The sequence below is a fragment of the Galleria mellonella genome, unplaced genomic scaffold, assembly GCF_026898425.1.
Source record: "Galleria mellonella isolate WM207_F2 unplaced genomic scaffold, CSIRO_AGI_GalMel_v1 utg55, whole genome shotgun sequence".
Taxonomy (NCBI): Eukaryota; Metazoa; Arthropoda; class Insecta; order Lepidoptera; family Pyralidae; genus Galleria; species Galleria mellonella.
The window spans coordinates 4,001,656-4,112,218 of NW_026442115.1; the positions used below are offsets into that span (position 1 = coordinate 4,001,656).

At 32.3% G+C, this 110,563-nt stretch overlaps 12 protein-coding genes across 18 annotated transcripts; 7 read left to right on the plus strand and 5 right to left on the minus strand.

The window, feature by feature from the left end:
• Positions 1-5,446: 5,446 nt before the first annotated feature.
• Positions 5,447-17,760, plus strand: LOC113521315 (general transcription and DNA repair factor IIH helicase subunit XPB). 2 transcript variants are annotated; one of them, XM_026906824.3, is made up of 15 exons: positions 5,447-5,603; positions 6,119-6,194; positions 7,282-7,435; positions 7,696-7,836; positions 8,259-8,453; positions 9,335-9,489; positions 10,527-10,675; positions 10,947-11,113; positions 11,863-12,033; positions 12,515-12,735; positions 13,522-13,705; positions 14,116-14,459; positions 15,419-15,561; positions 15,640-15,723; positions 17,519-17,760. In XM_026906824.3, exons 2-15 carry the CDS (start codon positions 6,137-6,139, stop codon positions 17,711-17,713), a joined length of 2,361 nt encoding a protein of 786 aa, XP_026762625.1. In that variant the 5' UTR covers positions 5,447-5,603; positions 6,119-6,136; the 3' UTR covers positions 17,714-17,760. The 2 variants fall into 2 exon arrangements, with proteins under 2 accessions (XP_026762625.1, XP_031768523.1); XM_031912663.2 differs by lacking the exon at positions 5,447-5,603 and adding an exon at positions 5,716-5,923.
• Positions 17,761-18,007: 247 nt separating this feature from the next.
• On the plus strand, positions 18,008-18,648 carry LOC128201599 (chromosome transmission fidelity protein 8 homolog). The gene is made up of 2 exons (XM_052899045.1): positions 18,008-18,015; positions 18,327-18,648. Exons 1-2 carry the CDS (start codon positions 18,008-18,010, stop codon positions 18,646-18,648), a joined length of 330 nt encoding a protein of 109 aa, XP_052755005.1.
• Positions 18,649-18,829: 181 nt separating this feature from the next.
• LOC113521314 (uncharacterized) lies at positions 18,830-31,111 on the minus strand. The gene is made up of 5 exons (XM_026906822.3): positions 28,797-31,111; positions 27,735-27,910; positions 26,580-26,799; positions 25,568-25,711; positions 18,830-24,143 (listed from the first exon to the last, which is right to left on the minus strand). Exons 1-5 carry the CDS (start codon positions 30,837-30,839, stop codon positions 23,991-23,993), a joined length of 2,736 nt encoding a protein of 911 aa, XP_026762623.2. The 5' UTR covers positions 30,840-31,111; the 3' UTR covers positions 18,830-23,990.
• On the plus strand, positions 24,338-25,574 carry LOC113521320 (uncharacterized). Its single transcript, XM_026906831.3, has 3 exons — positions 24,338-24,493; positions 24,649-24,825; positions 25,108-25,574. The coding sequence occupies exons 1-3, from the start codon at positions 24,389-24,391 to the stop codon at positions 25,555-25,557; spliced, it is 732 nt and encodes a 243-aa protein (XP_026762632.1). The 5' UTR covers positions 24,338-24,388; the 3' UTR covers positions 25,558-25,574.
• Positions 31,112-31,690: 579 nt separating the features above from the next.
• Positions 31,691-34,274, plus strand: LOC113521247 (leukocyte receptor cluster member 1 homolog). Its single transcript, XM_026906727.3, has 2 exons — positions 31,691-31,875; positions 32,935-34,274. The coding sequence occupies exons 1-2, from the start codon at positions 31,853-31,855 to the stop codon at positions 33,779-33,781; spliced, it is 870 nt and encodes a 289-aa protein (XP_026762528.2). The 5' UTR covers positions 31,691-31,852; the 3' UTR covers positions 33,782-34,274.
• Positions 34,275-35,640: 1,366 nt separating this feature from the next.
• On the minus strand, positions 35,641-45,217 carry LOC113521379 (WASH complex subunit 5). Of its 2 annotated transcripts, none has more exons than XM_031912660.2 (12): positions 44,978-45,217; positions 44,757-44,894; positions 43,486-43,588; positions 42,817-43,008; positions 41,774-41,985; positions 39,733-41,150; positions 39,151-39,419; positions 38,797-38,924; positions 38,227-38,625; positions 37,518-37,747; positions 37,112-37,262; positions 35,641-36,451 (listed from the first exon to the last, which is right to left on the minus strand). In XM_031912660.2, exons 2-12 carry the CDS (start codon positions 44,876-44,878, stop codon positions 36,310-36,312), a joined length of 3,366 nt encoding a protein of 1,121 aa, XP_031768520.2. In that variant the 5' UTR covers positions 44,879-44,894; positions 44,978-45,217; the 3' UTR covers positions 35,641-36,309. The 2 variants fall into 2 exon arrangements, with proteins under 2 accessions (XP_031768520.2, XP_026762706.2); XM_026906905.3 differs by having other exon boundaries at positions 45,009-45,216.
• Positions 45,218-46,101: 884 nt separating this feature from the next.
• LOC113521381 (peroxisomal membrane protein PMP34) lies at positions 46,102-50,672 on the plus strand. The gene is made up of 3 exons (XM_026906907.3): positions 46,102-46,459; positions 46,550-46,610; positions 48,171-50,672. Exons 1-3 carry the CDS (start codon positions 46,403-46,405, stop codon positions 48,893-48,895), a joined length of 843 nt encoding a protein of 280 aa, XP_026762708.1. The 5' UTR covers positions 46,102-46,402; the 3' UTR covers positions 48,896-50,672.
• On the minus strand, positions 50,660-68,189 carry LOC113521378 (nuclear pore complex protein Nup160). The gene is made up of 27 exons (XM_026906904.3): positions 67,856-68,189; positions 67,262-67,367; positions 66,532-66,748; positions 65,647-65,752; positions 65,040-65,235; positions 64,521-64,693; positions 63,946-64,109; positions 63,520-63,613; positions 62,666-62,817; positions 62,041-62,180; positions 61,797-61,878; positions 61,465-61,594; positions 60,512-60,762; positions 58,633-58,759; positions 58,283-58,379; positions 57,779-57,919; positions 57,061-57,288; positions 56,626-56,744; positions 56,341-56,513; positions 55,747-55,842; positions 55,096-55,228; positions 54,598-54,759; positions 53,666-53,919; positions 53,088-53,169; positions 52,871-53,004; positions 52,191-52,400; positions 50,660-50,800 (listed from the first exon to the last, which is right to left on the minus strand). The coding sequence occupies exons 1-27, from the start codon at positions 67,947-67,949 to the stop codon at positions 50,696-50,698; spliced, it is 3,966 nt and encodes a 1,321-aa protein (XP_026762705.3). The 5' UTR covers positions 67,950-68,189; the 3' UTR covers positions 50,660-50,695.
• An 889-nt stretch (positions 68,190-69,078) lies between these two features.
• Positions 69,079-77,839, plus strand: LOC113521257 (F-box/LRR-repeat protein 16). Of its 2 annotated transcripts, XM_026906741.3 has the most exons (7): positions 69,079-69,416; positions 71,703-72,372; positions 72,449-72,571; positions 73,059-73,227; positions 74,788-74,983; positions 75,930-76,078; positions 76,618-77,839. In XM_026906741.3, the coding sequence occupies exons 2-7, from the start codon at positions 71,794-71,796 to the stop codon at positions 76,764-76,766; spliced, it is 1,365 nt and encodes a 454-aa protein (XP_026762542.1). In that variant the 5' UTR covers positions 69,079-69,416; positions 71,703-71,793; the 3' UTR covers positions 76,767-77,839. The 2 variants fall into 2 exon arrangements, with proteins under 2 accessions (XP_026762542.1, XP_026762543.1); XM_026906742.3 differs by lacking the exon at positions 72,449-72,571.
• Positions 77,840-81,646: 3,807 nt separating this feature from the next.
• LOC113521495 (puromycin-sensitive aminopeptidase) lies at positions 81,647-97,708 on the minus strand. 2 transcript variants are annotated; one of them, XM_052898990.1, is made up of 11 exons: positions 97,500-97,708; positions 91,419-92,380; positions 90,922-91,111; positions 90,499-90,612; positions 88,732-88,866; positions 88,197-88,289; positions 87,144-87,293; positions 86,018-86,295; positions 84,995-85,214; positions 84,522-84,644; positions 81,647-83,340 (listed from the first exon to the last, which is right to left on the minus strand). In XM_052898990.1, the coding sequence occupies exons 2-11, from the start codon at positions 92,159-92,161 to the stop codon at positions 83,128-83,130; spliced, it is 2,259 nt and encodes a 752-aa protein (XP_052754950.1). In that variant the 5' UTR covers positions 92,162-92,380; positions 97,500-97,708; the 3' UTR covers positions 81,647-83,127. The 2 variants fall into 2 exon arrangements, with proteins under 2 accessions (XP_052754950.1, XP_026762831.1); XM_026907030.3 differs by lacking the exon at positions 97,500-97,708 and adding an exon at positions 92,466-92,997.
• LOC113521496 (protein disulfide-isomerase TMX3) lies at positions 96,117-105,513 on the plus strand. 3 transcript variants are annotated; one of them, XR_004224106.2, is made up of 9 exons: positions 96,117-96,475; positions 96,554-96,803; positions 97,059-97,242; positions 98,021-98,165; positions 98,306-98,528; positions 99,300-99,516; positions 100,363-100,558; positions 100,636-100,737; positions 101,899-105,513. XR_004224106.2 is itself a non-coding variant. In XM_031912666.2 (8 exons), exons 1-8 carry the CDS (start codon positions 96,442-96,444, stop codon positions 100,656-100,658), a joined length of 1,272 nt encoding a protein of 423 aa, XP_031768526.1. In that variant the 5' UTR covers positions 96,117-96,441; the 3' UTR covers positions 100,659-105,513. The 3 variants fall into 3 exon arrangements, 1 of the variants encoding a protein (XP_031768526.1); XR_004224107.2 differs by having other exon boundaries at positions 102,550-105,513; XM_031912666.2 differs by having other exon boundaries at positions 100,636-105,513.
• Positions 105,497-109,915, minus strand: LOC113521217 (probable ATP-dependent RNA helicase DDX20). Its single transcript, XM_026906683.3, has 3 exons — positions 109,628-109,915; positions 108,443-108,613; positions 105,497-107,476 (listed from the first exon to the last, which is right to left on the minus strand). The coding sequence occupies exons 1-3, from the start codon at positions 109,806-109,808 to the stop codon at positions 105,552-105,554; spliced, it is 2,277 nt and encodes a 758-aa protein (XP_026762484.2). The 5' UTR covers positions 109,809-109,915; the 3' UTR covers positions 105,497-105,551.
• Positions 109,916-110,563: the final 648 nt, after the last annotated feature.

Sequence of the window (110,563 nt, forward strand, 5' to 3'; positions counted from 1 at the left end):
CCTACAACCGTCCCTTCCTCTCTCTTCGTCTCTTTGTCTCTCACTTATTGTTTCACTCGTCTACAAATCGCCATCTACTTGTCATATTGTCGACAATAATTTACTAGTGATTGATATTATTATTCAAAAAAATAGAAATCTCATTAGAGAATAGACATAATTTAAATTAAAAAAAATATTGAATTAAATTAGGTATTTATTTGTATAATAAGAATGCATATTCTGCATAACCAAAACAATTATAATATTGAATTCAATAAATGACTGGTATTTATATAATATGCAGAATGTGTGTTTACAGAATGATGTTATCCATAAAGATTCTATATCATTGGCCGCCTCTTGACACTTTAATAACTATAAACTATTTATTTATAATTTATCTAATAAATAATAATTCCTTGGAATAATAAGACAACCATTAAGAATTGTGCAATATTTTCAACAAATATTTGATATATCAAAGAGCGCTGAAAAAGTTATAAACAAATATATAAATTTCCCACTAAAAGACAACTGCTTTATGTCGCCATTTGTAAACAAATCAATGATACTTCGAAATGAAAGTGACGTTTTTCTAAGTAATAATAATAAAAATTAATTAATATCTAAGTACACTATGAAATGTCTTTCTCTTTTGCCAAAGCAAATATATTTTTTATGTTATGCCTAATTGAAAAAAACAATTAACATTACAGATATAAATTATATAAATAGTTATAGTATTTGTTCATTAAATTTGCAGTAGTATTCATTAAGTCGTGCAGTAACATTGTTGCAATATTCTTTCCTCTAAGTATAAAATATTAATTATGTTACAATACTTATAAAGACTTGCTTGCACACACTTATTTTAAATGGGACATTAAATTATTTTGTTATTGTTCTTAGAAGTTATTCCACTTATGGCTTTGCAATTTATGCCATTTGCCTTTTTTGTTAATAGTATGCTAGTTAGATATAGAATAGATTGCTTGTTCATCAATGTTTCCAACAGGTCACATGTCACTCTATGCTGCTACATACAAATTATATTTTATTTATTATCCGAACGGCACAAGCAACTACCTTATACAGTGTGATTGATTATTGGACTGATTTCCTTTGTAAACATATGTCTTTATAATAACATTCATTTCATGGTATATGTATATGTAAATAAAAAATACTGCATTATATTTTTATGCAGTTGACTACTTTTAGATAACAATATTATAACATCATAGATATTTTTTTACAATATGCCCCCAAGATTTAGCCTATTAATTATATATAATTGATAATCTTAATAACAGTCTATTAACGGTCATTATTGGGCGTTCTTTTACTAAGAGGGAAGGAGGATTATTAGATAATAATTTGTTATCTCATCAATCACTTTGTATAAGACAGAGCCGACGTTCATTTGACAGCCACCTCAGTGTCCAGATGCGGCTATTTGTGCTCAATACAACTATACCATTCATTATTCGAAATATTTTATATATAGCTAATTACTATCATAATGCTGTCTGTAATTATTTAAGTAATGACACTTCAAATAAAACACTCCAAACAATGTAACATTCTAATAACATACTGCAGTTAGAGAAATGCAAAATGTATACTAATATGTAATACTAACATTGGAGTGTTGATTATGCTTGTCAACGTGATTATTAGAAAGCTTGTCTATACAATACCATACATACATTTTGCATTTTTCTATTAAGAGCATTTATACCAAAGCTCCTGTAGTTGTTCCACTATGTTTTTCAAAAACAACAATTTTCAATATTTATGAATGATTAATTGAAAATTTTATATAGCAAACTAGAACGTTAATCATAGAACAAGTAGCAAGTAAATCTAAATTTACCACTGAACTATTCTACAACCTACCTATTTACCTCTTGATTACCAAATACGTAAAAATTCAAAACTTCCGCAAAGTCATTGCATTATTAGCGTTTTATTTCAATATATCTTTAAATAATCATTCAAACATATTGAAAATTCTCTAAATTACAGATAATGCATACTTTTGGCAAATTTTAGTAGGAACGCTCTTAACGACATCACTGATAAACTTTTATTTTGTCTATTTATAGGCCCAACCCCAAAAGGCAAAGTACATTTATTTTAGCAAATATTGCTATCTCATCGTAATCCTCTATTAATTTAACGAACATAATTGGACTTAAAAAATCCAAATTATAAAATGAGCATAGACATATTTAAGGAGGGTCTATTTGTCTAATGCCCATCCCAAGATCAGGAACGAAACTTTAAGCTTTGTACAAAGACATGTCAAACAGTATGTTATGTGCCTTCTTTAAGGGTCCAGACCCCTCTGAAAAATAATCTTAAATGGTTTTTCCTCATAGTCCATACATGTAGTATAACATTCTTATGTACAAATGTCTACACTGATTTTTCGCGATAATTAACTATAAAGTTTTTAGAATTGGCTGTCTAACTTCTAGTAGAGTAGTTCTGTCTAATAAAAATGTGTTTTGTCTTTGGGGCGAGATGGTCTTATAACTTTTTATTTTGAAGTGAACCGTAAGTCCGACTTACAGCAGCTTAGCATATACAAAATGGTCATTAGTATAAAAAAGAAAAATGTTCCACTCAGCACAAAGTCAAATAATAAATATAATATTCATTCTATTATCTTACTTGTATTGGTTGTTTGTTCTCATGAAAATGTACAGCAGTAATTGTACAAAATACTGATATAATATAAAAGTTGTTTAAAGTAGTGTCACAGAATAGATAATTTAATTATTCTAGAATCAAACAATATTCCATTTGTCATATTAATAAGTAAAAGCAGAAGCAAATGTTTAATGATAAAAAACTGCATTAAATAATGACCTACCAATAATGAATAAATGATTTTCATTTGTTACCATATTACCCACTTCGAGGATGTGTATTCAATTGAGTCACATAGAAAAAATAAATTACCTATTATTGTTATGAACTAACTCGCACTAAGCTATTAACGATATTCGAAACTACACAAGTTTTATCTGAATAAATAATATTACAGTATAATTAGGCATTATTAAAGGCGATAAAAAGATTAGTTCAGATAACAAAACTGGCAATCCAAACTTCTATTCATGTGGATACGAATATAAACATTAATTTTCTTAAAGATCTTAAACGCATTTATAGTTAGATTTATAAATCCTTGTAAGTCTGTACTATTGGTGTCGCTGTTTAATACAATGCCCCACTCTCCTACGGTAGCGAGTTTGGACCCCCTGTCGTCGCAATCGTGGGCGGTCAACTTACGCTTATAGGAGAGAAAAGAATTATAGTAATGAGGTGTAACTACCCCATTGCTAGTAATACAACTTATCAGGTCGAAACTGTCGTGGTTAGTTGTAATGGAATTCCTCACGATAGGCCAACGAACCTGCTTTCATCCTCACCTATCACCCCACACTGGTATCCCGATAGCGCAGGCACGGTTACCATTTCATTATCACCCATTAATAAAAATTAACATTTTAATAATTTTGGTAAATACTGAGGACAATTCTGAGACGCTTTTATCTACATTTTCTCTAAAATTAAAATTTCAATTTTACATTATAGCGACATCAATATTCTGATGATGACAGATGATACTTGACTCAAAAATAAAAACAAAGATTTTGAAATAGAAGTATTCGTCCTTGTTCATTGGTCTAAAGTCAACCTAGTTGCTAAAGCCAAAGAAAAAGTAAAAGTCACACTAATTTTCTTTTCTCTATTTTGGGTAAGATTATTTGTGCCGCGAAATTTTTAAGAAAATTTAAAATGGTACACCCATTTATTTTTCTTAACTAGTTGTAACTTGGTAAAATATACTGAAAATTGATACAAATTTAGAATTGCGTTGAAAATTAAAAAAATCATATCAATTTGAAAAAAAAGTATTAGTATTTGAGTAGAAATCAAAAATTACATATAGTCGAAACTGATAGACACAATTAAAATAACTAGCTGAAATTTTAGTAACTATACAATTCGGCTATCTAGATGTCATAACCGGCTAAATAACCAGCTATTTGGCTTTCAAGAATTTTATGAAAGATTTTCATTACAGTTGATCCAAATGCTTACGCTTAGCGTTGGCTATTTAGTTGAATATCCGCCCAGCTGCATTATATCGACTTCAATCCTCAACGCTGTAACATATTATTATATATAAAATAGATGATGAAATTAATTTTTTTTTTTTATTCTTTATTTACAAACTGCTTTGTACTCATTATTATATTAAGTATAATCTATTAGTAAAACAATCTTTTAATTTTATTCATAGCAGTACCACTTATGAAATGAATTAAGAAGCTTTTATTTTATTAACTATTATCGAACGGATCAATTCAAAGTTTAAATTCGAAGTTCATAGAAGTCGACTACACTTTTTAATAAAATGAATTTCAATAATAACCATCGATGATATTGCTATTAATGGTTTTTTTATTAATATGTATACTTACCTACTTTGAATTAGTACTTTTAAAGAAAAAATAATAAAAAAAATGAATAATCTAACTTATGTCTTATTGCGATAAAAATCGAACACGATCCAATGCAACCGGGCAGTTATTCAACTAATTAATTATCGACTAGCATACACTGTCATTGCCGTGTGTATCGTAAGAGGTGACTAAGAAAACGTGAGGGATGGGCAGCAACGTGCTTCTTAAAACATATCCAAAGCCTAACTGCGATTGCCAATCCGCCTGCCAAGCGTGGCAATTATTGGCATAACTGCTATATAGCTGTGTGTCGATTAGCTAATCACTACCCCACAAACTTGACAGCTGTAGACATAGTCTCTACCTAATCTGTCAGCGTATGTACAGAATAACCTAAGAAGTACCTAAGAATAAGGAATTACATAGATGGAATGATAAAATAGAAATGCATATCATATGATTGTCTCCTTTCTTCTTATGCAAATATAATTAGTAAAAAGAGGATAAAAATTCACCATTAATTGCTATTTTTGTCAATTCACAGCAGGTTAGTGCATTGAAAATGCATACGGAAAAATTCAGATACAACCTGCTTGCATACTTTCTACTCTTTCGAATATATAATCTAGTAATATAAAATTTGTTATTGATAAATAATTGACATATCAAACATTTTTTATATACTAGCCTGCTATGAATTGAGAATAACAGAAAATGAGGGTGTATCTTTCGTGTTTTTACTAATTATATTTGCATAAGAAGAAAGGAGGCAACCATATAATTTACAGTTTTTATTTTATCATTCCTTCTATGTAATTCCTTGTTATTAGGTCTGCCTTGAATTAATAAAAATAGCAACCGATTGTATATCTTACGTCCTCTTTTTACTAATTATATTTGAATAAGAAGAAACGATTCAACTATATGATTTACAGTTTTATTTTATCATTCCTTCTATGACATTCTTGTTCTTAGGTACAGACATTGTCTCTCTAATGCATGACATTGACAGCTGTATGTTCAAAGAAATTTACTTATAATACTTATTTGATTATTTTGGAAATAAAATACTATTACTCCACAAGATTTTACAGAATAAAATAAACATACTAGGATCATGCTACTTTATATAAACTGGTATGTAATATTAATTATATCTAGCAATAATTACCAGTCGATCGGTTTCTGTAACCACTGAATGATAAGTTGTATTTGTCGTACAATAATAGGTAAATACAATTTTAAAAAGGTAACTATTTATTTAATTTTTTTGTCCTATCCCTGACATATTTAAATGTCTAAGAATAATTTACTGTAAAAATAAAATTAAAAAACGGAAAAGTTGGTTTCGAATCAGAAAATAATAGTGTGGAATGTGAAAGGAAGTGTTTGTCTGATTGAAATATATTTAAGAGTGAGATCCTCAGGAATTTGGGAATTGCACATGTCTGAAGTAGGTAAGTAGTTGAAATAATAATAAATATAATGTTATGTTTAAATTTGTTTGTTCTCAAAATCATATTTACATTACAAGTATTTTCTAATACAATAAATATATAAAAGAATTAAGAGATACCTCTTATTTCTTACCCAATTGTTTACAAACAAAACAATTCTTAAACAGTACAATCTAATTTAGGCCCTTGTTTCAGAGCTTTTCATCTAAAAAAATGGGTCCACCAAAAAAAATAAAGAAATATGATTCTAAAACGAGCAGTGATCGATCTGGTAAGTAAATTGTTAATTTTATTCAAATAAATGAGTAAGTATGAATATATATTGTTTGTTGTATGATGATGTTTGTGCTGGCTGACATTTTTACTGTAAAATGACAATGTTAAATAAGATTGGTAGCATGGAGGGCCGGAACATTGAGCTCCTTTTAATACGGTTGAAAACATATAATATGGTTAATAATATATTCATTTTCCTTATAATATGGTTGGAACCTCTGTCCCATTCATGCTTCAACTGTGAAGCAGTTATGTTTGCATGTCTATGTTTCAGTTTGAAGGTTTTTAATGAGTGATAATGGAATGGTAACCGCACCCACGCTATCAGTATACACTGATGAGGCACCAGTGGAAGATGATATATGAGAATGAAAGCAGGTCAGTTGGCCCACCATGATGGTTTCCAGGGGGAACCCCGTGGAGGTCGACCTGAGAGAGTATAATGCTAGCAATGGGGCTATTAGACTACATTACTAACAACTTTCCCTCCCTGCAGGCGGGGTTACCATTCCATTATCATCCATTGAAAAAATGGTTGAGGAATGAAATCCCTATTAAACATCACTAAAAGCCTAACTACAGTTGCCAACCCGACTACCAAGCATAACAACTACTAGTAAAACACCCCCCTAAGAGTAAGGCCTATGTTCAGCGGTGAACAGTTAACTGTTGATATGAATAAAAGTATATACATATAAATTTAATTTTGTAAAAATAATTATTAATGCCTGAGCTAAGAGAACTTAATTATTTATTGTAAATACAGTTACAGAACAGAAATATAGTTTAAAAGTCTAAAATATAATCCAGTTCTGTATCGATGTATGTAATTAAATTATGACTAGATGATGTCTGTGGATGGGAGATATTTAAGAAAAGTTGATTTTAGGGATCTTAAAAAGAGTAATATTCGAAATTGAAAGTACTTTTCATAATTATATTCCCAATGTCCAAAAACTGGTGTGTATTTTATTACTTCCTTACATAATTGACTGGCAAAAGATAATTACAAATAAAAAGGGCATAAGTACTTTGCAACCATATACTTTTTATAATACTACTAATAGACTTGTAAACTGCAGGTAAGAAGAAGAAAGTTGAAGATGATAGTATGACTATAGACTTGGTAGATGAGGACAACACAGCAGAGAATGTCGGTGTTCCTGGGGCTGCTATGCAAGATGCTGAAAAAAATGATCAAGTGCCTGAAGATGAATTTGGTGCTAAAGACTACAGGTATATGTTTTGTTTCATGATAAAATATAAGATATTTAGACTAATATTATTTAGACTTATATTAGAAATTCTAAGTTATTATCTTTATTAATTTCCTAAACATGAAATGTACCATGCAATAATTTATAGAGCATATAGTATTTACCTAATTTATTCTAAGAGCTCAGAAATCAAGAGTCAAGCAAAACCAGTTTGAACACATAATCCAATCCACATAATTTTCCTTTGTCATCATTTAATCGTGTCTTTATTTCCAACAGGAGTCAGATGTCGTTAAAACCAGATAATGCCAGCCGCCCATTATGGGTTGCACCAAATGGCCACATATTTCTAGAAGCATTTTCACCGGTCTACAAACATGCTCATGATTTTTTAATTGCTATAGCAGAGCCAGTATGCAGGTATTAATACCATCCCTGTCCTAACAATATCATAAACATTTAAAACTGATAAATACCTATTTATTTCTTATTCATTGTAAATAAACAATCCATTGACTATATCATTAAAGTACAGAGAAAAGCTTCTATTAATAAGTATATTGTAAGTATATAATATGTCAATATTGTTACTAATGTGTAAGAGAGGGACTGGCTGAAAACCAGCGCTGTGCAGCTGTTCACATTGCGCTGGGACACTCACAGCATCCGCTGAGCCGGTTCCTTTTGCCGGGTGTGGGACACTTTTTGTATATGTCATTTATATTTTATATTGTAAGTTTACTGGCAATAAATGTTTCTATTCTATTCTATTCTTCTAATATAGTAATCTTTATCTACAAATTATATATAGATGAAAACCTAATTTCTATTCATAATTTTAGGCCACAACACATTCATGAGTATAAACTAACAGCATACAGTTTATATGCAGCCGTGTCTGTTGGCTTGCAAACTACAGACATAATAGAGTATCTGCAGAGATTAAGCAAGTGTGCTGTACCTGCTGGCATTATAGAATTCATTCAACTGTGTACGCTGTCTTATGGGAAAGTGAAACTTGTTCTCAAACATAACAGGTATTTAAATAATATTTGTTCTAAATAATTTTTTTTTATTACAATGGTGGGAAATGGCCTTATGGTAAATGATCACTGTAGCCTATGGATGCCTGCAACACTAGGAATGTTACGTGCGCGTTGCAGACCCTAAACCCTTTGTTTAAGGTTTCAAAAGATCGTCATAGTCATACTGACGGATCTAACAAATATTACATATATAAATCCGTCAGTATTCTACGACTATGATGATATGTTTGAAGGGTGGAATGTGGCAGTAAAACTATAGGGAGGGAGACACAATACTGCTACTCAGGAATAATGACACATAAAGAGCATCAATATGAGCGTAACAGAATAAACTGTAACACATATCTCCCACTGGATTCTATGATAGATAGATACTTTTTATTGTTTCCTCCATAAGATTATAGTAGTAAATTTATGACTTAGATATGTGATGTTTATGTCTACAAGTGACTGTTATCACTTTGCATTAAATAAACTATCAACCGTTTCCAATTCATATTATTATAGTTCTATGTAAAAAAATGACATTAATATAATTTATTTATGTTAAATTTCACAATGATTAATGACCTTGTTGATGTAGCAGTTTATCAAACTCGCTTAGCTTCCGGGAGTCGTATTCATTTCACGTACAAACAGTTATATTCTGTTAGTAAAGGCGGAATGTTTTCTTTATATAATAATGTATGTATTTAAAAAAGGTTATAAATATGTCCATCAACTGTCCATTACCCATATTATAAGCTTTGTTTACATTGGATTCAGAGGTGCTATATAATGTGTTTCTTAGTGTTTATAAATCATACATAACATTAAGTGAATATCGTTTATAAAATCTGCAAATCGTAACAATATATTTCATTTGTATACAGATATCTAGTAGAAAGTAAACATGTCGAAGTATTACAAAAACTGCTGCGTGATCCTGTGATCCAGCAGTGTAGGTTGCGGCGTGACGGCGATGAGGAGCTCCTCACTTCCGCGCTCCCCAACAAACCTACCGATCCCACCGGCGCTACCAGACCTGGTAAACATATATCTACTAGTACTGTGATTTTAAACAAAAATCATTTGCATAGGTACCACTGGTCTACTCGTGTTTTTGAAAGATGGAGAAATTACAGTGTTTGGGCGCATACCTTAGTACTCAGAAATTGTAGCATATAAAAAGTACTATGTAAGAATCATCACAGTGATTCAATATTGTAAACATTATCGCCCTTGTTCATAAAAACTAAAACCTCCTATAAACCAATATAATTAAAGTATAATTTAATTCATACTGAGAATTTAGCGCAAAAGAAAGACAAAGCAGTTCAATATCTAAAATTAATTTATAAGAGGTTTAACGTTTTTATTAATAAAGAATTATTACATATTTAATTTTCTAGTATATTCCTTAAAGACTGTATATTCTACTAGTTATTCTAAATTTAATTTTCTAGACTTAGCAGTTTTAGCTGTATGTTGATAACAAAGTCAGAAAAACCGATTGTTCTTCTCCCTGCAGTTCCATACATAGATAGATATATAATTTATTTGTATTACATCACACAAATAACAACAGATATAGATATATACGCAAATAAAAGAAATAAATAAATACAGAAAAAAAAACGAAAGGAAAATACATAAAAGAAAAAATATATATAAGCACATGTGGAATTTAGAAATAGGTGGTGGTACTTCTAGATGGCGTATTAAAATAAAACACACACCAGATTTTAAGTTAGACATTCAGAAACTCAACTGTGAATACTGCATTCAATTTTAAGAAGTAGTTTTTACTTGATTCCGGTACAAACATAACAAAAATTCCAAAAATAGTATTATATACATATTGGCTTGTATTGATCTTATTAAAGCCACTAATATAAATTTTTATTAAATAATTCCTAAATACAGACATCGTCTAATTACAATTCTATTACAATTGGAAAATTACTACCTATCTATCCTTCATTATTATAAACCAAGTAATCTACATATAATAACATTGCAATTTCTATATTATTATATTTCTTTTATGTAAAATTATCATTAATTTATCATTAAAAATAACAGGTGACGACAAGCCAGCAGCGAATGGCGGCGTACCCGACGACATTAGTCAGTTCTACCAGCAGCTCGATAAAGACGACGAGGACGAGGAGACCACAGACATCGCTGCCAATACCGCCGTCGCTTTCGAAGTCGATCCCGATAAAATTGAGGTATTATCACTACATCCTTACTGATATTACATATGTGAAAGTGAGTTTATTTGTTTGTTAGCTTATAGCGCCTTAACCAATGACTATAATAATAAATACTAGTATACTCTGTCATGTCCATGGTACTCCTCATGTCTATAGGTCACGGTTACCACTTTCCATCAGGTGGGCCGTCAGCTTGTTTGCCATTCTAAGATGTATAAAAAAAACTACAATTAAAAGGAAGTAAATATTTTAGACCGTCAATAATAATATTTTTACACATTTACAGGTTATACAAAAAAGATGTATCGAACTGGAGCATCCTTTACTGGCTGAATATGATTTCCGTAATGACTCTATAAATCCTGACATAAACATTGATCTGAAACCAACCGCGGTCTTGCGACCTTACCAGGAGAAGAGTCTAAGGAAAATGTTTGGAAATGGAAGAGCTAGGTAAGATAAAACTAGAAATATATGTCAAAATTACATTATATTTACATTACTACCAGAGGAAGACTCTGTATAAAAGTCGTTGCTTGGGTACCTCTGTCCCATTTGTGTTTCAACCGTAAATCAGTTGTGTTTGCATGGCTGTGTTTTGGTTTGAAAATATATATATATATATATATATATATATATATATATATATATAATATATATATATATATATATATATATATATATATATATATATATATATATATGTCCATATATATATATATATATATATGATATATATAGTATATATATATATATATATATCTATAGGCGACGATTACCACTTTCCATCAATGGGTCGTCAGCTTGTTTACTCTAAATTGTATATATTAGAATACAACAAAATAATATACATTGTGTACCTAATAGTTATTGATTTTTATATATAAATCAATTTTACCGAAAACTTCGACTGCATGATCATGGATATATTTGATTGTTGAAATTAAATGATATACTACCTCTTTTCCAAATATCAATTTTTCCCAAAATTAGAGATAACAAAGTCACTTTACACACATTTTTAATACCCAAGATACAATGTTTACAAATGATAGACCTCCGTTTTTTATCAATATAATCAGTTTTTACAACAAAATCTTATATACACTACCCTTCCTTTCCCTTCCACTAATTTTGCACCACCTACATAGATTGTATTTTTGCAGTATATGTAATAATATATATATTATCGCTACACCCAGATCGGGTGTGATAGTGTTGCCGTGCGGCGCGGGCAAGTCGTTGGTCGGTGTGACGGCCGTGTGTACGGTCCGCAAGCGCGCGCTCGTACTCTGCAACTCCGGCGTTTCCGTCGAACAATGGAAACAGCAGTTCAAGTGCTGGTCCACTGCCGACGACAGCATGATATGCAGGTACGTTCCCAGACAAGATTATCTGAGCATGGTAGATTGACAATTGATTGATCTATCATGTTTCAACCAGATTCGCAACCTTTCTCATTTAATTGAATGTTATAAGTTGTCACTTCTAATTTCATACATACATACATATCTGTCACGCCTGTCTCCCATTAGGGTAGGCAGAAACAATGGAACGCCAAATGCTTTGATTCAAACACCTCTTTTCACATTCATCAATCTTTTCATAAACGCTCGCCGGTTATGGGTACTTATAATTTGGCCCTTCTTCAGCACGTCGCCTATTTTACTTCTAATTTCAATGTATTAGTCTTTATAAATGTAATATATTATTATTTCAATTATAAAAATTATATTTTCATGTGTTAAAACATTTATGTGTTGTGTTTTATATATTGTTCTAGATGTATAAGATATTATGTATATTAGTGGAAATGGAATGTATAAAATACAATGGATGTAATAACTTGGTCAGGTTCACCTCTGAGGCTAAGGACAAGCCGATGGGCGCGGGCATCCTGATCACGACGTACTCTATGATCACGCACGGGCAGCGGCGGTCGTGGGAGGCGGAGCAGACCATGAAGTGGCTGCAGGCACAGGAGTGGGGACTGGTGGTTCTCGACGAGGTGCACACCATCCCCGCTAAGATGTTCCGCCGCGTGCTCACCATCGTACACTCGCACGCCAAGCTCGGTATGGCACAGTACCTATACACTTTATGATCTGCACACACCAAATACCAGAGGGAGACTGTACAAAAGTCGATTGCTTGGGTACCTCTGTCCCATGCGTGTTTCTACCGTGAAACAGTTGTGTTTGCCTGGCTGTGTTTCGGTTTGAAGGGTGGGATATGGCGTGAATTTACAGGGTACAGAGGAATAACATCCGAGTCCTCAGTAATAGCAACACTTGGGGGAAACAATGTACTCTGTTATGTCCATGGTACTGCTCATGTCTATAGGCGATGGTTACCACTTTCCACCTGGTGGGCCGTCAGCTTGTTTGCCATTCTAAGTTGTATATAATAAAAAAAACTAAATGTTGTATCCGCGGACTTTCTTTTTATTTATACCTCGTCTACCCAGGCTTTTAAATCCAACGAGAGACCTCTGGGTACTGTGTATCTGGGTATTGTGAAAATTGTGAAAGACACGGCATACACAAATGGAAATTTCCTCTACAAACAATATATTCATCATCTGTAAAAACCTTTACTGATATTATAAGTGTAAAAATAAGTTTGTTACTAAACGCCGTAATAGCTCAACATGCCACTCAATTTAGCACACCCCTAGTATATGTAATTGAGAAATACATAAGTTATATTTTATTTCAGTTGATCAATATCTTAATAGCCAGCAGATAATAATATAAATAATAATAAAGAATACTTTATAATAATATACTACTACTTATATACTCGTCACTTGAAAGTGTGACATAACAAATTAAGGGATTTTAATATTAGTTTACGAACAGGCTTGACCGCCACACTCCTCCGCGAGGACGATAAGATTGCGGACCTGAACTTCCTGATCGGGCCCAAGCTGTACGAGGCCAACTGGCTGGAGCTGCAGGCTGCTGGTTATATCGCGCGCGTCCAATGCGCCGAGGTCTGGTGCCCCATGACACCCGAGTTCTACCGAGAATACCTCATACAAAAGTCAGTACTAGCCACCTTATACTCAATAATAGTCGTGGGCTCAAGGGGAATGTCGAGATTTAAGAGGGAGTTGTGGAAGGAAGTTAGGATGTAAGGAGGGTTGTAGGGGGGGGGGGGGAAGGATTAACAGCTCAAGGGTGCCTTAGTTAAAGGCTAGGCCGACATTTAGTTTATGATAGATTTTGGCATTATTGTCGTGATTTTGTGACCTGACAAAATTAAATCTTTGTGTAAACTGGCCAGTCATGTCAGCCAACATATGTCACTTATATATGCTATATCTCAGGGCCTTCAGCATCAAAGAGCACAGCAATGTTTATAGAGGTCAAGTTGTTACATAAAAAATTATGAACAAATTGAAAACCTTTTGGAATTCACTGAAAATAATCCTTATTGTTTTAATATTTCAGAATAAATAAAAAAATGTTATTGTATGTAATGAATCCATCGAAATTTCGAGCGTGTCAATTCCTAGTACGATACCACGAGCGGCGCGGCGACAAAACGATCGTATTCTCAGACAACGTGTTTGCTCTACGCCACTATGCCGTCAAGATGAACAAGCCCTACATATACGGGCCGACTTCGCAGAGCGAGAGAATACAAATCCTGCAGAACTTCAAGTTCAATCCTAAAGTGAACACTATATTCGTCAGTAAAGTCGCTGACACGAGTTTCGATTTGCCAGAGGCGAACGTGTTGATACAAATATCGTCACACGGTGGCTCTCGCCGGCAAGAAGCTCAAAGATTAGGTAAGTTTTATAGATCTATAGAATTCTGTTCCTAAAGGAACTAATTCTTTCTGTAATAAAATTAAGGGTTCGAAATATTTACCATCCATCTATTTTAACCCATAAGAATCGAATACAAAATAAATACTATCAGTTGATTTTCGACTACTTTTCCACGCCTACCATATTTTTTTTAATATATTCATGTTAAATGTTGATCTTATTCGATTTATATTAGCTGAACACATGAATCAGCTGTTTTTTAACATCTTTTTAAATTATTGATGTCTTTTAGTTCCTCTCTTTCCGTGAGTAGGTAAAGTAGATAGGGCTGATATATCTAAAGAAGATAAAAGCCCTTAAGAATAAGTTGTCGAAGTGATAAAGCGTAACCTAAAAATAACGTAAAATTGTATGATGTTTCCCTAATAGGAGATAAGAGTGCAGAATATGTAACATTTTGCTTCACAAAAAAAGTTACTTCAATCACAACTACAGTACCTAACAACCCTATCAATTGTAAAAAGCACTATCAAAATGTGACAAGAACTAATTAATGCAAAGATATTTCTTTTGTAACGTTCTTTAAAATACCATGACTTACATACCTAAAAATGTAATTTATAAACAATAAAACAATATTTTTAAAGTATATAATAATTTATTATTAGCCGTGTAATCTTGACTTAGAATAGGCCACCCCTTCCGTTCCAGTGGGTGTCGTAGGAATCGACTAAGGGGGGACGAGAGATGGGCATCAGCGTCCCTCTTAAAATATTTACGAAGTCTAACTGCGGGTGCTAATCCGCCTGCCAAGCATGACAACTACTGCCAAAACTCCCCAAGGGGGAGGTTTATGTTCAGCAGTGGACAATTAAAGGCTGATATGATGATGATGATGATAATTTATGATTACAAAGATAATGTTTGGGAATATATTTGAAATATAATTGATTTGTATTTGCAAAAATAATTTTCAGGTCGTATTCTGCGAGCAAAAAAAGGTGCTTTAGCAGAAGAATATAATGCTTTTTTCTACACCCTTGTATCACAAGATACTTTAGAAATGGCTTACAGTAGAAAAAGACAAAGATTCCTTGTAAATCAGGGGTACAGTTATAAGGTAATATTATAATAACAATCTAAACTATAAATTGTATATAATTGTTTAGCTCGTGTTTTAATTTTAATTTCTTTATAGGTTATAACAGAATTAAAAGGTATGGACCAAGAGCCAGATTTACTTTATGGGTCCAGGGAAGAGCAAGGCATGCTTTTACAACAGGTCAGTATAATATTTGTTACTAACTTTTCTACCGTCGTGTGTTCAACACGCCTTACAACGCCTCTGCGAGAGATTCGCGATATATTAATGCAAGAAAGTGCAATTTGATAAAATTTTAAATTGTAACTGTAAACTCTTTGTACAAACAAAATTCAGTATTACCTACTGCAACAAACTGGAAACAATTTCGTTCAATTTTTTCTGGGGAGAGGAGGTCAAAAAGTTCGCGGAATAGAGGGGTTGCTGGGGGTTAGTTAACTTATCCAGGTAGTCACTTGTTAAGCACCTCATTAAGAGTATATTTACAAAGTTTGAACCAAGTCAAGTCATTAACTTTTGAGTTATCGACCTACAAACAAGTGAATCGGGAAGAAGTCAGCAAGTATGGAGAAAATTGAACACCGTGCCGTTATTAAGTTCCTCACCAAGCAAGGAAAATCCGCTCAGACGATTTTTCAAGAGCTGATAACAGTTTATGCGGACTCTGCCCCTAATAAAACTATGGTTTACAAGTCAGTGACATGGTCTTTTTAAACAAGGAAGAGAGTCTATTGAAGATGACCCCCGCTCCGGACGGCCAATTGAGGCCACCACACCGAAAATCGTCGCAAAAGTAGTAAAACTTGTATTAGAAAATACCCGGCTGAAGAAGAAACAGCTTGCAGCAATGGTTGGAGTATCCGAAACAAGTATTTTAAATATTCTACATCATCATCTTGCCATGACTAAAGTCAATGCAAGATGGGATGAAACTTGGGTTTACCACTATGAACCTGAGTCGAAGGAAAAGTCGATGCAGAGGCATAAAAAAGGCACAACGCCTCCGAAGAAGTTTAAAATGTCACAATTAGGCGGAAAGACCATGGCGACTATCTTTTGGGATACAGAAGGCAATTTTGCTGATCTTTTAAAAAATCGTGGTGTGACTATAACGGGACAGTACTACTTCTTTACTGGACAGATTCAAAGAAGCTATCAAGGAAAAAAGAAGAGAAAAGCTGTCAAAAGGTGTGCTCCTTTTGCACGACAACACTTCCATCAACATGTGCCATGTTGCGACGGCTGCCTTCCACCGAGGTTTGAAACATTAAACCACCCACTTTACAGTCCAGACTTGGCCCCCAGCGACTATTATTTATTCCCAAAAATGAAAAAGGAGCTGCGTGGAAAAAAATTTGGCGACGATAAAGAAGTCAAGTTTGCAATTTCGGCCTATTTTAACAGCAAAGATAAACCTTTTTTTTTTTCAATGGTATAAACAAATTATTTGAGAGATATGAAAAATGTATTAAAATTAAGGGAGAATATATTGAAAAGGAATAATAGTTTCATGTTTAATTTCAACCCCGTTTTCCCCTCATTCCGCGATCTTTTTGACCTCCCCTCGTACTTTACCATATCTGTATGATGTATATTTAAAAAAAAATAACGCAAAACTCATTGTCCTATCTAAATTCACTTAACAATAGGCAGGTTTTACTTTTTATTTACATAAATATGCAGCAGGCATACGTGAGGAATGAATCGTTCTAATACACTCTGCGAAATGTAGGCAGTCGGATATTCACCCAAACAGTTAACTAGTTGCCTCTAATTATCCCATCAGATAATAATATCGATGGGATAATTATGACCATACTCATGACCATAAGGTCATGAGTACATTTTTTTACATGTTAAATAAGTATATAGGGTTTCTTTAAGGCTCCTAAAAATAATGTTGCATAAAAGACTTGTTACAAAAAAAAACAAAGAACAGTGAATGTAGATGGTCTATAACATTTGTACACGGCAGGTGCTCGCGGCATCAGAGACAGAGTGCGAGGAGGAACGCGAGGGTGGGGCCGGTGGATCAGGCGGCGCAGGGTCGGCGCGGCGCGCCGCCGGCAGCCTCGCCTCACTCGCTGGCGCCGACGACGGCCTCTACCTCGAGCACCGCCGCTCTGGCATACAGAACAAACATCCTCTTTTTAAGAAATTCCGATATTAACGACACATACACCGACCAAAACCATCTACAGACGTAAAATAATAAATGTATTTTGACCTTTAATTTTTTTTTTTTATTTTACATTTTTAGTTCCAGATCGAGTCTGAAATTGGACTATTTTTATATAAGTTTAAGGGTCTGCACAAACAACTTTTCATGAAGGAGAAAACTACCCGTTGCTTTCACCATAGACTAATGTCTTAAGTAATTCAAATCCAGTTTTATGCACTAAAATAATTTAAATGTTCTTCTTCCGCAAAGATAACCCTCATGACCGGGGGAAAGAAATTAATAATGGAGTCGTAACTGCAAGCAATATACCCTATCAGGTCGACCTCCACACGGCTCCCTGAAAATCTTAATTATTTTTTATCACGATGAACTTATTAACCTGCTTCATACATTGACTTTATTAAAATCAATAAACGTCAAATTATTTACCTCCAACTCTGAAAATACTTAATATTTTATAATACTTTATTCCTCCTAACTCTAGTGTAACTAACAAAATGTCGAGATTTATTGTTGTTGCCAATGTACATTTACATATTGTGTATTTTACGTCCATAAATGTTTTTTTTTTCGAATAAATATTCAATGTCGTCTATTCCAGTAAAACTGAAACGGAAGGAGGCGTGCCCGAATGGGCTATAGTGGAATTACAGGGGTTAATTCAAACTAAGAAGGAATCCTTGGAAGGGCCCACAGTCGTTGGCGACTTACACTACTACAGCAGAAACCATCACCCAGTTTTGATACTTGGCCATCATGTGCTAAACGGAAAAGAAGTAAAACTGGATCAACCAATGGCGGTTATTGAGAAAGTGAACGCGTCTGATAAAACTGAATACAAAGTGAGAGCGGTCGTCAAAAAGAAAATCTTATTTAAATCAAGACCAAAACCGATCATATCGAATGTCGCAGAAAAAGTGTAATTATGAATTTAATAAACATTATGTATATATATATTTTGCATTATTTTGTTATCCTCCTTCATCCTCTTTTATTTGTTCTATTCATAGGAATGTTCAACTCAGAACTGCAAATCCACCGTTATAGGGCCATAATTGTTTTTAATATAGGTAGAGTGAAATTGCCATTGATAAAAACAAACACTTTCATTAAAGGCACTTTATTTTAAGTAAGAAACAAAATGTAATAAATTATTGCTATACTTAAATGTAAGTATACACAAATATTTCTTATATAGATATATTAGAACTAAATACATAAATTCTTAAATGAATATAAAGAAATTGAATATAATTAATTTCAACAGTCAACTTTATATAGAAAAAGGAATGAATGCTCTTTGGCTGTATTCTTGATAGCGAAAAATATTTACATAGTCATATTCAATATTTACTTCTTCATCTCTTGGTTTAGAATACAAATACTATCGAAAATAGCACAAATACATTTTATTGGCGAGAATACAGCCTGAGAAGACCGCCCATTATCGATGTCTGTAGAATTACGTGTTCAAAACATATAATTATAAATTCCCTTTAATAATAGCACATCAACTTATACGCGACGCTCTGAGAGCCATATAAGGATTAGCGTACACTCGCTCTTTTCTTCCCAATATAGTGCTATCCACGAGTTCATAAACGTCATAGGGTCGATTTCCACTAAACGGCTCGCATCGCATTGAATCGAAAGCAATAGAACGAAGGCGGCGTCATCCTATCGTATCCGAAAGGAGTTGGCGCATACTTCGTATCATCACTTGTGAACATATCCGTCTCTGCGCCTAGTCAAACAGTTTGAATACTACCGTGTTGACGAGTTTTAATTTCTGAAAATGGTTGATGTAATATTGTTAGGATAGCATTAGAATAGAGTTAGCATAGAATTAGAATAAAATAGTTTTAAAACAGAAGAGGAAAAGAAAATGAGTGATGCCGCCCGGTCACGGCTTTGAACACACTCGACGACAGCCAAAAGGATCCCATCAAATACGACGACATGTGAACGGAGCCAATCACGCGTTGCAGCATACTTTCGGTTGCGATCGCGTATCGCGGAAGACGCCCGCGGTTAAGCTGATGTGTGCGGCTTGGTAATATAGACCTTAAATCTGTGTACACGATTTAATATCGTTTAAAGATTGTAAAGTCTATTCCGATCCTATCCGATGCGAGCCATTTGGTGGAAATCATCCTTTACATCGTCGCCAGCACGCTGTGTAATTCGCTAAGAAGTGCCATGTACCAATTTGATGAGATAAATCTCCAAATCCATTACACCGTATTACAATTATCTCACCACGACCACAATAGGTTATAAGACCATGCAACACAAATCACATTACAAAAATATGTACGAGTATACATACTATTTAACACTTTAGCATACATATTCCTTAAAACTTTCAACGCTAATGAATTCATTACCTTCATAAGCTGCCTGCAGATACTAATTTGGCAATATCGCGTGCCTTGCGCTCAAAAAATGGGATTGCTGATTATCTCATATTGGCAAGATACGGTGGTGGCCGGTGACAAAACGGTCTTATCGTTGCGTTTAGCTACCAATAATATTTTCTTACATTCGTTAGTATGGTATGGTTTAAGAGTGATACGGCGTAATGGGCTTAAAGGTGCTCCACATATACATCAGTGGGCACGAACTCTTATTTTTTAATGTAATATTTGAAGATGGAAATTATTAGTTAGCCATTTACGATTTAGAACTACATATTTCAGTTAAGAGCTTTGGCTAAAACACAATTAATCTAAATTATAAACTCATAAACATCTAAAACAAAGTGATAAACAATTTTATCTATAACATAACATAATCTGATAATCTAACTAAATACTACTAACACTTAATTATTCCTGGAAATTCCATGCTTTATGCCACATTACATTACACATTTATTTATAGCTCTTACAAGTACTTTTATCAAATATTTACTATAAACATTTGTAGATATACTTATGATTTTTACGGTAGTCTCAATTTTAAAACTGTTACACCCCCAATATTTTTCAAGTCTAGTCACAAAATACTTAAAATATTCTAAACCTACCCTTACAAACAATCGCCCTTTCCTAATATTCTTTTCTAGTCTCTTAATATTCACAATACATATAATTAATTAAACATACTTAACTACATATATAAATCTGATATAGATAATTATATCAGAATTGTAATAACTATTACTTTTATTATGCACATTTCTGAGCACAGTAACATTTTACACAAGGTAATGTACATTATGTAGGACATTAACATCGAATTTCAGTGTAGTCATCATTGCATTCAATATTACATTACTATTGATAGTATAATGAAACTAACAGCATATATGTGATGCGTTTTTCTCAACATGGTTTTAATCTAGTTGATAATATTCAAAATAAAGAGTATCTTACATAATATATAAAATAGGCTGAAAATTAGAGCATTTAAATTAGGAGACGCTCAATGGGATCAATGGTAAGCGTCATTCGCTAAACTTATGATCTTAATACATAATATGAATCTATATATCTGAGAGACTGAAAAAAGCGCTTCAAAATCGATCCCTTTGTGAAAGTACTAATATTACAAAATCGGTTATAAAACTATTGCTTATTATATGTAAAACGGTCTATTAAATATTGGTCCACGACACACTATTTTACAGATAATCCGAAATTGTGTTATTACACAGAACTATTACAATACCATGCTCTTTCCTTTTATTTTACAGCTCGATTTTTCATTAATTTGTAAAAATTGTTAAACTTGCCAACCTAATTTCCTTCATCATAATCATTACATACATTTCCTTCATATTTCGTTACACAATCCTGAGCTACTTGCATTCATCTACACTGTAACACTTAAGGTCATCTCATCACGGGGATCGCCCACACTACGCTGGCTGATCTCTCAGATTACCTTGGCCACTGTATCTTTAATAGGTTAGGTTAATCTTTAATTAGGATAATTAAATAAGATAAGGCAGTTTACTTACGTAATATTTATTTTACTATGCATAAAGTTAACTTTTATGAAATCTACAAAATGAAAAATCGAGCTGTGAAAATGAATTAAAATAATAGATATAGTTAGATAACTAAAACTTGCATATACATCATTATGTAAAAACATGAAATCAAAAGCCATTTTTTACCATTAGCGTAACAAGAAAATTTTCAAATGGCAATCTCTGAAACATTGTTAATATATTACCTCGACAAAGTTGAGGAATGTAACTACACCTACTAGTGTTTTTTACATAATTATCCTCAAAATGTGATTATACTTTACCAATGTGTCTCCTATTATAAATGCCCTAATGCTAATATCGCCATCATATTCTATCTGTATAAATAAAATATATAAATTATAATTCAGTGTCGCAAATAGTAGCCCATCACAAGCCATTCTTAAAATAAGACAGATTATGTGTATGTTTCTCGCTCTATCATTATATAATTTCTTAGTCTTAATATTGTAAAAAAAAAACCGCTGGGATTACCAAATAGTCATGGCAATTTAAAACAAACAGATATTTTTATACAGGACAATTGTATTATCAATATGAATCATTAGTGAGTAATAGGCTATTTGACTGATTTTCAGCTACTTGAAAGTACAAGGCCGACGAAACGCAACTTTTCAACAATATGGCGTCAGTGACGTCACACGAAAGTAAACAATCATCGAGTGTCATACACGAATTTGGTCAGTATTTAAATTTGTTAATTTTTGTTTCCAAAAAAAAAATGGCTATGTACATGCACACAAATAGTAGATATAAAGTCACCGAAAAAACTATTTATTAGTGCGCCGAGAAAGCCATACATAAATACACAAAAAGTGATTAAAACATGCTTATAGAAATCCTAATGCTATAATAAATGATTCGACTGTTATTATTTTGATATAAGTATATAAACATACTTTTATTTATGTACTATTTACAAGTATTTCATTTTATAGTTAATATTTCGATTTTATCAAGATATTAATTATTATTTATTCGAATAATGAAATCATTCCGATTCATACATCACTACCAAGAACGCATAGGAACATCATGATATGCATGTTGTTTACCTCCATATTACGTCATTATAAATTCCAGATTGCTTAAGATGGTTCCAGACAAAAATATAATCTATTCAGGGGTTATATGCATAGTTAATAATTTTTTTGTTAGATTAACGCATACCGCTTTTAAATCCTGTATAAGATATAATCTGCCTAATTTTATAATTGGCCTGCAACGTGTAAAGCACGTTTATAGCGCATTTGTATGTAAAAAAATTATATATATTTTTTTTTTATATTCGCCTATCGATTACTTTTCTATCGTGTTACAAATTGAGATCAGAGGAGTACATAATAGGGATATTAGTAAATACTGGTAAAACTTGTCATTTACCATATTATATATTCTGTTATTTCACAAATATTTATTTGGCATCCCTATAAATTAACTTCATTGATATAAAATATAACCTTTCCATTCTTTTACTTTCCACAATTTATTAAAAAAGACTTCGTGAGTTAATTACAAATTTAGTAGTAAAATTAACATGTAAATTGCCTAACCTTATTTGTCCTATTTATTAAATTTCATAATACAGAAAAAAAAAAGGTTTTCAAATTGAAAAAAGTTTTAAGCATTGACTGGTTAAAACTTCATTCATTTTGAAAAACCAAAAGAATGGAAATGGTTTATCTTATTTTATGTAACAAAATGCCGTACCGAATTATACATGTAGTCTGTTCCAAAATGAAAAAGTAAACAAATGAATAAAAAACTCGACCACGACAACCGACAGTTACTGATATCAAACAAAAAAATAACAAATCTATTAATGATTGAAACTATTTAATTCCTAATTTCATTTAGAGATTGTTTTTGTAATAATTTCAACAAACCTTTACAATAGCTTCTATTGAAACGCACTATACATACTTCTATACTGCCAGACTGTCACACCTATGTGTTCACAGAACATCTAGGCATGGTCCACAAAACCTATATTTGAGCCGATTTAAAGTATCTTTTCAGAATTGACCAACCGAGATTCAAACCCGGGGCTACATCTTTACAATACAACAAGCTTAACAAGTGCACTATAAAGGTCAATAAATAAAACAAAAATTATCTAGTATTTTTTTTTTTTTTTTTTGTTGTGCTGAATGTTGTAAATCTAAGTATTAAGTATAACAATTTTATCAACTTGTAACCATACCCAAATAAGATCATCGCAAGACACGCGCAAGCACAGGTGACCGTTGTTGATGATACAGGTCTATTTTAGGTGGTAGCGAGGGCTGCACGGAGCAAATCCTGGCCCTCAGCCGAAGTCCAATATTCAACAATCAGGTCCCGTTCCTTTTCCAAACACGACAGGAATGTGATGTCGGAACCGTTTCTCAACTGCATTAACCTTTTCTTCAGCAAAAGAGTCTGAAAGGTAATTAGTTGATTAGGGTTTTATGTTAGGAAAGTCAGTATCAATCAAAATTATGGGGGGTTTTAATGGGATATTTCTTTTAAATTTATTAATGTTATTTCGACGTTAACACTTTAAAATCAGATTTATTCAGAACAATTTCATAACAAGGTTACGCTTATCGTTTTAGGTTACGACCTATCAGCAATCGAATCGAGAATAATATAAAATGATCGGTGGTCAGTAACGTCAATTAACAATGTGGCCATTCATAAATTATTTGCTTTTTGGTCTTTGTTTGGTTGTAATGTATGGAAACACAAGTTGCAAAGAGCAGGAGCCGGCTTTATATTATTATGGTTCGGTAAGAAAGTCACTATGATTTCTTATTACAGACATACTTTTCTGTTTGCATAATTTATAAATTACATGTAGGGATAATCTTCAGCAAAACATCGAAGTGAAAGCAGTATATTTATTTAAAATAATCTAAAAAGCAGGAATTAACATATTTGACAGGAAAGTGAACGAAATCTACCAGCTTGTGAGGAGAAACAAGCATGCTCGGTGCTACTGTTGCGGTACTGGCAAGATCCGGCTTTAGTACGACTCTGTCGCTGTGCGGCGCGCATGCGTTGTGACGCCATCGCACCGTCAAATTCACTTATAGAGCTCAACAACCGCGCTTATTTTCAAGTAAAGCAGACTTTTTAATAATTTTAATAACAATTATGTGGCTAGTTATCGTGGTAGAGTAGATTTCAGTATAAATGGAAGACAATGATCCATAAACTACAATAACCGCTTACCTACCATCAGCAGAGCTTGGTGTCTTTGTGTAATAAAAAAAATATCCCACAACACACATAAGCATTATGTTTAAAGATAATAACTACATTCTATTACTAAATCCAAACTAACATTAATTTCGTCTTAAAACATTCATTCATTCATCTAAAACATAAATTTTTTTTTCAGTTCTGCAAACCCATCACTGACTGGCCAGAATGTTCAAACATAGATTCGCCACTTATAGTAGAAACCTCTTATGACCGTATCAACCCAGACGAAATAGAGGAACTGCACCACAGAAACATTGAGCTTACACCGCCAAAGATCATATTTAATTGTCGGTGCCGTAACCCTAACTACTGGAGACCAAAATCTAATACCGATGATAATGATGCGATACATGTATATCGGTGTTCTTTCCTGCCATTATGCGAAACAGGGGAATTCTGTGGAAATGTCAACTATGATCTTAACGCATTGTATCAGTCTTGTTTATGTCCAAAGAATCATATATGCGTACATAACGGCGGCGTCACATATGATTACATTTCAGAATTACTGTATCGCGGTAGAGGATGGAAAGCATACTGCCAATCTATCAAAAATAATACATCTACTGAGTATGAAGACTACTGATTTTACTCACCGGCGGCGGTTGACTTGCAATATCTTTAACGATGCCACGTAGCTGGCTCAGAAACCTGTCAGGCCATAGAACACGGCTTACTAAGCCACCCTGCAAGGCATCAGACGCGGACAGTTGGCGTCCAAATATAAGCAAATCTTTTACCTGCAAATAATTGGATATAAAAATAAAATATTATTTTGAAAATTGGTTAATTTTAATATTCTACATTGTATATAACCTAGGTCATACCTAGCTTACACCTTGCCATGTTCGACTTTCCAATATTAAATCACCACCCAATTAATAAGACGGAACAAAAAACTAAACTCGCAAAGTGTCCATTTAATACTAGCTAAGGTTTTCCACCTGACTCCACAGAAACGGCGTCAGCGTTGTGAACTCTATTGAAGTATAATAAACAAGTCGCGATGGCAGTGTTGCATGTAAACACACAACTACCTTATTACGTGTTCTACAGACAATTAAACAGCTTCAATTAAGTACATTTATATTGACGGTTGTAGAATATCTGTATAATGTAGAATGTCTTATTTGTCTTATAAGAAGCAACAGAAGCTGCTTATTTCCAGACAAGCTATTTGACAATCTACTTCTACATATAATATACTGTAATACTTCACGTTATAATTCTCGCGTCATCTCTAATTATATTTTAATCAAAAGAGTTTTGCCATACTGCTCCGATACTCATTTCATCAAAATTTAAATGTGATTATTTTAAGTAGTCTAAAATTGTATTTAAAAATAAATGAGTGGTTTTCTTTTTTTCGGTATTTTTATTACGACTATTATTATTAGATTATTAATAGTAATAATACTTTTGTAACCATTTTATTTTTCTTTAAAAATTATCGCAACTGTTCGTCGCCACAACATATGCAACTCTAACGAAAAACGTTCTTTTTCGTGTTCGTTCTGTATTTATAATCTCGAAACAATAAGAAAAGTAAGGAAAAGCAAAAATACTAAATTGAGAAGGAAAATCATCATAAATTGCAGCATTACTAACCAAAGACTGTGATAAGGAATGGTGTGGCGCCGTTAACGCTGCGGCTCCTGGCACTAAAGGCGCTCCGACCATCATGGGGTCGGCTAGGGAGAAATTGGCGCATTCCGAGGCAAAGACTATGTCGCTCAATGCTACCAGCGCAAGAGCAACGCCAAAACACGGCCCCGATACTGCCGCACACACCAGTTTATTGTGCTGAACCAACAAACTCAGGAATGACCTGGGAAATATAAATTAGAATCTTTTCAAATTATCTTCAATTTACTATCGCATATTTTTTGAAAGCCTAGGTGTTACTATGTAATGTATTATAAAATTAATATTATTAAAACTATTTGGAACTCCCTATTACAAAATTAGACTGGTAACTTAAATAAGCAAATCTTTTTATTATATTACAGACCTTCCTTTATTTCAATTACGAGAATTTAAAGGGCCTATTAAAGTATGAAATATTAACGAGTTTCGAATCGTGGATAAAGTTAGTAAATAATAATATCGAATGCCTAATTCGGAGATTTTCATATTATCTGTTAACTATATATAAATATAAAATGTTAATATATGTAGAAGAATGAATGATTAATTTATTACTATTGTTATTTATATATTGAAATGCAAACAAAGGCCCACCTGATAGAAAGAGGTAACCATCACCTATATACACTAATAGCATCATAAACATCGCACGTCCATCCTAAGCCCTATAGTACCCATGCCATGCAAGATATTTTACTCTATATACCCAGTGATTTCCTCACCACATCAGATCCTTCGAACTGCAACATAACTATGCAAAAAGGAAAAGGTATTGTTAACAATGAGGATTAGTCACCCCATTGCTAGTTAAACACCCTATTAGGTCGACTTCCTAACACTTAACAAGGAAGACATCATGCCCAGTTCTAAGTGAATTTATCATGATGGTTTAACTGACCTGCCTTGTCACCTCATCTGTCATTCCTCGCTGATACCCTAACAGAATATGCTTTTAGCGGAGGTGGGGTTATCATTTCATTATCATCCATTTAAAAAATACACAGACATGCAATTACAGTTGATTGAGGACAGAAAGACACATGAGATAGAGACTTTCACATTATACAAAGGCTTCATCTAATAAATGTATTTAGATAAATAAATAAAAATTGTAACCTGATTGATTCAGCAAGCTCATATGCAAAATTTGTCCTTTTCTCTGTATTGTCATCTAACAATGGTGTCAGGTTTAACTGCGAGCATAATGTACCACACTCAGATGTTAATAATGTCACAGATACATCTTTCCTTGTGTCAACATAACTGAATGCATTTACCAATTCCTTAAACACCTGTAATAATAATTTGCTAATTACATTTTATAACAGTAATGTGTATATAGCATTAATGAATAATAACTGTATATATTCATATAACATAATAATAAAAATATCCAAAGCCAAAGTAAGCTACATAAGGCAAGCCAAAGACATATATGTGTGAGACATGATTAATAAGGTTGCACAACTATATATTTAATCTGTACACTAATATATCACTCATTTTTACAAAAACTTTGCATTAGTATTTATTGAAAAACACGGATATTACTAATCAAAAGGTACAGATGACAGATAAAATATCGAGATACGTTTATTTCTCATTTCATAAGTGTTTCTACCGTGAAGCAGTTGTGTTTGCATAGCTGTGTTTCGGTTTGAAGGGTGGGATATGGTGTGAATTTAGAGGGTACAGAGGAATAACACCTGAGTCCTCAGGAATGGCAACGCATGGGCGAAACAGTATACTGTTATTTCCATGGCACTGCTGATGTCTATAGGCGACGGTTACCACTTTCCATCAGGTGAGCCATCAGCTTGTTTGCCGTTCTAAGTTGTATAAAAAAAAAAATACAAACAAATTAACATGACTATGTTAGGCACTAGTGACTGGGACAGAATCAAAATCTATATTACAGGTCCCCACAGCCCACACAAAAGGTAGATGAGACATTGCTTTGTCTACTCAATAGAGGAGTCAAACACCACTTTTAAATTATCTTTTGCAGTTAAAGTACTATCTAATGAAATAATTTTATACTACTTTTGTCTGTAGAAATTAAATCATTTGCATTTATAATATACTAAGTTTCAAGTTCAAAACAAATAGCACTCCTTTCATTACATGTTTAAAGAGCTTAGAGCATATATAAAAAAATATATAAATAACTATATTTACCTCAATACTCCATTTACATCCTGATTTCCTGATGCAAATCTCAGCAACTCTTTGATCAAATGTAAGTGATAAGAATTTAAATGATATCAAATTTTCTTTTGCTTTTATTTTCTTTTGTTTGATTGGTTTATCAATTTTTGTGATTTCACGTTTCCTCTTATTTAATGCAAGTGATAATTTAGAATTTAGTTTTTCTTTTATTGATAAACAATCATCTCTATTGATAATTTCACTACTAGGTATTTTTTTAATATCAGAAATAAAAGTGTCTGCAACAACACTACCTTGTCCTGCCTCATCAGTTTGGCTTTCATTATCTAAAGCCTTGCCTTGAGCTGTTTGGCTGCCACTCTCCACATCACTTAGGCGTCGTGGACTCATGCAAGTGCTAGAATAAGAACTGGATGAATGACGGCGGTAAATTATTGAATCATCTGCACTATGAGTTTCAAAATCCTCACACACAGATGGAGATTTAACAGAACTACTTAGTGATGCTCTATGTTTGCCTCCCAAGATCTTTTTAGCTTCTCCTTCATCACATTTACCAGTTTCCTTTTTTCTCTCTCTAAACTTCATTTCTTTACTTTCAGGTGTAGAACTCTGTATTTTCTTTATAAATTCTGCTTTGGTCTTCATATTCTTTTTGCCCTTTGGAGCTTCAGGTGTCAACTGATATATCATGTTTACTGCACCTTCATCCATTAACAATCTGTCAATTTCTGTTAGTCTCCTATTTTGCTTAGTACTATTTTTTGGTGAAGGTTTTTTCCACTGTAATTTTGAGATAGGAGATTTTGACTTAGGTCTATGAACTTGGTCAATTTTGCTCTTTTTGACTGGTGGTTCTTCCTTTTCTATTTGGATTTCTTTATTTTTAACAGCTGACTTACTTTTTGTAAATGTATCAGGGTTATCAGGATCAAATATAACTTTTTTCTTTATTACTCTACTGAATCTTCTTTGAGGTTGACCATCTTCATTATTTTTATTCAAACCTTCAGTCACTGAAGAATCTATACAAGTCTCCTGTGTCTTTATCAATTTTTCAGAAGAATTTAAAACAATATCACATTCCTCTTTTAACTTGTCAGTCTGTTCTCCTTCAACAGGCACATCATCTTCCCAATCTTTCACTAGTAAATTAACTATACTATCTTCCTTTTTAATCTCTTTAGAGATTGATTTCCTTACTGCAATTTTAACATTTTTTTTGCGTGAAGTCATTTTAGCTCTACTTTTTTTTAATTTAGATAGTTGCTGCAAAGCTATTGAGGCCTCCAAGTCTGGACCACTGGAACAATCTAATTCCACTTCATATTGTACATCATTACTTGTTTGTTGGACATCATTGCCTTCTAAAATATCTAATAATTCCTCTTTATTAAATACCTCCTGTCTTGTACTATGATTATTGTTTTCTCCATTTTCAGTGCTACCTGAAGAGCGTAATGCTTCACTAAGTTCACTATGACCAAGTTCACTTAAGATACTGTTTGCCGTATCTTGTATTGATTCTTCTGCTATTATTTCATTAACATCAGCATCATTGGTTTCTACCAAAATTTCTGTTTCAAATGTGACATTATCATTGTGGATTACCTCAGAACTATTAACTTCAATTTCACATGGGTCCTTTTCTAATTCATTTTCAACTTGTTTTGACTCTGGTTGTGTACTTAAAACATTGGCTGTTACCACATTACTATCCGATTTATTTAGTAAGTCGGTACCGCTAGCTTCTGTGTTCTGCAATGGAATATGCTGTTCGGCTGATAAGGGAATGACCGGTTTTTGAGTTTCAGCAGTAACCACATCAGGTTTACTTTCAACCTCAATTTCACTTTCAGACCCAACACAACTATTATCTGTTGCGTTTTCTTTTATATCGCAATGTTTGATTTTCTCAGACTCGGCGAATCCATTTGTCTTTTGACATCCATCCACTTCATGGGATATTGTAGGGGTTTCGTTGTTTGCAAGAGTGGACTTCATATCATCCACTGTAGAATTCACTATAGACGTCTCTTCTACAACTTCCATTTCAGATATTTATGTTGCTAAAGTTTATTTTTGTTGACTACGTAAAGGATAACCTGTTTAAGAAAATTTAGAGGAAAACACCAACATCACAAAATATATCATATTACAACTTAAGAAAAAAATTACTGAAAGTATATTGTTCATCTAAATAAGTAATAAACTTTACATGCAATTAAAATTCAACAGGAAAGCAATTTCAAATTTACAATTTATAGGTATGTATCCACTTCGCGTCCATTAATTCCATTATGGACACGACCGGGCCAGTGTTGCTATTATCGCTAATGCAGTGCACCACAGATCAAACAGACTGTTGTGAAACCTCTTTATATTTCGTTATTTTATTTTCCTGTCAATGACGAATAATTTGAATATTTTCTTGATGTTCTTTCTTAAGGAATTGAATTGACGCATTAAAAATTTTCTGAACTCATCATCTACTATTTTTTTTCACCTACTTCCTTAAAACCTAATTTTATTTTATTTATATGAATCGGATTACTCATACAGACAATTAAGTGTATACTATTGCAATACAAGCAGTCGTGCTACACTAAGAACAAGAAATTACATAAAAAGAATGATAAAATAAGAACAGGCAGATAAAATAAGAAAGGAGGCAATCAGTCTCCTTTCTTTTCTTCCTTCCTTTCGTTCTTTGCTATGAATTAAGAAAAATAGCGACTGATGGTATATCTTTCGTCTTTTTACTAATTATATTTGCATAAGAAGAAAGAAGTCAATCATATAATTTACAGTTTTTATTTTATCTTTCTTTCTATGTAATTTAGTGTTCTTAGGTCATGCGGGTTTTTTTTTTTAAATCTCTTTTATCTATGTTTGTTTCTAACAATAATTTTATATGTCAAGTTACTATAATCAAATGTCATCTAATCGATAACTAAACATAATATAAAAACAGATCAAAGTAAATAAGCTAACAAATATATTCTGTTTATCACTAGAATGTTATATTTTCTTTGACTCAAAGCATACTTATAATATAATTAACTATGAATATCTTACCAAAAAAAAGGTTCGTATCATACATAATTTCCCGATATCTCTTGCTACCTAGTACGTACAATAACTAATATTTATTTTGCTATTTGCTATTACCTACACGAGAATCATTTACATAATATTTTAAAAGCATGACTGTATCTAACACGCTCTGATACCTTTATTATGTAATACTAACCTCTACCTGCGACCTCACTTGTGCGAGTCACTTTACCATCTGTTTTATTAATTACTAGGTTATACTCTCGCCTCTGTCCACGTCACTGGTATATATTTACTGACTGTGATAAAAAGTAGCGTATATCATTATTCATCCTATGTGATATGTGTATGCCAAATTTCACAGTGATGGGTTAACCATTAACACATTATAAAGTAACTAATAAACCAACAAACCCAACTTTCACATTGTGTAATATTAATAAGGATACCTAGTGCCCTCAAATTTATCCACATTGAGTTCAGTTTAGTCACTGTCTCCACCTTGTCCCTGTCTACCACACATGTCGTGTTGTGTTGCACATGTTGTGTTTACCATGAATGCATATAGGAAACCTATTTGATATATTAAATCAAAATTTATTTTTCTCAAATCAATACTTAATTAATTGTAATAATTTATTTATTTTATTTATTTATTCATTAGTACATATATGTGTACATGGCAGACTTAATGCTAAAAGTATTCTTTTCCAGTCAACCATAGGGAAATGTTATATGTATCATTAATATTTACTATGGGTTTAATATCAAACATTTGAAATAAACTTTGTAATAACATTTCTTATAATATCCTAATATGATTGCATGTCCTAACACACATTTAGCTTCCAAGGTATTTTCAAAAATAATAAAACCATTCATTTCTTAGCAAAAAAACTAAATTCGTAATAACTTCCTGCTCATCTCTCAACATAATGTGTAATGAAATAATAACCAATAAAACAATTGATTGTTTAATTGTCTCAAAGATGAGTTGATTATGATTCTATTTTCCAAAATATTATTAAACAACTACTTCAATTTCTTATAGATTAGTTAACATACTACAAATCATTCTTTTCTTTTATAGATGGCATGTTAGAACAAAAGAGAATATTGCAAGAGTAAGAAGAGATGAAGCAGAAGCTGCTGAAAAGGATAGACAAGAAAGACTAAGAATAGAAAATGCAGACCGTGAAGCTAGACTTAATGTTCTTAAACAAAAAAGCAAACAAAAATTACTTGAATGTGGAATTGTGGATAATCAATCATCAATATCAAATCTTAAACATATAAATTTGTTTGAAGATTTAGATCATGCTGTCAGAACTACAAACAAAGAGCATGATAAAGAGACTAAAGAAAAGAAGGAAGAATATGAGAAGAAAATTGGATATCTGACATACTTGGGACAGGATACAAATGAAGCTCTTAAAAAGAAAAATTGGTATGAAGTTTTACCAGAATCAAGATTTTTAAATACTACTGAAATTAAAGATACATATGAAAAATTAGTACTTCGAGATGACGATGGGAAACCAAAAGTTAAAGATATAGATATAAAAAATGGTGAAATTAATTGGAAATCTAAACAATCACTTGATCCTGTTAATAAATTCAAAAAATATTGTAATAATAAAGTAGAAACTAAGTCTAATTCTATAACTAAATCTGTTGATGATTATTCCAGAGTAATTTCAGTCCACAAACATAAAAAAAGAGACAAAGAAACAAAAAAATTAGAAAAGTTAAAAAACTTACAAAAATTACGTGAAGCTCGCATTAAACGTGAGCAGGAAGAGAAACGCAAAACTGATATGTTCCTTTGTGGCTTCAATAAGTCGCCTGTTAAACCTGATGATCAGAATGTCAGCAAAATAAAAGCAAAGTATAATTCACAATTTAATCCAGAATTAGCAAGGCAAAACTACATGTAAATAGTATTTTATTTAAATAGTTAGAAAGTTGATACTTAACAATATATTTTTTAAGTTCAATAAGAGTGTATGGTAATGGCAATAGACATTTAATCAACCTACCTAATGGTTTCACTTATACACCAAGGCATTGTTTATTTAATAAGGTTCACCTACAACTTCCACATTTTACATGTTACTTAATCAATAACCCAAAAAGAATTTTGCCTAATGTAAAAGTCTTTTACAGGCAAACACCACATGCACTATTATATTTATTAATTATTACCAATGACAATATATATGTCTATAATAAAAATATATTGTAAATAGACAATGGTTGTAGCTGTATCCCACGGCTTTGCCTGTGGTCCTATTATTTTAAATATCCTATAATCCTCTTGAAGAAAAGAGCTATTAAATGCAAAAAAATCAATCCTACTTGTGGTTCCAAAAATTATTGTATTCAAATAATAAACTTTTTGTAAGAGTAATAAAAAAAAATTTTTATACTTTTTGGTCTTTATATTTAATTTGACATTACCACTGGAGTATTTTAGATCATTTTCCAGAAAGCGACTAAACTGGAGTTTATTTCCTTTCTGGAAAATGGTCTAATTTATTGGAATAAATAGCTCGAATCTTCGCTGGCATCCTGCGCTGGACACCAGACATTTGTACGACAGACACGACCTGCCCGATCTTAAATACGCATATTGTCATTACCCGATAATTTACTGTTTCGAATTGGATCCAGTTTTCACAATTTCTAAAATTTCTAAAAATCTTAATATTTTTTATCTTTTATCCTAATATACCCATCTACACATATCGACACATATGAAGTCGCAAACAAGAAGTACTTTTAAATAAATTGCTTTTGCCGCGGTTCCTCCTGGAAACCATCGTGGTTAATTCTAGTGCAATTAGTCACGATGGGCTAACTGACCTGCTTTCATCGTCACCTGTCATCCTTCACTGGTACCCTGCCAGCGTATACCGTTAGCGCAGGCGGGGTGAAAATTCCATTATCACCCATTAAAAAATAAACCATCGTGAAGATTACACCAGGAATTCAACAAGATGGTATCCAGGGGAGACTACGTGGAGGTCGACATGACAGTCGACAGTCGACATGACATGACATTACTAACAATACCTTTCCTCCGGCGCTGTGTAGTAACTGTGTATATGTCTATTGGTATTTATTTATTACTGTAGCTTTTTTTAAATAATGATAATGGAATGATAACCCCGCCCAGTGACCATCACCAGGGCCCCAGTTACGGATGATACGTGAGAATGAAATAGCAGGTCAGTTAGCCCATCGTGATAAATACACTTGGAATTCAGCACGATGGGGACCACTGGGAGTTCGACCTGTTAGGGTATATTGTTACTTATAGGAGTGGTAAACCGCATTATTAATAATCTCTTCCTCCTCATCCGCAGGTTTTTTTTTAATGGGTGAAAATGTAATGATATGGTATAGCCTGTGCTATTGATATACACTGGCTGGGCACCAGTGAGGGATGATAGATGAGTATGAAAGCAGGTCAGTTAGCCCATCGTGACGAATTCAACGATAAATTAGGCACGATGGTTTCCAGGTCGACCTGATAGGGTATATTGATAGCAATGGGGAATAACCTCCCAATTACTAACAATCCCTTCCCCCCCCCCTCATCCGCGGGTTACGTTTACTAACCAAGATAAAAGTAGCCTGTACCTTCTCCATCTATATAGGATGTGTATACCAAATTTCATAGTGATAATATATAAAATAATATTATATACGCTATAAAATAACAAACAGACGTATTCACTTTCACATTTATAATATTAATAAGGATTATTTATATTAGAAAAACACTATTACATAATATTAACATATTTTATTTTGAATTTACAATTTTTTTTAAAGTACATAACAGTAATATAATATTCATAACTCTGTCCTTCGACATGGGTCTACTCCATTGCCCACTCTAATTCACCGTCCCTTCTTTTTTCTTTCCATTTAGAGCATTGCCAGCTTTGGCTCTTACATCGTCACTCCATCTTCATTATTCTCTACCGTTGTCTTCCACTTTCGACTCTTGAACATAATTACATCTTTAGCATATTTTTTTTTTAATAGAATTATTTCCAGTCCATTTTAATTTATTAATATTTCTTGCTACATTTATCATATTGTTTTTGCTGCTGCCTTCTATCGTGTGAAGACTAAATTCTTTTCTGAGAGCTTTTTATCAACATATTCTTACTTTTATTAACTATACTGTATATAAATGTACTCAAATACATCCATACTAAATACTATTTATTATATAATATCTTACGAAGGAGAGAGATGTACTAGCAGTTAGTATTAATTGTAAAAGACATATTTTGTCATGCCTGCTATCAAACACTTAATATCATCCGTAACAGTCGCATTATAGCACTGTATAATGCCATATTTTCAGTCGATTGTTTAATAACATGCTTCATTTAATCGCAAGAAACTTGTCTCAATATTTCATTTTGTATCGAAGCTCAAATCACAATTATTTTTGTAATGAAATTGTTAAAAGAGCAAGGGGAAGTTTGTCTTCCAGTTTATTGTAAGAATAATCGAAGATTTCACAAAACAATTGCAGTACTCTTATAGTTAACGTGCCTTCATAAGATATTTCTGAAGACTTCGATCTGTAGAAAAAACAAAAAAAAAACGTATTTCAAAAGATGTATGGTATATAAGAGAGAAATATTAGTTATTATAGGTACTTGCTTATGACGTACATGAATAATATCTACCATTATATTTTCATCTTATAAAAATAACGTGAGCTGATAACGCAGGCAGGGTCATTATCATTCTTAAAAAAAATCTAGATATCAGATCAAAAGTCAAAACCAAAGTAAATTGCATAAAATGTACAGAAAAATTATGTCTTTTTAATATTTTATTGATTTCAATTAAAGTTTTCTTGACCATGACTCTATACACGTGTTAAAGTGTGTGCTGTATATGACGAAATGGTAATACCTAATTTTATCTGAAATCGTATTAGATAGTCTATCTATAATCTAATAACTAATAAATTATAATATAATCGCGGTCCGATATATGGATATGGTCCCGGCATAGAATAAGCCACCCCTTCCTTTCCCGTAAGTGTCGTAAGTCGACTAAAGGAGGGCGAGGGATGGACAGCAGCGTCGCTCTTAAAACATCTCTAAAAGCCAAACTGTGGTTGCTAACGCGCCTGCTAAGCGTGGCAACTACTGGCAAAACTTCCCTTATGGGGAAGGCTCGTGTTCAGTAGTAACAAAGTTAATGGCTAATAATAATAATATAATATTTACTTGGCATTTGTCATCAAGCTTGCATAATTACATAGAAAATCAACAAATGTATCGATATTGTCTATTCTTGTCTGCCGCAGAAGAGTATAAATTCCTACAAGTAATGGATAGCCATCCACATTTTCTCCTGGCTTCTTTGACACCAGATCACCTGAAAAGGCAATAACTTTTTTGTAATAAACAGCAAAACCTTATGGATTATGTCTTAGAATGTTTCCTATATTTATATATTTTACCTCCCCTTAGATCGAGCTATCAGATGGTAAAATTTTTCAACTTTCGAATTTTTTTGGAAGCTGGTTTGCCATTCTAAGTTGTATAAAAAAAAAAAAATTTTAAAATATTTAAAAAATGGGATTATTTTATAAATTACAAGTAGGTAAATAAATCACTTTTGCAACCGTACCCGTAGTATAGCATATTTGCAGTTTAGGTAATTGAGATATTAAAACTATTGCTAATATCTGACTTATGTTGTAGTTCATAAATTCTTGTGAAAATTTCAAGTAAATTTTATCAAAAGGGTCATAGATTCCACATCTCACTAAATAATCCTCCAAATTATGCATCAGTGTTGATGACACTTTTGATTTATATTCTGTACCACTAGCTTGTTTCAATTCTTGTAACACGGAACTGTAAATGAAAAGTGACATTATTTTTGTATCAGTGATTATGACGTGACATTTATTATTTTATTGTTAAAAGTTTTGTAAACACACATTATAAAGTAATAACAATTAGTTTAAATTGCGTGTAATTAGATCAAAAAATATAGACTAGTTTCGAGATCAATCCGTGATCCTTATCCATGAGCAGCTGTTGCGCGAGCGCGAGCCTGACAAACTAGTCGAGCATTCTCGATCTTATTACACATTAATTAAATCTGTAGTTATTACATCGATATTGTTATAAAAACTCTTGTACTCTTTCAAAATATGTTATAATAAATACCTGACCGATTTCGTCTTTATCTAAAGACATTTTCAGAGGTATATATTATTATATATTAGTCCATTTTGACGCAATGTTATTGAAAAAATGACACAAAAGTAATAAGGTACAACAGAATATATAAACTGTTTGATACAGAATTACATTTAGATTCTACTTACTCATTCATTGTTCTTAGAGATGACTCCAAATGCGCCGAATCAAATTTGCAACTGGTATTCAATTGATAGGCAATGTGTTTTCTAAGAGTTTGTAATGTGCCAATAAGCACTAAGACTTCCAATAATTGTTGTATTTGTTTTTGACCTTTGAAAATAGTTTGTTCTATATCTTTGATATCTTTCATATTTACCACAGTAATTCTATCATGACTGCTTTTGAATATTTGTTGTATAGTTTGTAACTGATTTTTTATCATATGTCCATACAAAGTATCAAGACCATGAAGACCAACAACCCCTATAGCGTCATTTAATTTCGCAAATGTTTTGGTATTAACAATTTCGTTTTCACTTTTAATATCATACCAAGCTGCACATATCGTGACATAACAACAACATCTGAAAGTAAACAAGTTATACATACATATACATATCTGTTACGCCTGTCTCCCATTAGGGTAGGCAGAAACAATGGAACGCCAAATGCTTCGATTCTAAACAAGTTATAATTGCGTATATAAAAAAGTTATAATAAATAAAAAAAATAGTTGTTATAAATGAAAGACATACCTGGCGTCTGTTAATTGTGCAATCTGCCTAGCGAGACTTCCCATAAACCCTGCGGATGGGCTATATAAAGTGACGCCTTTGCGCAAACTAATTTCCTTGTCGACATTTTCATTTATAATGGCAGCAACCTAACCAAAAATTTTAAACATTTTAAAAATATTGCACATAAGATCATTTTAAAGATAATAAAGAACGATTCATAAGACAAAATAAAATTCCATAAATAAAAGCAAATTTTGAATAAATGAAAAAAAGCAAATCTTGGTCTGATGATAATAATGTGTATGTATACATGTTTGTATTACGGAACTCTACATGTTGGGAGCTCTAAAAATATACATAAAAACAAAATACCTGTTTCTGCCATATTCGTAAGCCGTGAATATTTATGTAATCTTGAATATATTCCAATGACCTTTTATAACCGTTCATACTTTCAGCTAATTTTTGTAATCGTGGTAATAAGTTGGGTGCAGTGAAAGATTTCTTCGTTTGAGGTTCCAAAAATTCAGTAAATTTTTTACTAATATGCCTGTCCAACTCCTTCAATAAACCCTCTTCGAGCAGCTCCGCAGGGTCTACTCTCACAATGCCTACTAGAGTTGATCGCATATCCAATATTCCTATAAATTGACTAAAATGTAATATTATAAAAAAAAAAGATGTCTGTATCTCCAAAAATAGATTATGCTATTATTCAACATTCATTCATTAATCCTAGTTGATAATTGAAACTCATTGCCAATCAGGAGGGAGCAGTATTTTGTAGATGGAATGGAAATATGATTTTAATATACCAGAGCCCGTCAGACGGTGTGGGCGGATATGGGGGCGAAGATAGATTTCTGGATAAAGTTGAAGAAGTCGATTGATTATTTGAATAGAATTATTTTACGCAAATGTTAAAATAAAAAATTCATAAATAAAATAACTTGCCTGTGGTAAATGTTGAAGCTGAGTGAGTTAATTTTGCAACTTCCATTCTTTGTTCTAGTTGTGCATAATCTCTTAATTTTTCCTTTTCTAATCTTGTTGGAATTTCTTCAATACTCCACGTCTGTAGATCTATAATTTTTTCTACAATACTAAAAACCATTTCAGGAATAATTTGTAAGACTTTTTGTATATATTTTATCAATTCATTGCTATAATATTGGGAAACAGAAACTAAATCATCACTATATGCCTGATTTATCCTGAGTAATGGAATTTCCATGGCACTGGCCAGTTTTAGAAAAAGTGCCCTAAGTCTACTTGTCACAGCAGGATTTTCTTTAATACTATCTTGCATGAATTTAGTGTAACCATCTATAGTGCACCAAGCGTAACTAACATCCGCAACTGTTTCTAAAGTCACTAATGAATCTTCTTTTATAGTTGCGGTCCTCAATATATTTTTTAATGCTTCTTTACTTTCGGAAAGGTATTGTATTATTGTTGAAGTGCTCTTAATGCCATGAAATTCTTCAACTTCATCTAATGCTTGTATCAATTGAGTAATCTTCTTTATCGACTTTGTTGTGATAGATTCACTTAACGAAGCAATTTGTTTACCGATATTGTCAAACCAAAGTTTAAGTTGTTCATTTTCTTGGATTTTAGTGATAGGTTTAGTACCAGAAAATAATTCTGCTAAATTATTTATAGCTTCTAGAGCGAGAGCTTTATTGGCATTCCAAGATTCATTTCTGTTTTCAAGTAATTTTTTCAACATGTCTCGAACTTTTAACTCCAATTCTGAAGTACTTATAAGTAATTCAAGCAATTTTAATGGATCATAGTTAGATTCTTTCAAAACCAAATCTTTTAGTTGTTTACTCTTTTTATTGTTATCGTAAAATATAACATCGTTGGTGTGTAACATTAGCCAACGCACTACTAGATTTGAATTTAATAGTAAATTTAATACTTTATTTATATTATCCAACAAATAATCTTCAGTTAAAGTTCCTTCTTTTAGAAGATAATGAGTTTTGTTTATTAACAATTCAACAGAACTACCTCTCTTGGCAAATATCTCTTTTATCATCTTGCTGTTACAAGTATTATTAAGTGCTGATTTTGCAGCTTTAAAATTCTCCCAATAATCAATTAAACTTAAAGTAACTCCCATGTAAACAGGTACAATCCAGTTACTAGGGAAAAATTTATCTACTATTTCTCTCATTTTTGAAGTGTCTGTGTGGAGATAATGTGGACTGAAAAATAAACATACCACAAGCATGTTTGCTTGTGTTGCTAGAGCTGAAGGCTGATGCTCAGGTATAGTGTAAACTGCCAGTTGATTATATATATCTTCAGATCGTAATTTTCCAATAACTTTATCTATAAAATCAGGACGAATGTTGATTCGGCTAGAATTAATAAAATAATAATAACCAAACTGCTCAAATTTAATTTTTAAATATAATTGTTTTCAAAACCAATAGATTTCCTGAGTGAAATGGGTTTCCTAATGGTTTTCTCATACATTTTTTTATACAACTTGGAATTGCAAATAAGCTGACGACCCACTTGATGGAAAATCATAACTAACAGCTCTATAGGTATATATATAATAGATATAATATGTTGATATTATATTAACACCATGGGATCAAAAAATGTTGTGTGACACCCATGACATGTAAGTACATTTCAAGCGTTGCCATTTCTGGAGATTAAGATGATTAAGATATTGATTATTAAGACGCCTTCACAACTTGTAATTTAACTACTATATCCTACCATCGAAACTAAAACACTGCATAAAGTCAGACACATGAGTGAAGCAGAAGTATCGACACGGATGACTTGTATAAAGAATTTGTTGTGAAATTCTTGAAAGTGAATTAATTCCATGCTGTTTTCATTTTCGCCTATGAAGAAAAAAATTTTTATCAAAACTGTCTTTTCTGTGTAGAGGTAGTGTAATGAGGTAAAAAAATAGGCATATTGATATAAAAAATAATACGTAACTAATATAATTAATAACTACCTGAAATATTCAACTGGATAATCGGCTGGTCTCTTGCCATGTGATTGATCATTGCCAGTGTCTCTGAGTAATTTACAAACATCGTCAATATTTGTCTGAGACTGATTGGTGCTGTATCTATAAAATGCAACTAGTAATCTCTCTCTGACTGGTCCCGGTATGAAGAAATCGCATAACAACAACATGGCGCCATATAGATAAAGTGATTCACACTAAAAATAATAAAGAACGTGATTATTTTTAAACTGTTCTGTTTCTATTGACCATTTACTTTCATAACTTCTATATGTTAATAATAATCATAATCGCTCGCCTTAGCGAACATTATTTCGACATTAAATTCTGGAAATGTATTCTTACTTGTACTGCTAACATTATCAGAAACTAGATAGGTTTATTTTAAAACTTACAACGAAATTTTGGATGCAATAAACTTATATGCAAAATTTCTATATGTCAAATTTATTTTATTACTTGCTTTTAACCGGAATATATTTACTGAGCGGGACAAAATGTAGCCTATATTCTTCTCCATCCCATATAGTATGTGTATACCAAATTTCATAGTGATTTGTTAAGGTGCTATAAACAAACAAAATCACTTTCACATAATATAAGAATATAGAAAAAAATTAAATGAGATAAAAAGCACACATACCGCAAGGGCAAAGCAGTGTAAACTTTTATCCTTACTAATATTATAAATGTGGAAGTGAGTTTGTTTCTTTTAAGCACCTTGACGGCTCAACCAATCTTCATGAAATTTGGTATAACGGTACTGTTAAGGATAGAAAAGGACATCTCATTTTCATTCAGACTCTTAACAATTCTGATCGCTCTACATATCCCGGTCATACAGACGAAGTCGCGGTTAAAAGACAGTTAATCATTTTCAACAACATGCTTAAATGTCTTATAAGTAGGTAGATACATGTTATGGAAAAAAAATTATTTATTTGATCTGTAGACTTCTTTTCTTACTTTTTCCACAGGTAGATAATAAATACAATGAAAAGAAATAGCATAATAAAATAAATACCTACCAAAAGTTGTTTTCCCTCAACATCTCTCATTACAGTTTCAATATTTTGTTGAATAAATGCATTATCATGTAGTTGGTCAATAAAAGCATTCAAATCAATTATATATTGATATATATTTTCAAATAGTAAATAGAAACGTGATATTATCTCTAAATATTTTTCTTTTAAGTCATCATCCATATCTTGTAATTTCTGAAAAATAAGATATAAATATATCAAATAATGATTAAATAAATAAACAGGGCTATCACACACATGGCAATAGTTGTAGTTATATTACAACTATTGTCATGTGGTCACAGCATAAAATGGGCCACCCCTTCCTTTCCTGGGGGTGTCGTAAGAGGCGACTAAAAAGAACAAAGGATAGGCAGCAGCATCTCTTTAAAACATCTCCAAAGCCTAACTGTACTTGCCAATTTACCTGCCAAGTGTGGCAACCACTGGCAAAACCCTTCAAGAGGGAGGCTTATGTTCAGCAGTGAACATTTAAAGGAAGAAAAATAATGATGATGATGAACTCTCATCAAAATCAGCTCACAATATGTAAAATATGTATGTTAAAACACAACCAGTAAGCAAATAAACAGTGTTAAAAAAAAATTATAAAACAAATATATGACATAACATATGTAATAAATGTATAAATTAATCTTATTGTATTCATACCAAATTCATAGAAATTTTCTTTTCTTGTGCATCTGAAATTTTAAAATAACTGAAGTCCATAATAACATCTTGATATTTTTGTTGCAGCTCTTTGGTTTCTAATCTGTAATAAATTATAAATATTTGCATGATACTTTTAAATATATCTTTATATATTTAAATCTTTTGTGTATGTTACTGAACTCCTCCTAAACCACATTTGATGAAATTTTACATATAACAATTACCTGAATACATTAAAAACTCTATTAATAATTCTTAAAATAATAATAATGCTAACACTTAACAAATTTCAATAGTAAAATTATGTTTCAATTATTATTTATAACAAAAATAAAGAAATAGTTATTTTGAAAATATATTCTATATATAACTATAGCAATTGTTACTGCTTTCCATCTGTTAGGTTTTCAACTTATTTGCTTATTCTAAGTACCATAAAAAGATCACTAACAATTGAGTGACTTAATTCTGTAACTATGCAGATCCATGCATATTTTTTAATTTAAAATAACACCTAGTATTACTGTAAACAGTTAGTAATAGAGAGCATTATTTATACAAATTTTTCAAACATAAAATCCGAGCCATTATGATACAGATTTTGTATCATGATGGAAATTCAGAGAGTGAAAAAAATAAAGCATATTTGTAACCAACATTACCAATAATGTACCAATAAATAATGGTCTATGAATGCCTTTTGTTTATATTTTTGGTTTTTTTCACCTAATACAAAACATTATTTTAAATACTTCTTTGCTTAATTTTGGGTTTTACTCTCCTGTTGATCATATGTATGAAGTAATAATTTGTATTGTAATCAAAATACCTGTTATATTGCTTTAAAATAAGAAAATGTTAAAGTTATATTCATATTTTTCATTATTTTAATAACGCTTAATGAAAATATAGTGAGAATACTTGCACTATTTCCATGGGTGTATTACAAATATCTCCTATTATAAAGATAAACTCCAAATTCCATCAACTGCCAGCAAACTCTAACATGTTACTAGAAAACTATTAATCTCTTACAGGAGTTGGATGTTTTTAATGTCAATAGTGAATACTATTAGTGATAAACGTTTTAGCTCTTTAGATTAAAGCACCAATATAAGAGTCTAGCCCTATAATTCACGATCTCCATAGTGTTTTTCATATCTAGTATAGGTGATGGTAATAACTTTCCATCCAGGATATGATATTTGCTGTACCCAGTAAAATAGAAATAAAGGTTTTTGGATATTGAAACAAATAAATGAACTCACAAATAAATTGTAGGTTTGTGATCTTTAAGCCTTAATATTTCTGCTAATATAGCATTGCCATGCGACACTAGTTTTAGTAAATTTTGTGCACACAAGTTATCTTCAGCCATAAAAACCTTCATGTTTTTCAAACTATTGCTGAAACAAGTATAAAAATAAATATCCAGTTTACTTAATTGAGTTCTACCTCATAAAAATAAAGTAATGACATAAGTATGTACATGTAGCTTTTGTATAATTTATAATATAAACCTTTTTCTAGAATATTACTTGGAAGGAAATCTCAGAAAAAGAAATTATTGACAATACGAATCAAATATGAAGTTTATAATAATGAAAAACAAATGTAAACAAATTAAACAATTGGTGATTCTTATAGGTAAGTAGTAGTAGTAGTTTAATTTATCCCACTCAGGGAAAGGCAAAGGTACTGAGCCATACAGCCTAATCTTCAGTAATCTTATAGATAATTGATTAGAACGCTAAATGTCATTTTGCTGTCAAGTAGTGATGAGCAACTTTACTAATCCAAGTACTAATTAATCTACTACTAATAAATAATCTGATATTTCGATTGATTTTCAAATCATTTGACTACTAATTTTATTCATCCGACTACTAATGTCAGCTGACTACTAATATCATCTGACTACTATTATCTGACATCTGATACAAAGCTACGACTTCTTTCTTGTTATTACTATATATATTAATTTTCAAATGCAGAATAAATTGTCTTGTAAATAATTTTTTGAGTTATTAAAAGTAATTAATGTCCAATATAAATAACGTCAAATAATTTAAAATGAAATAAAATAAAAAGTGTATTCTATGTAAACGGGGATGAATAAACTGTGCCTTCGCAAAATTGTTTGGTGACCACCTTAGTACAATTTTTTGGCGGTACCAAACACTGAAATATATAATTACAATATCTGATAGTCAAGTACAGAAGTCATTCAATCCTACCTATCGCGTAAGTCAGGATATAATCGTTAACGCCTTTCTGTGAACTCTTGACTCTTAGTTATGCGACAGTTTAACAGGACACGTACGGATATTAACATTAGTTTAACAATAATGTAGATAAAATGTGAGTAATCTAAATTTGTGTAACATTCAAACAATAAAAATGACGAGATTTGAAGATCGCGTAATTCCGGGTCGCATAAATCGGGGTTACGTAAATTGAGGTATTACTGTATTGCAAAAAAAGCGATATACCAAAGCCTAGTAAATCACTCTCAACTCTTATGTGGCATATATCTTATTCGATATTATATAGATATTATAAAGCTATATTACAAATATCGCCCATCCCTTCTCTACAATTGTTTACAATTGTTGTTGGTCGATTCAATTATATTCTATAGGTACATTCGTACCTATAAAAAAATCCTACCTAATGATTGGTAGGTGTAGTTGTTTATCTTTTAATTTATGATCTGTAATAATTAGCTTGATATTGTTATAACTTATTATAATACTTACTATATGTACGTCAGTGAGTTCTTAGTACTCAGTCAATTCAGTTCGGTGGTGTTTTTATGTGTTCTCTTGTCCTTATCATTCTATTTAACACGATAATAAACACGTACTGTGCTTTCAGTTACTAAATTTAAACATAGTATTTAATTTAATTTACAATGCCACCATCATTATTAAGTTATGAAACCCTGGTTCATGCTGTGGCAGGAGCAACGGTATGTATTATTTCATATTTTATTATAAATTAAGCATTTGAAAATACCTACTTACCTGCTATTAAACTTGTACTTATTTCTTCATTTTAGGGTAGCGTTGTTGGAATGGCAGCTTTTTATCCATTAGACACATTGAGATCAAGATTGCAAGGTAATTTATACAACATATATTGCTAAATGTAATGAACATTAGACTTTGTTCTGATAATGGTGATGTATGATGTCATGACACCTGGTTTTAGAACATAGGAAAACTTTACAACTGTAATTAGTTTTCTATGTGGGAAACAACCATTTGATAATGCAGCTAAGTTTACTAAATTTTGATTACTCTTGTAGAAAATCAATATCAATAATTAATTTTTTAAATTATTATTTTTTTATTTATCTTCATGCCCTTTTTTTAGAATATCTGAAACTTGTATCTTATTCTTTAAAATTAAATTAAATAAATACTGAATTCTTTATTTTTTCCATAAATGGTTTAACTAAGACTAATTATTTATTATATCTCCCATGGCCATAATTGAGGGGGGGGAGGGTTGAGGAGCAATGCCCTTACCTTAAAAGGCCCAATGCCTACCTTAAAATGAAAAGTCCCAAGAAAATAAGACAAATTCCCTTTTTTGAAATTGCCCTAGTTTAAACTTGGGTCTAGCTACGGCCCTGATATCTCCTTATTGAAAAGATTCTTATATTCTTACAGAGGAGCTGAAGGGGTAAGAGTATTAATTGTATAAATTAATATTATAAAGTTTTAGTCATGGTAAATTCATAGCTTTTGAGTAGTCAACATGATACTGTCATAACCATATGAAATGTTTCTTTATTACATTTTCGAGTTTCCAACTATCATTAAAAATATATGCTATAATACAAAACTTGATAAATATTTGAACTTAAAAAATTATTATAACTAATTAATATGACATAATTTTAGTGTCATCCTTTAAATATTTAACAGTTTTTAGAATTCTGACCAAAAATGTACAAAAGAACCCTTATAGTTACCATTTTATCCCTCCATTTATTACAGCACTATATCTCAACAACTACTAATGCTATCCATTTTAAGTTTGGAATAATTTTAATTATTATTGGCCCACAAAATGGAAATGAATGAAAAAATATTTTTATTTTCTTTGCTAGAGGGTTCAAAAGAGTACTTAATATTTCAAAATTGACCTACTAGTTCATTGAGTGCTTAATTACATGGAACCCTCGTGTATGAGTTCAATTTGCATTTAATCTGTTTTATTTATTAATTTAATTATTAGCAAATATTTTTATGGTTTTCAATTAGTTCAAAATGCAAAAATAAAAAAAAAATGAAGTTTTGGAAATTATTTCAATACAATTTGTCATGCATGGAATATTTTTGTTATTTGATAATATAATAAAATATAACTAATACAGTGAATGCCATAAGCCATATAATTAAGTATGTGCCAGACCAAGTATGAGTATATCAATAAAACATTAAAAGTAGAATTAGTTTTCAGTTAATGCTTATTTTTGTAAAATGTACCTTCTTTCAAGGGTTTAATAACACTTTTAAAAGTGTCCAATGTATTGTAACCCTGGCCCTCTTTTACAAATAAAATCTTGCACTTGAAGAATTCTTTAGAAATGCAAAGAGACAAGGTTTTAAAATTCTAATTTAGAGCAATCATGTCATGCTTTAATTACATTATTTATTGTGTTGTTGCAGTTGATAATGATTTAAAAATGAAAGGCTCATCATGGGAGTTGCTGTTGCGCCTAGCTAACGAAGAGGGTATTGAAGCATTATACCGTGGCATATCCCCTGTGCTGCAATCAGTCTCTGTTTCAAATTTTGTTTATTTTTATGTGTTTCATGCATTGCGTAGACTTCATACTGGTGAAGTATCAGCTTTAAGGGACTTATTAATTGGTTCTGTTGCCGGTGTTGTAAATGTAATTATAACATCACCTCTTTGGGTCGTTAATATGAGAATGAAAGTTGATAAGAATTCTTATGATAGTTTATTAAGTGGTCTTATTGAAATATCTAAAAAAGAGGGAGCAAAGGGATTATGGTCTGGTGTTTTACCATCACTGTTATTAGTTTCAAATCCAGCCATCCAGTTTATGATTTATGAATATTTAAAAAGACATATTGTAGCCAGTGGTAAATTCAATGCTTACTCTGCATTTTTAATAGCTGCTATTGCAAAAGCTATAGCCACAACTTTGACTTATCCACTTCAGCTTATACAGTCGAGGCTTCGTGCTGGCACGAGTTTGAAGCCTTTGTGGAGAGACGTAAAATCAAAACCGTCAGTAATGTTCCGAGGACTAGAAGCAAAATTATTACAAACAGTCATGACAGCTGCTTTGATGTTTTTTATATACGAAAAAGTTGTTCGCTTAGTGTTAATGATTATGCGAGTTAAAATGTCTCAACGTAAATAAAGGCTGGATTTGCATTATCTTATTAATTTATGATTATCAATTAAAATTATTTTTAAGGATATAGTAGGAACAAATTATAATAAGTCATGGCTATTTTGTCATTCCTATTAGGTATTTGATATTTACTTGTGATAACAAAAATACTTATTTTTTATATCAGTAACAAATAATTTAAATCAAAACATGACACAAAACAATGACAAATAGAAATATTTCTTTTAAGGATAGTGTGAACAGGAGTTAAAGATGGCTCCCAATTATCAGAAATTAAATAATTCTCTTAGGCTTCTGTACCTTTCGGTTTAATATAATACATAAATACTTTGATGATTATAAATTGTATCAATTATTTTATCAAGTATGTAGATATATTATGTTTAAAATCGAAGACCCTTGATACAAAAAAATGTGGAACCGTATTACGGCAAAAAACGTATCTTGAAGCCAATCAGTAATTGTTTGATTCTGTTAAGTACCATACCAGCTTGACTGCAGAAACTCTTTGTTATTGTGTCAGGCATTTCAATATTCGAACAGAGTCTAAATGTTTCCTCAAAGTATTCAAATACTTATTTGTGTATGCTAATTAAAGCACAAAATAACTGAGGGTATTAAATTGATATTGTTATTATATAGATAATAAGTATTATCTGTAACAAGCTTTATCATCATATTAAACAGTTCAATGTTTAAATAAATAGGTATACTCGCTAAAAAACTTTGCTCCTTCAATAAATTGGCTATTATGCCTACATGTTATCGGTACATACTTAAGTGGAATCAGCTTATTTAATATTACAGTAAAAAGTGCGTTGTGCTTCAATTTGAATGGCAAGGGAGCCAGTGCAGCATCTGGTAAAAAGAACAATATATCTCATATGGTTACCCATGACATGATGCCATGAGCGACACAGTATATTGTCATGTCCAAGATGTAAGAAATATTTATTACACGGTTGCCACTGTTAATCAAGTGGACATGGCAAGTTTGTCATGATTGTTTTATAATAACGAAACAGTGTTCGCTATTCCTTATCTTGTTAAATTAGGTACAATGTGGTCGGCAAAAATCCTAGTGATATCAGTTAATGTGATATGAACATATTAATAACAGTTCTGGGTCAACTCGAACGGTAGTGGTAGTCCAACTACAGAGTATATCTCAGTTTATTATGTATTTTATAATTTATATATGTATAATAATGTTATGTACTTTATGTCTAGTTTGTTATAATACGGTGTTTGTTATCTTTTGTTTTTTGTTGGTGGTATGTTCTTATAACTAAGTTTATATAAGTAGGTCCTAAGTTTGTTTATTAATTGGGAGTGGACTTTGACATGTCGTTAATTTTTTTTATAATAAAATGTAGTTATGGTCTAGATTCGAGCCCAAAAAAATAATCACATTTTTAAAGTTGGCCACAAACTACAATAAATATTAAGTTTTACTATTTCGTTGAGGTTAAAATTTACATCATATTGATGGCATCGTAAAGATGGTTAAAAATTTTTTTATCTATCGTACAGTAAGTAAGGGAGATGTTAAAAATTGGTAATAATAAGAGGTACATAATGTATCATTTTTTAAAAAATTGAACATTTAAACTTGTATGAATAATGTACAATTAAAATGTCTTCCTGTTAAAATTACATTTTATATTGAAAGGTGTAACGTTCTAAAATATGACATTTTTATTTGTATGTAATGAATTTGGACATGGGCTTATAACTCTAGTCATATATTATTGGAAGTAAATAAATGTATTAAAATACAAAATCTTTTATTAAAACTTATCATAATTAATGAACAATGGCATTTTGTAATCGAGCAACTTTCATGTCCTCCGATGTTCGCATTACCACTTGTATGTATTCCTTTATAAGCGAATCTAATTCATTGTACACCTGTAAGTAGAAAAATATTAATGAGAGGTGAAGAGGAAACGAACTTAGAATAAATATTTATTTTTAGTAGTAAATATGAAGTATGTAGTTATTTAGTACTTATGTATTTTCATGGTAGTAAGTTGGCTACCCCATACGGGCAAATATAGTATAGGACGACCCCCCACCAGATGGAGTGATGAGTATAAATGCGTCATAGGGAGTCTGTGAATGCAGGTGGCTCTGGACCATTCCTTAGTGCATCTATAGGGGAGGCTTATGTTCAACAGTGGACAGAAAACTATTGATATGATGATAAGGCCACGAGTGGCGGATTTTTTCTTTCAACCTGTACATTGTAACTATAACGGAAAAAGGAATAACCATAAATCAAGCGATTGTGCATCATAAACGAAATAACTGACTTGAAGTTATGTATATGGATACATAAATGTTACAAGTGGAATGTTAAGTTCGTCGAATCTAATTACACAGAGAAAAAATACATTAATACTTCGAATAAATCCCATGATTTATTTGAAGCATCAATGTATATAATTCATTTAATGATCAATTTTTTTCAATATCATACTAGTATGTTTTGGATTTGGTAACATTAAGATTCATTTGGTGATATTAGATATAAATAAAAATGTGATAATAAAAAAATTTACCCCGCTTTTCATCCGAATTCAAAAAGAGGAGGTGTTCTCAAAGTGGTCGTACTCTTTTTATATTTGATACCTCAAAACTCCGTCATTTATAAACCGATATAGAAATATATTTTTTATCTAAAAGCATATACTTATCAGTTGGTCCTGTGGATAGATATTTTACTAAAATTGACCAGTAATTTGGTGTTTACATCAAGATAATTGGTTTTGCCACGATTAAGTTTTTGAAACTAAATGTATTATGGTTACTATGTGTATACCTACACGCTATGCTCCATCTTATCTTTTATACTTATAATAAATTTGTAGAGAGTATATGAAATATATTTCCAAAATAACTATCAGGGGGTGATTAGTGATCGATACTGATGCCAAAAATACAATCAGTAAAATTTTCGTCTGTCTGTCTGTCTGTCTATATGTTCGTTATAGAAACAAAAACTACTCGACGGATTTTAATGAAACTTGGTACAATTATACTCCTGGGCAGGTTATAGTATATTTTTCATCACGCTACGATCAATAGGAACAAAACAGTGAAGGGAAATGTGTCTGTTACATCAAAACCACTGAACCGTGAGGAAGGACATAGACTACTTATTTCTCGAAAAACGATGGAAATGCGAAAAAAACGAAGTCGCTGGCAACAGTTAGTTGTAAATGAATCGAGAGATCGATTAACTAATACGAGATGGGGCCGGTGTTGGACCGTGTGCGTGTACGAGCGTGCGGCTCACCTGCGCAGCGTACGCGTCGGTGGCGGCGAGCGGCGCGAGCTCGGCGCGCAGCAGGTCGGCGGCGGCGAGCGGCGCGGCGCGCGGCGCGGCGGGGCTGGCGGGCTGCAGCGCGGCCAGCGCGCCGCGCACCGCCGCCGCGCACGCCGCGCCCGCCGCCGCCGCGCGCCCGCCCGCCAGCAGCGCGCGCGCGCACCCCGCGCCGTCCGCCTCCTGACACACGCACCATCATTACTAGCCCAGCGTTCTTAATGGATTACAATTAAATGGTAACTCCGCCTGCGCTAACGGTATACGCTGGCGGAGCACCAGTGAGAAATGATAGGTGATAATGAAAAGGCAAGTCAGTGACGAATTCAACGATAAATTTATCACGATAGTTTCCAGGGAAATTCGCGTGAAGGTCGACCTGATAGAGTATACTGATAGCGATAAGGACTAACCTGGCCATTATTAAGAATCCCTTCCCCCTACTAGCCCAGTGTAGGGCCTTATTGGCGGTGCATCTCGCCAGCTTGTACTTCCGATAGATTCAAAGACAAAATATCAAAAATGTAATCAAATTTGGCCGATACTAAAAATTCAACCGGACACTATTTACCATTTTCCATTAAGCAAGCATCCAGCTACATTGATATTGCTATTTCCAATATTAGAAAAAAAAATTACAATCTGAAACATACCATATATCTCTGAAGAAACCAATGTGGCATGAATTGGCCAGTACTCAATATTCTTTTTGTCACTGCCAGTAAAGTTTCAGGATCTGCTTCTTTTAGATATGGGTACAGTTTGTCAAAATCTATATCTTCATTTTCTAAAAATAAAAGAAATTTAGTTTTATTATGATATTCCGTAAATTGATTTGTTTAAATTATGAAAATGATTAATATGTCTTACTGAGTAATGCTTGTTGAACGGGATCCATAGATTCAGGATCTTCGTCACGTAACTCGGCAGCTAATTCTTCTGGCCCGATGACCTATAATATAAATAAATAACGATGACTTATAATATAAAATTTGATTTTCATATTATTACATAATTCAACAAAAGTCATGATTAACTTTCATGTCATACTTATTTATAATTATCATATGGAGTAAACAATTTTGGCTTTTACAGACATACATAACCATCTTTTAGACACATTTACCATTAGGGTAGGCAAAAACAATAGAACGCCAAATGACTACGATTCAAACAGAACTCTTTCGCCTCCTCCACATTCATCGATCTATTCAGACAAGCTCACTAGTTACGGGTATTTTTGAGTTTCTTCAGCAAGTTGCTTGTTATTGCTCAATATCTTCCTCAAATATTCCATTCTTAGTAAAGAATGAATTCAAATACAGAAACTCACTCACTTGCTCCACTGTTTCATCTTTTATCATTAGCTGACTTCCGATACAAGTCAGATGTTTGATGCGAATTATATTTTTTTTGCGAAGCAAATATCTGCACGACTCGTAAGTTACCTGCAAGTATCTCGAGGCGGGCGCGGGCCGGTCGGCGCCGTCGGCGGCGGGCGCGTCGGCGAGTGCGGGGACGGCGGCGGTGGAGGCGGGGGGTGCGGGGCGCGCGAGGAAGGCGTGCTCGGGGCGTGCGAGCCGCAGGCACACGAGCGCGGCCGCGAGCCACCGCCGCCGCGCGCCCTCCCCCGCGCCGCCCTCGCTCGACCCGCCGCGCTCCGCTGCACACCGCGCCGCGCGCTCGTACATCACGGCCGCCGCTGCACCCACACCCGCACCCGCATCCATACACATTAAACCTCTTTCGGCCGTTAACCACCAATATCTCCCGAATGACACACATAAAATAATTATAGACATTTTCTCGAACATATCGTCATAGTCGTAAAATAATTTGATAGTTAAGGGGGAGGGGAATTAAAAATGGACTCGAAGCTATTTTAACCCTCTTTCTCCGGGCCATTTAAATGCAATGCTACGAGTGCCAAATTTAACAAAAAAAAAGTAAATTAAAAAAATTCTGTAAATATTTATTAGGTTCATTTCGTTTGACATTACCTAAATATCAACTGGGCGATTAGAGTCGACAAGTAAACTTTGTCGGGAAAAATATATATAGGGGGCATAAAAATTTTAGAAATGTTCAAGTGGGGCATAGCACAAAAAAGGTTGGGAAACACTGCTCTAGATCGTCCATATTTTTTATCCTTCGAGCCCGAATTTGTGTAATATAAGTACAGGACAATTACAAAGAATAATTTCTTATAACAGTATAATCTGATCATAATTTTAAGTTAGTTTAGCTTGTAGACACAAAATTATATAGAACTTCAAAACAACTTCACACAAACACAAACCAATTTCAAAACGATTACGCTAACTCATAGATAAACTATATTTAAACGTCTTACATAGTGTAGTGGATGCCGAGTACTGACCTTTGCGGTAATGGTGCCTGGAGATGTGGAGCGCGTATAGGAAGTCGTAGTAGGGGTTGTGGCCGATCGGGTCGTGCAGTTTAGCACGCGCGGCCGCCGCTCGCTCAGCTTCGCTCGCAAGTGGTGCGCACGACACCAGCGCGCTCAGCTGCTTTCGTCGTGCTACACATATGATCATAATCGGTTCTTACATTATAACTTACAAAAAAAAAAGTGTTTTGTGTTAATTACAGTAAATAAAATGAAATATTGATGACGTCATTACGTATTATACCCATAAAAAATACAGACTAATTACGAACACTTTTATTAAATATAAAAATATTCATTTCAACCACAGTCGAAATTATTAGCAGGGTATTATTTCAGATAGACAATAGTACAATTAGAGCAACACACACGTGCATGGGTTAATATATCAGCAAATATACTCGTATTTGGGTATTGAGTGCGAGTGTGTGCGTGCGCGTTTGAGTGTGTGTGCAGTGTGTATGTTACCGAGCGTAGTGAGGAGCGTGGCGGCGGCGGCGGCGCGGGCGTGCGGCGCCGGGCTGGCGGCGGCGGCGGCCAGCGCGCGCGACACTCGCCCGCCGGATAGATGCCATTTGAACACCAGCCATTGGAACATCGCCTACATACATAACGTATGTTAGCTTTACATACACTCTGTTTACATCAACTGGCCTTCTGGCAACCTTGGCAAGAATGGGTCAAAGTCATAGACTTTCATGACTTAAATATTTTCTATCGGTAACAGTATAGAACTAAGGAAAATGGCGTCGTAAAGATGACAAAATTAAAGATCCACTAAGGTTATTGAGCCGGATCACAAACATTACGACTTTAGATTCTGACAAGAAAATTAATTTTTCCCCCTAATAATAATCAAGCTGACGGCGCATTTTTTAATTAACCTTATGTAAAGAGATAACCGTAACCTCCTATAGACATGTCTGTTTATGAATCTAGCTATAATCTTATATTAGAACCTCATATCTCTTACTCTTCAAATTAATGTACTAATTTTAGGTGATGTGGAATGGTGAGACCTAGGCACCTCTCTGTAGGTAACCACAGCACAGCCTTTCTAGTTTACATTATATCCTAATCAAATTTAACGAAGTGTTAAAATATAACATTTAAACATACCAAGTTAGGATCATCCTTGTCGGCAATGCTAATAGCAGTCTCAGCAAGACGAACCACACAAGCGCCAGCGTCGTGGATCTCGAACAATTTTATGACCTAATGTAAAAAAATCCTGTATTTATATTATATATTAGGAACTTTACTAGAATTTCCGTTACAGTTAATATGTGAGGACTATGAATCTTGACGCAGGAAAATCTCGACACTGACGATATGAATGAACGATTGAATGAACTCTTTTTATAGTTTCCTTCAAAGAATGATACAGATTATAAATATTAACAATATGTACACAAACCAAATTAATATTTAATGTAATTTGATATACTACTGTAGTTTGTTATAGTTCTTTTATGGGTGATAATGGAATGCTAAGCGCAAGCGCTATCAGTTTACACTGATAATAAATATGATCACGGATAAATCATAAAAAATTACTACGATGGTCTCCAGGGGAAACAGCGTGGAGGTCGACCTGATAGGGTATATTGCTAACAAAGGGTCTGTTAGACTCCATTACTAACAATTCCTTTTCCCCAGTTTGCTATGGTATGTATACTATATATTACGTTGTACTGGGTAAGGAATATGGACCTTCATATAGTAAAGCACGAGCGCGTGGTGCTGCGTGAGGCGAGCGTGGGGCGCGGCGACGAGCGCCCGCAGGAAGGGCTCGGTGCTGACGCCCTTGGCGGCCTTGCAGAACGCTGTGTACGCACCCTCCGGGTCCTCCGTGTCCAGCAGCGACAGTCCCAAGATGAATTGTCCTAATCACGACTTGAACATTAGTACATCCCATATAGATACCTATCGAGTTCAAATTGTATAGCGTATAGAATAATAGATTAAAAAAATATTTTGTTGTAATCAAACACTTACGTGAACAAGCATTCCATTCACACCAGGGTTCAAGCATTGCAACATAATTCTGTACAAGTCTCGGTTGGTTAATAGTCGCCAACCACCAACCAAATTCGAAACCACCGCTAACGGCCCATCTGTGCCCTCGTTGAGGAATTTAAAATAAATAATATCGTAGCTACAAATGCAACAGTAGCAGAATATCTAAATCACAAAAAAATTTAAGAACTCAATGATGAAAAGTGCTAGCTGTTGCCTTTACTCAATAATAGAATCCTGGACATAAAATACTCTATTAGGCTCATTATACCTTTCATACATTATCGTTCTTCAAGAATAAGTACTATGCGTCGGTATCCTGTAATTTCACTGCTACATTTAAAGCTAATGTAAAAATGTGTACGCAAGTCCCCAACACGGATAGTCCGCGGGGCGGGCGTGGTAAAAGGATACAGCTGGTGCGCGAGGTGGTAGGCGAGCAGGGGCAGCGCGTGGTGGCAGTGCGGCGGCGCGCGCGCGGCCGCCAGGTGGCGCCGGGCGCGCGCGCCGCCCGCGCCGCGCGCGTACGCCTGCACCACGCTCTCCGCCGCGCACGCGCCCGCCGCCTCGCACGCGCCCGCCGCCGGCTCCGCGCCCAGCGCGCTCAGCTTCAGCCGGAACGCTTCCGCCGAACCGGCAGCCCTGACCGCGCACGCACACACCTACACTACGAGTGTCATTCGAATGGTCTCACGACCACGTTTAAACTCTGCCACCCAGTTTTTAACAGTCGCATACGGAGGAGCGGATTCGCCCAAAGTAGCAGACATGTCTACATGTATAGCTTTTGGGGTTAAACCTTTCAAGTTCAGGTATTTTATCACTGCACGATGTTCAATTTTATCCATTTTCAAAAACAGCTCTGACTTGACTTACGGTATCACGTGTAAACGAACAATGAGTTACTGTGAATAAACTAAACTGTGCATACTTGTTGCTAAATAATGTACCTACAAAATGAGGGTAGTTATAAAAAAACCAATGACTTTAACCATGTTAGGCTAGGAACTTTTCAAATGACCCTCGTAGTATAGTTCTGTTGAAAATGACTTCGCTATGAATCTGTTACTGTTTATTTTGCGTGTGTAATGAGACAGTGGGCTCGTGTCGGTGTTGGCGCGCGCGTACTCACGGGCGCTGCAGCGACTGCGCGCGCAGCCACAGCAGGGCGCGGTAGGCCTGCCAGTGCACGGCGCAGTGGCCGGCGCCCGGCACGCCGCCCGCGCCGCGCGCCGCGCCCAGCGCCGCCACCGCCCCGCGCACCACGCGCGATCTGCACGCACACAACTATTACTTACACTTCATACATTATCACGACGTGATCCAACTGCGTACTACATTTTACTAGTAACTAGTTATGCGTAAATGAATTACAAACATTCACATTAATAATATTCATAGAATTTCAATATTTTAGAGCAATAGGCGGTAGTATATCCTAATAGTAATAAAGATCCTAATGAATAAGTTTCTGAACAATATATGTATTTACTTAGTTGATACATATTTATCCATCTATATTGCTTACTGAATCAATATATACAAGGAAATTTGTTGTAGACACAGTTAAAATTTAAACTAAAATAATATTTTATTTAATTTCCAGTAATATCCAAGTTGTTACATAGTCACTCACCTCATTTCTGCCATCTGCCGAATCGCTTCAGTAAGTATAGATACACCCAAATCGCTCGCGAACAGATTGTCATACTCATTATATTCGTCATCTTCATCTGTAAAACAACATTTACAAATTTCACTAAACTCTTCATAACTTACTACTATATTTTTTTCAGTAAAACATAAAATAGTATATACAGTTTTACAGTAAATAGATACGAACACAAGCAATTTGCAAATCTTTATTTATTTGTTTACACTGCAATGTTTTTATTTAATTATCTATTTACAAACTAATAAAACATACTACAGATAAGAACAAAAGATATGCTCTAAGATACGTATTTTACAGTGAATAGTACATACTTTTAGTTGTGTCAATCTCGGGCACATCTAATCTCAATGCATCATTCAATTCGAGTACGGCATTCTGTAGATCTTTGATTGGCTCCAATATAGAGGTCAGTTCATCCACCTGCTGTGGAGTTAATATCTGAAAATGATCAAACACAATTGTATGGTATGGAATATTGTAGGTCACGAATGATGGCAAGAAAACGAAGACTCTTACAATTGGATTTTATTTTACGTTTTTAATATCGTTAATTACAGGTAATAAATAGACGTGTGGTGTCGATCGTATCTAGGTGCAGACTGGGTGTGGCGTCCGTTGCGCCGATTATAAGTTTAAAAGCGACCGCACGCAGAGACAATGACATAGACAAACTATTTTATTGATAATTCAGTTTTGAGGCACAGAACGCGTCGCTTACACTTGTTGAATAATATCTCTTTTATAATAATAAACACTGAAATAATACACTCGAGTCAAATGTGTATACAATATACAATAGAAATACTTTAAATAATATTTACACTACTACCACTACTTTAGATTTCTTACATGTCTGTATGTTTTTTAGCATTTTTGTTATTGTATGCTCAATATTGTATTTATTAAGAATAATGATTAATAAGTACAGGCACCGATAAAGGATATTTCGTAGATATCCTACGACAACTTATTTTACGAATACTGTACATTGTAAATATTGCGTGTTTACATGTAGATATTACGTGGCAACAAGTATAACGTACAAATTTAAAATCTAATATTGTGAAAATAAGTTCAGAATTAACAAAAATATTTATGAATGAATGAATTATCCCAGTCGTTTAAACGAGTTTATAATTTCAGCTTGACGAAGCGCAGCAACATCGCAATTATCTGTAATTTTTTAAAAATAATCGAAGAATGTTTTTTCTTCAATTATTCAATTATTTCAATGTTTTTACTTCGATTAATTAAAAAGTGCTCTGCCTACAAACTAAAATGTTAATCATACAATAATATACTTATTAAGCTGTTGGTGAAAATTTGGATTTTAATGACAAAAAATTATTTAAAAAATTCCAAAGCACATTATGAAGTAGATGCAAAGCTTTGAGTGATAAGATTTATATGCGAAATATTCTATGACCAACGTTTTAGTTCGTAGGCAGAGCACTATTTAAATAATCAGTCAGAAGCATTGAAAAATCTTCAATTGTTTTAAAAAAATTATAGATAGTTGAACATTTAATTAGAATTGTGAAAGTATATAATGATAAATGTTATAACATGGATATACCTATTTACCATTAAAGCATTCGCTTTATAAAAAATAGTAGCTAAATAATTAGTAATTCCTCTCTCCCTTTCGAATTTAGTAATGCATGTCATTTCTTTATCATTTCAACCATCATTTGTTCATTGCTGAACATAAGTCTTTATATTTATAATAAGGGAGTTTTGCCAGTAGTTGCCATGCCTGGCAGGTGGGTTGGCAACCGCAGTTAGACTTTTAGAGATGTTTTAAGAGGGCCACTGTTGTCTATCCCTCTACCGTTAAGTACGTACACAATTTGTAAATATTAAAATAGATATATTTTTAAATCCCTCTTTGTATCCCTATTGTATAATAATTAATACCGATAACGTTATTGTTGTGTTAATATTTGGTCAATATAATTTAATGAATAGATAATAATGATAGCTGATCGTTATTAAGAAATGGAAATCCACTTCTTAGCTTTGCATGTTTATGTATCTATTTTCTTTTTATATAGTAATCTAACGTCGTTGGTGGTACAATGAATTATACTTAAATGTAATACATTGTATGACAGTTTGTTAACTTCATAAATAAACAAATGCGACATTGTCATATTTTGTTAGGAGCGCTCGTAACGAGTGTACATTTACCGGGTGCTGGGCTTCGGCGGCGCCGTCAGTGGAGAGCGGCGCGGCGAGCAGCAGGTGCAGCAGGCGCGGCAGCAGGCGGTGCTGCGGCGCGTTGCTGGCGAACAGCCGCCGCTCCAGCTCGGCCGCGCCGCCCGCCGCCCCCGCCCCCGCCCCCGCACACCCGCCGCCCGCCGCGCGCTCCCACCGCGCGCCCGCCGCCACCACGCGCACTGCCTCCGCCGACAGCGACAGCTCGCTCGTACGCTCGCAATCTGATACGTACACAATATCATATATATATTCTTTATTGCGCTTAAAAAAAAATACATAGCGATTAATTTAACAACAACAATATTCCTTTTTTTTATAACCAGTTTTCTAATAGTTTCTCAGAATATAAATTGGATTATAGTTGGATGTATTACCTTTACACATTCGTATTCTTAATACTACAATAAACAATTTATTTTGTATAACAAAGCATGCACAGAGGTATCAAGCTCAGCATTAGCTGTAGTGAGCATAACTGATTTTCGACGTACACCTGAACTCTCCACTGACTAGCCAGTCCGGTAAACGTTATTTTCCCCTTAGTGGATGGATTTTTTCTCGTTAAGATACAAACTATTGTATCTCTCAAGTTAGATAAAACAATATACATTTGCAAAATATAATTAAAATCAATTTGGCGATTTCGAATATTGTGAGATAATTTTTTTTTTATAATAAGATAAAGACGTTAGATATGACTTAGCATAAAACAATAGTATATAATAAAAACAAAGGATATAAGAGCACATCACCGTGAAGACTTCGGCACTTGAAGAAGAACACTTCCATACATAAAAAGATTTGCCAGAGGCAAATTGCATAAAAAATATCTGTTTGATACGAAGGAATGTAATTAAGAGGATATTAGTAAACTGTACTTTTACCTTTTTCTATGTTAAAGAACATATATCTCTACAACTTACCTACTCCAGCGTCAACTAAAGATGTATCAGGTGAGAGCATCAACTTTTCAAGGGGCTCTAATTCGCGTACAAGCGAAATTCCGGCGCGACGAACGACTGCGCACCACCAACCGCTTTCAATGTCAGTAGCCTACAACATTATAATTATTATAAAATAAATATAACTTTCTTTTATACAATTATAGTGATAAATAATTGACAAAAATAAATGTATAGATAATTAAATTCTGTACATATACATACAATATTATATTAAAATGCATTTTATTTAACTTAAACTATAAATTTCATATCACATTTTATTTTATATGCTTACATATTTAGTTACTTACATGATTAGACACTATAATACCCAGCGGTTTCTGTAAGCCCTCCATATACTGCATACACCAACTGTATAAATCTGACCAGCATCTAAGACAACAATTAGTAATTAATTAATAACTATTACTTGCGAATTGCTACTGTTGAAACTGATTATTTCTAAACATAGATAAAAAAAGAAACAAATTTGAGCCTCCATACTAAAACTCCGGAGTGTTTATCTGTTATGATCGAAAACTAAACTGTACTGACTTGTGCATAAGATGAGATTGATCGGTAGATCCGGATCGAGCGGTCAGGTGCTGTATTCGCGCCTGTACTGCGTTAATCGCAGACTCGCCCAGGTCTCCGTCGAGGGACGTCTCGTTTCCACCCCACGTACGTCGGTATATCTTTAAATAGAAGAATATGAATACTTATAATTAACCGACTTCTACTTATAAATCTGCTAAGTGATATCGTTAAAAAATAATTAATTAGCGTAAAAGAGAGGGAAATACCTGTCGTTAAAAAACAGTATAAAAATTTTTAACTGTTAACACAACATTTGGTGTGGAGCCTTTTTTACTACAGAAATTAGTCTATATACTTATTCTAATAGGGCCTGCTCTGTTTAAGAATGCTATGATTGATTGTATATTTTATTTTCTTTCTTTATAACAATATGAAGTTCGTCATTTTACCCATTCACATTTTTGTTGTAAACTTAAGTTTTATTTGGAAAAAAGCACTTGCATTCCTAATTGAGTGGTAGGGTAATAAAAATAGGCTATATAAGAATTTATATATCCTATTACTTCGCTCGATCGATCAATATATAGTATATATCGTGGTCTCTAAAAGCCTGTGATAATATAGCGTGTAGCGCGATACTGACCGCGAGCGCCTTCCTGATGACGGCGGGCGGGAAGAGCGCGGGCGCGAGCAGGCGGTCGCGGTAGTGGCGGTGCGACGGCTGCGGCGCCAGCGCGCCCGCCGCCGCGCGCGCCGCCGCCGCGCGCCACCCCGCCGCCGCGCCCACGCCGCTGCCTGCGCACGCGCACGGACACCTTCTTACACTTCACGCTTACATTAAGCACATACATAGAGTGTCTCCATACACACGTTTCGCCTAACATAGGTCAACTTTTTGCCGTGTGCGTGAATATGGTAACATACTATAATGTATTTGAAAAGCAACATAAACAGTGCGTAATGATTCGTATCGTAATATAACATGAAATATGATTTTCGTTTTTAAATTATTGAAAATGGCCGACATTTTAGTTGATACCTGTATATTAATATGTAAGTCGATTTGGAAAAATTTTAATCTAATTACTTGCAACACTGAAAGAAATGTGAAAAAAAAAAGTACGTGTTAGCTATTGACCAACTGACAAAATTTTGTCTCGTTTTTGACACTCGGTACTCTATCTATATAATCTTTTTTTTTTTATTGAACTAGAATTGCAAACAAGCAGACGGCCCACCTGATGGAAATTGGTAACCGTTGCCTATAGGCATACCAAAGGGATAGGCTTTATAGAGCAGAACCAAGCTCAGTACATATACTGAGCTTGGTTCTGCTTTATAAACATATGTGCGTATCACACATATGTGCGTATCAGCATTGATGCAACATAACATGCATACTATTACAATACTTTGGGCTACTGAGTAGCGTTCGTTGCCTGCATACATACAACTTTGCTTTATTTCCAGCCTCAGTAATAAATATTCCATACTCACTAGTTATAACTGTCTCTCCATCGGATTGACTCCATAGCGCCCAGATGACATTGGTCCCATCGCCATATCCGATTGCATAATCCAGCAGATCCATCTGTAATTAGAATGTATAAGTAAAATCTTATTTTACATTAAACAAAATTTCAGAACGAGAAACACTTCTTAATTTTATCAAACAATTTCAAAAAGAATAAGGTTCTCAATTTGGTTGTATTTTTTATGTTTGTTACCTCATAACTCCGTCAATTCTATTCTGTTTTGAAAAATTATTTTTTGCCTGAAAGAATATATTTACAGATTGGTCTCATAGAAATTTTATCGAAATCAGTTCAGTAGTTTAGTTTTTAAATCAAAATACTTGGTTTTGTCTCAATTACAATCAGTTTTTATTTCTTTTTTTTTTAATTATACTTTATTACGATTTACCTGTGGCCCGAAGAGGCGGCAAATATTTGAGAACTTCACAGTTCCTGCTACACCGTCGAGCATTTTGAGAACCACAAATTCACATTCATTTGGAAAAGATAAGTATGCTACTAATATGATACTGCCATCAGAGCCAGTCGTCTTCTGTAACATGTGACCATGAGCTGTAACAAAAATATATATTATTAACATTCATATTAACCTTTGACCACCTCAGTCCCAACTGGACTCCATGTTATAAAAAAAGATAGCATTTTTTTATTCATGCATACTATAAGTACATATGTCAGAAACGCACTGAATTCGCGTGCCTGTTTGTTTCAATTATGAAACCGCTCAGACAATCTACTACTATTATTTCTTTTATAAAAGAATAATTCAAACAGTATTCTAGACTTTTATGTAGTTTTATATATATTATTTTTATATATATATATATAATTCAAATAAATATATATAACTTAGAACATAGAATACTTTATGTACTGACTGATTTATGTGGACAGAGCCACACTTAATAATAAATATTTTATATTATGTCAAATCATTTACAATAAAAAAAGAACAATGCTTACGAGGTGGTTTAGGCCTGACTAAAGTTTGAGAAAGCGGCGAGGACACAACCACAGGTGCGCCGCCATCATCCAAAGACCAAGCTCGAAGACACGTGTCCCCACACACCGCAATTGCAAAACTGTTTGTGAGTGCCACTCCATAAGTTTCTACACCATCTGCGCCACTTTTACCCCTAATGATAAAGTTAAATACATATTTTAATAAATAGTTCCAGTTTTTATTTCTTTGTGATAAATTCATTTAAGAAACATTTAAAAATCTAGCTGAAGAATGAGTAAGATCTTTGAGCATCTTTAAATAATTACATATATATCCTAACCAGCAGATAATCAAAAAACTTTCATGAAACATTTAAACATTTATCAAATTATGATAAGATATGATAGAAGTTATGAGGGAACAGATGAACATACATATCTATCAAAATCTACCTTATAACCTTTTTGCTTCTCCATAGTTGAGTAATAAAAACTGAAATGGCCCAACTATATAAATATTATTATTTTTTTGAGACATACCTCAATGCTCCAGTAATTCCAGATAAGAATCTTGGCACTGCAGACTCCCTTTTAAGAACAGTGGTGACCGCTGTACCTGATACAGGTAGTTTCACAAGCAATAATCCGCCCTCTCCTCCATAACCAAATGCCAGAGCAAAAACAGCTTCTCCTGTATCACGCAACAAGGAGGCACACGTGTGTGCTACTCCCGTAGCTGTAAGAAAAAATATTGTATAAAGGCTTACAAGTATGAATATAGATAATAACACCTCATTATATATAATAATGTATGTAAAGGTAATAATTTAAGCAAAAGTTAAATAATATAAAGATTTCATCAACATTTTATTGTTCAGTATACAATATGTTAATGATGAATTGTAAAGTTTAATAATAAATTTTAAAGTCATTGTTTATCATGCCTAGAATTTTTTATAAATTTCTAAAACTAACTAAACTTTGGAAAATTTTATAAGTACATATTGTATTTTAATGTAAGAATAACCACATGACTTGTGTGTAATATTATAACAAAGGGTCCCGGATGAACCCAAAACTAGTCAAGCATTCTTAACTAAAATACATGTAATTCAATATTTTTTATTACATATATATCAATACTTACTTGCATTTGAATATTGATTTAAAATATAATAATTATTAGGATTATTCACAAGACTGGTATCATGAAATATTGAAGGTGATGATGTGCTCATTGATCCAAAAGTTGACTGAAATGTAAAATATAATCATCAATCATAAATATCATCATATCTATACTCAAATATTGGAAGAATTATTTTTACCAAAATAAAACATAAGATGGAAATTGATATATCATTGATTGATTATATATATCTCAGCTTTGAAGAGGGGGCAGTTTGCTTGTAGCATTGGCATTGATCAAATATTAATAATATAATAAAGTTGTAAGTAGATGTCTACACGTAGGAGATATTAAAAAAATTAAAATATGTAGACTCTCTTAATGAGACCAATATATGACACAACAATATTTTTATAATATTTAAATGTCATCTGTTTGTATGTTTGTTCCAGCACCATAATGCAAAAACTATTGCATGAAATTCAATCAAGTTGTGTTTCTATAAATTTAACTTAAACCCTGGTGTAGGTTTTATATGTCATCTAGAAGTGGTATATTTCTCTGGTTACCAACTACATACATGTAATTACAATAGTAGGAAACTTTTGTAATCTACATGTACGAAGTAGTGGACAAAAAGCTATTTGTAGAATATAATTAAAAAATGTGTCTGCCTTGTGTTCTTTGTGATTTTTGCATTCAAATCAAAATGATAGCTACTCATATATATTCACCATCTGGTCCAGGCATTTACTGGGCCACCTCTTTCTTTCTCGTGGGTGTCGTAAGAGGCAACTAAAGCTAAAGGCTTATGTGATAATGATGACTCATATACATTTGCATATATTTTTTTATTACAATCTATAAAAAAAACACTAATAAATTGCACAATCAGTACTTTACCTTTTTATCAAAACTTTCTGGATGTGGAAAGATTAATCTATGAACTGATGAGACTGTTGCAGCTAATATGACAACCTCTCTGTAAGCAGGTCTTTCATATGCTGTAATATTACTCAGTGGAGGAGTGCCAGGTGCCACTTTGCACCTTAAATTAGAACCTGATAGATTTACATCTAGGGATGCCTCTGATAGTTCTATAGCATCTGATGTTGTTTGCCTGGAAGTAGTTTTGTATATAGGTATAATCTATTTTTATTAACTACTAGTAGTCTTACTTGTTTTTCTGTAGCTTCAATTTAGTGAGCCTTGGCAATGATTACATTAGGATAAGTGGAAGCTGCCTTCCTTAACTACTATATCATAAGTATATCTGTTGTATGTTTGTCTAGAGGATCATGGAAAATATAAAAATGCCTTCTTGATGTGAGACATTCCAAGTTGAAGCAAACAGAACTCCATTTAAATAATGAACTATTAAATTATTATATATTTATGAAAGCTAAAATTTTAAAAATATTTTATACATATTTCTACAAATCAGTTGCATTCTATTACTATATATGCATTTATTTAATTTCTTCATGTAAAAAAAATATAAGAGGCACTATTTCTAAATTAAAGTTAAATACTAGGGAGAAAGTAGACACTTCTACAGCTAATCTTTTAAATTGAATTAAATAAAATTATAAAAGAACTAAATATCTAGAGAAATAGCACTGCAAGTACATACCAGTATAAGAATCGATTTCTCGTATTGGCCTTAATTGAATCTTTGTACCAATATCCACCACCTTTTTGAGATAACTTGATGTCTTGCAAAGTACTGTGAGTACCACCTATTAACAAAATATATTACATGGTTTTAGTTCTTTAAAGTTTCTAAGTTCTCTAAAGTTTAACTCCCCTGAAATATACTTATGTATAAAATGGAAGTTGGTATATATATTTGAGATTAATTGACTCCTATTACCCTTGGACCAATAACTGTGAAAGTTGGCATATATATTTTGTCATGGAGAGGGTTTTGAAGCTATCCATTTATTGCTTAAGGTTATCACTAAATGATGCAGCAGCATGTCAACTTCCCTTCAAATAACTAGCAAGAAAATTAATATTATTAGGTCAGTACTTGAACATGAAGTATATTTAAGTACTATCCTCTTTTCCTCAAATTAATTTCTATTACTCAAAATTATCATTTTATATCTAGAAAGATAAATAAATGGACAAATGTTTATAGACACATGTACATTTATAGACATACGCAAGCTTTGGGTGAGTACCCTAAGAATTTTGTAATAAATAACAGATTTGTTTGAGGTACCTGTATTTAAAACTATTTCCTTCCATTTTTCAGGAATATTATGATTTGGAGTTATTTCTTTAAAAGTCACCGGTATTGCTTCAGCAAACTCCATGGTTCAATTTGAACTTTAACAAAACCACAACAAAGAATAGGTTACAAACAAGTTTTTTTTTTATTGGGCAACAAATAAATATGTTTTAATGCTCCAAGAAAATAACCAAAATGTTCTAAAATAGGTAAATAGATCGAAATAATTTGAACGTAGAGTATAAGTATTGTGTGAATTTGAATTTATAAGCCAATTCTTTAGACATAGTTTCTCTAATCTGTAAAGTAAATTTATGGTTACATAGAACTCTGATAGTGACAGTGACAGTAGATAATCAGTATAGCCAGATCTAATTTTTTACTTCTCCCCCAATTATAAATACATTACTATATACATAACATTGGTACGATTTTAACTTTCATTGCCATTTATTGTAGATTATATGGTATGGTATATGGTTTACAACAAAGGTTTATAAATACCAAAACTTTCGAAAATATATCCAAATTACTATACGTAAATTTTATTTTCCACATTTTATTATTGTAACACAATTTTATCTATTCAACATTATACGTATAATAAAATAGAGATTAGCTGTAATTTTCTTTTATTTGGTATACATTTTGTTTATATTACAGAGCAATTTTTAAACTAAAATTACTGTTGTAGGTTCAGTTTTTTTTATATAAACTTTTGCTATTGCCACTAGTTTGTAAATGGCGCTGTTTTATCTAGTGATTTCGAAACAATGATGTTGCTTAATACAACTTTTCTGCAAGTGCAAACAAATTGAAAATTGTAAGAAATAAATTGCAACCTGCGAATTGCTATTCTTAATATATCCGTTGACAACAGATTATGTCTGCTACTCTAAATTAGAATCACAAAAAAAATGTAAAAATATGTAATCTCTACATTGCTGAAGAGTTACCACTGTCCTTATATCAACAAAACTCAAAAACATTCTTTGCAACCAACTAGAAGTATCAATATAATATTATAAATGAAGATTTTTTTGTGTACTACAACTATTTCTAATATATTTTTTTAAGATCGATATCGATAGGAGTTATAAAAGATCTAAATACTTTATGTCGTAAAATTGTCAAGATAATTGAACGGTTACCTAGTAAAATACAATTTTTTTTTATTGAAAGTGAAGAGGGCCTGATCAGAACAATATTGAGATTTTTGGGATTGTAAGGACATCAAATTAAATAGTTGATAGTAAGGCTTAACAGATTTCTTTCTATCTCATTCGTACAAACGTACATTTTATAAAAGAAGCTTGAAAAGAATAAACAATTTTCCAATAAATACGGACTTTTTTAATAGCACGAATTACTGTTCCAAATTACCAATTACCCATAGTTCTTCTATAATATATGTAATCTAAATAATCTTTTTTATTTAAAAGTGATAATTTTTCTACTTTGATGGTGAATATTGATATCTTGCAAGAATATAAGTGCGTTAATACACATGATAACAAAAATGGTGCTCCTATATCCAGTCAATTATACAAAGGTTTGTATGGACTATCATTGATTTTTTATGTCACACACGCCAAGCACTGATTTTAAATGAAATCTTTTTCAGGTTTTACATTGAATTGTATTTGCAGATATAGATTAACCGTTGACGTATTTTTAACACATATAATTTGTTAATTGTAATTTCATTTATGTTTTTTGCATATCTTTATTTTTCTTATAAAAAATTTAATCCACGTAAAATCTACTATTTCATGCTAAAGTTGTGAAAAAACGACTCATGTAACTATGTACTACCTAGTAAAATAGAAAAAAAGCTTCAGGTATTTTACATAAATTATTGATATATAATATTCTCAATATTTGTGGAGAAATTTATTAAAGGGACTGAATACTGTCTTGAAGGAATCTTCTACTTTTTGTCTGTCAATTTAGTATTAATATATATATATATTGTATTGCATAACTCACTTGGCTATGTCAATTTCTAAGAAAAATATGATACAAACTATACTGCTGTATTTAATTCAAGGATCAAGTCCACTTTGATTTAACAGGGCCATCAATATGTGCCATATTTCTTCAGATATATAGTACTACAATTTGTAAAAAACAATGAACCTTTTTTTATATCATAACGACACCACACTATACTATCTCTGTATAATTCCATATACACCTATCCCCCGATTTACACGGTACTTGTTTTACACGTTTTCGATTTTACACGGTTTTCCAAATAAGTTTTTTTTTTTTTTTTTATCGCACTCTACTAAATGCTACTGTGTTTGAACATGTGCGCTGTGTACACATCTCACGGGGAATCCCGAGCTTATGTGCTGATTTGCTGCACATGCACACTGTGTCTGTATTTCTTCGCATAAAATTAAAGTTTTATCTACGGAAAATTGTATTTGAGTGAAAGTTTCACAGTGTCAGAAAGATTTAATTTTTCATATTCGTAAATTACAAGTGAGTGCATAATTAAGATTTTTATAAATTAACATAAATTAAAAAAAATTATAGGCTTATAATGTCGAAAGAAGTTAAAAGAAAAGTTATTTCTTTAGAAACTAAAATCGAAATTTTGGATCGCTTACGAAAGGGAGATAGAGTAGTAGATGTTGCAAAATCATATAACATGAACGAAGCTACAATAAGAACTATTAGAACAAATGAAAATTTTTATTTTTATTTCTATGTACATCTAAAAATATTGAAAAAAATCACAACTGTTAAATAGCAAAATTATGCATTTTCTGCAAGCTTTTCGAATTACACGGTTATGACTTGAAAATTTTTAATTTTCGATTTACACGTTTTTCTCAGGAACATATCTACCGTGTAAATCGGGGGATAGGTGTATTTTATTTTTCTGTTATAATATCATGATCATAAATAAGATTATAAGATATTGTGCCCTGTTGTAGTAAATTATAAAAGGACTCTATAAGTTAATTTAAGAAACATTAATATTTAATTTATATAAGATACACTGCAGTTTATACAATTATAAAACAACTAAGGAACATTACTAGGTACTGTTTTCAATTTAATTAATTTGAGAAGAATAAAGATAGTTGCATACTCAAATACATTGAAAATATATAAACCTGCTTACACCTGTCATCTTTTTTGTCAAAATCCAAAAATGCTACAATTTTTAAATCAAATAAATTATATTTAAAATAAAAAATTATTAAATCTATATAATTAATATGCAAAATTTTGAACACTACTATCTTATGTTGTCAAAATTCCTTAACGTATTTAGTCAGCAAATTTAGTTGAATACCTATATTATTAAGTAAGTGAATATACTATTTATAAATGTGCATTATAGAAGACTCTTTTACATACAATTCTACTGGAAAAAAAATTTTCAAAATTTAATAAAAAACTAATAATATAAAATACACTAAATGTAATAGCCTAAATAGCATATGTCTTAGTTATCTCTTATAGGAGGACTTATAAGGAATGTTGCTGATTATCTCATCTACTTTGTACTCGCCTTGATAATCATTTGGTATCTAATCAAACATTTTATAATTTGAAAGTGGTATTGCAGTGCAGCCCTTTGAAATACATTAAATATATGATAACTTAGAGATGCACAATATGTGCATCATCTTCTTTGCATTCTCTGCACTGTTATTCTGGACATCTGGACATGTTTAATAAATGATTTATAGGAAATATAGTTATATGGTATGCTAGTTATGGGGTCTTTATAAAAACTATTTTTTAAAGGAAACTAAACTGTTTAAATATTTATTTTACAATATTTGTTATTAACACTGTCATTTATTTTATATAGTAGCGCAGTGGCGGGTTGTGAGCACGGATCGGGTGGCGCAGGGCCAGGCGGCGGGCGGCCGGCAGACACCATTCGCCGTGTCAAGGTGAAGATGTCATCGGTGTCGGCTCAGGGCGTGGTGGAGCGCGCATCCGCGGAGCTATCGCGCCGCATCACGGGCCTGGGGCTGCGCGGTCGCAAGCGTTCGCCTGGCGTGGTCGAACGCGTCGCAAACGCGCTATGTGGACCGGCTGTTGCAGCAAGCGCTCCGCGTGTTCCTCGCCGTCGTCGACCCTCACCGAGACCTCTAGTGTGGAGTCAATTTATTCTAGAAGAAAGGTTCCTCGAGAAGTTCTTTTTGTACTTCAACGCGAGTGACAGGCGAACACTATCGCAAGTGTGCACTAAATGGCGAGATGTGCTATACTCGTCGCCGCGCTGGTGGACCGGGCTCGTTTCGGTGCTCGACTGTCGCGAACTTCGTTCATCAACCGGTTGTTGCATGCAAAGGTTCTATAATTCATTAATTAGGAGAGGTATTCGTGGGGTTGTATTAGTTTCGGCAACGGATGATGATATTAATGAATTCATAAGACAGTTTCCTCTATCAGCTCACCATGTGCACGCTATCAGCTTAAAAGGATGCACCATAACAGATAGAGGGTTAGAAGCTATATTGGATCACTTGCAGGTTTGTTATATCATTTAGTTGACATCTTAAAATTTTGTCATGGTTTTCATTTTACCTAATACTCATTCATTTTTAGGTTCTTTTTGAATTAGAATTAACGGGATGCAATGAAATAACAGAGGCTGGTCTATGGGCATGTCTAACTCCACGAATTGTCTCACTCACGCTTACTGACTGCATTAACATTGCTGACGAAGCTGTAAGTATTAATGTATATTTTGTATGAAGTAGTCTCCAAGGAATTAAAAATCTGGATGTGTAGTTTTAAAAGTTATAAAATGCGATCAAAGTAAGAATTATGACACTGTGGTCATGATATAATTTGAATAAATTAATTCTAATCATGTACAATGCAGTATGGCTCATAATGTTACTATTCAAGGATACCATTACCTTACTACTAATTAAATTAAGGTAATATTTATAAATCCCTGCTGTTTGCTATCTAGAAACTGTATTAAAAATGCTTATTATTGATGTCACTCAATTATTTAAGTAACTGATATAAGAATAAAATAGCATTAGTATAAATCATTATCAATAAATAAATGGTAATTTATTTATTGATAACAAATATAATTTAACTATGAATTTTAATACCAAATACTAAGGATATATTGGAGGACCTGAACACTAATTGAATCTATTTTTATGTCTGAAAATTAATAAAATATAATGGCTCGCAGGTGGGCGCAGTGGCGCAACTACTACCTTCTTTGTACGAGTTCTCTTTGCAAGCGTACCACGTGACTGATGCTGCACTTGGATATTTCTCACCCAAGCAAAGTGCTTCGCTAAGCGTCCTCAGACTCCACAGCTGTTGGGAACTTACCAATCATGGTGTTGTTAATATTGGTAATTAACATTCTATTTATCTTCATGTATATAAACCCCTTGCAGCATAGACAGAAACAGAAATTCTTACATTACATTATATACCTATATACCTCTTGTTTCCTACACATTCATAACTCGTCTCATACATGCAGTGTTATATGTAAGTATTGATTATTATTTATTTTTTGTAATGTTTCTAATTTGCATAATTATAATTTTTATTGAATAATAATAACAAATAGTGTCACACTTATCGTACAGCGCCCATCTATACTAAACAAAATTTGTACTATGTATATACTTACATTTTTTACATACATGTGTTACATATAAACCAATAGAAACAGACACACCCATGACCATGAATATAAATATATTGTAGGAGCTGAGTTACAACGGGAAGGTTTTGTCATATAGTACATTTGAGAAAGTACATACTTGACACGAATATATGTATGTGCCAACAAAGGTATACTTCTACAACCCTGTATATCACTTGACACAATTAAACTGAACTCAGAAGGGTTATCTTTAGACTGTTTTGCTTATGAAGAAACTATAGCTCAGTGTTTATTTAAGTACTGCCCTTACGACTTAAGTTATAAATAATATAAGTTATAAATATAAGTACCTGTATATGGACAAATATCAAATGACACCAACCTATGTTGTATAGAGTTTAATGAAAGGAATTTTATTTATTTATTTAATACTTTATTGCACCAACATAACAGGATTTGTTGAACAATTTTCAATACATATAGTGTAGTACAAAAGGCGGTCTTATTGCTAAGCAATCTTTCCAGGAATATTAAATGTAGCTTGGTAGCTTGCTTCAAGATAATACATTATTATACTTCTATTACTTATTACTCATATTAGACCTTCACCTTACTGATAGATAGTAACCGTGACTACTTGCACACAGAGAGGGGCTCTGTGCTATGGTTTTTTTTTAAATGGGTGACGATGGAATAGTAATTCCGCCTGCGCTATCGGCATACACTAGCGGGCCACCAGTGAGAGATGACAGATGCGAATGAAAGCAGGTCGGTTAGCTCATTATGATGAATTCAACTAGAGTTAACTATGATGGTTTCCAGAAGGGACTACGTGGATGCCGACCTGGTTGGGTATACTGCTAGCAATGAGACCCTTAGTCTCTATTATTAACAATCCCTCCCTTCTTCTCTTCTATGTTTAGATATATTCACATAATTTAAAAACTTCAATTTTTTTTTGTTCGCACAATAAGTGAATTAATGTCTTAAAGTGGCGTAATCTCCATTAATTTTCAAAACAATTTAATAATGTTTAATACTTCGGAACTTTTAATAATTTGTATTGCCATAAAACATTAAAACTTCGTGTCCATTTTATATTATCTATGCTTTTAAGTTTGTAAATAGGTACTTTTTTTTATCATCCAGTACATAATTAACATTTTAGTTTATTTTAAGATCACTTTTTGAATTCTCATTGAATTATAAAATTGTTTTCATTTTGGCATTCCATGCAGATATTGCCAGCTTTCTAATGTTTAAACCCTCTTAAATTATAATTTATTTGTGTTTACAGTGCACTCATTGCCAAACTTAACGGTATTGTCGCTGAGCGGGTGCAGTAAGGTGACGGACGAAGGAGTTGAGCTACTTGCCGAGAATTTACCGCGGTTGAGGAGCCTCGACCTTAGCTGGTGTCCACGAGTCACCGACAATGCGCTCGAGTACATCGCATGTGATCTTAATCACCTGGAGGAATTAACACTTGACAGGTAATTATTATATATTACTTTGTTGATAAGAGAACATCATAGCCTAGTATTTTACTACACCGATTTATGAGCCCCAAAAGGTCAGGAACATTAAAAAAATGTATGTGAAAAGTGGTGGTACAGATTATTATTTCATTGTCATGTGCATGTTGAGTAACTCATATTTCATTATTTATACTAGCTTTTAGCTCACTACTTCTCACCCGTGCATTCCTGTCCTAAGATAAGTACAGATTCACAAAAAAAAAAACTTCAATTGTGACAAAACTAGTAATTTTTGATCGAAAACTAAACTATGGAACTGATTTTGATAAAATTTCTATGGAACTAATTTATAAGTATATCCTTTTAGATAAAAAAAAGAACTTTCCATATCAGTTTGGAACGGATGTAGGAGGAGACTGTAAGAAACAGAAAAAACAATCGAATTAAAAACCTCATTCTTTTTGAAGTTGGCAGAAAAGATTGGCTCAGTAGTATAATTTTTAAATCAAAATAACAATTGTAGTGGGTGTTTCTGTGAGATGAAACTTGTAGTTATCCCAGGCCTGGAATCAGCGCGTACACAGAAGCGGGCAAAAAGTTTGTATAAATATAGAAAGTGAGTTTCTCAACATGCAGGTGCCATCGTAGTAATAATCTATGCCAACACCACAACCATCTGCAGGTAGATTGGGTAATTTAAAAGTGTTCAGGTCGCAGCGTACATTTATTCATACTTTCTAAAATCAAACCCCCAAGACAAGTGCTAAACAAATCCGTTGAGTGCCTTCCCTACCCTGAACTACAGCAAACCGTTGCCCCACTCTCTTGTCACAATTAAGTTAAATATTAGCATATATATGTATTAAAGTGTATTGATAACCATCCAATTTGACAGCACAGCAATCTTAATAACATCCTTATACAGTTTTTTTTTTTTTTTATTATCGTCTATTTTTTGCAGATGTGTACACATAACAGATATAGGCATAGGGTATATCAGTACCATGCAGTCACTAGTGGCATTGTTTTTGCGTTGGTGCTCACAGTTACGTGACTTCGGCGTGCAACATCTCTGTGGCATGCGATCACTACAACTTTTATCTCTGGCTGGTAAGTTTACTGAAAGGTGTTTTGTTTTGTGATCAATAATTCTACAGTATATAAAAATATTCAGAAAAATACGACTATTATAGAAAATAAAGTAAAATAAATTTGCTAAGTAATTTATTGTCACAAAATTGTTTCCAGTTATCTTTGTTCATTTTAGATATTTCGTTCTTACTAGTATTATGTAAAGTTGAATTTGTTTTTACCTCTTAGCATTTTCATGCTTGTACCATTCTTCAAATTTTATATACATGTAACACTTAGTATTTTTATCACGGTCACACGAATACAATCGCGACTAAATAAGAATGAAAAATAATGTAAAAATACGCAATTCATTCCTTACACTGTAAAATTATAAATTATCATCCAAAATATGCAGTAAAATAAAGTCTAAGGCACAAATATGAATTCCTATACAACACAATCTCGAAATCTCGCGTATTTTATACATTTTTTGTATATAATTTTTATCTGTGGACCTTTTTTTTTTTTAATGTAGCCAAACGTCAGGTTCAGTTATGATTTATTAATTTTTTTAGGATGTCCGCTTTTAACATCTGGTGGTCTCTCTAGTCTCATACAACTGAGACAACTGCGTGAACTAGAGCTTACAAATTGCCCCGGAGCGTCACCTGAGCTTTTTGACTACCTTCATGAACACCTGCCGAGATGCCTCATTATAGAATAAGAATATATTGTTTGCAATCTGTTTTTTTCTTACTTGTCTTAAGTAGTGAACAATCTTGGCATACCCTTTAACTGTATGTATATATATATATATATATATAATCTGACAGCCTTGGAAAATGAGGTTAATAGTATTTTTTGTGTATACTAACACGCCAACTCTTCACCGCTTTTAGTAGAAAAATATCTTAAGTAATATTACTATTTTAGTAAAAGGACACATGTCGAGATTGTTTACCAAATAAATCAGTAAAAAAAATAGATTATAATCCAAAAAGCATTACATGCACGTTACAGATGTGAATATGCCACAGTATATTAAACATTTACAAGATTTAAAAATAGCAGAATAAAATGGCTTAATCTATAATAAATATATATGACAAAAGCCAAGGGAACTTCATATAAATTGTATTTTATGAAAAGGTATGAACGTGATAAGTTACCATACCTAAAGAATTATTATTCTCTTTTAAGTAGCTGGTGGCAGATGCCATTTGACTGCACGGGTAGTATGAGCGCGAGATATGCTCAAATGTTTTATAGTCAAGTTGAACGGTGCATGGTCACCTACTGTGTGACCACCTAATGTTTCGTCTAGATAGATAGTAGAGCTCATTTACATACAAATGTGGCCTTTAGAATTTTCGTGGAGGATAGAGTAATAAATAGAATCACCTTGTAATATTGTTATATTTACTGGCACTTATTTTATTTTTCAGTAAGTTTCATATTTTACACCAGTGACAATGCACTAGTGAAATTAATAAAATAGAGGTGTGGTGCATTCATTTAAAGGTTCTTATGATATTATATTAACACACAAACCAAGTCAGTCTTTACTAAAAATTATATATATATAATTTTTTATATTTGAATTTAATATTTTTTATCATACATGTAATAAGCATTTTTTTTTATTTTTATATAACAATGCAAGCTTTTGAATGTCAATACGAACAATACGAAAGCATACTTTGTTGTACATGTATTTACATGATTATTTATTTCTTGTATATGACGATTTTGCTCAAATTATTTAATACCGTATCTATATATATATAAATTATATATATATATATAAATTATATTTGTATTATGCAATGACTTTGTTTATAATTATAGCTAATGAAATTTGACATGTGCATACAGTAAAATTACCAAAACCACTGGTGCAATATAAATATTTTACAATGTTTTGAATGTTCCATGATACAATCTACTATTTTTAATGTAATAATTTATAACTTGATTTTGAAATGTCAATTTGACAGTTACTAAAATTTCCGTACTTTATATATTTTATAGAAGAACTTGAATGAGACACAGAATACAATTATTTCTGAATTAAAATGTATCGCTGCGCGGTTCTAATGTTATTAACAATAGCAACGTTAACCATAACGGAACATAAAAATGTATAACGCTCCAAGCGACGCCATGTAAGGCGGCGATTAACACCCACAAATAATGTTAGAGCAAGTGATGTAATATATTTTTTTCAAATGTCAGATATGTATATGTTGTTGGTACTGCAGTAAAGTTAGCACTCCAGTTAAATGCCAATAATTATTTTCGTGATTCCATCTCACAGAAATTCGATTTTATTAATTTTGCATTATTTCAACAAAACAAATTGGATATTATTTTGTATAAGTGTAAAATACTTAAACTGATAGTGTTCTCGGCTTTATATTACTTATTTATGGTTGTGGATTTCTCAGAGCTTCATTATATATTGCTAACTAGACACATATTTCTGTATAGTGTGACTAGTTGAATAAATGCGACGTAAAAGCGAATACTTTACTTCTAACACCAAAATAAAAAAAAAATAAACATGAAATAAACCACAGCGAAAATGCACACACCAAACGGCTATTTTGTAAAACTAAATTATAATTAGTTATAATTTGTGTGGATTTTTATGTATAAATTAGTGTAATTTTGTGTTGTCCGTATTAGTATTTATTTATTTATAGTATATAAGAGTTTTGTAAACCTCAAATTTACCATCGTCCATTATATAATAATTTCTCATTAGATACTGTTAATCTTTCAAAGATATTAATGGGCCTTCGATAGAATAGTAATGGAAGGTTTTAGAAGTATTTGATAGTATTTTAATATTACTTTTTTTTTTATTTGTTGAACTTTAACAAAATCATACATTATAAACCCTACGTTGTAGATGCTTTTGTAAGTGACTATGCAGGTCATATTATCAAATTTGTTTTCAAGTTAATTGACAGTATCTGTAACAAAGGTCTCTATAAAGTAAACAAACAATTCACATTTAGAACTTAACATCATACAATAATCAGTGTAACAGAATATAATTATTAACAAAATACATAAATAATATTTTCTAGTCATTTTTGTTGACTGATTTACATTTATCATTATAAATGTTCCCATTTTGCTTACTACATAGTTCATTAAATTATCATCAGACTCATATAAAATAAAGTGACTATAAATTACTCGAATTTCGATAAAAAATAATTAGATTTAGACAGATTGTCATGTTTTTTTTTTTTATGATATCCAGTTTTATTTCAGTAGCAATATAGTTATTTTTCATATTAGGACTAGAGTATATTTGGCCTTCCACATTATGAATTTTCGAATATTAATAAATTTAGACTCCAGTCTTCGCATTATTAAAGTATTTCTTATCTTATTATTTTTAGCTATACCGACCGTCCGTAAATGTGTGAGTGTGTGTGTGTGTGTGTGTAAATAATTTTATATGTTTCAAAATGTAATAAAGTCTGATCAGAAGTAACAGATCACTGTTAGCTAAAACCGCATTTTAATCTAAATGTAATTACGTATAACATCAGATTTTTGTCTGTGTCCCAAAATCTGTTTATAAACAAACAGCATTTATAATAAGATATTAATTGATTATGAGATACTTGTATAGCACGAGGTGCTGCTGATTTTTTTTTTTTATTATTAATATTTTATCATTGTTTATGGCATAAATGATAAATGTAAAGACAATATATGGAAATCTACCTATTCATTGATTAATCTATTAATTTTCTAATCTCTAAAATGCTAGAAAATATATAATAACAATTGAACAAATCTATTTAATCTAATTCAAAATCTGAAATATAAATACTTTAAATACAAGTGATATAGATCAATATAAATATTGTACATTATTGTAAATATTTAATAAGCAAAATAATTATTTGATAATATTTTGTGTATTTACATCTCAGTGACTGCTACTTTTATTATGCGTCTACCTACGATTTTTAACTGGTGTACCTATTTTACATATAATATTGTTTGTACCAGTTAAACCCCTAAAAATTTAACAGAGTTTAATGTTTTCGTTTTAACTGGCGTAATTTGGAGTCTAAATATTGTAAATGGTATATGTCACTTAAATTGTATATAGATAAATATTAACAAATAATATAATTAGTTTATTATTAAAATTAATTATGACTTAAATTATTGTTGTTGAAGATCCAACTTTTCCAACTTTAAGGTTGTAATGAAATCTATACAAGCAATACACTGTTTAGACTGTTGGTCGTAATATAAATAAACCACTCACTGTTCTGTACCTAAAATTTTTAGTTGGTGATACTGTGTATAAAATGTTTAAAAATATTTTTGTACAGCTTTGGCTATTACAGTAATATATCATGGCATCTATTAGGTATGTGATTTTCTTTTATATTATTTTTTTTTGTAAACTTTTTCAATATTCTTGTGTGTAAATTGCACCTGCTGGATATTTAATTGGCATTGTGTAATAATTTTGTGTTTTAGCCCAATCTCATATTTTGTACAATACTAAGTGAGATGTTATAGTGCAATATAGACGTACTGTTTTAATATGGTGTTTAAATTGTTATCACATACTATAAACCTAAATCTATGAAAGACCTATATATTTTGAAATATACATTTTTGACACTCGATAATTTACCCCTTGAATACTACTCGCGCATTTATACAGAGTATTAAATTGAGTAAGGTTGGTAACTGGTAACTTTTATTTACCTAGATACCTGCGGTCAGGGATTTTTAGTCTTCTATGGAAATCGGCATTAAATACCAAAGGATATTTTGGTTTCTACCTTTTAATACATTTAAAACTGTTATTTAAAAACACTCATTGAATAAAACTTATTAAACGAAAACGTGCATGGTGTTACTCGATCATGCACGGGCTTTTTAATGACTATGTAATTTTAGTTTTCTTTCCGAACCCTGTAGTAGATTTTAAATAATTACTATTTATAAATTCTTGTAAATCAGTCTATTTAAATAAAGATGGTTTGAATATGGAAAAAAAAATATATCAAGTAGAATCTAGAAAAAAGTCGTTGCTAATATACCTAGGACTGTAACTGTGAAGTAGAACCCTATTACAAATGTCATTTACTCTCCTTCTCCATCCTTAAAAATAAGCCAATAACGTATTTTTTGTAATCACATAATTCTGTAAACTACCTAACCTTTATAAACTAACTTCTAAGAGTTGGGGAGAAGAGTTCAGATCGACCTCCACGGGGTCCCTCCTGAAAATCATCACAGTCAATTCTAGTTGAATTTGTCATGATGAGCTAACGGACCTGCTTTCATCAGCATCTGTCATCCCTCATTAGTGACCCGTCAATGTATACCGATAGCGCAGGCGGGGTTACCATTTCATCTTCACTCATTAAAAAAAACTTCTAGAGTTAAAATATTTGATTAGGTTTATGTTTTTTTGTGGTTTTAAATTGACTGGTATTAAATTTACAATGTGACTGTAGTCGAAAATGATAGTGACAATGCAGATGTGTTAACGGTTAATAAACAGAAAATAACGCTACGAATTACGGCGAGGAATAAAAAGGCATTAGATCATTGATTCAATTTTGTACGATTTATTGCGATAACACAGTCTTACAAAACAAATCTATAATCACAACAAAAGATTTTAAACTGTTGGTAACTTCGAAATATTATTATAGCCGTCGCATACATCACAATTTAGACCAATAATAGTCCAATAAAGCCAGAAACGCTACACACCTTACATATAAGTTAATCTATTGCACAATGCTGAAACTGTATTATGAAAATTGTTAGTTCTTGGGAAGATAACTATACTCAAATAAAAACAACGCATTCAGCACCATTAAAATACTCAATAACATATTTTACAAATTAAAATAATATTTTTACACATTTATACAGATTCAGGTGCAATAAAAATCATAAAATAAAAAAGATAAAAATTAAATATTTCTACATAAATTCATTTATTATAGTTTATACTGGAATTATCTAGTGTAAATATTGAAACAATCTATCCTGTTCCACAAAGTAATGTGGTATACGAGTAGATGTATAGCGACGATACATATTATTCTAGTATCTATTTCCGCTTTAAAGAGATATTAAACGTGGTTAAATAATCTATAAATAAACGTACAGACAGTACCCTCAACTTTAGTCTTCAAACGTTGTAATAGGCTAGATGTGCTTCCAATTCATTTCATATTGTACACTATAAAAATGTTAACGATTGTTAGCGCAATGTTAGCGCCACTAATTTTACATAATTATATATACCAGTATAGACCTTTGGTATAAGTCAAATATCCACTATAGCCTATTACAGCGCCTATATATAATTATATAATGCTAAAATTAAACGACCGCTGTTATACACAGTGTAAAAGCAAAATATTTTTAACTAAACAAAAAAAAATATATATGTGTCAAGACATTGTCAACCCAATTTCTCTAATTGTAGAATTATATCGGTTTAATAAAACTTGCTCTTCAGCAATTACAATCCAAATGATACACCATTCGCTGTCGTTTGGCTAGTATAATTGTAAATGATCTTGAAAAAAAGGCGGTTCTAGTAAAAGTATATAGAATAAATAGTTTACAATAAGTAAATTACAATAACTGTTATCCATTTATATTACAGAATATCACTGGACCCGAATAAAAACTATACCGGAAAACCGTATATACTGTCCTACTTATCGAAAGTATGGACTTCGATGTGAGCTCAGTCTTGTGTGATTCGGATCCAGTGGTGGCGTTGGTACAATGCGATCGAAATAAGAATAGGAACATCAATGCCATCATTCTGTCTACTATCACTTGAGATGTATTATAATAGTCAACGGATACCACTTTCTACTCGTTGAATCGTCGGCTAGTTCGCCATTCCAAATCGTGCAAAATAAATATAAAATGGTAATGTAACTGTTATAGAGTTACTTAGACATCTAAAAAATCGAATGGAAAATTGGGAAGTCAATCCTATTCTTATTTTGATGTAATTATAAGTGTTTGGGGAGGGGGGCGTGTGGCGGTGCAACTCAATGGTAGGACTGTAGGTAAGCGGTGGTGGAGGCGAGATCGCGGCGCAGCCAGGCGGCGTTGAGGCGGACCGTCTCGAGCGCTTGCTGCACCGACCGCTCGGTCCCGGGAGACACGTGGGTGCGGAAGAACTCCTCTATCTCTTGTGCGGCCGTCTCTGACGCGAAGTTCTCTGTCGTCGACTTCACCAACCGCGCCAATAGAAAACCGCCCTGCAAACAAAATACCGCCCTGCTATTATACTCCAATTCATATAATAATCGTTACGGATAAATGATGGAAACACAAGGTGATTGTTTAAAATAAACTCATAGAATATTTAATTTACTTATTCACGCGGACAAAGGCGCAAGAAACAGTTACTGTAAAATGAAGAAAGTTTTTTATATAATTACTAGCTTTTTGCTCACTACTTTGTATGTGTGATTTTAGAAGTAGGATAACCAATGAAATTGAACAAGCATACAGACAAATATAAGATTTCTGTAAATTATTGTTTTGGCCTCTATTAGATTTTCGTTCATTATTATCACATACTAGTTTTTAGACACGACCTCGTCCACGTGAGCGGTCCATGTCTTTTTCCATAGCATATAGTACGTGTATACTTATATGCCAAATTTCATGACGATTGGTTGAGCCGTTGAAATGCCAAGAGATAACAAACAAATCCACTATCACCTTTACAATATTAGTAATCCTTATAATAGGTAATCTTATATGCAGGCATTCTACCTACTACGAACTCGTATCGACCTTTAGGACCCCAGAACTGCGATTATTTGGATTTTTTAAAAATAGAAGATATCTATGTGTTAATTTCTGCTATTTTCCTTTTGAATATAGTAAATTCTTCCTTTCCTTTTTTCTTTTTTTAAATATCAATATGCACATGAAAGATGATATCGACTTTCGTGAAATAGATATTATGAACGTCTATTTTCTCATGGATCGATCTCAGATGCCGTCATTCAAAATCTTTAAAGATCTTAATTTTTGCCTAAAATTGAAAACTCAAGTGTTTATTATGATAAATAATACCACATTATTATAAGAAATGCATCCCCGATAAATATCATCATTTTTTTGCCCGTATCCCAATTATTTGGGGTTGGCGTAATCTACTATCTGCCGCGTGCCTGACATCAAACCTCCTTGGGAATTCCTGGTAAATAAATCTTTCTAATATAAAGGTCGATCCTGAAGTGTTGATCCATAAACCTATCTCTAAAAGAACTATGTTAACAGTAGTATAACTTAATTCAACAAACAGTATTTTATTTGAAACTGATCTTTATATTAATGATTTTAAGGTAGTGTCAAATAGAAATTTAGAATCGATTCCATTATATCTTGGTCAAAGGAAAACAAAGGAAAAAAATGCATAAGATACCTGATATCTGTCCATAAATTCTTGCCAATGATCCTTGAAAAATTGCCACGCTAAATCACGTCCGTTCTTACTGACTGCGACAGAGACAATCACAAAAACTGTATCTTGGGACCGCACTTCATCCTGAAACAGTATTTGAAATTAGTAAAAATGCTTATTACTAAAGAGAAGGAGAACAGAGATATTATTAATGTGTGTATATTTTTTGTTCAAATCTGGAGGGTATAAACTAGTGAGATAAAGAGTGTTCTTTTTTTCTAACTGGTACATAATGATTTTAAAACAGTATCTAATTGAAAAATTAAAAAAGGTTTTATTTTAATTTTAATACAAAATTATTTTTAAATATTGAGTTTTTTATAGAAAAATGATGGGAAGAAAGGTGGAAAAAATGCTGAAGGGAACCAGAATGTTACGGAAACAACCAATATTATACAACGTGATAATAAAATGAGAGTTCAAAATAAACTAACCGATATAGCAAAGTCGAGAACGCGGTGTAGCAGCGCGGGGTCGGCGACGGCGCCAAGTGCGCGGCTGACGCGGTCCTTCTCCTCGTGCAGGTCCGCGGCGCGGTACAGCTCTAGGAAGCGGTCGAACGTGGCCGCGTCCGCCGTCGCCAACACCGCGCGGTAGCACGCCGACCGCAGATCCGCCGGTAGCGGCGCAGCGCCCGACATGTGCTTCTCAAACCTGAATATTACATGTCGTCTGTACACTCTGCTGGTTCTCGAGCGCAATTGAGTAATAATCATCCAAAAATACAAACACCTTTAATTATCACATTTATAATTCTAGGCATTGCATTTGTGAATTAAAATATAAAGTATCTATTTGAACACCGTCGGCTCGCGCAACGGAGGGTTGCAACTCTGTGGAGAGGGGGGGAAAGGGATTGATAGCAATGGAGTTTGACAGCCCCATTGCTAGCAATATGCCTTATTAGGTCGACCTCGACATGGTTCCCCCTGGAAACCATCGTGAACAATTCTTGTTGAATTCGTCACGATGAGCTAACTCACCTGCTTCATCTTCACCTATCATCCTTCACTGGTGCCTCGCCAATGTATACCGTTAGCGCGGGAGATATTTTCAAAACCGATGAATACAATTTCATTATTTCTAACCAGAAGCTTGTATATGAAGTTTCATGTTTTTATCTTTAAAAATGACAGGTTTCTATACAACCGTTCATCTCTTAATAAACGCCTTAAGGAATTTTTAAAAATCCTTCCACAGTGGATATTTACATCATAAAATACATCAATTGGCAAGTTTTTAATCCCTATAATTTAGGCTGTGCGTTGATCAATCAGAACAAAATTATAACATAATTAACTTTTACCCGTAACTTCGTCCACGTGACCGGGATGTGTTTACTGATTGGAATAAAAAGGAGCCTATATCCTCCTCCATCCCATATAGTACGTATATTACAAATAAACAAACTCACTTTCATATTTATAATGTTATGTACTTATTATAAACAAACTTACCGACTTTTAGCCTCTTTTATTGTTTCGGGATCTTCAAAACTGATCATTTTATTGAGTACCAAACTCCTAAGAAGAGTGTCCAGATGGCTTTCTTTTTCTTCAGCATCCCAGCCCAATCTTTTGGTGATGTTCGAAAATAGCTTACGGCCATAATTTTTCAACGGTTTGTCAAGAGCTGTGTTTGAGAACAAGGCGCTTAATTTCGATAAGCAATTAGATATTGATGACCACACTGTGAAGTTTGTCTCATTATTAAATGCTTCCATGAGTTTTAACGACTGCAAAAAAGAATAAAGTATTAAATAAAAGTATTAAAAATTCCATATTAGGTGATAAAACAGTTTTCTATAAATTGGGATAGAAATGAAATGGAAAGGACAAGTTTCATAAATTTTTCTTTTTTGTAATTATGAATCATCATATTAGCTGTTAACTACTGAATATAGGCCTCTACAGAACAAGAAAGGGTTTTGCCAGTAATTGCCATGCTTGGCAAGCGAGTTGGCAACCACAGTTAGGCTTTTAGAGATGTTTTAAGAAGGATGCTGCCGCCCATCCCTCGCGCTCCCAGTCGCATCTTACAATACCCATGGGACAGGAAGGGATGCCCCATTCTATGTGAGAAATATATGTATGTATTTCGGAAATGTATGCACTTAAATGAAATAATTATAATTTACAAATTGTATTTGTCACAAGTCACAATTTCGAAGTATTTATATGAATTCTAGGTTACCTAGTATCACTTTGTCCTTTTACAAAGCCTTCTTCCATTATGATAAAATAAAAAGTACATTACATATTTATAAAATAAAAAAATGTTTTTCACAAAATAATGGCAAAAAACACGAACACCACAATGAAAGATATAACTAATTTGCAGGGTGACAATTTCGAGTAGGTGGAGTGACAACAGCCGCCATTTTTGTTTTTTACTGGATGATAATGAAACTGTAACCCCGCTCGCGTTATCGATATATACTGACGGAACAACAGTGACAATAATTTCATTTCACGCTAAAATAAGTAAACTTCAAGATCAGTCATTTATTAAAAGATTTTAAAAATTTTTCACGAGCTTATCTGTTTTGATCTATAGAAAGGAGAGAATTGTTAAATACTGTACCTCAGCAGTATGTGTGTGTCCGGCTTGTACAAGCGCGAAGCAGTCGTCAAGTAAGCCGAGACGATCGAGTGGCGGCAATGAGCCATCACGGACCGCCGTCACCAGTTGAGCCAACATCGACGCTGGGTACCGTGTACGATAGTATCCCACCTAATCCAAACAAAAAGAACGCATCAGGATACACAGGAATATAGGAAGTTAATCTAAATTTTAAAGTGGTATACCTAACTACTAACATATAGATGTCTCATTATATTTCATCCTATTTAATATTATAATTGCGAAAGTTCTTAAGGATGGATGGATGTTTGTTCCGCTTACACACAAGAAATATTTGATGGCTTTTGCATAACTTATACATCAGAACAGCACATTGGCTGAAATAAAAAAAATACTAGATAAATTGGCCGAAAAATCTATATATGTAAAATTCTCATGAGTCAGTGTTAGTTGCCATACTGCTCCGAAACGACTGAACCGATTTTGATGAAATCTTATATGTATACTCGGTAGGTCTTAGAATAGGTTATCTATTTTTTTTTATATATATATATATATATATATATATATATATATATATATATATATATATATGAGGATAGGAGAGATATAGACTACATTTATCAATCAAATCCATGTAATCAATCTTTAGTAAAACATGTGGGAGTGAACTGCGTGGTGTCAAGACGAAGTCGTGGGCATTATATAGTTCTTGAGGTTATTTTTATTTCTTTATTTATTATCTTTGAGAGAAGGTTACAGCTATAATAACTTAATAATTAATTATACACGATAACAATTAGCTAATTAAAAAGTACCACACTATCATACATACTATCTTTATCGAAAGAGCCTAACAATAGAGCTGTGTCATACACACATTATATTTTATGATTTCTGTGATAGTGTTCATGTTTATTATATCCGGTGATTACATTTCTTATTTATATTTCTTAAGAGTGATTAGTAATTTCCCTTAGGTGAGGCGTGTCGTCAGCTAGTTTGTCATTTCTAATAATATAAATAGGTTGATTGACAGACATTAATACTTACAGTGCCAGGATTAAGCTTAACCCAAGAGTTTTCAGCAACATTTTCTAGGACTACTTCTTGAGTTCGCTTTTCCAACACAGTAGAAAGTGCCACCTGAAAGTGAAATATCAAATGACTTATTTAGTAGATATTATATAGGAATAGTAAATTAAAATAATTACGGCATAAATATTACAGTAACCACAAAATATATGAATGTTACTAAAATGACTTTTTTACATAATCATCACTGACGCTCAACCACTGGCATGTGCAAATAACGTCATATTCACAATCTTCAATGGCATTATTTTCATGCAGCAACTTTTTTCGTAACTGTTCATACAAAATGTAAACATTATAGTTGAACATGGAATTATGATAATATATCTAATCTAATATTTAATCTCTACATACATATATATATCAAACAGATATATGAGACATACAGATGTATGAGTTAAAAATGGGTCAATGTTAAGTTGCATTTAATGTTATGTTTGATAAGGTATCTAACCTTGATAATAAATTTGTGAAGAAAACATTACATCAATACCTTAGAAGGTTGTTCCTGTGTAGAGATAGTGATTGGTACCATCCAGAGAGTGTCATCAGCTTGGCTTCCATCTGCACAGAACTTTTGCTGGGTCAGTCTGAGTACTCGATTTGAACCTCTTTGTTCTGAGCTCACCTAGAAGACAAAAACCATAATTAGCATGATCATTCGTGATTCAAATAATGTAGGAAAATATTAGTTGATATCAATCTGCATTCACATTAATGTAAATATATAAAAATCCCATGTCATAACTCATTCATACAAATCTTCGAAATCATTGAACCGATTTTAATAATAATTTGTACAAACACATTTTTTGCTCCAAAACAAGATATAGGAGACATTTTATATCCCAACAAAAAAAATATGTGGGCGGCAGTAGGGGAGGCAAAATAATGTTTGTCAACCCTGCTAGTTCTAGTATATTAACAAAAGGTGTGCATGTGTAATCAGTAGGGACATTTCAAGTAGCTACTGAAAAAAAAAACTTTATTATTAATATAAATATTGTATTAAGTGTAATAAATAAATTCCATTTAGAACTAGCTTTTTGTTCCCACTTCATGCATGTGGTTGTTTCCAAAGTAGGAAAACTAATGAAGTAGACTGCTTCTAGTTGGCATATCAAGACAAAACATAGATCTGATTTTAAGTTAGTCTTTCAGGGAAACAACTGTGAAAATAGTTCTGGCATCATGCAAAAACCACTACACCAAATTATCCAATTTGATAATTTGCCAGAACAAACACACTGATAGATCAAATTTCTAAAAATTATTGTTTTAGCCTCTATTGATCTTATTCAGACCCCTCATATATTTTTTTCTTAAACCTTCTTTGCATAATGGTGGGAATTTCCTTCATAGCATTCAATGCCCAAAATTATATAAAAGAATAAGTTCACTTTAAGTTGATTGTGACTGGATATCTTTTAAATGTCCATTGCAGAAAAAAAAAACATAGGTGTCTAATTTATTTTTTTAACCATTTTCCTTTAATTTTGAAGATGAATTATATCACCATGATTTATTTAATAAATCAAGATGACCAAATAAAAAAATCATGCCAAGAAGGGCACACTAAACATAGATACTGTCTAGTTACAATTTTATTATATTAGTAAAAGAATATTTAATGTCTTTTAATACTGCACCATAATTTAGACATGATTACAAAATAGTGTTTACTAGCACCTTATTCATAAAAATGTCAACTTCCTATAAAACTATTTTAGCTATTGAAGTGTTTTGTCTTCTACTTTAGTGCAAATTTTTCAATTCGAAAGAGAGCGATATAATTATTCTATACTTATAATAAATCTGTAGAGAAGTCAATTCTGTACGTGAAATATATTTCCAAAATAACTATCAGGGTGGTTGATACTGATGCGAAAAATGCAATCAGTAAAATTTTTGTCTGTCTGTCTATATGTTCGTTATAGAAACAAAAACTACTCGACGGATTTTAATGAAACTTGGTACAATTATTCTTCATACTCCTGGGCAGGTTATAGTATATTTTTCATCAAGCTACGATCAATAAGAGCAGAGCAGTGAAGGGAAATGTTGGGAAAACGGGAGAAGTTACTCCATTTTTAAGCTTCCGTCGCGTGTCCGGCGTTAATGGCCACTTTTTAAAATGTAAAAATGTCCACCCTTGCAACGCCGGGACGGGCTGCTAGTAGTTAAAATAAGTTTGTAGAATTTTTTTTTCAGTTTTTATGAATAAGGAAGTATTATTTTACATATATCTTTATTTACAGACCTGCACCATTGGAAAGCCCATCTGTTTGGTCCAAGTTGACATTACAGCCCCAACAGGTTTGTTGGATGCCTCTTCTAGTGCTGCCCATAAATCTTCTGTGAATGTGTTTTTATACTAAAAATGAAAACACTGTTATTACACTATTAGTTGATATAGACAAAATAATACCTTCCAGACTGATAGCATAATCTTAGGATTGTGATAAGGTTAATGTTTATGAGCAAGGATTTACTAAATGAAAAATTGTGAAAAATTATGAAGAACTATATGGCATTTGTAGGTTGAGATAAATATATGCATAGATTTTATTATAATATAATAGTTTATGTACATAATTATGTAAAATTGTTTAATGTAATTGTTAGATTATGGGTATTTCAATATTAACTAATAATATTATTATACTATTTAATGAATGTGTACCTGATGTCTCGTAAGATAAATGTTCATGCCTTTACGGAAATCATCATCTCCAATGTATCTATGCAACATGCGAATAACAGATGCACCCTTGTTGTATGATATGTCATCAAAAATCTCATCAATTTCAGAAGGATGTCCGACAGGCACCTCAATTGGATGCGAGTTTTTCAAACAATCTAACTCTAAAGCTCTGAAAAATGTTACAAATATAAAATATGGAATTAATGAAAAATGTTGTAAAATGTATAACCTGTATTTTATATTTGGCATACCTATGTGAAGACTATAAATACCAAATATTATACAGAATTATTAGTATATTAAGTATACAGATTATGAACTCCTTTGTTTGCTGTAGTCACAATGATTGTGCAGTTTTAATAAGTGCAAACATATAACTGGCAAACATCCAAATGTGTTATGAAAAAAAAATCATTACTATTAATTGCATTTGGGTAAAGTGAAGAAATATCACAAAGTTACATAAAAATAATTACCTAATATAGGTTTCAGTTACAAATTGTGTCCAAATGTCGTATTCAGGAAACAAATGATTGACACAAAGGAACTCAACAAATGAGGCATAACCTTCATTTAACCATAAGTGGGTCCACCACTCCATTGTTACGAGGTTACCAAACCACTGGTGGGCCAATTCATGCCCAACTACCAGAGCAATCCACTGCCTTCTCACAGCTGATGTATGTTCTTCATCTACCAGTAAGCATGTTTCTCTATATGTTACCAGACCCCAGTTTTCCATTGCACCAGCAGAAAAATCTGCTATTGCTATCAGATCAATTTTAGGTAGTGGATAAGCTATATCAAAATACTGTTTATAATATGGGAGGACACGAGCTGCAACTTCTAGAGCAAAGAGGCCCTGCTTGCTCTTCCCCACAGGTGTGTAAACACGAACTAAAACCCCATCATTGGATTTCTTTTCTACATAGTCATACTCTCCTACAACAACAGCCACCAAGTATGTAGACATTACAGGTGTAGTATCAAATTGCATATATTTTATATCACCAGTGACTTTTTCTTCTTTAACAGGCATATTGGACAGGGCAACACGATTTGCAGGCACCTTCAATGATATGTCAAAGGTAGCTTTGATTGCAGGCTCATCCCAGCAAGGAAAACATCTGCGTGCATCTGTTGCCTCAAACTGCGTTACTGCAGCATATCGCTCTTCGCCATTCGCTGTCAAATATTTGCTGCGATATAAGCCCTTCATTTTGTCGTTTATTTCTCCAGTAAATTCGCAATATAACGTTGCCTCACCTTCTGGTAATGATTTTTCAAAAAGTATGGACACGGTTTCATCTGGCACGCTCAACCTTACTTCTACAGGATTCAGCGTGGACTCAGAACCACAATCACTATATTGAAGTTTAACATTCGTCAACTCCAAATCCAAACAATTGAGCACTATTTCTTTGGTTGAATTCACAATCTGAAAACAGTGTATAATTTAACGCGTCACATGCAAAATAGATAAATATTCACTATCATGATATTGTGTTAAAATCTCTGCTTACCGATACTTTCACTGCAGTCTTTCCAGTAAATGTGAATTTCTCCAAATTTGGTACTAGTTCTAAATTATAATGTTTAGGAACAACATTTTTCGGAAGACGCTGAAATGGTTTGTTTTCTGGCATTGTCACTTTTTCTTTCAAGATCGTAAATGTGGGACGCGTTGTTGAGAAATACCGTAATGACCGAGTGACAGAGTGAACTCGCGCTTCAACCGTTCCACTGATACGTGCCCCCCTCGCGCGTCCCGGCCCCCACTCCGAATAACGGTATTTGCAACGTTGACAATGGTAACCGAATTGTGTACACTTATGTGTATAATTATTAAAGCGAATTGTAAATGAATTACGTATGACGCGTAGGAGTTGCAGCGTCATGGAGAGCAGTTAGAATGTGACGTCTGTCGTAGAAAGTGAAAGTTAAAAGTATCTCGATAGGTATGTATATACAGTATATCTTATCTAGCAAAACTTTCGCACCACTATTAGTCCACCAATATACCACGCTTGTGACCACGCTACAAATTACGATAGGTTATGTTCACAGATCATACAGGCTATGTCGTAACAAAATTCACTATCTCTTGAATGAGATAACCAGTGGATCATCGTCTTTAAATCTCGGACATAAGTGCAATACCGCTTCCATAGTAATAATCTTACATTAAATTTCTTTTCAACCAACTTTGAAAAATGAGGTTATCAACTTCTAGCGTTTTTTGTTTTGTATATACAATAAGTTTGCATGATCCATTTTTAATAAATCATTTCACAAACAGACTAACTTTTAAGTAAAATTTCTTCATAAAAATAAGTCATAGAAACTGTAGAAGTTTTTTTTACTCGTGCTTACTCAGTTAAAAGTACGAATACTTGATATTTTTTAAATCAAAATTGAACTACCTACACAGTTTAGAGAGACTACTGCTTATTAATTTTGAAATATTATGTAAAAGTTACATTCATTTAAGAACCCTACATTCAAACTGCAATACTACTTAATGTGCTAGTTAGCTTCTATAAAATTATTCTTACGTAGAGTGGCAGACCAGCTGTTGTCACTTTGGAATAATATTCGTTTGTGCTATTAGTATAAACTGACGAAGCACTAGTGAGATAGGTAAAAATCTACCTCACTAGTAAATGAAGATGAAAGTAAATCAATTGGCCTATCTTGAATTAATTAAAATTTAATTATGATTAATAATAGTGTTTCAATCTCACTTATCATCAATTCGTTAGTATGCCGACGTATGCCGAAAGTGCGGGAAGGGTTCAATAAATTGTTCACGATGGTTTCCAGGGGTAACCACGTGGAGGTCAACCAAATAAGGTATAATGCTAGCAATGGGGCTGTCAAAGTCCATTGCTAACAATCCCTTTCCTCTCTACTGTCGCCAAGTTAGCTAATCCAAATTAGTAATGAGTACCTGCTATTAGGTCGCCCTCCATGCAATACCTCTTGGAAAACATCATAGATGATTCCTTATAAATTTTAGTGATGACCTAAATTCAATCTCACTTATCATCACTTCGCTAGTACTCCGTCTACGTATGTCGAAAGTACGGGAGGGGTTCATTAAAATGTTGTAGATAATTTTCGATAATTTATGTTATTTAAAAATAGTTGCATAGATTTTATATAATCATTTTTTATTTGTAGTGGTGCAAATCTTATTTAGTATTTGTTTTAGTCATAGATTAAGTATAATATAATATAGTAATCATGGACATTGTTTTTTTTTATACAACTTAGAATGGCAAACAAGCTGACGGCCCACCTGATGGAAAGTGGTAACCGTCGCCTATAGACATGAGCAGTACCATGGACATAATAGAGTATACTGTTTCGCCCATGATACCCCCCATGCGTTGCCATTCCTGAGGACTCAGGTGTTATTCCTTTGTACCCTGTAAATTCACGCCAAAATAATAATTTATCGGTGGCCTTGTTTTTTAAGTCTTGTATAGAAATAAGTTCAAGCGTATTTTCACAGTAATGAATGGCATTTTAGAAATATTGCAAAAGGTTCTTCAATGTTTTTGCGGAATGTAACTGGCATGTGTATATATGCGAAAAGGTTAATCAATTTGCTCCTACATAAGCGTCATGTGTCACATGTTTTAGCTATGTGTGGGCCGTGCCCACCTCAAAATGCGATAGAAACTTCACAAATACACGTTTGAAGAGTAGGCCCCTTTTTCAAGGGGCCAGGCCCACTTTGAAAATAATCTCAAATACACCAATGATCTAAGGTAATAATATAAACGTACTACGTAAATTTTATAATCTAAGGTATAATATTGGTAACGATCATATTGTCCACAGATATATTAAGTCTGTGATATTGTCAAAGATAATAATCTCAATAATCTGTGATACGGCACCTACTCTAAGTAGTCTGTGGTGTCTCGCATTGATTGCTAGCATTCTAGACCTACGATACGTGGCAAAAAAAACTTTTATATTCATCTATGTTACCGTTCTTAGTCAATATAAAAAACTTTTCAATTATGGCGGATTATGATCATCTTGAATATATGCCATAACAGTTGGAGTCATGGCTCCATGATAAAAATAGTAGTAGTAAAAATAGTTTTTTGTATGCAAGCGTAACAAGTATCCATCCGTCGATACAAATTTTCGCATTCATAGAATTGCTCCTATCATGGTCCTTAATGTTTATCAATATCAACTCGCTATAAATTATCGATTTATAAATAATCATACGTTATGAAGATAAATAGTACCTATAATTTTGAATGAATAATGTGTTAAATATATATATCTTTTTTGTGCGCAATAAAGTGTTTATTATTATTGTTATTATTTTTTGTTTTTGTTGCCATAAAAAAGCCTAGTTATTTCATAATATAAGATTTTCTAAGTTTACTAAAAACATGGACTAAAAACAAAACAAAACATGCATCTACGTTTAGTTACTTTATTTTACTCTATTATAATTTTCAATCTAATTTCTTTGACAGGTAAGTAACACAAGTTTTCTTTGGCGCATTAAACAATAGTTGGAAGCATGGCGCTGAGTCAAACAGCATCTAAAAAACGACATGTATACAATTCTGAAGAATAACCATATATTATAATATACATACAGGAGAAATGGCTCTATTTGTAGTTATAACATTATTTCGATTACATATTACTATAATATGATTAAAATTATTTTTAAATATAAAAGGTGACATTTTAACACGTAACAGGGTTCTAAAAATATAATCAATTAATAATTCATACATAATTTTAGGTACTACTTATCTTCATTGATTTATCATTATCTATAATTTAATTTCAGTTCACATCGATAAATGACGAATGCAACAAGGGTAGGAACAGTACTAATAGATTTTAGTTATTTTAACTAATTTTTAACAAGCAAAATTTATCCTGTAGCATAGAAATTAGCTCTGCTACTATATGAACGGACTTTTTTTACTGTTGATGATATAGTTTCATAGGAAAACGTTATTCCAAAAACGATGTTCGAACTGTCGCAATCCTGATATATGTAAATAGTGGCACAACACTATGAATACTTTTTTTATTTCATTGTGTCTTTTCTTCAAAAAGGTAACACACATTTTATTTTCTAGGTTTCGTCAATATGAGACTACTGCCGACTCTCATAACCTAGTTAGTGATTGATTAATTGCTTAATACTCTTCATCTGTCTCGTTATACCTCTATTAACCGGCAATTCGATTAATAATAGTTTTTTATTATTTCTATGTGCCTAATTAGAAAGATACTTATTTTAATATTGCTAACGAATATAATATTTTTATAAACTATTTTCTGACAGCAGTAGGCTGAGAGAAATTTTACGTTAGGTGCTCATAAAGTATTTTGTATTGATTTGTCTTCCAACAATTTGCAAGTAATAAAATTAAAACTTTGCCTACGAATCAAACTATACACACTTAATTCAGTACCACAGTGACGGTTTAGGTTGCGATAAAGATGTATTTTTCCCTGTATTGTATTTTATTAACAGGTATGTGTAGTAATTGGAACTGATAAATTTTATTTCCTAATACCTAAAATTATATTAATTAGAAATTGTTTGTTGTAGTACTAAATATTGTGGCTTCATCAAGAGTTTTAGAATTAAGTGACAAATTTATTGATATCAGTAGTGATGGCATGTGGTTTGTGAAGTTCTATGCGCCATGGTGCGCTCATTGTCGCCGTTTGGAACCGATCTGGGCACATGTAGCCCAAACTCTCTACAATTCACCAATAAGAGTAGCAAAAGTTGACTGCACACGGTTCCCAGCAGTAGCTACTCATTTTAAAGTACGAGCTTATCCTACTATAATGTTGTAAGTAAACAATTCTACCAAACTCTATTCATTTTTCCACTATTAATGAATAAATAATGGTACTCATTTTCCAAACATCCAATTTATAATGCAATAAAAATATTTCAACAAAAATGGGCAATGTAGTTTTCATTTATGTATATTTATTAATGTAATCTATAATCTATCTGTGTAACAGAGATTGGACAACAGGGATTGTCTGTCTCTTATTGTAATTTGTGCTATGTTTACAGTTATAATTATTTTAATTTTTAGCATAAAGGGTTCATTTTATCATGAATACAATGGTGAGAGATTGAAAGAAGAAATGGTAAATTATGCATTGCGAATGTCTCAACCAGCTATCCAAAAAGTGTCACATGCAGATAGCATAGGATATTTAAAAGAAGCTCATCCTGTGTTCTTTGGATATATTGGAAAACAGCAAGGACCTTTGTGGGTAAGTGTTAATGTTAAATAGTAAGAAAATATTAATAAGATTGTTGTAACTACATAATTAATAAAATATTATTTAAACTAAAATTATCTGGACTTTGGGTATTCACTTTATGAAAAATCATCAGGTTAATTTTGCTGTATTTTATTATGCAACTAAGAATGACAAACAAGAATAAAAAGATATGGAATGATTTAGTTGCTAGTATTGTTAGTTAAAATAACATTAACTGTGACAAATGAAAGAAAAAGGATAATTACCTATTAAGGTGGGTTGCTGGTGCACTTGTTACATTCAGTGAGAATTTATTCCAAATTATCTATCCTTCATTTCCCTATTAGGTGTAGGCTACTTTCACAATTTAACCATAAGTATAAATGGACTTGGTAGAAGTGATACTAATATACTTTTCTTTTTGAATGTGGTTATATTACCAAACTCTATCCTTCTCTTTAGACCTCATTTAAATTTGGAGGTTTGTCACACATTTATTCATATTTAACAAATAATTTCACATTATGACATGATTCATGCAAGCGAATAAGATACTGTGAAGTTTATTGCTTGTAAATCTTAGATAGACTGATATTGACATTTTATTGTTTAGTAAAAAGCTTTGATTATACATTATATTTAAAAAAAGCATGAAGCGACAGTGAAAAAAATCATGAGGGTGGCCAGAATAGATGCTCTCTTTGAGTTAATATTGATATATCCACACTGAATTGCAAATTTTATTGAAATATTTGAAGGATACTTGTTCACATTTTTTTTTTTACAGGAAATGTACACATTACATGCAGAAAAGTATCAACCACACACATGGTTTTATTCCATGTCACATGAAATGGTAATGAATGAATTTAAACCTCCCAATGAGACAGCACTTTTTGTCTACAAAGAAGATGACATATTTTTCTTTGAAGGTATTTATATTTATTTTGAATTATCAATTACAATAACAATAAATATCCTCAAATATAAAACAATATAATCAATAAAAAAGTGTTGTTTATTCAAGGGTTATTATGAATTTGTATTCTATTAAATTGTAATTGTATTACAGCAAGTTCAGCTGTATTTGAAGACAAAGAAGCTTTGAATGTTAGTCTAGACAAATGGATTAACTCGGAACGATTTGGCTTTTTTCCGAAGATCACCAGATCTAATATAAATGACTTAATGGACACAGAAAAATATATAGTTATTGCTGTTGTTTCTGAAAACAAACTTAGTGAAATTACACAAACAGAAAGGGACTTTAAAGATATGATTGAGGGGATCATCAAGTTGGTATTATTGTTTATATATATATTTTAAAATGACATTTTAGTTATACTGTAATTACAGATAAGGAAAAAGGATTTGTGCTGCTTAATAAAGTGAAGCAGCATATCTTTAAAAATAACGACTGGCCTCCTGATTATGAATCTCGCATTACTAGTAAACATTTTACTCTCAATCGTCCTGTACATGAGATAAAAATTACTCTATCTCTAAACTTAGAGAAAAAAAAAATATATTTACAAAATTTTATTGATATCTGTTAAATGGTTTCGGAAATAAAAATGATTGAATTGGCTGCTTAAAATAAGACGTATAGAAAAAAATGGGGATTTTAGGGTTTCCTTAGCGTAATTTATTTTTAAAAGTGGGTTTCTTTATAAGAATGTTCCTTGGACTTCTGAAAATATTTTGATGAATTGTTCCAGCCCATTCATGAGTTTTGCACTTGTTTTGTTGTATGACATACAGACAATTCATCAATAGAAATTAATTACTAAAGTTTAATTTTTATATATTAGCTTTCTCTTTTGCCAGTTGAATGCAAATGACACTCTTTGTCAAAGAAAAGTGCATTTAACCAGCCTAGCATTTAACAAAAAAAAAATATTAAAAAGGTTAATCATCGATAAATTAATTACACAAGGATTGTGTCGACAGTAAGTCCTAGTACCTACTTTATATATGATTGGCGGCCTCATTTTTAAATTTAAAGATATGGCGTTCTTTTGTTTTTCATTTGTTACTAACATATATCATTCATTTTTGTTTTTTAGGAAAAGGAAACGGGAGCTTCATCATCGATTCCAATTTGGTTGGATGGGTAATCCAGAACTGGCAAATTCTATAGTAATGTCAGAATTGACAGTACCACATCTCATAGTACTAAATTCTACTACTAGCCATCATCACATCCCTGACGATGACCCAGTATTAATGACGCCAGAGGCCGTTTCAATTTTTCTTGATCAAATACATGATCAAATAGCACCAGTAATTATCATAATTTATTAATATGCTTAATTCTTCTATTTAGCTTTAAACAAATCATTTCATTTGGGCTTTTTAAAAATATGACTATTATAATATCAATGCAGAATATTTAATGGGTGAAAATGAAATAGTAATTGCGCCTGCGCGTTATGCTGGGTATTGGTATATGCTGGCGGCACCAGTGAGTGATTATGGGTGAGGATGAAAGGTCAGTTAATACATTGTGATGAATTTGAGAATTAATAACGACGGTTTATAAGGGAAACCCCAAAAATTTATATCCTGACAACGCTGCAGCGGTATATTGCTAGCAATGGAGCTGTTATACACCATTACTAACAATCCCGTTCCCCCATGCAGAGTATTATAGTCTAGTAGTGTACTGCCGCTACACATTAGACCGCAAAAATTGTAACTTCTTGCTGATACTAAGAATTTGTGTCAATTTAAACTTTCAACTCTTCTTTATTATGTTAAATTTTAATAAGCTTAGCAAAATATGTTACTAAAATCCATACAGGTATAGACATAATAGAGTTCTATGGCCACCCCAAGGTATGAGTGAAGCTATTAACTGTGCGCAGAAAATTGTATATACTTAAACTTTTTTTTTAATTAGATAATTCAAATTAATCTGTACTGAAAAACAAAACAGTATACTCTGCTAATACCATGGTACTGCATGTCTATAGGCGACAGTTACCACTTTTCATCAGGTGAATCTTCAGCTTGTTTGCCATTCTAAATTGCATAAAAAAAAATCTCAAATGTCTAGTTGTATTGTAATTATTGTCTGAGATAATTTTATTTTGTAATATAATTTGAGCATAATCTTTGCATTTTAAGGCATACGGTGGCAACAGTTGGCCAGTTCGGTTATACAGAGGGTTTTTTGAGGCCAGAACAACTCTAACAAATATGTGGCGTGGTAATCCAGTATTAACAGCTTTGGTTTTTGGATTACCACTTGGTTTTCTATCTCTTATCTGCTATTCAGTTTGTTGTGCTGACATACTTGACGCCGACGAGGAAGAATCATCAGGTAGTGTTTTTTTTTAGTTGTAACAAAAATATACCTACTACAAGTATTGTATATTAAACAATTTCTTATATTTGCAGATACACACGAAAAGAAAGACTAAGTATGGGCTACTAAAAGAAAGGATAATAGTAAAAAAACAAGTCAAGTTATACATGGATTTTTTATTCTAGTCGGTTAATGTGAGTATAGCATTAAATATATTTCTATACTCTGATTTGAGTGGCAGGTTAAAAAAAACTATGGAACACATTACGAAAAAGTTTACGAATTTAACAAAATACAAAGAAGTATTACGATTATTAGATTGAATTTGATTCAAAAAATTTGAATTGTTTACAGTAAAAACTGCTGAAATGTCAATGCCACTAGCACAATTGCTAAATCATGAACAATATTTGTCAATGAATTTCACAAGCCAACGAACGTAGAATGGTATCACCAGTAAAATGAGTAATTAGCATTAATTTATTATGTTTTTCTGAGTGAAATATTGTCACTTTTATTTTTAAGGAAACCTATTCTATGAAGTTATGTAATCTTGATTTTACAAATTATGTTAATTTGGACTACCTTGCGAACGAACTCACGGGTACTGCTTCTCATAAAAAAATATGTATATTAATTGGCACAATCATATATATGCGTTTGGTTATATGATTTACATCAGGTCTCATACCGTGTGTCCAAAATAAATAGTAGCCTTCTTTTTTATTAAGACATGTCCATCTCAGACCATTTGTTTTAAGTGTTGTGCCCCACTTCTGTACTTTTCGACGGTAGTATGCATTTCTCGCAAAAGAGAATGCAAGTCTGTACTTGCATTTGCTTTTTATAACATTGTATATATTGACTGGGCCCAAATTTATTACAGTCCAGAAACTTTTCTTGTTATTGTATTATATATTAAAGAGTTTTCGAATGTGGAAAGAATTTGACTGCCAATACAAATATTCTATACTATCTATCTTTACGCTAAGACCCTTACAGGTTTAGGAGGACAAACTAACTGGCAAAGGCATACCCTAGAGGGAGACTTTGTACAAAAGTCGATTGCTTGGGTACCTCTGTCCCATTCGTGTTTCTACCGTGAAGCAGTTGTGTTTGCATAGCTGTGTACATGAATTTACAGGGTACAGAGAAATAACACCTGAGTCCTCAGGAATGGCAACGCTTGGGGGGTATCATGGGCGAAACAGTATACTCTGTTATGTCCATGGCACTGTTCATGTCTATAGGTGACGGTTACCACTTTCCATCAGGTAGGCCATCAGCTTGTTTGACATTCTAAGTTGTATAAAAAAAAAGCAAACCTTTACATCCCTTGTTTTATGCACTTTTAGATTCATGCATGCACATCGGTTCCAGAGATGAAACTCCTCCCTCTCTCCTATAATAGTGATCATATATATTTTCAAAATGGGCCATGTCAGTAGAATAACATGTTAGGTACTGCATTGAAGACTTATTTCTATTCATCATAATTATATCTTGGACTTTTCAAAACATTTCTAGGTTTTAATTTGTTTATAATGAACTTACATCACTATTGAAATTATGATGTTTGTAATTTCATAATCATTCATCATTTAATATTGTAAACTAGTAAATAACCATGAATAAGTTTAAAACATTTTAATAATTATTTAATGTAATAATTATTTAACAAAATATTATTTGTAATTTAAATTGGCAGAAAAATGTTCTTTATTTTTTTTAATTTTACTATCATTTTCTATTTTCCTAATTGTTGTATGAAGATATATATAGAAAAAAAACTATGTATTAAAAACATGTTTTATATTAAAATAAGTTATCCATCTTTAAAAAAAAATTTAAATAGTGGACCTTACAAATCATATAAAATCATTACATAACTTGTGAACAAGGATTCGTTTGCACAGATGTAATTAATAAGTTTTAAAACTGATCACCAATAATTAGAACTGGGTAGAAGTGACATCATTGCATTTCTATTTACTTCTGTTTATCAGCTTCATCATTCAAGACATGTAAGTTTTGTAATCAAGACAAGAAACTGCAGTTAAAGCTGGTATGTCGCTGTCTTGTATAATTGTGTCATCGCTGCATTGTTTCGTAATTATATAATAGATTGAAACGGTTTGTTAATTGGATTATAACAAAAATCGCATTATCAGGTGCTTAACTACAAAGTGGCAATAGAAAGAAATACAAATATTATATAAATTACTATACAGAAATGTATAGAAAAGTTAAAATGTACTGCATCAAGTTATCCATATAATATTTTATAATTTTAATGCTGTTTAAATACATAAAGATGAAATCATATTAAGGTGGGTAGAAAAAAAGTAACAGTACTCCTGTTTTTTATACTGACTTAAAAGTAGCATATTATTGTCGTAAGAATTAATACTAATTCATAGTATATTTGATTTTTAGCGCATGTAAATATGTAATGAATAATTTTTTACACTAAATTAGTATTATATAGATTGTGATAAAAGTGTACCACTTGGATATTTAATAATTTGCATAGGTAACCTTGTCTCTATCAGATTGTTGGCATAATGTGTATTGGTAAGAAAATAGTATGATGCTGTGACTTAAGATTTTGAATATCACGATGTCAGTAAAGTGCAAATTTGCTGACTTTTTTGTTTAGCAAGTGCTAAGGGAGGTATCATAAGATGTGGTGGACAAGTATCATCATTCGCGTTCCTTATTATAAGGTGGATTGTATACTTGATTATCAACAAATGTTTATGTTAATAAATATGACTATTTATTACTATGTGGTCTTCCAGTGAAATTGATATAAAGAATCATGTCGTAATTTAAAAAAAAAAAAGTTTGAAAGACCCATACAAACACAAAGCGTTCAACAGTTAAGTTTATAAAGAAGGCTTAATATTTATTCTCAATTTAAATTTTTGTTTCACAAAAAGCATACCGAAAGTAGATTCTTACGTTTTATGTACGGCTAACCTATTCGGTATTACACTGCATTGTTGTTGTATAATGCAAAACAATATATACGTTTCAATTTGTGACAATCCTCAAAAGCGTCCAGTATCATTTCTAGGCAGTTGTTAGCTATTCTTATTTAATAAAGTCGAAATTGATTTAGCTAATAGATGTAAATATTTCAATTTCATCTTGTAGTCATGGTGTGCAATAGAGAGATGAGACAAAACTATTTGTCTATTGTTTATAAAGTTCGTGTTAATATTAAAAAAAAAAAAAAAATAAAGACGATTATGGAAAGTGTAATCTTGCTCACTACCAAAAATGTGTGCTTGTTTAATGTAATTATAATTAGTATAATTCGGAATCGACCATCATTTGTGGTCATTATTTGCCCGTCAAACTAAGTTCGACCGGGGGGAAAGGGATTGTTAGTAATGGGGTCAAATAGCCCCATTACTAATAATATACCCTATCAGGTCGACCTCCACGCATGGTTCCCCCTGGAAACCATCGTGGCTAATTCTAGTAGAATTTGTCAAGATGGGCTAACTGACCTGCTTTCTTTCATCCTCATTAGTCATCTATCACTGGTGCCCCGCCATTGTACTCGTATACTGATAGCGCAGACGGGGTTACCATACCATTATCACCCATTAAAAAAAACTAAGTTCGACCTACACTTAATTTTTTTTAATGATGTAAATATCACAGTGCATTCACATTCACATTATTGTCTCCTTGATTTATCCTTGTATCCTTATAATTTATATTTATTAATTTGAATAGACATTACTGTAACAGTACACAGTTTAGAAAAAAATGGTTATCAAAACTATTTTCAATTTTTTGTTCTAATAAACATAAAATTAGACCAGTTGTTTGAATATAATTTTCATCTTCAGTACGAGCTTCTATATGACGCTGGCAAAAATGGCCGTAAAAATAACAACCTATTGCCATTTGAGCGAAGAAGAAGCGAGCCTTTATGCGTGTTCAAGCACTGCTTTTAGCATAGTTTCTATACCTTCGCAGATCTTCAGCATACACCTTAGTTCATAATGATAATAACAGAGCTGTATGTTACAAAGCGTTTTCTTGTAAGTGCAGAGGTTGACCCAGAAGCTACGTCCAATATAAATATATATATATATACGACACCTAAAAATACACCAAAGTAGAACAAATGTTTGAAGTACAGAAAATTAATTTAGACATATTGCACAGCAGCATCTATTGCTAATTATACATACAGAACGCTCAGATAATCAAACAATCTTAAAGGGTGCATTGAATCCGCAACTATAAGGAACGTGAGTCGGTGTTATACCGTAAAAATAAAAGGACTAGGTAGAAGAGACACTCTCGCCCATTCAGTAATAATACCGCCTTCATTAATCGAGCTGTAGGCAAAAATTGAGTTCCTTTTATCAGTTTGATCGTGCATTTAATCGTAAGCTACAAGATGGTGCTTTAGATTGTTTATTTTATCGACTTAATAGCATACGTGAAATTCACAAAATTTAATTTAATGTTTTTATAGTAATTATAAATATATTTATAGTAATAAGTTTATATATACACTGATTTTTTCGCTTTTCCATATGATAACAGATTGTTTAGTATTTATGTATGACAAAGTTATTAAATGAGTGTAAATTCGTGACAATCTTATTTAAGTGAGAGGAAGTGGGGTACATTTTTTGGCATTGGTGCCATCACAAATGAAAGTAAATGAATGTTACTTCTACCTAGATTGTTTATTCTTATGGTTAGACCATTTTACACTAAGGTCATCAATTACCAGTTTTATGTTTTCCGAGCTAAGCTCTGTACTAAGTTTGCTACAGTAAATGAGGGCTTTATAATACAGTATTTTTATTATGTTTATATGCATAAGCATGTTCCTATGTTTTTTAAGATATAAATAATGTGTATAAATATAATTAAGTTATAAAGTTAAATGTGAGCTAGTGTGGTTTTCAATAAAAAGTATTATATTAAAAGTAGTATACATTGTTTTATTTCTATTTCATAGGAAGACATGCTACATTTTAGAAAGTTCATCAAAATATACAATCTGTTCTATTTGTTTCATCCTAAATTTTAATTGGCTATACCATTCTAAATACTCTTGATTTGGCCAAGTATAATTTGTGTTTTTTTCCTCTGTATTATATTCTTTATATCCATTATTAGACTGAAGATATAGATATTTATGATTGCTTTGATTAATGCTATTACTCTTGACTCGAAGTTTTGCTTTTGTTTCCTTACAATTAGCAGCACATTTTTGTTCTTTTTCCTTTTTATTTATATTATAATATAACTTGTTATTTTGTAAAGGGTAATTTTTGTCAATTGTATTATTATATTTAACGCCTGATCCTGAAATTGTTTCATTTCTATTGCTGTATATGTGTGCTTTATTGGGATATTTATTTTTCGAACTGCTAAAGGCCATTGGGAGGTTATAAGCAAGTAAGGCGTCTTTTGTTGAATGAGATAAATCTGTATTGTCCTTTAAATTTTTTCTTTCATAATTGTACATACAAGAAACATCATCTGTAACATTTATAATTGAATTTCTCTTTTCATTGGGCATTTTACTTTTACTTATTTCGCTACATGGTTTAATTGAAATATCTATTTCTTGAATATCTGTATTGACTTGATGAACATTTTCAAATATTTCCACATTAGATGTTCCATTTTTTAATTTTGTGTTGAAGTTATTATTTTTTTCTTGTGATGTGTCTTTTGTTGTAGCTGCAGTTAAAGTGTTATTAAATATTTTCTTGACATTTTTCAATGTAGACATGACATTATTGTCTGAAATATCTTTAATTTTAAAAACCCGATAATCATTGTTATCAACCAAATTATTTTGATTGTGTTGAAAAGATTGCAATAAAGTATAGAAAGTATCAATTTTATTAGAATTTTTATCATATGACTTGCATAAACTTTCAAAGTTTTCCAGTTTATTATTTGACACCATGGTATCTTCTGACAATATATGCCATAGTTCTTCATATTTTGTAGTCTTTATATCAGATTCTGGCAGTATACATACATCTTTTGGTTGTGGATGTATGTGTAAATTGGGATCAAAATTTATATCATTGTCAGACCAAAGCTCCTTTATATTTAATGTATTTTTCATTAATATTAACATTCTTTTAAATTTTTCTTCTTCTTTACCCTCACTTAGTATAGTAATCGACATTCCATATGATCCAAATCGACCAGCTCTGCCTATTCTATGTAAATATGTTTGCCACTCTAATGGAGGTTCAAAATTGATTACTAAATCGACATTGGATGCATCAATTCCTCGTGCTGCTAAGTCACTACATATCAGAATCCTACATTTGTATTCCTGTAAGGTTTTTAAAGCATCTAATCGATCTGTTTGTTCTTGTTGACCATATAACTGCTCAGCTGGCCATTTGTTTTGTAGTAGTAGTTTATGTACCTCTGCAACTCTAACTTGATAATTACAAAATAGCAAACATTGCTTAAATTGTTTTGCTGTCAGTATTCTCAATAGTTCTTTAAAACGATATTGTGTTTGTCTTACAATGTTACTGTTGTATTTTACTAGGGTTATTTTCTGTTTCACTCCCAAAAGAATACAATTAGTGTTAGGGCATATATGTTGAGAATGTTGTACATAGTTAGTGATGAAATCTTTGGCATATTCACTATATGTAGCACTACTCATTATAACTTGTTTTTCTTTAGGTAAAATAGAAAATATGAATCTGATATCTGATTGGAATGATTTTTCCATTAGCTTATCTGCCTCATCAAGAACTAATAGTCTAACTGCAGATACATCAATATACTTATCTTGAATCAAGTGACGTAAACGTCCGGGGCTTCCCACAACAATATGTACTTTGTTTTTAAATTTACAAATATCATCTTGAACTGGTAGGCCACCCATAACAACTTCAATATTTAATCCTGTAACAAGAGCATATATTATTATGGATGTGATGATGGTATTGCTTTTATTTCAGGATTCTTTATATAAGTAATCAAAAATGTGTTTAAATAATGTTTTGAAAATTGAAATCTGATTATTAATTTATTTGACTATCCCAAATAGACATAAGAATGCTGGATAGTTTGACATCTTTCAATAATATAAAAATAAAAACAGGACAGGTGCAAATAGAACTCGCACACCATACACCTTTATATATACATATAAAAATACCTCTCAGGTCCAGTTAAGACCTAAACTATCCATACATTAAAATCGGTCTAGTCTTTTATACATATAGAAGAATTATACATATATTCAATATACACAATATTATTTTTAACATTTAATATGTAGGAATTTTATGAACTTACTATGTTTCTCAACAATTATTTAATTGTAAGGTTGTCTTGAAAACAGTTTTCAGGAATAAGATCCATGTATATCTATTGCTTATATTCTTTTATTCACTACATTGTATAATGTAAGTAAAAGTATATTCATTCAATCATTCACATGTGCATGACAGTAAATTATTTAAAGATTAATAAATTATCAGTTTTTATAAGTGTACAATTATATTGCTATAACATTTACTTCATATGGTCCTACATTAGTGTGAGATTGTAGTTGTCATTTAAGCAAATTCTACTTATAGATTAATTATTTATTTTAATTTCTAATAATTGTATTGTAAATCATAATTTTTATAATAGGTATCACCTCCCCTTTCTCTCCAAAAAAGTATAGTAAAATGTTACCTTTTTATCATGGAAACTTAAAAAAGACTAATTAACAAATTTTTGTTCCAAAACTATTTATTAATAATTAATAGCCTTTCTTGGCAAAATGCATAATATGATAAATTATGTATATGATAAGTTGTGGTTATGATAGATTGTGATGTGAGGTATGTAATTTTTTATTCTGTACACATTGGTTACCTTTATAGTATGATCCTATTTGTTTTATAACATCACATATTTGTGATGCAATTTCTCTTGTTGGTGCTAATATAACAGCCTGTAAGCCCTTATCCAAGTTTAATTTTTCTAGAGCAATAACTGAAAAAACAGCAGTTTTTCCTGTGCCAGATTTTGCTTCTAATAAGAGATCTAGAAGAAAAAATTACCAGTATTAATATATTGATATTTTTCAACAGGGATCATGCTTTTAGCTAAGGAATTGAAACTTTTATTATTAATACTTATGAATATTATTAATGAAAATTAACTATTGAAAGTTAATAGTTTTCAAGTGAGTAAAAAAATATAAACAAATGACATACACAAAAATATTCATTAAAATAAATTAATGATAGTAAGTGATGAATGGGGCTGATTTTATGACACCATTTTCCAAAACTCTCTAAAAATAGTATTTTAGTTTGATAATTTTATGAATTTTGTTTTAATTTTCATGTACTAAATTCATTTTGCTTATGGTTTTTCAAACAATATCTATCCTGATGGTAGATGATCCTAAGGTGGCATTTGATTTTAATTAGGAGTAAAGATTAGTAACAAGTCTTACTACCTCATTGCTAGCAATGTATTGGTAGTAATCAGATTGACCTCAATGCAGTTCCCCTTGGAAATCATTGTGAAAATAGTTATAATAGGTTATTGACTTGCTTTAGTTCTCTCTTAACACCTGTCACTGGTGTCCCACTATACTGATAGTGCAGCATTATCATTCTATTTTAAATAATAAAAAAAATATTTTCATCTATATACATTCAGTTCTATTAATCCCGATAATAAAGATTTTGATGTATAAATTTTAATTTTTGATTTAGAGAATGATGCTACAAAATCAAACCCAAACCTATTTGTAATTTGGAAACACCTATTAGACCTAAGTACTCATTGGTCTTTTTTTATCTGTTGGATAGGAATTATTGCTTTTACCTATAATTGGTGTAGTACAATCATCATGACGAAGTCTGTTTAGGAGCCTCTAGTAATGTACAGAAATAGATATACAGACATAGATATTCAGAGAATGTGAGGGTTTGCGTATGTACAATGAAAGGTTATATTATATCCGATATATTCAAATAGATTGTTTAAAGTCTAGTAGTAATTTCAATGAAATAAAATAACAAGGAAGGTAAAATTTTCTCTTACCAAAACCACATTTCCCCATAGGAATTCCATGTAATTGAATGGGCGAAGGTTTTTTGAAACCGGAGCTTTTTAAACCTTGAAGAGTATTAGATGTTAGTAACATCGTATCAAATGTTACATCCTCAGATATTTGAATATCTTGGGATCTTTGGCCTATACTAATATCATGTGCTAATACCATTTTTTAACCTTTTAAATATTTGTAATGAATAAAACCACTTGTTAAGAAATGTAGTTGTTTTGAAATGTTTATAGACAAGATGACAGATTAGAGAAACTATGACAAGATGACTTTTTAAATTTTGTCAAAAAGTGTTACCTACCTATTATGTCAATAACAAACAGGAAACAAGACGGGTTATTAAAAAAAAACGGTAATTTACCGTTACCAAGAGGAAGAAGTATATATTTTGGTATTAGTAAACTTCTACTTCATCTTTTTCTCGGTAGTAATCTGACACTATTTTTACGACCATTTTTGTAAGCGTCATGTAGAAGAAGATTCTTTATCTTCTATAAGAAGCTCTTAACTCGAAAATTATTATTTTTCTACAAGTAAGATTCAAAGCGCACTACAATCATAATAAACAATACAGATATATAATTATTATATTTGTGACAAACATTTACGCATTGTGTATTTATGTATACTAAAATTATAGCTCTTCAATTTAAATTAACCTGCCATTTTGTCCACTCTCGTATTTTTAATGGACAATAATGAAATAGCAAGTCCACCCGTGCTATCGTGCGTATTATATTAGTAAAGCACCAGTGAGAGGTCATAGGTGACGATGAAAGCAGGTCAGTTAACCCATCGTGATGGGTCACTAGAATTAACCACGATGGTTTCCTGGGCAACCGCATGGAAGTCTGTTAAGAATCTCTTTGGTTCAATGGCAGGTGATATGCAACCCTGCAGCGCCTGTCAATGTA

Excerpts from the sequence above, each read along its gene's own strand:
- LOC113521381 (XM_026906907.3), top strand. The coding sequence starts at position 46,403 with ATGCCACCATCATTATTAAGTTATGAAACCCTGGTTCATGCTGTGGCA. Across the intron at positions 46,460-46,549 it reads ATGCTGTGGCAGGAGCAACG|GGTAGCGTTGTTGGAATGGC; the intron begins GTATGTATTATT and ends TCTTCATTTTAG. Across the intron at positions 46,611-48,170 it reads ATTGAGATCAAGATTGCAAG|TTGATAATGATTTAAAAATG; the intron begins GTAATTTATACA and ends GTGTTGTTGCAG.
- LOC113521217 (XM_026906683.3), bottom strand. The coding sequence starts at position 109,808 with ATGGTATTAGCACATGATATTAGTATAGGCCAAAGATCCCAAGATATT. Across the intron at positions 108,614-109,627 it reads TATGGGGAAATGTGGTTTTG|ATCTCTTATTAGAAGCAAAA; the intron begins GTAAGAGAAAAT and ends TTTTTCTTCTAG. Across the intron at positions 107,477-108,442 it reads AATAGGATCATACTATAAAG|GATTAAATATTGAAGTTGTT; the intron begins GTAACCAATGTG and ends CTCTTGTTACAG.
- LOC113521314 (XM_026906822.3), bottom strand. The coding sequence starts at position 30,839 with ATGGAAGTTGTAGAAGAGACGTCTATAGTGAATTCTACAGTGGATGAT. Across the intron at positions 27,911-28,796 it reads GATGTAAATGGAGTATTGAG|GTGTTTAAGGAATTGGTAAA; the intron begins GTAAATATAGTT and ends TTATTATTACAG. Across the intron at positions 25,712-26,579 it reads ATTCCTTATCACAGTCTTTG|GTAAAAGATTTGCTTATATT; the intron begins GTTAGTAATGCT and ends AATTATTTGCAG.
- LOC113521320 (XM_026906831.3), top strand. The coding sequence starts at position 24,389 with ATGTGGCCATTCATAAATTATTTGCTTTTTGGTCTTTGTTTGGTTGTA. Across the intron at positions 24,494-24,648 it reads CTTTATATTATTATGGTTCG|GAAAGTGAACGAAATCTACC; the intron begins GTAAGAAAGTCA and ends CATATTTGACAG. Across the intron at positions 24,826-25,107 it reads ACAACCGCGCTTATTTTCAA|TTCTGCAAACCCATCACTGA; the intron begins GTAAAGCAGACT and ends TTTTTTTTTCAG.
- LOC113521378 (XM_026906904.3), bottom strand. The coding sequence starts at position 67,949 with ATGGAGTTTGCTGAAGCAATACCGGTGACTTTTAAAGAAATAACTCCA. Across the intron at positions 62,818-63,519 it reads TGGAGAGACAGTTATAACTA|GCAGCGGCGTGGGCGCGGCG; the intron begins GTGAGTATGGAA and ends GCGCGTGCGCAG. Across the intron at positions 52,401-52,870 it reads GGTTTCTTCAGAGATATATG|GAGGCGGACGGCGCGGGGTG; the intron begins GTATGTTTCAGA and ends TGCGTGTGTCAG.
- LOC113521257 (XM_026906741.3), top strand. The coding sequence starts at position 71,794 with ATGTCATCGGTGTCGGCTCAGGGCGTGGTGGAGCGCGCATCCGCGGAG. Across the intron at positions 72,373-72,448 it reads CTATATTGGATCACTTGCAG|GTTCTTTTTGAATTAGAATT; the intron begins GTTTGTTATATC and ends ATTCATTTTTAG. Across the intron at positions 76,079-76,617 it reads ACAACTTTTATCTCTGGCTG|GATGTCCGCTTTTAACATCT; the intron begins GTAAGTTTACTG and ends TAATTTTTTTAG.
- LOC113521379 (XM_031912660.2), bottom strand. The coding sequence starts at position 44,878 with ATGAAGGTTTTTATGGCTGAAGATAACTTGTGTGCACAAAATTTACTA. Across the intron at positions 43,589-44,756 it reads CACAAACCTACAATTTATTT|ATTAGAAACCAAAGAGCTGC; the intron begins GTGAGTTCATTT and ends AATTTATTACAG. Across the intron at positions 38,626-38,796 it reads GCACAATTAACAGACGCCAG|ATGTTGTTGTTATGTCACGA; the intron begins GTATGTCTTTCA and ends GTTTACTTTCAG.
- LOC113521247 (XM_026906727.3), top strand. The coding sequence starts at position 31,853 with ATGAATATCTTACCAAAAAAAAG. Across the intron at positions 31,876-32,934 it reads AATATCTTACCAAAAAAAAG|ATGGCATGTTAGAACAAAAG; the intron begins GTTCGTATCATA and ends TTTCTTTTATAG.
- LOC113521496 (XM_031912666.2), top strand. The coding sequence starts at position 96,442 with ATGTATTTTTCCCTGTATTGTATTTTATTAACAG. Across the intron at positions 96,476-96,553 it reads GTATTGTATTTTATTAACAG|TACTAAATATTGTGGCTTCA; the intron begins GTATGTGTAGTA and ends TGTTTGTTGTAG. Across the intron at positions 98,529-99,299 it reads ATGATTGAGGGGATCATCAA|GAAAAGGAAACGGGAGCTTC; the intron begins GTTGGTATTATT and ends TTTGTTTTTTAG.
- LOC113521315 (XM_026906824.3), top strand. The coding sequence starts at position 6,137 with ATGGGTCCACCAAAAAAAATAAAGAAATATGATTCTAAAACGAGCAGT. Across the intron at positions 12,034-12,514 it reads GACGACAGCATGATATGCAG|GTTCACCTCTGAGGCTAAGG; the intron begins GTACGTTCCCAG and ends TAACTTGGTCAG. Across the intron at positions 13,706-14,115 it reads CGAGAATACCTCATACAAAA|AATAAATAAAAAAATGTTAT; the intron begins GTCAGTACTAGC and ends TTAATATTTCAG.
- LOC113521495 (XM_026907030.3), bottom strand. The coding sequence starts at position 92,840 with ATGACGCTGCAACTCCTACGCGTCATACGTAATTCATTTACAATTCGC. Across the intron at positions 90,613-90,921 it reads TTTATCTTACGAGACATCAG|TATAAAAACACATTCACAGA; the intron begins GTACACATTCAT and ends TTTCATTTTTAG. Across the intron at positions 88,290-88,731 it reads CACAGGAACAACCTTCTAAG|GTGGCACTTTCTACTGTGTT; the intron begins GTATTGATGTAA and ends TTTCACTTTCAG.